A 144,179-nucleotide genomic window follows, 5' to 3' on the forward strand; every position below is an offset into this window, starting at 1 on the left:
GAGCTTGCCACCACTAATTGAATGTATTAAGAAATCATACATGCCAGAGCCTACTTTTGATGTGTTGGAAGAAACTGTTGACATGCAAAGGTTTATTCTGGGATCATATGGTGAGGGGAAATGCATTGAACAACTTAATGACATTAGCTTCCAACATCAATTTCGTATCAAAAAAATTGATGGGAAAACACTAATATGGGGCAAGAAGTATTCAACTACTACAGAATGGGCATCGTCATCAAGATTGCAATTTTTGAAGTTCATTCCAGATCATCCAATATTTGCATCAAAAATATTGTTATTACAATCAGTTGGTGAAGTTCAGAATGCACGTAGACATAACAGGGCTATAAATTATTCTGATTGCCTGGAAGAAATTAAAAAATGTATTAGATATACATATGAGTACTTTGACATTGCTGATTCAGTTTGGTGGGAGTCGTTTTCAATAATCAAAGTGATATCATTTCGACAACAATAAATGAATATATACCTTTGAAAAATCCATTTATTTGGCCACATAATGTGTCGAATGAACATGAGGAAGTAAACATTGTTGAACAACAAAAATCTCAAGGTATTATTAATTCTTCACAGGCAGAGGAAAGAGAGATGTATATTGGTTCCAGAAGATCTCGTGCACAACGTGAAGCCATGGAAGACCTTTATAGGGGTTCAGTACAGGATATTAAGGAGGGTTGCATGATTGTAGTGCTAGCAGATGGAGATCCCAATGGCTATCCATTTTGGGTTGCTAAAGTTATAAAGGTCTTTACAAAAAATGAGGATGTTACAAGTGTTGAAGTACATTGGTATGCCACAAATACACACCCATTCAATGGTGTGTATAAGCCAGAGATGGTAGTTGACAAAAAAAATGGCGGAAAAAGAAAAAGAAAGGGTACAAATGTAAATCGCCGCCGCACAAACATATTAAAATTGGAGGATGTAGACATACTTGTTTATGACTTCAATTTAACAAAGAGAGGAAATCTTCGCTTCAAGATGATATAGATTCTGAAAAGGTTGTTACCAGAAGGAACAGTGTTGACATGGGAGTCACCTGAAACCAGTCGTAGATCTAGAATAATTTTGAAACCTGAAATGTTGGGCATGCATGTGGACTCAGATGGGGCACTAGTTGATGAAAGAGAAGAATATGGAACATCTTCGTTAGCATCCAGTCACTCATCTGAAGATGTGAATTCTGATAGTGTGCTAGAAAACATGAGTGATTTTGAATAATTGTTTAAGACAGTTTATATAACTGATGTATGCATCGTATCTTCAAATAAAATTAATGTTTTCCATATGGTGTTAATCGAGAAGTTATGAGGCATTTTTATGTTGTTGGATTATATTTCTTAGTTATGATAAATTTTATTGTTTAAAATATCTACAATGCAATATTAAATTAGAGATATAAAATATGTTTTATTCAATATACAAATAATGACTTTTGAATGCATTTAGTGATGTAATTTGTTCATAATGTCATGGTTTTTTTATTTTATAGTTGAAAAAATTTCAATTTTTTTTGTATCTAGCATGTTATGGTTGAAAACATGTTAAATTTATACTTAGGAAAGAAAAATGATATTCTACCAAAAACATTAGTGTGTTTTTTCCCGCATAAACAACTTTGTTTGACACATAAAAATTTGGTTTTATTAGCATTTTTTTAAATACTGAAAATTGACCCTAAAAAAAAAATCATTGTTCCAGTGTCATCACTTTCATTTTGAAGCTATATTTTGCACGAAAATTTCATAGTAAATTTTGTAGTCACTGCCAATTTTAAAACATGTTCAAAATTGACGCCTAAAAAATAAAAACATCGTTCCAGTATACACACTTTTCGTTTTGAGCACTATTTTTGATGTTTTTTTGGGGTTTTTTGGCCAGAGTTCCCGTTTTGAGTTTATAGTTCCCGTTTCAAAGTTTACATTGTTAGAAGCTACAAAAGTAAACATTGATTTCTTGATGAAAGATAATAAAAACTTAGCAAAGGACCTGGATTCTACAAGGAAATAGATTGACCATCTCTACGCTAAGAATCAAAGCTTGTTTTCCACTAGTTCTAATAGAAAGGAGCTACAAGTAGCAATATTTGAGGATATTCAGACATTGGAAGTCACTATGTGAAAAATATATGAGGAAATGATCACCCTTCGTAAGGAGGTAGTGGCCTTACACACAATACAAAAGTGATCACGAGAGAATGTGAAAGATTTAAAGATAATTTTTGCAGCCATTGATGTGATCCAAGAATGGGGCACTAAGTATAGGAATACACCATCATAATTGGTCAGGAAGATAAGGTATGATGTTGATTTGGATAGCGTTGAGGTCAAGATGCTTATACAAGGGAATAAACATCTCAACACTTATGTGGCCAACACCATATCTACATACTCGCAACTGTATCATGGGTTAGACCCCTTGGTAATAGTGGAAAAGTTAACTTCGATCGAGGAATTTACAAAGACAAAGGGCATAATTAATGTTATCAAAAAATATATAGAAGAATTATTGAGCAACCTAAGATAGGTGAATACTAAGGAAGATTTAGAAGTTACAAAAGAGAATGTTCTACAATTTGCAGTTGAACCTACCAAGTTGAATATGAAGCTACTCTTACTGTGGAACAATATTTAGACTAGCTCCAAAACCATCTATCCAAATGAAATGGAGGGAATATTTAGACATAATTTGGATCTTCCATCAAAGTTTGAAAACATAGCAGAGCAATATAAGGCACGATACCAATATGTCGCATCAGAACTGCACGTAGAAGTTGTCGAGCTACAATTTCCTCAAGTTCAACCATGATGTATTAGTTTTTTTCTTATTAGGCTCTAGGCACATTTTGTCTTATGTAATTTTATATTTCAAAATAATAATAGATGTAAATGTAAGCGGAAGTCCAAGGTCACATGGGGAAAATGAAGAGTCGTTACGTAGAAAAAGGAAAAAATAAGCTCAAGAGTCATGAGGGAGCTCAAAGGTCACAAGAGGAGGTGAAATTTCACCTCATTTGTTATAGATAAACCCTTATAACTCAAGCAAAGGGATTGGAACTTAGAATTTCTAGCCTTTCCTTCTCTAGCTTAGCATAGGAGTGAATATCATTCTTTGGACAAACAAGTGGTAACTTCATGTTCCACTATTGGATCTAGTGTCATATAATTGTATTGTGTACTTGTAACTTTCACTCAATTACTAGAAGCTCTCAGAGCGAACACACTTTCATGCATGTATCGTGGATGTTGTAATACTATTCTTTAAATTTTTATGGTATATGTCATTTCGAGCATGCTATGGTCAATGAAATGCTTCATTAGATTTAGTATACATCTTGTTGAATGTGTGTTGTATTTTACTTCATGATCTTATTATATTTTGAACTATTTTGCTGGTTAACTAAAGATTCTTTCATATATGTTTGTGTCTCTTTTATGGTAATACTATTACTTTTCTTTTATAGGCTCACTCTCTTTTCTTCTTACATGAAAATACCTCTTATGCATTACAATTGATGTTCCACAAAGTTTACTCACTTGTTGTCACTAAAGTTATGTGTATGCCTTCACATGTTGTTTGTTGCAGCCATGGCACATTTTTAAACCAACCTTATTTTCTAGTTGGGGCTCCTACTCAAAATGGTGTGAGGTCTAATAGGGACTTCATATCGGGGATACCTCCCTCTTTGTTGTCGTCATCCAACACCGTCAATAGGATTTGGTGCTAGAAGGAGGGCCATATGACAAGTTGAGACCATGAAGTCTTGTTTCAATCTTTCATCTTGAATGGTTTCCTCCCAAATCATAATCTTCGGATGTTTTTCTAAGATTGCAAATCCAAAATTTCCCGTAAGAATAATTCATAACTTCTCAAATTTAAATGGAAAGGGTGACATTCTTGAGCACACCCTTCACTTTCTTGAATTTTGTGATTCTTTTTAAGTTAATTGCAAAGATCCTTCTTGTAGATTGTTCATTCTCGCTCTTGAAGGCCATGTTAGACAATGGTGTTATACATTGCCAACCACTTCCATTCACTCCTTCAAACAACTGCTCATGGAGATACATAAATATTTTGATATATGTGATTAACAGAGTGTATATAAGAATATTATTCGATTTAAAATGAAATATGATGTATCTTTGGAAAAAAAAATGACCGCTTTCTTCATTTTTGTTATGAGTTTTATGAGGAAGACATGGATTGGGATTTTATGAATGAAATGTTTAAATATCTATTTTGGATTTCTTTGGAACCCATTGAATCTTAATCTATTGCAAGTCTTCCCACTTTCCTAGTCATGGAGCACTTAAAATTCCAAAGAAATAATATAATCTCTCTTTTGTTCCTTCTCTCTCTCTTATTCGCTTATCAAATGAAGTAGTCCCATGTACTGATGTTGAAGTCAAAAAATCTAGAGATCAAATTGTTGTCCACGTGTCCTGTCTCCATATTCCCCTCATAAGAAATATGTGAATCCATGTTTAATAAATCTTGAATATGATTTGATTGATGACATTGTTTCTTCAAGATACATCTCTTGTTCCTCATTAACCTTTTCCTCATGATCCTCTTTGTCTTGTTCCACCTAATCAACTTGTTTTACCAGTTTCTCTTGATTCTCATGGTGATCAAGTACAAGATGATGATGTTGTTCAAGTAGAGGAATAAGAGGCTCATGATATCCCATATGATGATTATTTTAGGGCCTCAGGTTATGAACAAGAACCTGCCACTACAAACAATCTTTCGTTTGATTATTCTTTCCCCTCTTCTCGATTAACACACTATTCACCATTTCTCGATATGTTTAATGAATCTACTACATCAGTTTTTACTTTTAATGATTTCAATCATAATCAAGGGTGGTGTGGTGCCATTTTTCAATTAAAAGAGGAAATGGTCAAATCCACCATTCACAATTTGTCCCATTCCTCATCTTTCATATGTGAAGAAGAAGAGTTTATAACTCCCTAAGCATAGGTGAATTCTCCATTTGATTCATCCAACCATGAAGAGCACTTGGACTTAAATGTGAAATTTGATCTAACTAGTGGCATTCCCAATGTTTTTATTGATACATCTTGTGATGATTTTTCATCTTCATATGTTGATCTTTCCGAGCCCCTGATATTCAATGATTCACCATTCAAAATTTTGAAAGATTACCAAGAAGTCAAGGCACTTTAGCCCTTGTTCATGGTTATGGCAGGATCTCACGATCTAGGAAAGTTTTATGAACAAGTTTAGAATAAAATCCTTTTGTGGGATGATCCTCATGATTCAACCAAACATCTTGAAGATCTATCTCCTTTTCACATTCAAGTTTCTTCACATAGTTGTATTTCATATCATGATTTGGTTGTTGAATGCTTAGAAAAATATTACTTGGTAAGCTCTTTCGCTAGTAACAAAATTTAATATTTCTTGATGTTTTCCAATATCAAAGGTATGAATGAATGTACTTCCATAGGAGGCTATCAAGATATGTGTAATCATCAAGTCATAATGGTGAATTGTTTAGCTCAAGCTTTCTTTTCATACTTTTCTACTGTTATGTCTCATCTTCAAGTTTTGGAGAAATTCCTATATGTTTATGTTTTCTCCTTTACACTAGGCTTAACAATGTTCCTTATCGCTCCTACCCTCGCCTTTGCAGGTAAGAAACCACTTCTATGGTTACATTAGAAATTTCATTTCACATACTTATGACTTCCCCTCTTGTTAGTTTAGGAGAAGGTTTAGTTTAGTTTTCTTTATTGCTTTGTTGTTATTGTCATTTCTTCTTTTGTCCTTTTCTTTCACACTTTTCTTTTGAGCCTATTTGTAATAAGATATGTATGAAATATGTTTTGATGGCTTTGAAAAATGGTGTGGCTAAAATTCAAGAGGACATTGTAAACATTGTCAACACTTGGTAAATTTTTGATCCTCTTCTTTGTCAAGGCCTTTTATCTTTAAGAGTCTATGATGCTTAGATGAAAAATACACTTCTTTCCCAATGGAATCCTTAGAAGATCTACAATGCTTGTATCTATAATAGCATATTATTCCTTGGGTCAAAGTTTTATATGATTCAATGGTTTCAACATGTCTACTCAATCAAGTCGAGAAGAGAAGGAGGAAACTTATGCGAGATAATTTAATTCAAAGGTATATACTTAAGAGTATATATAAAAAAAAGGAAAATCATCTCTTTCTTGTTAAATAAGTTGGGACCCCTCTTCCACTTGTGGCGATATAAATGTTTATAAAATGACAATGAGCATAAAAGTTATAAAATAAATAATAGGTGAAAGAAAAGAAATGATTCCTGCAGAGAGAGGTGAAGCAAGAAACTTCGCCGAGGTACTAAACAATCTTGATCGTAGCGAACCAATGCTTGTGATTCCTTGAAGTGACTATGTTAGGATGCTAAACAGGCTTGTTGGTAGAGGAGCGATGCCAGACATGACATTAAAACTCTTACATCTTATACTTGTGTTTTCATATACTCCTAACCCATAATTGAAACAACTGAAGTTCAACTAGTCTTATGAAGGTGTTAAGCCAACGAAAGAAATTGAGGAGACTATATTTGTAATCTAGTTAAGTAGAAAAACTATGGTAATTTACTATTTGAAACAACAATTTTTGAAATTTAAACTTGATGCTTAAAGTTACAACCAAACAAAGAAGTTGGAGTTCTACTAGTGTGTTTCCAAGTGTTGTAGCTACTAGAACCCCCCTCCAAAAAATTTCCCATGCTTTTATTTAGAGCCTCCATTGGTCATATGAATTTTTGTTTCAACCCATTAAGGCCTCCCTTGGTCTTATTTTTCTAAGTGTTGAGTTTTCTTCTTTAAGTACTAAGTGTCGCAACCTATTACTCCTTCATGCCAAGCTTGTGATATGTTAGTTGTGCATCTCTTTAAACAACTACTAGGCACTTTATGATGACACTTAGTCCTTATCAATAGTAATTGTTCAACTGCTAAAGATAGACAATGCACATTTTGTGAGAAAAGGCTTAGGAATACTTTGATGACCCTGATTGCATACCTTTATCTGAGGGATTTCACAGTTCCTTGTGGCAGTCAACTGCGCAGCTCCTTGTTAGAGTAAAATATGAAACTGCTTATGACAGGAAATTATGCAATCAACTATCGAAGCCAACTGTGCACTTCCTTGTGGCAATGAACTGCGTAGTCCACTAAGATGGAAAATGGCATAGTCTCTTGTGCTAGTGAACTGTGTAGTTCTTGAAGTTATGCAATTGCACATTCCTTGAAATCAGGAAGTGCGTACTTCCCAATGATATCCCATGTGCACTTCTAGATGGCAATGTGGCACGTTTTTCCAACTTGTTACTTTACATATGTCAACTTTCTAATTTTAGTTCTTTGATCTTAAGCATCCATGCTCAAAACCCAAACCCTAACTTCATGAGTGCTCATATGTACAAAAATTCATCCTAGAGTTCATTCTCACACTCATCTTTGGATCTTTATATATTTTCATGAGCACAAGGAGATTTTGGTTTCATTTGCACTGCTTTTCCGAGTAAGTTTCCTATTTTTTATTTTTGCTGCTTTTGCTTTCACTTTTACCACTTTTTCTTTTGCAAGTGTCGTTTCAATATTTTATGCTTATTTTCTAGTGTCGCTTAACATTTTTTATTTTTTCCTACAAGTAATCATTATTGTTGGGCATATTAATCCATGCATATCTTCTCACTTTCATTGTTTTTCTTTCTCAATGTGAATGATTGTTTGGATGGACCTCAAGCCGATCTACAAATTTCCTCCCTTGAGTTAGCAGATCGTGAGCCTTACCCTTCGTTGGAGAAGACTACGTAGATCCCATAGCCTCCTTCCCTATCCAACTACGCATTGCACAATCTCAGTCAGGAGAGGTTCTCTCTTTCCCTCTGTAATTACACACTACATAATTCTTAGGGCCCAACTGTGCATTGTGCATTCCTAACCAGTAGTGCAACCCTTCCTGTCCTTTTTCACTGCGAACTGTGCATCAAGGAAGCCTCTCCCTAACAGCAACTGTGCATTGCACAGTCTTAGTCCAGAGTCTCGCTCTCTATTCCTGACAATAACTATACAATACCCTGTTATTCATTGCACAATGCACATTTCCGGTGATCAGTGAGGTCACTTTACCTCTCTTGTGCTCAAGTATTACACAATCCCCCTATCAGTGGTTGTCTTTTGCTTGTGAATGTTTAGTATACTAACTGATATTTTGTGGAACTGACTTACTATTTCCATGAGTGCATATATTTCACTAGGTACTATAGATATGGATCACATTATTCTTCATCATCTATCAGCACCATGCCTCCAACTACAAAGAAAGGACTATCAAAGGAGGTCACAAAAAGTGATACTGAAGATGCCATGGAAAGTACGCTGATAGGAGTGCCCATCTTGCCAGATACTCAATTATTCATTGATAAATATTCCAATATCACATGGATAACCATTAAAGGTGTCTTCCACACAAATAAGTTCCCAAAGTATCTTGAAGATAGGGAAGTTTATGAGAATGTTAAAAAATCAGGTTTCCACACAGTTTCTAGCAAGTATCTCGTGTCGCCTTGCGTTGATGCCATCAAATGGATATGGCAATTTATACACACTAAGAACATGGTGCTCAATAGTCTTAGTAATTAGCAGCTTTCTTATTACCAGCCACATGAATTACACTTGTACTACAAGTTTCCAAATCTTTGAGCAACACTTGAATTTTCAATTTTATGTAGCTTAAAGTTACTTGGATGCAAGGGAAGTGATTAAGTCATGGTGGTAGGAACCAAATAATTTTTTTTGGAAGCCATATGGTATCTATAGAACAAAGCCTCTCAGGAATGTTTATCAGTACTTGATGGCTATGTTTTGGAGGATATATAGGCGGAAGAACACTAAATTATGTGATGAAGGTTGGATCTTCATGCTTTATCCACTTGTCACGAAAGGAAAAGTATTCGTTTGGTTGAATCTATTGGCCCAACAAATGAATATTAATGTGACTAAGGTGAAAGAACCACCATAGGGAAAGCAATCACAATTTTACATGTCTTCCTACTTACTAGATGGTATTTGTGCCTGTCATGAGTTTCCAGGTCTAGGCTGGAAGTGGACCCCAAGATAACTCCCTAGCAATGATCATTGTAGAGTATTTTCAGAGTACAACTACAAAGGTGTTTATGAAAATATTGTTGAGCACTTCTTCATGGTACTATATCATATGGTCTTTAAAGTAGAAGCCCCTTGCATGTATAATGAGGCTAGAACAACAGTTGTAGAGATAGTATATTGGTTTGTCTCAACTCAAGGTACAAACCTCATAGCGTTCAGTTCTTAGATGCCCCGACATCTCATGCCAAGGTATGCAACCGATAAGGTGGTCATGTAGGAGGTTGGATATCAACTTATCATAGGTTTATCTAAATTATTAACGAAGAAGAAGAAGGCACCCTAATATTTCTTTCCTTTGCAAGTGGGATCCTATGAACTCAAGAGATTGAAGGCTACAAAAATAGAAACATAAGAGCTTATTTTCCTTAAGCTTGGTGAGATGAGTTTTCACATATATGATCTCAGAGGTGTATGTAAACGACATTGTGCCAAGTTACATTTTTATTGGCCATATAAGTATGATCGTTGGGAAGAATAAGAAAAGATAAACTATTGGTACAATGCTTCTCGAGCACATGTGTTGGGTGATGAGGTAGGCCCTTCCCATGCACCTCACGAGCAGGATGTTTTCCATGAATGGAATCAGCAAGAAGTGCCCACTCCAGTCAACATTTTCATGTTTAATATGAAAGTTGTGCATGATCCTAAAGTAGAGAGGAGCCAAAAGTTGAGAGAAGATCCTATCATCACTAAATGGGCCATTGAAGTAGAAAAGTGGAGAAAGGAGATTAAGGAACCAGAGAAGAATCAACAGGAAGACGAAAAAAGAAAAGAGGAAGAGAAAAAACAAGAAGAGGAGAGGAAGAAAAAAGAAGAACATGAACAAAGGAAGGAGAAGAGATGCAGTGAAGGCAGGAAGGGTTAAGAAATAAAGAATAAGAGGAAACTAGAAAGAAGTAGTAGGAAGAAATATGGTAGAAACAAAGAGAATAAGAAGAATGATAGAAGCAATTCAAAGAAGAAGAGCACCAAAAAAATTTGGAAGAAGAAGAAAGTAGGAAAGAGAAGGATGAAGAGCTTGTAAGAGAGATAGAGGAAGAGATGTAGGCCTAGGATTTAGAGGATGAAGAGGAGGAGGAAAAGCTAGAGGCATACATTGTGCCCATTGTAGAACAAAGAAAATATTAGCCTACACCTCCTCTTACTAGTGGCCACATCCCATTCAGTGAGATGTGAATATCTCCTCCACAAAATGACTTTGTCGTGGATATTTCCAATCTTTCCTTTGACCAATTGAAGAAAATAATAATGTAGGAGAGGAAAAGGTACTATCCAAATGACCTTGTTCATCCCGTTTCCATCCACACGGGGAAGATAATAGTACCTATTACTAAGAAGAATATGAGAACAACCACAACAAAAATGAAACTTTTGCGAAAGCTATAAAAGTAAACAATGATTTCTTGATGAAAGAGAATGAATACTTAGAAATTGAGTTGGATTATGCAAAGAAATAGATTGATCATATATGCAATGAAAAATAAAGGTTGTCTTTCGTTAGTTCTAACAAAAAGGATCTACAAGCAATAATATTTGAGGAGATTTAGTCATTGGAAGACACTATGGGATAACTATATGAGGAAATGATCACCCTTCATAAGATAGTAGTGCCCTTGCACCCAATACAAAAGTGATAACGAGAGAATGTGAAAGTTTTAAAGATAGTTTATGCAACCATTGATGCAATCCAAGAATAAGGCACTAAGTATAGGAATGCACCATCAATGTTGGTCAGGAAAACAAGACAGGATGTTGAGTTGGATAGAGTCAAGGTCAGGATGCTTATACATAGGAATAAACAACTCAACACTTATGTGGCTAGCACCATATACACCTACTTGTGATTGGTATCGTGGATTGGAATCCTTTGTAAGAGTGCACAAGATACCTTCTCTTGGGGAATTTATGGAAATAAAGGGAAGAAATTTTATCAGAAAAAATATAGAATAATTCTTGAGCAACCTGAGACAGGAAACCACTAAGGAATATTTAGAAGTTACAAAAGAGAATGTTCTACAATTTACAGTTGAACCCACCAAATTTAATATGAAGCTACTCTTATTATGGAACAACATTTATAACGACTCTAAAATCATATATTCATATGCAATCGAGGGAAGAGTTAGACATACTCTAGATCTTCCATCAAAGTTTGAAAACATAGCAGCATAATACAAGGCATGGTACCAATATGTCCCATCAAAACTGCATGTAGAAGTTTTTGAGCTATAGTTTCCTCAACTTCAACAATGATGTATTAGTTTTGTATTATTAGGCTCAAGACACATTTTTTCTTATGTAATTTTATATTGCAAAATAATAAGAGATGTAAATGTAAGTAGAATTCCAAGGGTCACATGGGGAATATGAAGATTCATTAGGTGGAACAAGGACAAAATAAGCTCAAGAGTCATGAGCGAGCTTGAAGGTCACAAGATGAGGTGGAAGGTCACCTCATTTGTTATAAATAAACCCTCATAACTCAAGCAAAGGGTTTGGAACTTAGAATTGGTAGCCTTGGGTCCTCTAGCTTAGCATAGGAGTGAATATCATTCTTTGGAGAAGAAAGTGGTAACTTCATGTTCCACTATTGGAATTAGTGTCATATCATTGTATTGTGTACTTGGAACTTTCACTCAATTATCAGAAGCTGTAAGAGCCAACACACTTTCATGCATGTATCATGGATGTTGTAAGAATATTATTTAAATGCTTACATATATGTTATTTCATATATTATAAGGTCAATGAACTACTTTGTTAGGTTTGGTATCCATCTTGTTGAATGTGTGTTGTATTTTCTTTCATGGTCATTATTATCTTGTGGACTATTTTGCAGGTTAACTAGCAAATTTTTCATATGTGTGCATCTCTCTTAAGACAGTATTATTACTTTTATTCTAGAGGCTCACTCTCTTATCATCATACGTGAAAGGACCTCTTATGCATTACAATTGATATTCCATAAATTTTGCTCACTTTTTTTTCCCTAAAGTTATGTGTATGCCTTCTCATGTTGTTTATTGCAACCAAGGCACATCTTTAAGATCACCAATTATGGAAACCAACATTATTTTCCGGTTGGGGCTCCTACTCCAAATGGTGTGAGGTTTGATTAGGACTTCATATTAGGGAGAACCTCCTCCACATTATCAACATCCAGTGTTTTCAGCAGAGTGACAGTTGCAATTAAGGACTAGATACAACTCGTCTATGGTTGGGTGGAGAGCTTTTGTGCCAGACTCAGTTTCCCAATTTTAATTTCAATTCAAGGTAAGTACCTTTATATTTATAATGTACCATGAAGTCATATTTATATTGTTAAACTAATTTTGTATTGACTGCATGAATGGTCCATGGATCTCTTGTGATTAAAGGAATGAATTGTTTATTACTCTTAGCAAAAGAATATGGATAAATGGTTCCTTGTGATTGTGGTTCTATACTAATGTGCTTTATGCAAGGAAAGGATATATATGCATGCAAACATCATTGGGTTGAATCGTTGAACTTCTAGGCTTACTGCCTAAAACTACGTAGCCATGGTTTCTCACAATTTGTTATGAATATAGACTAAAGATTTAACACTCTAGTTTAATTTCCTTTTATAATATTAAATAGTTATTAATGCTACAATGCCTACCTTGAACCTATCTATTGTATAGGGAAATATGCCTTAAGCCTAAAAGATAAAATATGTGCCTATATATTCATATGTTAAGGCCATGAGCTACTGGTAAAAACCATTTTAGTTGTGAGAATTAATCATAACTATAGTTTCCCTTGAAATTAATGTTTGGGTAGTGGTATACCCACAATGTTTAAATTACATGATTTTATGCGAAATACAGGCTCATGGTGGATCGAGATAATTCATTAATTGTAGCAAGCCATTCAATATTTAGGTAGTTGAATTATGTGCTCTCTCAAAGTGATGACAATCATATCAAGATGTTGTGTATGGTACTGGAATGCATAGTGTAATTAGTGGGCAGCCCATAGGTTTGTACAGGGCACTTTAAGTCCACACCCTATGTATTAATATATATGTGTTATATATATATATATATATATATATATATATATATATATATATATATATATATATATATGTGTGTGTGTGTGTGTATATGTGCACCAAAGGTACATGGAGCATACAAGGATTGAGGTTGGGTGTGGTTTGGAGGTGACCAGTGCTAAGGCCAGAGGTTGGGGGTCACCATGTACACTATTGCGCCATGAATTGATTGCCTAGTGTGTGGGGATAGCCCTCGATCACGTGGTGGGCATGTGACTAGGAAGAAGGTCCAAAGAGAGGGGCCAATAAGGTGCTCAATATATTTCTTATGGCCAAAGATTGGAACTGCAATCACATAACTTGGAATTGGACGCCCTAGCCCTAAGGACCGGGTCATTGAATCATATGACCACCTTTTACAGCTGAGGGTAGAAAATCAAGCCCATAATGGACAATGGAGATACATTTATCAAATCAACAATCAAGAAAAACAACATGACCCCCCTGTGATGCCAACGACGTGAGGGGGAGTGGTGCTATTGGACATGAACTATCATATGAATAGAATGGAAAAGGACTATTGGATCTCCACCTGGAACCTTGAAGTGGAACCAAAATATTGGGAATTTCCCCCCTTGTAATGTTAATTAGGGGGGAGGTGGCGCTATTGGGCATGAATTATCAGATAAATTAGATGACCATGGACCATTAGATCACCACCCTAGAACCATGAACGTAACCACGATAATATTTCCCCCCCTAATCCATCAATGGGAGGGGATTGGGTGCCACTTTTGATTGTTGGTTGTTGATTTGAGAGAGTGATTTCAATCATCACTTTTGTTAACTTCTTAGAAGGATATTCTGACTCACGTGAAACCACAATTGTGCAAACATGATTCTTAATACTTTGCTCCAAATCTTTCACTTTCTCTGTAAGAGTTACTATTTCCTTATTTTTATCCATCAGTTGTGTCATCAACTGCTCATTTTCTTTTTTTTTACGTGATCTAGCTTAGTTATTTTAGCATGTTCTGTCACAGGAATCTTCATTTTTTGTCTTAATGATTGCATCTCGGACTTTGTGCTTTGCATCAAATTTTTTATGTTCCTCTCTGTCATCTAGATCAAATCCTAGTTTGATAATCAACTTTTTGAATCCTTCATTATGTAAGTATAGAGATTTGGAATTGGCTTTCTCTTGATTAAACTTTTTTTAATCCTTTTCCAAGAGTTTTTCAACCTTATTAACTGTCAATGAATTCTTAATTAAATCACTGTACACCATCTCTCCTTCCTACTTATGTAAATTGATCTTGTCATGTAAAGGAATATCAACTATATTTAGAGACAAATCAATTGTTTTGAATTCAGAGCCTGAAGGAAGTATTTGTATAGTAGGATGTAAGAGGGAGAGTTTCAATGGGTTTCCTTCCAAATACATTGCTAAGAGAAGCCTTGTTTGATAAGAGGGATTTGATTTCATAGCCATCTGAGACATCACATCATTCTTCACCTTTTGACTTCTTTCTTCAATTTCTTGATAATTATTCAATGTTGCTTTCACTATAGAGGAGGTTCTTTCAGTTGTAGGCATTTCTAGTTCTATAGAGCTAGAAGGATTGGTAAGCTCATGATTTCCCAAGGGCATCTGAAAAAAAGGATGATTGGAGGACTGTTATTTTAATTTTATTGTTATTTCTTATTCACCTATAATCTGTACCTTTTCTTTCTTTTTTGGATTCACATCCTCCATTTCAATATCTATTATTTCAATAATATATATTTTTTAACTTTTCTCTTTGACTGAAGTAATTTCAACATTTATTTCTTATTGTAGTGAGTTGACTAACCAAGTTTATTGATTGGCCATCTTCTCAATCTCAAGTCTACTCTCATGAGAATATGGTGTAGAATTAGTTTCCACCTTTTTGTTAGAAATCATATGATAAGGGTCATATTTCTATTTCTCTCCCTATTCAAAACCAAACTCTTTCATCATTTGTTCAACCTTGGTAAGATTCTATTTAGTATTCAATATAATCAGACCTACAACATTCTCCAATTTAAACATATATCCTATGAACCTGGGGAAAAAGTGGACTTGATCCACATGAATACTTTTCCTTATAAACTCTCAGGAAAATATCCTCATAGGCAGGAAAACTGGCAAACAATAAGGTTTCACCTCAACTCCATATAGCCTTATTTCTATGTATCCCTGAAAAATGTACCGATCTCGAACCCTGGTATCCTTACTGAGTTGTAGAAATTTTCTTTGTTGTGGAAAAATCTTTGCGGGAGATGCATTATTCAAGATAGTCTAAACAATGGCCATGAATGTAGACAGATCAGGAAAAACCTTTATTATTGGGTTCCTTCCTGACAACATTGGTCCATTCAACTACATATTTACTTTGTTCTTGAGAATCAAATATTCTTAAACCAAAATAATTAAATTTGTCAACATGGACATACAAGAACAAGTAGATCAAGATAGAAAGGTGCCTGAAATAAATAACAAGTTGAAAATTTTCACATTGAAAGTTAATTGAATCAACTAGGTTGGATGGAATATCCAAGACAACATATGGCTTCATCATAAGAATTATGAACCCTAAGGCTTATTTACTTATGTTCCCTGTATCATATTCCCCTGATTAAAAAAATAATTAGAGTCAAAACTTGTTGTGCATTTTCAAAAAAAAAAGGAGATAGGGTAAGTTACAGATGTTGGAGGGATTTTGGAACTTAGAAGAAAAATTAAATTGAATAGAGCTTGTTTATTTTCATCTAAAAGTTGACTGAAAGTTAAGAGCAATGTAGTATCGTTGAATTGCTTAGGGATTTATTTTGCCATAAAATTAAAAGCATTACGAATGAGCTCATGTGTGACTTCAATAATTTTCTCTCATAAGGAGGAAATGATACATTTTCTTTAAGGAAAAAACAAAGATACTAGCCAAGATATAAATTCAGGGAAGTAATTAACAAAGGGATCTATAATGTAGTATAAACCATATAGTACCACACTAAATTTATCTTCGCCATTACGGAAACAACCATAACATTGAAAAAGAAAATTCTCATGGTCAAAAGGGTATAAGAAGTCATGAATCTCAAGTTCGATATCCATTAAAGGTGCTTCGGTAGAAGCGTTAACATTGATAGGCTTCTGAGCCAACTTAAACACTTTTTTCATTTTAAACATGGTTAGAAATTGAGGTATAATGTGGGATTTGTAAAATACATGGTAACTATGAAACAATGCGAGGAGATGACGCAGAATCATGGTTGATGACTTGGACAATGATTACTAGAGCCTTCATACTATGAAACAGGACAAAAAAAAATGGGGGATTTGTAAAATACCTGGTAACTATGAAACAATGCGAGGAGATGACATGGAATCATGGTTGATGACTTGGACAATGATTACTAGAGCCTTCGTACTACGAAATAAGATGAAAAAAATGGAAAAGGTCCTTTTAAACTCTTTCGAACCAAGCAGGAAAATGACATCAATGACTAGTACAGGTACATATGAGTGACTTGGAAGGAAGATGACATAGAGGGTGACTTGGAGGATGACTAAGACTCTAGCTTGCTTCTCATGCTTGTTTGGCAGACTCTCCTGGTAGATGGATAGTCACATTTCATTTGGTGGGAGTGGTTTTTCAAAACTAATTATTACTTTCTCGCACCCCTCTAGTGGTTTTGGAAAATATGATGAAGGGGTGTTGATTGGTGGTTTCAATCACCCAAATTGTGCCACCCCTTACCATTTTTAAATTCCGGGCATGTTGACCCATCACAAAGTTGTTGGATTAACTGCCGATGTAAAATAACCATGATCCCCCATTGAAGTTGTACAATATTTAACTTCTTTATATTGAATGTGGCCAACCCACTCGTTTATAGTTTGGAAATGGTACTGATCAACCTGAAATGTTATATATATATATATATATATATATATATATATATATATATATATATATATATGTGTGTATGTATATATAGACATACATATATATAGATAGATATATATATATATATCTATACATATATATATGTCTATATATACACACACACACACACATATATATATATATATATATATATATATATACATATATGTATATATATATGTATATATATATACATACATATATATATAACAAAAATTGATTGTTATGAGAAGAAAATTGAATGCCTCGATGAAGTTGGAGAGGGGAGAATATTACAAGGGTAGTGATATCCTACTTTGGTGAGGTTTATTATAGCCATGCAAGTTAAAGGTAGTCACCGAAAAGGATGCCTTCTATTTGCTGTGCAAATTTACAACAATGAAAAAAACCAATAGAAACATTGAGAAAGAGGAGAGTGAGGTGTTGAAAAGATATCTCATTTTGCAGTAGCATGACGATGTGTTTTTAGCAAATGTTCCTAGATTACCTCCTCATCGATAGGTAGATTGATCTATTGAGTTTATTCCTAGAGCAACACTAGAATCGAAGGCACCATACAAGATGAGTACTCCTGCGTTGGTTGAATTATAATCATAGATTAAAGAAATGCTTGATAAAGGCTATATAATTCCAATTGTTTCTCCATGGGGAGCCCCATTTCTATTTGTGAAGAAAAAGGATGGTTCACTTAGACTATGCATTGATTACAGACAATTAAATAAAGTGACCATCAAGAACAGGTATATGTTTCCACGAATTGATGTTTTATTTTTCCAGTTGAGAGGAGCAACAATTTTCTCCAAGATTGATTTAAGGTCAAGCTATCACCAAGAATGCATCAAGGATTAAGATATCCATACTATATAATGGACAAGATATAATAATTATGAGTTTGTGGTGGTACCCTTTGGGCTTACTATTGCCCCTGCCAATTTCATGTATTTAATGAATATCTCGTTGCATCCTTACTTGGAAAAATTTGAGATTGTCTTCATTGATGATATATTGATATATTCAAAAACTGAAGAAGAACATGAAAAGCACCTAGTTGTAGTGCTACAATTTCTAAGGTAACACAAGATTGCTGCAAAAATCAATAATTGTGAGTTCTTCCAATCACAAATACATTATTTAGGACACATCATCTCCAAAGAGGGGATAGCAGTTGATCTGGAAAATATCAAAGGGCATAATGGAGTGGAAAACATCGAAAAATGTGAATGAGATCAGATCATTCATGGGGTTGGTAGGCTACTACAAAATGTCGATCAAAATATTCTCCAAAATAGGCCACCCAATCACTTCCTTGTAGAAGAAAGGAAATGAATTTGAGTGGACAACTAAATGTGTAGCAAGCTTTGAACAATTGAAAAAGTTGCTCATTAATGCACTAGTGTTAAGAATTGTAGATACAGACAAAAATTATGTGGTCTGTACAAATTCCTGCGAGGAGGAGCTCGATGGAGTCTTGATGTAGGAAGGACATATAGTTTCCTATAAGTCTGAAATTTAAATGAATATGAGGCAAACTATGTAACTCATGATTTGCAGCTAGCTTCCATCATCCATGCATTGAAAATGTGGAGGAATTACATCATTGGTGGAAGAACTACACTTATGATAGATCATGGGGGACTCAAATATTTGTTTGATAAACCTAAGCTAAATGCAAGACAAGCTAGATGGTTGGCCATACTTAGCGAGTTTGATTTTGAAATCAAGTACATCAAGGGCAAAGAGAATAGTGTTTCTGGTGCACTTAGTAAAGCATTCAATTAAATCACATGAAAACCATAAGTTCTTATGGATTGGACCTAGGAGAATAGGTCAAACATGTAGGGTAGCACGATGAGAAGTATCATCAGATAAAGGAAAATCTACAACAAGATGGTGAAGATGGAAAGAATGAGGAATATCATCTCACAGATATTGGTATATTTAAATTCAAGGATATAATTTATATGCCAAATAATGATGATTTGAAGAGGAACATAATGGGAGAGTTCCATGTTAAACCATATTGCAACCACCCATGACACCAAAAGACTCTCACGGCCATAAAAAGGTTTTACTATTAGCCTAATTTGAAAAAGGGAGTAGCTGATTTTGTTTCTAAATGCATGGAGTTCTAGGAAGTGAAGGCCAATTGTAAACACCCAACATGTTTATTGAAGCCCATTCCCATTATAGAATGGAAGCGGGAAGTGATATCCATGGAATTCATTACAATTTTTTCCAATAACATCTGGAAAATATGATGCAATTATGGTGGTAGTTGACAGGTTGAGCAAAGCGGCTCATTTTGTAGCACTCAAATCCACCAATTCAGCTAGTGAGGTGGCTCAAATCTTCATAAAGGAGATTGTGAGGTTGCATGGAGTTCCCAAGAAAATAATTTTGGATAGAGATGCCAAGTTCAATTCAAGGTTTTGGAAGGAACTATTTGCATACTTGGGGACATAATTTGCCTTCAGTACAACCTATCATCCACGAAAATATGGGAAAATAGAGAGGAAAAATAAAATCCCCAAAGATATGTTGAGGATGTATGTGATGCACCAACCAAAGAAGTGGGAAGAGTATCATCTACTTGTAGAATTTGCATACAAAAATGGGTACCAATAATCTCTAATGATGATCCCATTCCAAGCACTTTATGGAAGGAGTTGCAATACTTTTATTAGCTAGAGTGATCCAATTAACATGGTCCTTATTGGGCCTAATAAGCTAAAAGAGATGGAGCAAAAAATGAAAATCATTATATATAATTTAAACGGTGGCATAGGATAGTCAAAACAACTATGAGGATTAACATAGGGTGCATAAGGAGTTCCAAGTTGGGTGATCTAGATTTAAACAGGACTGCAATAAAGTACAAAAATAAACACAAATACAGAGATACAAAAAAAAAAATATTTCATTTCATTAATGGAGAATACTGAAATATTCTTACAAACAAAAATGGAAATAAACTAGCTCGGGCAATGGTAGCTTATCTCTGAGATGAGATGTGGTGGCTACATGCCTCTGAACTGCCTTACAATGAGGCTCAAGGGAATTTTTATTATTGAACAATAAGAGCAAACCCTAAACAACCAAAACCCTAACCCGAGGAGATGTAACACCAAGAGTTTATGGGCCCCATTGGGGTGAGTTGGAAAACCAACTTCCCGAGGTTGCGCCTTGGTCATATTATCTCCGTTTGACGCACAAGATAACCTGCATGATAACGCTTATTTTCTCAAAGAATTGGATGGTGTAGAACTAGAAGGAGGACCAGTTAATGGTTGAATGCTTAAGAACTATATAGATCCCAGTTACTAATTTCACTAATCACTTGTACATATTATATCCTTTACAAAGTTTAGTATGGATTGGATGGTAAAATATTGGAGTTGAAGCTTGAAGAGAAGGCCCTAAGCTTCAAAAGTTTCACTATCATAAATATCAATAAGGCAGCAAAATAAAAGGGATAGTTGCAGAGAAAAATCACAGTAATTCAGAAGGCCATTGATCTACTAGTTCTTGACATTTCACTAGGAAATGCCATCCCCAAGTAGAGCCATTGTTAGGTTCCTATACCAATAGGAGTCATAATTTTTGAATGGCTGAGATTAAACCTGTAATTTGTACATACCTTTGCTTTCTGCAAATGTTTTCCATATTCAAAAAATAAAAAAATAAAAAAATGTAAAGAGGGTATGTCCTAAAAGAAATATCAAAGGACAAAAAGAATGAAAAAGGTCAAAAAAATGAAAAATGAACCCTAAGAAAGAAAAAGGCGATGAAAGTGCGCAAGTCAAAATTCCAATACCATTTACTTTTCTGCATAATGATTGTGTGCAGCTTGTTATTCATGCCACAATCCATGGTAATCAAACAATTTAATCTTGGTTATTCCATGTTTATAGATAGAGAATAAAATCTGACCAAACTATTTAATCTTGGGAGATAAGTAGATAGGTAGAGAAAATAAAAGGAGTTCAATTGTTTAATCTGAGCCCTTGGATGTAATAAGGTTAGACTTAGTTAGAATACCATTATAAAAGAAAAGAAAAAGGTTTTGATTAGGGTTTGCCAGCTTAAGTGCACCATAATAAAGAGAAGTAAAAATGTTAGGATGAGTAGGTGGATAAGTAGAAGAATGGTTGCAGAATTGTGATGATTGTTAGATAAAAGCATGTTGATCACCTTGTAGGTTTCAACCCCGTATAGAAATTACCTGCATACTAATTCTAAAACAAGGAAATAAATAATGTGAGAGAATAACACATAAAACACATATACATAGATATTTTCCCTTGGATCCCAAAACCGGGACTACCAGCTTGATTTTTCATTATGTTCCTTTCAATGTTATAATACATTTTTATACATGCTGAAGCATCCAATACCACGGACCAAAAACCATCGTGTCCAAAAGCATGTGCAAAATCATGCACAAAACCATAATTGGGTCTGACCATCCTAACATAGGGTCCAAAACCAAAATTTTTCAGGGCACTGCCCTGGACCCCATAAAGTGGGATTACAGGGTATGCCTCAAACCCCCTATGACCCCCCCGCTACACAATCATCGCAATGAAGGGGGCTCCGGCCCCCCTCTAACCCCCTGGTTAACTACGTGGGCTAGTCATGGGAAGAATATAACACAACCCAACATTCTCCCACTTGGTGTTTTCTTTCCACAGGGGGCCACAAGAGAGCTTAGTCATTTTTCTAGCCCTGAAATGCCCATTATCTCTCTACACCAAGATAACTTCTCAGAGCTCACAAATTTTGTCAATGCATCTGCAATATTCTTCAAAGTGTCCACCTTTACCAACAACACCCTTTTGTCTTCTATCATATCCCTCACAAAGTGATACTGAACATCAATGTGCTTTGTATTTGAGTGATATGTGGGGTTCTTTGCTAAGAAAATTGCACTTTGGCTATCGCAGTCTATCCTTATAGCTCCCTGTACTAACCCCATACTTGAACACAATCTCTGCAACCAAACTGCTTCCTTGCTTGCATGAGTGGCTGCCATGTATTCTGCCTTTGTAGTTGATAGTGCCACTACAGATTGTTTCTTACTCATCCAACTGACTGCACCTCCAAAAAGGTTAAACACATACCCACTTGTAGATCTTCTCTGATCGAGATCTCCAGCCTAGTCTACATCAACAAAGCCATGAATATCCAACACTTTGTCCAATCCTGATCTTTCTTGGTAGCAAAAACCATAATCACTAGTGCCACGCAAATACTTGAAAACCCGCTTCACTGTTGTCCAGTGCTCCTTCCCTAGTTTTGACATAAACCTGCTCAATACTCCCACTGCATGTGTAATGTCTGGTCTAGTATAGACCATTGCATACATCAGGCTACCAACTGTACTTGCATATGGAACACGGGACATGTCCTCTTCCTCTTCTTGTGTCTTGGGACACTGTTCAGCAAATAACCTCACACCAGAGCTTCCTCTTTTCCGAATCTCTTTTAATTTCCATGCCCAAAATATAGTTTGCAGCACCAAGATCTTTCATGTCGAATTTGGAGGACAATTAGGTCTTCAAATCCTGGATAATTTCTTTGTCATTTCCAACCAACAACATATCATCCACATACAAGACCATATAAATAGCACAGTCACCAATTAATTTAAAATACACATAGTGATTTTCTTTGGTTTTGGTGAAGCCAAGTCCCCATATAAATGTATCAAATTTTTGATACCACATCCTTGGTGATTGCTTTAAACCATACAGAGACTTCTTTAACTTGCATACCAGTTCTTTCTTACCATTCATCGCAAAGCCTTTAGGTTGCTTCATGTATATTTCCTCTTCCAAATCCCCCTGAAGAAATGTTGTCTTCACATCCATTTGTTCTACCTCAAAATCAAAAGCAGCAACAATAGATAAAAGTAATCTAATAGAAGTTACCTTGGCAACAGAAGAAAAAATATCACAAAAATCAATTCCCAGCACCTAGGAATAACCTTTCGCTACCTACCGAGCTTTGTATTTCTCCACCTTTCCTTATGCATTTGTCTTCTTCTTGAACACCCATTTGCTACCAATGGGTTTCCTTCCAGCTAGCAACTCCACCAAATCCCAAGCCTCATTTTTGTGCAAAGATGCCATTTCATCAACCATTGCCTCTTTCCATAGTTTGCCATCCTCTGAATCTACTGCTTCCTTCACAGTTCTGGGATCATCCTCAGTAATAGATAAAGCAAAATTTGAATAGAAAGTAGATGGAAAATACCTTTCTAGCTACCTTCTTTCTTGAACTGATCTTCTCACACTTGGAGTTTATGGCTCTTCATCTTCTGATTCCTCCTCTACTATAGAATCTGATTCTTCCTCCTTAAGCTCAAACTATATCTTCTCAGGTTCCTTGGGTTGGACTTCATGTTTGATAACATCTTTTACCTCTCTGAACACCACATCTCGGCTGTACACAACCTTTCGTGTGACTGGGTTCCAAAGCTTATAACCCTTTAAACCATTCTTATACCCAATAAAGATGCACTTTTCAGATTTATTATCCAACTTGGTTCATTTCTCCTTTGGAACATGTATGTATGCATCACATCTAAATACCCTCAGATGTGAAAGAGAGGGTTTCTTACCAGTCCATACCTCTTGTGGAGTCTTATCCTCCAACGCTGATGAAGGTGACCTATTGACCAGGTAACACGTATTATCCACCGCCTCTGCCTAGAATTCTTGTCCTAACCCGGCACCACTGAGCATGCTTCTTTCCCTTTCCATCAACATCTTATTCATTCTTTCTGCAACTCCATTTTGCTGAGGTGTATATGGAGTAGTCTTCTGTTGTGCTATACAACACTTCTTACAAAATTCTTCAAATTCCTTGCTGCAAAACTCTCCACCATTATCTGTCCTCAGCACCTTTATCTTCTTCTCTGTCTGATTTTCCACGAGAGCCTTAAATTATTTAAACCTGTCAAAGGCTTCAGATTTCTTCTTAAGGAAATATATCCATGTATTCCTTGAGAAGTCATCTGTAAATGATACATAGTACACAGACTTACCCAGTGATGGAACCTTCACAGGTCCAAACACATCACTGTGCATAAGTTCTAATATCTGTTTCGCCCTCTTACTACCAGAGGGGAAACTCACCTGATTCTGCTTCCCATATACACAATTTTCACAGAAATAAAATCCAGAGAGCTATCACTCATACCTTTACCATGAAGTATTCGAAGGCCCTTCTCTCTAATAGGTCCAAGCCTTTGATGCGAGAACATGGTCTTCTCTCCAGAGACCACTAGATTTTCTGCTCCACTTTCAGGAACCACAGAGCTGTTGCACCCATCAATAACAGTGCTACCTTGCAGCTTATACAGAGTTCCAATTCGAACTCCCCGCATCAATACCAGTGCTACACGAACCATTTTGCAGGTATCCTTCTCGAACAATATTTTTACACTTGCATCATCCAGCTTGCTTACAGAAATCAGATTTTTGGCCAATGCAGGAATATGCAGAACACTCAAAAGTGTTCTAACCCTTCCACTTTGAAATTTCAACTTTAATTTTCTGCGACCAATGATTCTAGCCTTCCTATCATCCCCTAATAAGACATCACCACCATTGTATTTCTCATACTCACAGAACCACTCTCTATGGGGAGTGAAGTGAAAGGATGCACTTGAGTCAATCAACCATGCCTCATGATCTACATGTGTACTTGAAGAAGCCAAGTACACATCCCCACCTTCATCTGAGATTGTTTTCGCCTTTGCAGAAGGAGCATCATCAGATCCCTTTCCTTTATCAGGAGCTTTAGATTTACAGTCCCTTTTGTAGTGCCCTTCCTTTCCGCATTTCTAGCACACCACCTTACAGGTTTTCCTGGAGATTTAGATCTCCCTCTAGATTTAAATCTCCCACTCAATGACTTATTTTTGTTTCTGTTCTGGGACCGTCCTCGTACAGACAAGGCATCACCATTCTGGCTCTCCATATTTTTCCGTCTCATCTCCTCCATCAGCAAGGATGAGACTATTTCATCAAACTGCAAGGCAGTTGCATTGCTACCTATTACAATAACCAAACTATCCCACGAATCTTGTAGAAAACACAACAAACTGATGCACTTATCTTCATATGAAATTTTAATATCAATAGATGCTAACTGACTTACCACAATATTAAATGCATTCAGATGCTCTATCACTGAGTATCCATCTTTCATCCTCAGGTTATATGGCTTTTTCTGTAGGAACAGTTTATTCACCAGAGACTTAGATTGGTACAAGTTCCATAACTTGTCCCACAAATCCTTCACCGTAGCTTCCCCTGATACATTCAACAATACTGAATCTGAGACACACAATCGTATTGTGCTCTTTGCCTTCTGATCCAATCTTTTCCATTCTTCATTGAACACTCCCGTTGGTTTAGTACCAAGATCTACCATGATCCACTAATCTTTATCCACCAACAGATCCTCCATCTTGAGTTTCCACAATTCAAAACTTTGACCATTAAATTTCTCGATCTCTATCTTTCCACTGCTCGCCATCTTCTTTCACCACTAGAATTGATCTCGCAGATCTCCCACTGAACAAGGTCTACCACAGGCCTGAGTGAAACCCCTCAGCAATAAAGGCATTCCCTTGAAGCCAAAACTACTCCGATACCAAACGTAGGTTTTAACCTCGTACAGAAATTACTTGCATACGAATTCTAAAAAACAGAAAATAAACAATGCGAGAGCATAACACATAAAACACACACAGATATTTTCCCCTGGATCCCAAAACCGGGACTACCAGCTTGATTTTTCATTATGTTCCTTTCAATGTTATAATACATATTTATACATGCCGAAGTATCCAATACCATGGACCGAAAACTATCGCGTCCAAAAACATGTGCGAAAATCATGCACAAAACCATAGGTGGGTCCGCCCATCCTAACATAGGGTCCAAAACCAAAATTTTCTAGGGTACTGCCCCGAACCCCATAAAGTGGGGTTAAGGGTACACCTCAAACCCCTTGTGACCCCCCCCCCCCCCTCCTTGCTACACAATCAATGCAACGAAGGGGGGCTCCGCCCCCCTCTAACCCCCCTGTTAACTACGTGGGCTAGTCGTGGAAAGAATATAACACAACCCAACACACCTTCATCATCAAAGTTCCAAGTATGGATAATAACTGGGCATGTATCAAATCCACAAAGTCAAATTAATTAACCTCTCTCACTCATTACAATTTTCACCTAACTAATTTCCAAGAAAAGTCTTAAGTACATAAAATCTTAAGTCAAAGGGGCTCAGAGCATTTATCTAACTTCTGGAAAGACCAGAACCTCAGCCTAATGACTTATAGACCTTAAGTACAAAAAAAATCCCCTCATAAACATTTACCCCTCTTCACACCCCCTTCAATTCATTCATTTTCCCCTAAAAAACCCCTTTTCCTAAGGTAAAAGCACAATTTGCCTAAGGAAAGTAATCACCCCCCAAGTAAACCCCTTTTTCACAAAACCCCACAAATGCACATTTAGCCTAAGTTATAATGTTCTATGTGAAAAGTAAATAAATTTCAAACACATTATACTTAGTGCCAATCCATTTCTCCGTTTTCATTCATATTAACTCCTAATTTTAATTATATTTATTAAATCCCAAAAATACCCCTTCCCCTTATATTTTATGAAACCCCTTTAATTTTAAATATCTCATCCCCGAAGTTTGAAACATAAACTTTATTAATAAATTGATTAATGGGTTAATTAAGTCGATCAATGGCTAATTAATAACCAAGACCCACCACCAAATAAAAGAGATTAATTAATCAACCAGTGATTAATTAATAATCTATCCCTGCTAATGAAATCACTCCCAACTTCATTAATTAAATCCCGCCACATTAAAACCCCATCAGGCCCCTCCATTAAACTTCATATCAAATCTCTGCCCCGATCACCATACGATCTAGTCCCATTTGAGCCAACGGTCGACGCTCATATCGGGCAGCCTCTGAAGGTCGACCTTTACCCGCCCGATATGGGTGGTTTCACTATTCACCCTGTTGCTATGTGGCACCTGATGAATGGCATCGGGCGGCCTCCCCCCAATACTGCAAAGTGCCCAAAAGTTGTGCGAAACAAACTGCTTACTGCCTGCCCGCTACGTGACAAACCGTCTATTGTTCAGTTCGTGCCATATTTTAAAAATTTCCCATTAAAGTTCAAACCCCAAGAACCCAGGTTTTCTCACCCTTCGCCCATTCTACTGTGTAAACTTATGAAACCCTTTTGCTCCACCTGAAGCCTCTACTAACCAATTCAAGCATGGTTTACCTCCCGAAATCACTTTGGACTCACTCCATAGACCTATAAAGCTCAATAAATCCATTAATGACCCTCCCTGTCAACCCAACATTTTCTTGACAATTTGTTTTATTTTACAGGCGATCAGAAGACCGCAGCATTGGATAAATAGTCTTAATACTAGTCATAAGACCTGTTTACTCTGAGACTATTATCAAATCTATTCAAACAGATACGTAAAATAAAACATACAGTTAAAAGACAAGAAGAGGAAACATGAAATTAAATGTTTTATTGTTGAAATAGACAGTAAAAAAACCTAAAATATATAGTGAAGGTAAAAGGACACAGTAAAGAATATTCAAAGTGTATGAGGGCTAAAGAGTATCAGATTGAAGACCAATTCAAGTAAATCAGCTAGCATGAAGATAAACAATAGGGAAGATAGTTACAGAGCATACAAATTCATGTCAAAGTGAAGACAGATGAAAAAAAAAGCGGTAAATGTAAACATGGAGGCAGTAAAGGTTAAACAAAGATGAAAACACTTTCACCAGCAACAATGAAGTTTATCCAAAGTAAAAGTGAAAAAAATTTAAAATAAATTTAAGGTTAAAAGATGAAATCAGAGCAGAAATGGTACATTCTTTAGAAATTTCCTATTTAAGTCATAGTTTTGCAAAAACTATTGTGACCAATGAAAGATATATTTTGAGATAATGGAGGATATTTTGTTCCTAACAATCCAATCTACAAAAACCTATCTCATGTTTTACACAGGTATTACCAAAATGGAGATAAGTGCATGTCTTCACAACCTATGTTTGAGTTTGTGCAAAGTCGTGTTTTTGACATCTTTTTACAGAGAATATTGTGAACAGCTGGAGCTGAATTTTGGGAAACTGAGAGAGGTTTATCTCAAGAACATACTTATCTACAATAACCGCTTTGAATTTTTACATATCTATCACGGATTGAGATATACAAAGGTATCCATGGAACCTAATATTGCAGAATTTCCGGAGCAGAATGCAAAAAGAAAGGATGCAGTTAGTGACTATGATGCCTCATCATCAATTAAGAGTTGCTATCAAATTCAAATTTCTCTTCTTTGTCACCATAAATCCATAAAAAAGGTTCCAAATAGATTCATTAGTTTTGAAAGTCCTTTATTTAAGTTCTATTAGTGTAAAACAGTTTGAGATATTTATAAAACCAATCTTGATATTTTTTCAAGATATTTCAGTTTAGAATTTGTATAAATACTTCTTCATTTGAAGTACTTTGTGTGGATTAAAAGACATTTATGTAGACATTTTATATTGAGCCAAGGAGCTTTTTTATTCAAGACTGGACTGGTTTTGCTGGATATGAAATAAAGCTGAAGACATTTCACTAGATTTTTGTGCACAGTTGGAACAAATAAGTATTATCTCTTCATGTTTAAATATTGTTTTCCCTTCATGTTATGAATATTCATATGTGTCTCTTATAAAATATATAAAGTAAACAAAGAATAATATCTCAGAATTAACTTAAATGCTCTTTTTTTTAACTGTTTACTTTCTATATGTTTTCTACTAAACTATCTTGGTCTGGGAATTCTTAATTGCTCGCTTACTTCTGTAGTTTACCCCCCCTTTGTTCCATAGTAAAAGATTCTTCATTTCCCTTTGCTACTGATCAACCTTCCTTTCTTCATCTTAACCTCGGTTAAGGATTCTTCATTACCCTTTTCCCTGGTTAGGACTACTTCATCCATTTGAACCTTCAGATTCGCTTTTTGCTGTGTGAGCCTGCCCAGTGGAATCCTATCTTAGTGATTGATTAGATCCAGTTAAGCCACTCTTGATTGAATCCATAGCCCAATGTCCTAAATACATTCTCTAGCCATTTTTTTTCTTAATCCCACCACCTAATCAAAACAAAACACCTTGAGAACTAAGAACTAGCCTGAAATCCACCCAAAAAAAGTTAAATTATAAAGAGAGAGCCCTCTCTAGACTTAGGTTGGCTAGAACTTGAGTCTAAAAGATTAGGTTTGTGGTTACCTTGGACTATTCCTTCTTTGATAACTTCTAGGGAAGATATCTAAGTGATAACATAGTGGCGACCATACTGGGGAACTCAAACCCCCAGTCTTAATAAGCCTTTGAGAAATTCAAATTTTTATTTTTAAGCATCTTAAAGGGTTTATTAGAAGTTATTTCAAAAATTTCATAAAAGAAAAGAAGTAGAAAAAGCTCAAAATCTAGCTTTAGGGAGAACTCACTATACCAGGGCCAATCCTAATCCAAATCCTCCCCCTGTATTTGACAATCCCAACCTTATTCCGAGAATAATCAGAAGACAAGAAAGTTCAATAAGCCCAAGCCCTTTATTCAAATCCAATTCATGCCTTGTTGAGTGGTTGTTCCTAGGAGACCTCCCTTTTGACGAGTATTTTGATAATTCCCTATTTAGAACTAAGTCTGAAAGTGAAATTGAGGGCACAATTCTAGATCCAAAATTCACAGTTGAACTTGAAGTCCAAAGAGAAAACTTGTCAATTGATCAGTACCTTCTAAATTCCCCTCAGTCATCCCTTACTTCTGATAGAATCCCTAAACTTTCTGAAACTACTTCGAATTCTTTTAGCTCACCATCATTTCCCCACATTTCTGAAGATCATCCCTCATCTCCATTCATACCTTTAGTCCCCCTTCAGCCTATCACTACCCCTCAAATACCCATTACCCCTGCTACCCCAACTCCCCTTGTTGTCACAAATCCCCCAATTACCCCAATTCCTGTTCCCAATCATGTCCAACTTAAAGCTATGGCATTTAGATATGCACCTCTTATCATGCCTGCACCTCAGGGTGTCTTACCAGCTGATTATCAGAGTAAAATTACCTTATTTTATGGCACTTGAACATACACTGCACAACAACACACAAAGAAAATGACAGATTATTTGAAACTACATGAAATTGGCATAGGAGATGTCCAAATGAGATTTTTTTCCCAAATTCTAACTAGAGATGTGAGAACATGGTTTAGATCTTTGCCTCCTAATAGTATAGATATTTTAGAACTTTTTTACCAACAATTTTTACGTAGGTGGGAGAAAAAAAGGAACCCTCTTCAAATTCTTTCTGAATATGAAAACTTTATGAGGGGACCAAACAAAACCATTCAAGACTACTGCACTAGGTTTAACAATGTATATAATGGAATACCACTTGACCTTAGACCTCCACTTGGTTTAGCCCTGATTAAGTTTCCAGACGGATTTGACATAGATATGGCTTTTCAACTTAGAGAAGGGAATCCCCTACACTAGAAGATATGCAAAGTGTTGCAGTTAGCGTAGAAGCTAATCTACTATCTAAAAGAGCTAGGGTTAGACACGAGAGAAGAACACCCCTGAAAGATGAGACTTCACCCTTTGATAAAAAAACGGATGCTTTAGCTAAAGGAATGGAAAAATTGATGGACATAATAGAAATCATTGAAAGGAAACCTCATTGGGATAGCCAACAGTCACCTCCAGTAAAGAATCCGAACTTTAGGAAAAATCAGAACCAAAACACTGGTAAAAATGGGCCTGGTCAGAACATTAGACCACCTTTCCAAGAGAATTACTCTGAAACCTCCCATCAAGATGACCCTAAGATAGACACCCAAATCAATTTAATGGGGTTAGATGAAGAAGAAACTGTTTTTCTGACTCAGGATGACCAAGAATTATACATGCTACAACAGTTACAGACCCAAACTAGAGAATCTTTCGATTACAAACAAGGGTATGACTCGAATATTTTCGAAGTGCATAAACAGTACAATTTGAGGAGCAAAAAGAACACTGATGTTCCAGACCAAAACAAAAAAGTAGTACCTAATCAGCCTAAGAAAGAAAAAGCTGCAAATCAGAATCCACCAGTTACAAAAAACCTGCAAATCCTTTCTAGACCAAGTCAAAATCCTCCCAGTGCTATCATTGAGGATGTAACCAATGACCAACCTTCTAAGGAGCAACCTTCCACTTCAATTCCCCTCAAGGAAATAGTGGAACAATCTCCATAAATTACATTAGAAAATCCAATTAAAAAGACTCCAAGTAATGAAAAAGAAGGACAAACCACTTAGAACCCAGGTGCTAAGATTTCAAATGTTCAAACAAACAAATCCCCTCTGCCTTTCAATTTGGGAGCAGAGGTGGCCAAACTTAAAATCTAAGTTTCTTTAACAGAACTAGTTAAATATCAAACTTACAGATCTCAAATAAGCAAATCTTTAAACTTCATTGAAAATGAAGACTCTGTTAACCTATTTGATGATCAACCTGAGTTAATTTTCGGACCTAATGTTAATGGAAAACCAATGGAAGGAGGGATACCACCCTTCTATATTAGCCTTAACATCCATGATAAAATCCTACATAATTCCATGCTAGACTCTGGGGCTTCACACAACCTTATGCCTAAATCCATTATGGAGAAGCTAAACTTGGATATCACTCGACCCTACAAAGATCTCTTTTCCTTTGATTCAAGCCAAGTTAAGTGCCTAGGACTTATAAAAGACCTATGTTTTTCCCTAGTATAGTACCCTGCCAAAACTATTCTAATGGACATAGTTGTTGCTGATATACCACCTAAGTATGGTATGTTTTTATCTAGGTCTTGGGGTGCTAAACTCTAGGGATCTCTGCAACTTGACATTTCGTATGCTACTGTTTCAATCTTTGGACATCCTAAGAAAATGTATAGAGAAATTCTGATGAAGTATGTAGTGAGTACACAGAAGAGGCCTCAAAACATTCCTATATATTCAATGCATTATGATATTGATTCATTCATTCTTTATAATGCTGAATCTAACCAAGAAAATACTTCAAACAACACTATAGCAGAACCAAAAGAAATTACAGTAACAGATGAAAATCAAAGTGTCCAAGTTCATGAAATATCGAATAAAAAATATGACCTAGATACTTTAGGAAAAAAATATTTCATTCCCCCAGATAGTGAAAATTATGAGCATGAAATCCTATGGCTTGAATTTGATGGGTTAGCAAACAAACTAGGTGCAAGAGCAGGAGTATGGATTTACAACTTAGAAAATGATCATTTAGAGGGTCATGCCTATAGATTGACCTTTAAATGTACAAACAATATAGCAGAATATGAAGCACTCCTGTTGGTCTGAAATTGGTCAAAAGGTTAGGAGCCATAAGAGTCTCTATTATGGGAGATTCTGAGTTGGTAATAAAACAAATTAACATTGTTTATATGACTATAGATCCTAGATTAGGATTTTACAGAGGGATAGTTGTAGAAATACTAAATACTTTTTAAGAAACTAAGCTTGTTGTTATTCCAAGAAAACACAATATGCAAGCTCACAGTTAAGCGATGTTTGTTAGTACGCGCAAGTTTCCATTTCAGCCCAACCATCAGTACACTACTGAGGTTAGGCATAGACCTGTTATTCATGACAACTTAAAGAACTGACAAGTGTTCGATAATGATCAACAAATTAACAATTTTCTAACTTTAGATGAGGAATTTGTAAATAGCAACATAGACACAGACATGATATTAGATTTTGATTGCACTAATGAAGTAGAAATTAACAAAGTAGAAGATGAAAAGACAGATAATTTCTATCCCACAAAGTTTACAAATTCTGATATTCGAAGCCTAAAACAAATGGAAATTGATGAAGCAATCGATGAAGAATCTGAAGTCATCAATCTAAAAGATAATTTTTTTCCCAAAGGCTTAACTCCTTTGGGGGACTTATTTGATTCGAATGATGTTCCTAAAAAGCTTAAAATGGAACCCTTGAAATCAGAAATTGAAGAATGCAACATAGGCTCTGAAGAAGATCCCAAAATGATAGAACTTCCAAAATCTTTGCCTCCCAATGAAAAAGTGAAATACATAGAATTGCTAAAGGAATTCCAAGATGTTTTTTCTTGGAATTATGAGGACCTTAAGTCCTATGATACCAACATAATACAACACACCATCCCATTAAAAGAAAATCAAAAGAATTTTAGACAGAAGCTTAGAAGGATTAACCCTATTCTATTTCCTTCCATTGAAAAAGAGATCAAAAGAATGTATGAAGCCAAGATTATTGCACCAATTAGATTTTGAGATTGGGTTTCTAATTTGGTACCTACAAGAAAGAAAACTGGAGAAATAGGACTATGTGTTGACCTTAGGAATTTAAATAAAGTTTCACTGAAGGATAACTACCCCCTCCATAAAATGGATCAAATATTACAAAGGGTAGTAGGTTCCACCAGAATCTCACTGCTATATGGGTTCTCTTGTTATAACCAAATCCTAGTCCACCCAGATGATCAGGCAAAGGCTGCATTCATTACACCATGGGGCACTTTCATGTATGTGAAAATGCCTTTTGGGTTAAAAAACGTAGGGGCCACCTTTCAAAGAGCTATGGACATAGCCTTTGCTAAGGAAATCCATGACTTTCTGGTAATCTACCTAGATGATATCATCGTATTCTCTAAATCAGATCAGCAACACCTGGATCATCTTAGGCAGGTTTTTACCAAGTGTAGGAAGTATGGAATTTCCCTGAATCCTAAAAAATCTTTATTTGGGTTGGAAGAGGGAAAAATACTGGGCCACATAATCTCCAAAGATGGTATCCAGATTGACCCAACCAAAATTGAAGCCATTTTACAAATACCACATCCTAGGAACATCAGAGAACTACAAGCATTTCTAGGTAAAATAAACTTTTTGAGAAGATTTATCTCTAACTTAGCTGAACTAATTAGATTAATAAACAACATGTTAAAGAAAGATTCGACTATTAAATGGAATCTAGAGGCTAAAAATTCATTTGAATATATAAAGCTAGCCTTAACACAAACACCAGTCCTCACCAGTACAATGTTTGATAGGGATTTTATCATTTTTTCTTTCACCTCAGAACATACAATTGATGCAATCCTACTACAGAAGAATGATCAGGGTTTTGAACAACCAATAGCTTTCTTCAATAAAGCCCTGAGAGATGCACCTTTAAAGTATAATATAATAGAGAAGCAAGCTTTTTCTCTAGTTAAAGTTATTAAAGATTTCAGAGTTTATATCTTGTACTCTCATATAGTAGCTTATGTTCACAATACTATAGTCAAAGACATTCTAACATAGGATGGACCAGATGGAAAGAGAGGGAAGTGGATAGCTACCATATTAGAGTATGATTTATAAATTAAACCTACAAAATTGATTAAGGGCCAAGGTTTATCCAAGCTCATGGTTGAATCAAATTGTCAGGAGCTAGACATAAATTTCATTGCAGAATTGGATAACGAAGAGGAGATGGCGACTCCACAAATCAACTAGGCCTTTATAGACTCACCATGGTATGCTGATATAATATACGTTCTACAAAATCTTCAAGCTCCTCCTAAGTTGTCCAGAACTAAAAGTAGGTTCTTAAAAATGAAATATTTTAAGTTTTTCACAATTGACAATGCATTATTTTGGAAAAATCATGAAGGCATCCTTCTTAATTGTTTGTTAAAGGAAGAATCTGACAAAATATTGCAAGAATTTCATGCAGGTGACTGTGGGGGACATCTTTACTAGAAGAACACAACTGATAAAATCTTAAGAGCTGGTTTTTACTAGCCCACTCTGTTTTCTGATGTGAAACAATTTGTAACCTCATGCCACAAATGTCAGATTTTTGAAGGAAAAAAAAAACTATTGCCATTACCTTTGAAACCTATATCTACCGAAATTCCATTTCAACAGTGGGCTCTTGACTTCATTGGTGAAATTCATCCCCCTTCCTCTGCCCAACATAGATGGATCCTAACTACCACAGATTACTTTACAAAGTGGATAGAAGCCATACCCTCAAGACAAGCTACTGATACTGTCATAATAGGTTTCCTTGAGGCCAACATTCTATCCAGATTTGGTTTCCCTACAAGATCATCACGAACAATGCAACAGCCTTTAAATCAAGGAGGACGATTGATTTTTGCAACAAATATCACATAACCCTAGGTCACTCCACTCCCTAATATCCCCAAGGAAATGGATCAGCAGAGTCTTCCAACAAAAGCTTAGTGAATATCATCAAAAAATTGTTGGAAGATAACAAGAAAACTTGGAATAAGAAGCTAGTAAATGCCTTGTGGGCAGATAGGCTGACCACTAAGAAGTCCATTGGTATCATCCTTACCAGCTAGTCTATGTAATGGAGGCTATCTTCTCATATTCTTTGGGAACACCAGTAATGAAACTGATTCAAGAAGCATAGGTTGAGCCAAATGACATTCAAAGGAGGACCAACTAGACAATACATTTGCAGCAGACCAGGGAAGAAGTCTATATCCGATCCAAAATTGTGCAGGAGAAAATAAAAAAGGCTTTTGACAAAAGAACCAAGGCAGAAGATTTCTATATAGGAGATAAAGTTTTGAAATGGGACTCAAGAAGGGAAGAAAAAGGTAAACATGGGAAGTTTGACTTCTTGTGGAAAGGCCCTTACATTATTTATGCTTTCAGAGGTAACAATGCTTATTTTCTCAAAGAATCAGATGGTGCAGAAGTAGAAGGAGGACCAATTAATGGTGGAATGCTTAAGCACTATATAGATCCCAGTTACTAGTTTCACTAACCACTTGTACATATTATATCCTTTACAAAGTTTAGTGTGGATTGGATGGTAAAATATTGGAGTTGAAGCTCGTAGAGAAGGCCCTAAGCTTCAAAAGTTTCACTATCATAAATATCAATAAGGCAGCAAAGTAAGAGGGAAAGTTGCAGAGAAAAATCACAGTAATTCAGAAGGCCATTGATCTACTAGTTCATGACATTTCACTAGGAAATGCCATCCCCAAGTGGAGCCACTGTTAGGTTCCTATATCAATAGGAGTCATAATTTTTGAATGGCTGAGATTAAATATGTAATATGTACATACCTTTGCTTTCTGCAAATGTTTTCCACATTCAAAAATTCAAAAAAATTAAAAAATGTAAAGAGGATATGCCCTAAAAGAATGATCAAAGGACAAAAAGAATGAAAAAGGTAAAAAAAGATGAAAAATGAACCCCAAGAAAGAAAAACGCCATGAAAGTGTGCAAGTCAAATTCCACTACCATTTACTTTTCTACATAATAATGGTTGTGTGCAACATGTTATTCATGCCACAATCATGGTAATCAAACAATTTAATCTTGGTTATTCCATGTTTTGAATTTCATGTTTATAGATAGAGAATAAAATCTGACCAAACTGTTTAATCTTGGCAGATAAGTAGATAGGTAGAGAAAATAAAGGGATCTCAACTATCTAATCTGAGTCCTTGGATGTAATAAGGTTAGAATTAGTTAGAATACCATTGTAAAAGAAAATAAAAAGGTTTTGATAAGGGTTTTCCAGCTTAAGTGCACCCTAATAAAGAGAAGTAAAAATGGTAGGATAAGTAGGTGGGTAAGTAGAAGAATGGTTGCAGAATTGTGATGATCGTTAGATAAAATCATGTTGATCACCTTCATCATCAAAGTTCCAAGTATGGATAATAATTGGGCATGTATTAAATCCACAAAGTCAAATTAATTAACCTCCCTCACTCATTACACTTTTCACCTAACTAATTTCCAAGAAAATTCTTAAGTACGTAAAATCTTAAGTCAAAGTGGCTCAGAGCATTTCTATGACTTCTGGAGGGACTAGACCCTCAGCCTAATGACTTATAGACCTTAAGTACAAAAAACAATCCTCTCATAAACATTTACCCCTCTTCCCATCCCCTTCAATTCATTCATTTTCTCCTAAGAAACCCCTTTTCCTAAGGTAGAAGCACCATTTGCCTAGGGAAAGTAATCACCCCCCAAGCAAACCCATTTTTCACAAAAACCCAAAAATGTTTATTTAGCCTAAGTTATAATGTTCTATGTGAAAATTAAATAAATTTCAAACACATTATACTTAGCGTCAATCCATTTCTCCGTTTTCATTCATATTAACTCCTAATTTTAATTATATTTATTAAATCCCAAAAATACCCCTTTCCGGTATATTTTATTAAACCCCTTTAAATTTAAATATCCCATCACCGAAGTTTAAAACATAAACTTTATTAATAAATTTATTAATGGGTTACTTAAGTCGATCAGTGGCTAATTAATAACCAAGAGCCACCGTTGAATAAAAGAGATTAATTAATCAATCAGTGATTAATTAATAATTTGTCCCTGCCAATGAAATCAACCCGACTTCATTAATTGAATCCTGCCACATTAAAACCCCATCGGGCCCCTCCATTAAACTTCATATCAAATCCCTGCCCCGATCACCGTATGATCTGGTCCCTTTTGATCCAATGGTCGACGCTCATATCGGGCGGCCTCCGAAGGTCAACCTTTACCCACCCGATATGGGTGGTTTCACTATTCACCCTGTTGCTATGTGATGCCCGATGAATGGCATTGGGAAGCCTCCCTCTAATACTGCCAAGTGCCCAAAAGCTGTGTGAAACAAACCACTTACTGCCCGTACGCTACGCCACAACCCGTCTACTATTTAGTTCGCACCATATTTTAAAAGTTTGCCCATTAAAGTTCAAACCCCAAGAACCCAGGTTTTCTCACCCTTCGCCCATCCTACTATGTAAACTTATGAAATCCTTCTGCTCCACCTAAAGCCTCTGCTAACCAATTCAAGGATGGTTTACCTTTTGAAATCATTTTGGACTCACTCCATAGACCTATAAAGCTCGATAAATCCGTTAATGACCCTCCCTATCAACCCAATGTTTTCTTAACAATTTGTTTGATTTTACACGCGACCAGAAGACCACAGCCTTGGATAAATAGTCTTAATACTAGTCATAAGACCTATTTAATCCGAGATTGTTATCAAATCTATTCAAACAGAGATGGAAAATAAAACATATAGTTGAAAGACAAGTAGAGGTAACAAGAAATTAAATGATTTACTGTTGAAATAGACAGTAAAAAACCTAAAATATATAGTGAAGGTAAAAGGACATAGTAAAGAACAGTCAAAATGTATCAGGGTTGAAGAGTATCAGATTGAAGACTAAGTCAAGTAAATCAGCTAGCATGAAGATAAACAGTAGGGAAGACAATTACAGAGCATACAAATTCATGTCAAAGTGAAGACAGATGAAAAAACATAGCGGTAAAAGTAAACATGGAGGCAGTAAATTTTAAACAAATATGGAAACACTTTCACCAACAACAATGAAGTTTATCCAAAGTAAAAGTGAAAAACAGTTAAAAGAAATTTAAGGTTAAAAGATGAAATTAGAGCAGAAATGGTACATTCTTTAGAAATTTCCTATTTAAGTCATAGTTTTGCAAAAACTATTGTGACCAATGCAAGATATATGTTGAGATAATGGAGGAGTTTTCTTTTCTTAACAGGCCAATCTACAAATACCTATCTCACTGTTTACACAAGTATTACCAAAGGGAGATAAGTGCATGTCTTCATAACCTATTTTTCAGATTGTGTAAAGTCTTGTTTTTGACATCTTTTTGCATAGAATATTGTGAACAACTGGAGCTGAATTTCGGGAAACTGAGAGAGGTTTATAACTAGCACATACTTATCTACAATAATATATTTCAAGTTTTACATATCTATCACGGATTGAGATATACAAAGGTATCAATGGACCCTAATATTGCAGAATTGCTGGAGCAGAATGCATAAAGAAAGGATGCAGTTAGTGACTGGGATGCCTAATCAATTAAGAGTTGCTATCAAATTTGAATTTCTCTTCTTTGTCACCATAAATCCATAAAAATAGTGCCAAATAGATTCATTAGTTTTGAAATTCCTTTATTTAAGTTCTATTAGTGTAAAACAGTTTGAGATATTTGTAAAACCAATCTTGATATTTTTTCAAGATATTTCAGTTTAGAATTTGTATAAATACTTCTTCATTTGAAGTATTTTGTGTAGATTAAAATACATTTCTATAGACATTTTATATTGAGCCAAGGAGCTTTTGTATTCAAGACTGGACTAGTTTTGCTGGATATGAAATAAAGCTAAGGAAATTTCACTGGATTCTTGTGCACATTTGGAACAAATAAGTATTATCTCTTCGTGTTTAAATATTGTTTTCCCTTCATGTTATGAATATTCATATGTGTCTCTTATAAAATCTATAAATTAAACAAGGAATAATATCTCAGAATTAGCTTAAATGCTCTATGTTTTAATTGCTTATTTTCTATATGTTTTATACTAAACTATCTTGGTTTGGGAATTCTTAATTGCTCCCTTACTTATGTAGGTTACCCCCCCTTTGGTACATAGTAAAGGATTCTTCATTGTCCTTTGCTATTGATCATCCTTCCTTTCTTCATCTTAATCTCGGTTAAGGAATCTTCATTGCCCTTTGCCCTGGTTAGGACTATTTCATCCATTTGAACTTGCATATTTGCTTTTTGTTGTGCTAGCTTGCCCAGTGGACTCCTACCTTAGTGATTGATCAGATCTAGTTAAGCCACTCTTGATTGACTCCATAACCCAATGGCCTGAATACATGCTCTGCCCATCTTTTTTCTTAATTCCACCACCCAATCAAAATAAAACACCTTGAGCACTAATAACTAGCCTAAAATCCACCCAAAAAAAAGTTAAATTATAAAGAGAGAGCCCTCTCTTGACTTAGGTTGGCTAGAACCTGAGTCTAAAATATTAGGTTTGTGGTTACCTCACACTATTCCTTCTTTGATAACTTCTAGGGAAGATATCTGAGTGATAACATAGTGGCGATCATACTAGGGAACTCAAATCCCCAGTCTTAGTAAGCCTTTGAGAAATTCAAATTTTTATTTTTAATCATCTTAAAGGGTTTATTAGAAGTTATTTCAAAATTTTCATAAAAGAAAAGAAGTAGAAAAATCTTGAAATCTGGCTTCAGGGAGAACTCACTATACCAGGGCCAATCCTGATCCAAATCCTCTCCCTGTATTTGACAATCCCAAACTTATTCTGAGAATAATCAGAAGACAAGAATGTTCAGTAAGCCCAAGCCCTTTATTTAGATCCAATTCATGCCCTGTTGAGTGGTTGTTCCTAGATGACCTCCCTTTTGACGAGTATTTTGATAATTCCCTGTTTAGAACTAAGTCTGAAAGTGAACTTGAGGACACAGTTCTAGATCAAAAATTCATAGCTGAACTTGAAGTCCAAAGAGCAAACTTGTCAATTGATCAATACCTTCTAAATTCCCCTCAATCATCCCTTACTTCTGATAGAATCCCTAAACTTTTTGAAACTGCTTTGACTTCTTTTAGCTCACCATCATTTCCCCACATTTCTGAAGATCATCCCTCATCTCCAACTGTACCTTCACTCCCCCATCAACCTATCACTACCCCTCAAATACCCATTACCCCTATTACCCCAACTCCCCTTGTTGTCCCAAATCCCCTAGTTACCCCAACTCATATTCTCAATCCTGTCCAACTTAGAGCTATGGAACTCAGATATGCCCCTCTTATCATGCCTACACCTCAGGGTGTCTTACCAGCTGATTATCAAAGTAAAATTACCTTATTTGATGGCACTGGAACTTACACTGCACAGCAACACACAAAGAAAATGACATATTATTTTGAACTGCATGAAATTGACATAGGAGATGTCCAAATGAGAATTTTTTCCCAAGCTCTAAATGGGGATGAGAGAACGTGGTTTAGATCTTTGCCTCCTAATAGTATAGATAGTTTATAACTTTTTTACCAACAATTTTTACATAAGCGGGAGAAGAAAAAGAATCCTCTTCAAATTCTTTTTGAATATGAAAACCTTATGAGGGGACCAAACGAAACCGTTCAGGACTACTGCACTAGGTTTAACAATGTATATAATGCAATATCACTTGACCTTAGACCTCCACCTAGCTTAGCCCTAATTAAGTTTCTAGACGGATTTGACACAGATATGGCTTTTCAACTTAGAGAAAGGAATCCCCCTACACTAGAAGATATGCAAAGTGTTGCAGTTAATGTAGAAGCTAATCTGCTATCTAAAAGAGCTAGGGTTAGAAACGATAGAAGAACACCCCTGAAGGATGAGACTTCACCCTTTGATAAAAAAAATGGATGCTTTATCAAAGGAATGGAAAACTTGATGGACATAATAGAAATCATTGAAAGGAAACCTCATTGGGATAGCCAACAGGCACCTCCAATAAGGAATCCAAAATTTAGAAAAAATCAGAACCAAAACACTGGTAAAAATGGGCCTGATCAGAACATTAGACCACCTTTCCAAGAGAATTATGTTGAAACCTCCCATCAAGACGACCTTGAGCTAGACACCCAAATCAATTTAATGGGGTTAGATGAAGAAGAAACTATTTTTCTGACTCAGGATGACCAAGAATTATACATGCTACAACAATTACAGACCCAAACTGGAGAATCTTTTGATTACAAACAAGGGTATGACTCTTCTATTTTCAAAGTGCATAAACAATACAATTTGAGGAGAAAAAAGAACACTAATGTTCCAGACCAAAACAAAAAATCAGTACCTAATCAGCCTAAGAAAGTAAAAGTTGCAAATCAGAATCTGCGAGTTACAAAAACCCTACAAATCCTTTCTAGACCAAGTCAAAATCCTCCCAGTCCTATCATTGAGGATGTAACCAATGACCAACCTTCTAAGGAGCACCCTTCCACTTCAGTTCCCCTCAAGGAAATAGTGGAACAATCTCCATAAATTGCATTAGAAAATCCAATTAAAAATACTCCAAATAATGAAAAAGAAGAACGAACCACTCAGAACCCAGGTGCTAAGATTTCAAATGTTGAAATAGACAAATCCCCTCTGCCTTTCAATTTGGGAGCAAAGGTGGCCAAACTTAAAATCTCAGTTCCTTTAACAGAACTAGTTAAACATCAAACTTACAGATCTTAAATAATAAAATCTTTAAACTTCATTAAAAATGAAGACTCTGTTAACCTATTTGATGATTAAACTGAGTTAATTTTTGGACCTGATGTTAATGGAAAACTAGTGGAAGGAGGGATACCACCCTTCTACATTAGCCTTAACATCCATGATAAAATCCTACATAATTCCATGCTAGACTCTGGGGCTTCACACAACCTTATGCCTAAATCCATTATGGAGAAGCTAAACTTGGATATCACCAGGCCCTACAAAGACCTCTTTTCCTTTTATTGAAGCCAAGTTAAGTGCCTAGGACTTATAAAAGACATGTGTGTCTCCCTAGTAAAGTACCCTGCCAAAACTATTCTAATGGACATAGTTGTTGCTGATATACCAACTAAGTATGGTATGCTGTTGTCTAGATCTTGGGGTGATAAACTCCAGGGATCTCTGCAACTTGACATGTTGTATGCTACTATTTTAGTCTTTGGACATCCTAAGAAACTATATAGAGAAACTCTGATGAAGTATGTAGTGAGTACACAGGAGAGGCCTCAAATCTTTCTTATATATTCAATGCATTCTGATATTGATTCTTTCATTCTTTATAATGCTAAATCTAACCAAGAAAATACTTCAGGCAACACTATAGCAGAACCAAAAGAAATTACAATAACAAAAGAAAACCAAAGTGTCCAACTTCATGAATTTTCGGATAAAAATGATGACCTAGATACTTTAGTAAAAAAAGATTTCATTCCTCGAGATAGTGAAAATTATGAGCATGAAATCCTATGGCATCTTGAATTTGATGGGTCAGTAAACAAACTAGGTGCAGGAGAAGGAGTATGGATTTACAACTTAGAAAATGATCATTCAAAGGGTCATGCCTATAGATTGAATTTTAAATGTACAAACAATATGGCAGAATATGAAGCACTCCTATTGGGTCTGAAATTGGTCAAAAGGTTAGGAGCCATAAGAGTCTTTATTATGGGAGATTCTTAGTTGGTAATAAAACAAATTAATGCTATTTATATGAATAGAGATCCTAGATTAGGATTTTACAGAGGGACAGTTGTAGAAATACTAAATACTTTTTTAGAAACCAAGATTGCTATTATTCCAAGAAAACACAATATGCAAGCTCACAGTTTAGCGATGTTTGCTAGTACTTTCAAGTTGCCATTTCAGACCAACCATCAATACACTGCTACGGTTAGGCATAGACTTGATATTCCTAACAACTTAAAGAATTGGCAAGTGTTTGACAATGATCAACAAATTAACAATTTTCTAACTTCAGATTAGGAATTTGTAAATAGCAACATAGACACAGACATGATATTAGATTTTGATTGCACTAATGAAGTAGAAATTAACAAAGTAGAAGATGAAAAGATAGATAATTTATATCCCACAAAGTTTACAAAATCCGATATTCGAAGCCTAAAACAAATGGAAATTGATGAAGCAATCGATGAAGAATCTGAAGTCATCAATCTTAAAGATAATTTTTTGCCCAAAGGATTAACTCCTTTGGAGGACTTATTTGATTCAAATGATGTTCCTAAAAAACCTAAAATGGAACCGTTGAAATAAGACATTGAACAATGTAACATAGGCTCTGAAGAAGATCCCAAAATGATAAAACTTTCAAAATCTTTGTCTCCCAATGAAAAAGTGAAATACATAGAACTGCTAAAGAAATTCCAAGATGTTTTTGCCTGGAATTATGAGGACCTTAAGTCCTATGATACCAGCATAATATAACACACCATCCTAGTAAAAGAAAATCAAAAGCCTTTTAGATATAATCTTAGAAGGATTAACCCCATTCCATTGTCTTCCATTGAAGAAGAGATCAAAAGGATGTATGAAGCCAAGATTATTGCACCAATTAGATTCTGAGATTGGGTTTCTAATTTGGTACCTACAAGAAAGAAAACTGGTGAAATTAGACTATGTGTTGACCTTAGGTATTTAATAAAGTTTCACTGAAGGATAACTACCCCCTCCCTAAAATGGATCACATATTACAAAGGGTAGTAGGTTCCACCAGAATCTCACTGCTAGATGGGTTCTCTGGTTATAACCAAATCCTAGTCCACCCAAATGATCAGGAAAAGACTGCATTCACTACACCATGGGGCACTCTCATGTATGTGAAAATTCCTTTTGGGTTAAAAAATGTAGGGGCCACCTTTCAAAGAGCAATGGACATAGCCTTTGCTAAGGAAATCCATGACTTCCTGGTAAATTACCTAGATGATATCACCGTATTCTTTAAATCAGATCAACAACACCTGGATCATCTTAGGCAGGTTTTTACCTTGTGTAGGAAGTATAGAATTTCCCTGAATCCTAAAAAATCTTTATTTGGGCTGGAAGATGGAAAACTACTGGGCCACATAATCTCCAAAGGTGGTATCCAGATTGACCCAACCAGAATTGAAGCCATTTTACAAATACCACATCCTAGGAACATCAGAGAACTATAAGCATTTCTAGGTAAAATAAACTTTTTGAGAAGATTTATGTTATGAAACCAGCTCACAAAAAGATAGAAAAGAGAGATCCACGCCTTAGAATTCAGCCTCTTCGAGGGGGCAACCTCCTTTACATTACATAAATGAACAATTCTTGGATGATACAAATGACAAAACCTCCTTTCTATATATAGGAGTCTAAGGAGTCACAATATAATCCAGCCGACCTAACAATAATAATATAAAGCCACAAAAATAACAATAGAGGGATTCTATGGGGCACAAAAATAACAATATGGGGGTAATAGGGGCACAACAATATAAATAGGGGGTATAACTACAATAGTAATGGGGTAATCACTAGTATTATAGGGACCCAACATGCCCCTCTCCTTCAAAAAAGTGTTGTCCTCAACGCTTGAGCAGTTCTGGATACTTCTGCATAAAAGTCTCATCCTCCCATGTGGAATCTTCAGCAGATAAGTTCTTCCACTTGATAAGATACTCTGAAATTGATCGATTTCGTAGCTGTCGAGTTCTTGTTTCTGTGATTGCTTCCGGTTCCAATATAATTTTTCCTTCCTCGTCAAGTTCTGGCAATATTGTTTGAATTGGGAGCTTGTCACCTATAACCTTCTTTAAACATGAAACATGGAAAACTGGGTGCAATCGAGAAGCTGCAGGAAGCTCCAATTTGTATGCCATAGTACCAATCTTTTCCAACACCTTGTACGGACCATAATACTTTGGTGATAATTTATTATCCTTCTTAGCTTGCTTTAGGGACATTTGCTTATATGGTTGTAGCCGTAGGAATACCCAATCACCTACATCAAAACTTCTTTCACTGCGATGTTGATCTGCCTGTTGTTTCATTCTATTTTGTGCCAACACGAGGTTATCCTTTAAGAGTTGGAGGACCTGTTGCTGATGTTCGATGTGATGTTCCACTGCCTGAACCTTAGAATTTTCTCTTAAATATGATGTGATGGATGGTGGTTGATACCCATAAAGTGCCATAAATGGGGTCATTTTTGTTGCTGTATGGAAGGAAGTGTTATACCACCATTCAGCCAGAGGCAACCATTTGACCCATTGTGTCTGTTTATCAGATACAAAGCAACGAAGATATCCTTCCAAACATTTGTTTACTATTTCAGTTTGCCCATCAGATTGAGGATGATAAGATGAGCTATGAGCTAACTGAGTACCAAGACAAGAAAATAATTCTGTCCAAAAATTTCCAGTGAAAATGGGATCTCTGTCACTTACAATAATCTTTGGGTTTCCATGTAGCTTTTGAACTGTTTCCATAAATGCAGTAGAAACTGTACTGGCTTTAAATGGATGTGATAATGCACAAAAGTGTGCATACTTGGTAAGTCTGTCAACTACCACCATGATGACACTCTTTCCCTCAGACTTGGGTAAACCTGTGATAAAATCCATTGAAACCTCCTCCCAACGTTGGCTTGGAATGGATAAAGGTTGTAGTAGACCTGGTGTCTTAATTGTTTCAACTTTATTTTGCTGGCAAACCAAACATTCCGCCACAAACTTTTGAATATCTGATTTAAGGCCATCCCAAAAAAATTCCTTCTTAACCCTGTGGTAAGTTTTTAAAAATCCTGAGTGCCCTCCTAAGGGAGAAGTGTGCAATTCCATAAGAATCTTTTGTTTTAGCTGGGAATTCTTACAGAGGTATAAGCGATCTTTGTACCATAACGAATCATTTTGCCAGCTAAATGTATCAGAAGTACTGGAATCTTGTTGTAGCTTTTGAATAAGTGCCCACACTTCTTCGTCGTTCTTCCATTCCTCCCTTGCTTCGTTTATCCAATCTGGTTGGATAATAGAAATGGCACACAACAATGCTTCCACATCCTCATCCTTTCTTGAGAGTGCATCTGCCACCACATTTTGCTTCCCTTTTTTGTAGATGATTTCAAAGTCATAACCCAACATCTTTGTGACCCACTTTTGTTGCTCTTCAGAGGATAATCTTTGTTCTAAAAAGTATTTAAGGCTATCATGATCCGTTTTTACCTTGAAGTGTCTTCCCATTAGGTAGGGTCGCCATTTCTTAAGTGCATGGAGTATTGCCAACATTTCCTTCTCATAAATAGCTTTGCTTAAAAACTTTCCCTTGATTGGACGACTTTCAAAAGCAATGGGTCTTTCATCTTGCATTAGAACAGCACCAATTCCATTTCCTGAAGCATCACATTCCACAATAAAGGTTTTTTTGAAGTCCGGCGTAGCTAAGACCGGTGCTTGGCACATTGCCTCTTTAAGATGTTCAAAGGCCTTTGTTGCTTCTGAAGTCCATGAAAATGAATCTTTCTTCAATAATGTTGTTAGAGGTGCTGCTATTCTCCCATAATTCTTAACAAACTTGCGATAATACCCTGTCAACCCAAGAAATCCTCGCAGATGCTTTATGGATGTGGGGATTTTCCATTCCTTAATGGCTTTAATTTTGCTAGGGTCTACCTTAACTCCTTCATGAGATACAATATGACCCAAATATTCTACCTCCTGGACTCCAAAGAAACATTTGGATCTTTTTGCATATAATTGTTTCTCCTTCAATAGTTGTAACACCCTGTCAACATGTTCAACATGATCCTTCCAAGACTTGCTGTAGATTAGTATATCATCAAAAAATACTAACACAAATTTTCTAAGGAATGGTTTGAAAATTGAATTCATCAAACCTTGAAATGTTGAAGGTGCATTGGTAAGGCCAAAAGGCATGACCAAAAATTCATAATGACCCTCATGAGTTCTAAATTCCGTTTTTGGAATGTCTTCAATCTTCATTCTAATTTGATGATATCCCGAACGAAGATCCAACTTGGTGAAGTAAATTGATCCATGCAATTCATCCAGTAATTCATCAATAACAGGAATGGGGAACTTATCTTTAATAGTGAGCTTGTTGAGCTCCCTATAATCTGGACACATGCGCCATGATCCATCCTTCTTGTGCACCAATACTACTGGAGCTGAGAAAGAACTTTGACTCGGTTGAATTATACCAGCCTCTAGCATTTCTGCAACCATACGTTCAATTTCACTTTTTTGGACATATGGATATCTGTACGGCCTGATGTTTGGAGGAACACTTCCTGGAATCAGATGAATAGCATGATCATGATCGCGCATAGGTGGGAGACCTTTGGGAGTCTCAAATACCTTGGAATGATTGTCTAGGACTTTTTGGAGATCTGGAGAAATAGATGATTCCAATGTGGAAACATCTAGCGAACATAATTGTGCAATTACACCTCTTTGCTCCTTTTTTAGAAGCTTTGTCATGCCATTAGAGCTGATTATCTTTCCTGGTTTCCCTGCAATACCCCTTAATTCAACTTCCTTTCCTTCCACAGAAAATTTCATGAAAAGTTCTTGAAAATTAAAAGCTATTGTACCCAAGGATTGTAGCCATTGGACTCCTAGTACAACATCAGCACCTCCCATTGGAATGGAAAGCATTGGGCTAGTCAATACATATTCTCCCATGGATAGCTTGATATTATGGCACTTTCCAGAACAATTTATTGTTCCTCCATTTGCAATCATCACTTGACACTCTGGTGCTGGATATAGGAAGCAATTCAATTCTTTTGCTACCCTATAATGAATAAAATTGTGGGTGCTTCCTGAATCAATCAACACTATTACCTTTTTCTTCTTGATTTGTCCTTCTATCTTGATGGTTTGAGGAGTGGTAATTCCCGCCAATGCATTACAAGATATGGTCGGATTTATTTGTTCTTCATCTAGGCTTTGTTCCTGGAATATATCCTCTTCTTTTGACCTTTCTTGCTCCTTTTCTTCTTCCTCTTCACAATCTATGTAGAATAATTTCTTCTCAGCACACTTATGACCTTTTGTGTATTTGCTATCACAATTGTAACAAAGCCCTTTTGCTCTTTTTTCTTCCAATTGTTGTGGTGTCAACCTTGTAGGTTGTGGAAGACTATGGGCAACAACACTTCCGTCTTTATAGTTGTGAATGGTATGCTTCCTAGTTGCCATAATTTTGCTTTCCATTTTTCTTGCTAACCTGAATGCCTTCTCTAATGAATCAGGTTCCCAAAGGCGCACATCATGTTGGATATTATCCTTTAAAGACCCTATGAACACATCAATCCTATGCTCCTCTGGAATATCTTTTACCCTTATGTTCAATTTTTGGAACTCCTCAATGTGCTCCATTATTGAACCCTTTTGTTTGAGACTTATCAATTGGCTAAAAAAAGTGTTGCTTTTTGTATCCTCATAATGTGCTATCAATTCTTCCGTAAAAATTGCCCAAGTGATAAATTGTTTACGAGAACAAAGCCATTGATACCATACAAACTGATTTGGTTCCAAATATAAAGTTGCCATACGTACCTTTTGTGTGTTTTGCACATTATTGAGATCGAAGAATTGCTCCATCTGTAATATCCATGTGGCGGGATCCTTGCCATCAAACTTCCTCATATCGATTTTTGGAACACGGTGAGTCTTCGATCCAACATTAGAGTCTATGGAATCATGATTAACATTTCTTTTGTTCTCATCATGAGTTTCCTTTACTACCTTTTCACCATTAGTGACCCTTTCTTGTAGCAACTTCTTCAATTCTTCCATGTCTGTCTTCAAATCTATCTTCAAATCATCCATCTTAGCTTCCACTTCAATCATCTTAGCTTCTACGCCTTTCTTTAAATAGTCCATCTTAGCTTCTACGCCTTTCTTTAAACCATCCATCTTAGATTCTGTTCCTTTTTGTGTAAGGGACAGTTGTTGCACTTGGTCTTGTAATTTTGATATATCATGTTGCATTTCTTCCTCTTCTTCATGAGTCATGCCAGAGCTTTCAGGTTCCTTACTAGGTGTTTGCATTTTCTTTCCTCGGGGCATCAGTTACCGATAATAATGCTCTATTATGCCCTTTGAATTCCTTCAAAATAAATTTTCAAACCAAGCTTAAGCAAAAATTTAAGAAAATCTACACACCTTTTTTCACTTTGTAGGAGCTCGATATTGCCTCTGATGTATCTCTGTACTCTCTGATTATCTAGTCCTAAATTTGTGACCGGTAGTAGCCCTCTGTGTCCTCTTTCCAATGCCACAAGTCTGAACCAAATTGGATTCTCCAAGGAAGAGTTATGCGAAATCTCCCACAGTGACTTGATTATAGACTAGTTCAGTAGAGCGAACTTGTACGGCGTGCCACGAGTCACTGTTTCGACCTTTGGATCTGAAAAACACCCACAAGAAACTACAGTCTGTCCTCTTTCTGTACCTTCTTACGAAACTTCAATCTGATCCCCAAAGAGAAAGTTATGACGATTTTCCCCAGGTCACCTGTTTTGAATGTAATTCAGGAGTCTGCAAAAAGACCAAATTCCTCAGATCATATCTCCGCAAATATCGCGTAAAAGCTCTGAAATTCGGACCCAAGATTCAGCGCGATTTCTTCTCAAATGGGTTTTTTTTGCGACTTCTGAAACGTCACAGAAAAAAAGTTATAGCGAAAATGCCACGATGACCTGTTTGGAGCAGCGAAACCCTAGAATCCAAAGCTCTGATACCAAATGTTATGAAACCAGCTCACAAAAAGATAGAAAAGAGAGATCCACGCCTTAGAATTCAGCCTCTTCGAGGGGGAAACCTCCTTTACATTACATAAATAAACAATTCTTGGATGATACAAATGACAAAACCTCCTTTCTATATATAGGAGTCTAAGGAGTCACAATATAATCCAGCCGACCTAACAATAATAATATAAAGCCACAAAAATAACAATAGAGGGATTCTATGGGGCACAGAAATAACAATATGGGGGTAATAGGGGCACAACAATATAAATAGGGGGTATAACTACAATAGTAATGGGGTAATCACTAGTATTATAGGGACCCAACAATTTATCTCTAACTTAGCTGAACTAATTAGATTACTAAACAACATGTTAAAGAAAGATGTGTCTATTAAATGGACTATATAAGCTAAAAGGTCATTTGAATATATAAAGCTAGCCTTAACACAAACACCAGTCCTCACCAGTCCAATGTTTGATATGGATTTTATCATTTTTTCTTTCGCCTCAAAACATACAATTGTTGTAGTCCTACTGCAAAAGAATGATCAGGGTTTTGAACAACTAATAGCTTTCTTTAGTAAAGCCCTGAGAGATGCACCTTTAAAGTATAATATAATGGAGAAGCAAGCTTTTTCTCTAGTTAGAGCTATTAAAGATTTCAAAGTTTATATCTTGTACTCTAATATAGTAGCTTATGTTCCCAATACTGTAGTTAAAGACATTCTAACATAGGATGGACCAGATGGAAAGAGAGGGAAGTGGATAGCTACCATATTAGAGTATGATTTAGAAATTCAACCTACAAAATTGATTAAGGGCCAAGGTTTAACCAAGCTCATGGATGAATCAAACTATCAGGCCCCAGACATAAATTTCATTGCAGAATTGGATAATGAAGAGGAGATGGCGACTCCACAGATCAGCCAGACCTTTATAGTCTCACCATGGTATGCTGATATAATATACGTTCTAAAAAATCTTCAAGCTCCTCCTAAGTTGTCCAAAACTAAAAGTAGGTTCTTAAAAATGAAATCTTTAAAGTTTTTCATAATTGACAATTCTTTATTTTGGAAAAATCATGAAGGCATCCTTCTTAATTGTTTGTTAAAGGAAGAATCTGACAAAATATTGCAAGAATTTCATGAAGGTGACTGTGGGGGACATATTTACTGGAATACCACAGCTGATAAAATCTTAAGAGCTAGTTTTTACTGGCCCACACTGTTTCCTGGTGTGAAAAAATTTGTAACTTCATGCCACAAATGTCAAATTTTCGAAGGAAAAAGAAAACTATTGCCATTACCTTTGAATCCTATATCTACCGAAACACCATTTCAACAGTGGGCTCTTGACTTCATTGGTGAAATTCATCCCCCTTCCTCTACCCAATATAGATGGATCTTGACTGCCACAGACTACTTTAGAAAGTGGATAGAAGCCATACCCTCAAGAGAAGCTACTGATACTATCATAATAGGTTTCCTGGAGGCAAAAATTCTATCCACATTTGGTTGCCCTACCAAGACCATCATGGACAATGCAACAACCTTTAAATCAAGGAGGATGATTGATTTTTGCAACAAATATCACATAACCCTGGGTCACTCCACTGCCTACTATCCCTAAGGAAATGGACTAGCAAAGTCTTTCAACAAAAGCTTAGTGAATATCATCAAAAAATTGTTGGAAGATAACAAGAAAGCCTGGAATAAGAAGCTAGTAAATGCCTTGTGGACAGATAGGCTGACCACTAAGAAGTCCATTGGTACCAGTCTTTACCAGCTAGTCTATGGAATGGATGTTGTCTTCCCATCTTCTTTCGGAACACCAGTAATGAAACTACTTCAAGAAGCACAGGTTGAGCCAAATGACATTCAAAGGAGGATCAACCAAACAATACATTTGTAGCAGACTAGGGAAGAAGTCTATATCCAATCCCAAATTGTGCAGGAGAAAATCAAAAATGCCTTTGACAAAAGAACCAAGATAGAAGATTTCTATCTAGGAGATAAAGTTTTGAAATGGAGCTCAAGAAGGGAAGAAAAAGGTAAACATGGGAAGTTTGACTTCTTGTGGAAAGGCCCTTACATTATTCATGCTTTTAGAGGTAACAATGCTTATTTTCTCAAAGAATTGGATGGTGCAGAAGTGGAAGGAGGACTAGTTAATGGTCAAATGCTTAAGCACTATATAGATCCCAGTTACTAATTTCACTAATCACCTGTACATATTATATCCTTTAAAAATTTTAGTGTGGATTGGATGGTAAAATATTGGAGTTGAAGCCCGAAGAGAAGGCCCTAAGCTTCAAAAGTTCCACTATCATAAATATCAATAAGGCGAAAAAGTAAGAGGGAAAGTTGCAGAGAAAAATCACAGTAATTCAGAAGGCCATTGATATACTAGTTCTTGACATTTCACCAGGAAATGCCATCCCCAAGTGGAGCCACTGTTAGGTTCCTATACCAATAGGAGTCATAATTTTTGAATGGCTAAGATTAAACCTATAATCTCTACATACCTTTGCTTTCTGCAAGTGTTTTCCATATTCAAAAAATCAAAAAAATAAAAAATCTAAAGAGGGTATGTCCAAAAAGAAAGATCAAAGGACAAAAAGAATGAAAAAGGTAAAAAAGGATTAAAAATGAACCCCAAGAAAGAAAAAGGCCATGAAAAAGTGCAAGTCAAAATGCCACTACCATTTACTTTTGGCATAAAAATGATTGTGTGCAACTTGTTATTCATGCCACTATCCATGGTAATCAAACAGTTTAATCTTGGTTATTCCATGTTTTGAATTTCATGTTTATAGATAGAGAATAAAATCTGACCAAACTGTTTAATCTTGGCAGATAAGTAGATAGGTAGAGAAAATAAAGGGAGCTCAACAGTTTAATTTGAGTCCTTGGATGTAATAAGGTTAGACTTGGTTAGAATACCATTGTAAAAGAAAAGAAAAAGCTTTTGATAAGGGTTTTCCAACTTAAGTGCACCCTAATAAAGAGAAGTAAAAATGGTAGGATGAGTAGGTGGGTAAGTAGAAGAATGGTTGTAGAATTGTGATGATTGTTAGATAAAAACATGTTGATCACCTTCATCATCAAAGTTCCAAGTATGGATAATAATTGGGCATGTATCAAATCCACAAAGTCAAATTAATTAACCTCTCTCACTCATTACAATTTTCACCTAACTAATTTCCAAGAAAAGTCTTAATTTCTCTGATTTCTGGAGGGACCGGACCCTCGGCCTAATGACTTATAGACCTTAAGTACAAAAAAAAAATCCCTTCATAAACATTTACCCCTCTTCACACCCCCTTCAATTCATTCATTTTCCCCTAAAAAACCCCTTTTCTTAAGGTAAAATCACCATTTGCCTAGGGAAAGTAATCACCCCCCAAGCAAACCCCTTTTTCACAAAAATCCACAAATGCGCATTTAGCCTAAGTTATAGTGTTCTATGCGAAAAGTAAATAAATTTCAAACACATTATACTTAGTGCCTATCCATTTCTTCGTTTTCATTCATATTAACTCCTAATTTTAATTATATTTATTAAATCCCCAAAACACCCCTTTCCCATATAATTTATTAAACCCATTTAATTTTAAATATCCCATCCCTGAAGTTTGAAACATAAACTTTATTAATAAACTAATTAATAGGTTAATTAAGTCGATCAATGACTAATTAATAACCAACACCCACCGCCGAATAAAAGAGATTAATTAATCAATCAGTGATTAATTAATAATCTGTCCCCGCCAATGAAATCACTCCCGACTTCATTAATTGAATCCCGCCACATTAAAACCCCGTCAGGCCCCTCCATTAAACTTCATATCAAATCCCAGCCCTGATTACCATACGATCTATTCCCTTTTGATCCAACGGTCAACGCTCATGTCAAGCGGCCTCCAAAGGCCAACCGTTACCTGCCTGATATGGGTGGTTTCACTATTCACCCCGCTGCTACATGGCACCCAATCAATGGCATCAGGCGAGCTCCCTCTAATACTGCCAAGCTCCCAAAAGCTATGTGAAACATACCGCTTACCACCCGTCCGCTATGTGACAAACCATCTACTATTCAGTTCACACCATATTTTAAAAGTTTGCTCGTTAAAGTTCAAACCCCAAGAACCCAGGTTTTCTCGCCCTTCACCCATTCTACTGTGTAAACTTATGAAATCCTTCTGCTCCACCTAAATCCTCTGCTAACCAATTCAAGCATGGTTTACCTCCCAAAATCACTTTGGACTCACTCCATAGACCTATAAAGCCCGATAAATCCATTAATGACCCTCCCTGTCAACCCAACGTTTTCTTAACAATTTGTTTTATTTTACATGCGATCAGAAGACTGCAGCCTTGGATAAATACTCTTAATACTAGTTTACTCCGATATTGTTATCAAATATATTCAAACAAAGATGGAAATTAAAACATACAGTTAAAACACAAGCAGAGGAAACATGAAAGTAAATGATTTACTATTGAAATAAACAGTAAAAAAAACCTAAAATATACAGTGAAGGTAAAAGGACACAGTAAAGAACAGTCAAAGTGTATCAGGGTTAAAGAGTATCAGATTGAAGACCAAGTCATGTAAATCAGCTAGCATGAAGATAAACAGCAAGGAAGATAGTTACAAAGCATACAGATTCATGTCAAAGTGAAGACAGATGAAAAAACAGAGCGGTGAAAGTAAACAGTAAAAATAAACATGGAGGAAATAAAGGATAAACAAAGATGAAAACACTTTCACCAACAAAAATGAATTTTATCCAAAGTAAAAGTGAAAAAAAGTTAAAAGAAATTTAAGGTTAAAAGATGAAATCAGAGCGGAAATGGTACATTCTTCAGAAATTTCCTGTTTAAGTCATAGTTTTGCAGAAACTATTGTGACCAATGCAAGATATATTTTGAGATAATGGAGGAGATTTTTGTTCCTAACAGGCCAATCTACAAAGACCTATCTCACTTTTTACACAGGTATTACCAAAAGGGATATAAGTGCATGTCTTCACAACCTTTTTTTTAGTTTGTGCAATGTCCTGTTTTTGACATCTTTTTTCAGAGAATATTGTGAACATATGGGGCTGAATTGTGGGAAACTGAGAGAAGTTTATCTCAAAAACATACTTATATACAATAACCTATTTCACATTTTACATATCTATCACGGATTGAGATATACAAAGGTATCAATGGACCCTAATATTGCAGAATTGCTGGAGCATAATGCACAAAGAAAGGATGCAGTTAGTGATTGGGATGCCTCATCATCAATTAAGAGTTTCTATCAAATTCAACTTTCTCTTCTTTGTCACCATAAATCCATAAAAATAGTGCCAAATCGATTCATTAGTTTTGAAAGTCCTTTATTTAAGTTCTATTAGTGTAAAACAGTTTGAGATATTTGTAAAACCAATCTTGATATTTTTTCAAGATATTTCAGTTTAGAATTTGTATAAATACTTCTTCATTTGAAGTATTTTGTTTGGATTAAAATACATTTCTATAGACATTTTATATTGATCCGAGGAGCTTTTGTGTTCAATACTGGATTGGTTTTTCTAGATATGAAATAACGCTAAGGACATTTCACTGGATTCTTATGCACAGTTGGAACAAATAAGTATTATCTCTTCGTGTTTAAATATTGTTTTCCCTTCATGTTATGAATATTCATGTGTCTCTTATAAAATCTCTAAAGTAAGCAAGGAATAATATCTCAGAATTAGCTTAAATTCTCTCTGTTTTAACTGTTTACTTTCTATATGTTTTCTACTAAACTATCTTGGTCTGGGAATTCTTAATTGCTCCCTTACTTCCGTAGTTTACCCCCCTTTGGTCCATAATAAAGGATTCCTCATTGCCCTTTGCTATTGATCATCCTTCCTTTCTTCATCTTAATCCTGGTTACGGATTCTTCATTTCTCTTTGCCCTGGTTAGGACTACTTCATTCATTTGGACATGCAGATTTGCCTTTTGCTGTGCTGGCCTGCCTAGTGGACTCCTACCTTAATGATTGATCAGATCCAGTTAAGTCACTCTTGATTGAATCCATAGTCCAATGGCATGAATACATGCTCTGCCCATCTTTTTTCTTAATTCCACCATCCAATCAAAACAAAACACTTTGAGCGCTAAGAACTAGCCTGAAATCCACCCAAAACAAAGTTAAATTATAAAGAGAGAGCCCTCTCTGGACTTAGGTTGGCTAGAACCCGAGTCTAAAAGATTAGGTTTGTGGTTACCTCAGACTATTCCTTCTTTGATAACTTCTAGGGAAGACATCTAAGTGCTAACACATACCATGGTGATTCAATAAAGGCTTGGATGATTATTGGAGTCGCCATCTCCTCTCCATCATTTATTGCTACAATAAAGTTTATATCCAAGGCCCGACAGTTCGATTTAGCCATGAGTTTGGCTAAACCTTGTTCCTTGATTAACTTAATAGGTTTGATTTCTATATCATACTCTAAAATAGTAGCAATCCAATTTCCCCTTTTTCCATTTGGACCTTCCTGAGTTAGGATGTCTTTGACTACTGAATTTGGAACATAGGCCACTATATGAGAATATGAGATGTACACCCTGAAATCCTTGATGGCTTTTGTTGGCTACTTGAATTATTTATTGATTAAACAGTCGAGTACCACATTAATTTGTCAACCCGATAAAGTCCTTTTATTTCAAAGGTGACCTCATACTGTATGTACATAATTCTAAAAGCATTAAAAGCTGTAGTATACACAATTTTATTTTTTGTCAAACTCCTTACTCTATGTTATAGCAGTTAAAGTATATTGCAGAGATGAAATGAAAGTAGTTAACTAAGAATACAAATCTGCAAAGAAAAATAATGGCTGCTTTGTTAGCAGAGGATCAGGACCCTATCCTCAGGGTAAGGATGTTCAGCACCTGCCCCTGTAACCAGGTTGCTAATACACACTACAATTCCTAATCACCGGTGAAGTATTCTTTTACAATATCAAGCAATTAACAAAACAGAGTATCAGCAAAAGGAAATTATCATAGGTAATGCTACAGAAATCCAAACAGAGTACCAGCAAAAGTAAATTATCAAACACACTCACACACTAACAGAAAATAAATGGGTGAATCTTGTGAAGAAGGTGGGCCCTGTCCCTCTCACAAGATTCCCCAGAACACAGATGCCAGATTAGATGCTCAGAACAACCTTTTATTCATCTGCCAAAATGTCCAGTTACAAAGAAGATTTAGACTTTCTTTTGTTTTTCAAAATTTCCCTTACAACTTGTTTCCTTTTCTCCCCCTTTTATAATGTAGATGTCTCCTCTTTATAGAGGAGACATCTATTACAATAGACCGCCATGGTTCATTCAGTTTAACCTCTTTGTCAAAAATAAGAAATCCATCCTTGTTACAGGATGTCGTTACAACAGTGTGATGATGTATTCTTTCTTGGGTCTCTTACTGTTACACAGCTGGTAAACAAACCTCATCCGTCTTCTTGGAATCCTCGTACTATCCTTTGCCACTTCACCATTGTTGCTGATTTAGTAAACTCATGTTATTCCTGGTGTTTGAGCAACTGTAACTGTGTTTTACCCTTTCTGGACAGTTGTTGATCATGTTGTGTCAGCATGGAACTCTGCCGATCTTCTGATAGTTGCTGTTTGTCATTTCCGGTATTCCAGTTGTTGCAAAATAACGTTTTCCCTGTTTTAGATAGTTGTTGTTGCTGGTGTTGCAGCAACTGCGTAGTTGCTGTTTCTGGTGTTGCAACAACTACGAACTATAATTTCTGTAGACTTTAGACAGTTCGACAGTTACTTAGCAACTTGGTTAACTTCTCCAAAGATTAATTATAAAGATGACATGAATATGTAATGAATGATTAAACATATAGTAATGAGGAGAGTTGCTTCATACCTTGGAATGATTAGGTCATTATATAATCAAAAGTTTTCAACTTATGGACTGAAGCGGGTAATATTATAGCAAAAATACAAGGTCAAAAGTGGTCAATTTGGAGTCCTAACATCCCCCCCAACTGAAAGGGTTGCATGTCCTCATGCAATGCTTACTCTGAATCTGAGTCAGAGTACTGGGATGAACAATGTAAATTACTGATACATTAGCTATGGAAAGTGTTATCAAACCTGTCTTTGAACCCACAGACAGTCTCTAGTTACCTCCATGCTGCCACCTCTTCCTTTTTGGATGATCCAAACTGACCCTTGTATTGCTGACCAGATAACCATAAGAGGGGAAATTTAAATCTGTAGCCAATCCATTTTTCAGCACATTGTTCCATACATCTAACATAGTAAGGTACCCTTGAAATTGCTTCCTGTAGATTAGGGGGATTGTAGGGATGATACTCTTGTCTTTCCTTGGGACCAGGGGTTAAATTTGATGCCCGTATGCAAGTTTTTGGCGATTTTACACGTAAAATACGATTTATTTTAAAATTTAAACGTCATCTCTAACTTGCAAATAATTTTCGAAAACGTCATTTTGACGGGCATATTAAAAACTGACAAGTTCATATATATAGCTGGGCAGAATATTAGAAATTTAGAGGTCCCACCGTCCCAGACTCCAGTTAATCTCAAGGAAAAGTCCGGAACAATAAATATCAAATTAAGTTATAAATGCCATGGCAGTGATGGCGTGGCACGCATTATTGATTGATTTAATTGGGCAGCTGCCGCAGCGGGCCGGTGACCTCCAGGCAGGGGTAAACTGCTGGTAAGTTTCCGCGGTCATTTGGAAACTGCTGGTAAGTTTCCGGTCAAAGTCCGTCTCGAAATGATCAACTAATGAGAGCAGTCTTTGAAACAATGCTTTAGTGTCTCTGTTAATCAACTAAGCAGTCTTTGAAACAATGCTTTAGTGTCTCTATTAGCAGGAGCATGCCCCACTATTCTATCCGCCACTTTCTTAGGCAACTGATCCCAATGGTGGCCAAAATAAACCATTTCGAAATTAAATAAATCATCTATACTCTCCTCAAGTAAAGGAAAAGGAAAAGCATAATCAAGATAGAATTCCTGATGGCCATCAAACATAACAAGCAGCAGCGTGTTGAGAGGACGACCAGATATATTCAGTGGCTTTCCTTCTCCATTAGTGAGCATGCTATCAAATTCTAATTGGAACTGCTTTAGAAGATTCTCCTCATTTGATAAACCCTGAAGAGAAAGCTAAAGTGAGTGGAAAGGAAAAATAATGTATGCTTTGCAATTTTTTCCACTGTGATATGTTTTAGGATCTAAACATAAAAAGAGTTAATTATAATGTGGGAACAGAAAACATGTTTGAAAATGTGGATCACCTCCTTTGTATACACAGCACAAGACCATGATTGATTGCATTGTTGTGCTTGAATTTTCTCCCATCTTTCCTCCAACAACTCGCTTCCTGCTATGCGCAAAATTTGTAGCATCTAGCATGCTATCTATCCATTTCCCTTCCAACTTAGAGCAATTTCGTACATCCAGAACTTCCAATGAGGTGAGGCATTGGAAATCCTCAGGGAGCTTCTTTAGCTTGTCGCAGTCTTTCAGTGATAGAACTCGCAGTAGTGAGAGACCTTTGAAGTATATACATAGTTCTTCAAGAGTCGAGCACGCTGATAAATCCAAGTGCTCCAAGTACTTGAGTTGGCAGAAACTTTCTGGCAGCTTCTGTAGACTCTGACAACCGGTCATAATTAGCTTTCTTAAACTTGTTACTTCTCCAAATCGCTCCGGAAGCTTCTCTAGATGGTCGCACTCAGTCATGTCAAGATGTGTTAAAGTGGAGAAGTTGCAAAACCCATCGGCCCTGTATAATGTAATCACCAGGTTATATTTTATGCCGAGTAATTGCAGAAACAAAAGAAAAGAGAGTCAATCTAGGTTTGGTGTCGAATTGCATTTTAAATGGTCAAATCTGTGTTTATTTTGAATTTTTCCAGATATTTGCTTGTGGGCAATTATGATTATGAAATGTTTTATATAAAATCGTTTATAGATTATATTCCTTAAAAGAAATCATATAAATTTAAATTTATAAATTATTTGCGTTAAAATTAGTTTAAAATTAAACTGTAATTAAATTATTTTAGTGTAGTTTTAAATTACAACCATTTTTCTTAACCTCAAATGCTACAGGAGTGCCAATTTTGGCTCTCATTATGAGTTTTTCCAATCTGTGTTAGTTTAGCTTCGTTCAATTTTAATGCTTGATAATTTGTTTTTTAGTTTACTTTGTTTTAGATTGTATTTTTGTATTTTGCTTTCTTCTCTGCCTAAAGTGTAGAAAGTGTAGAATTCATGTAAACAATTTCTTAATTTGATTATATATTCATTATTCAAATTTAACCCCTGGCTACCATTGTCATTGATTATTCACAACTTCTTCACAACTGGGAGGGATGAATAATTTACTTGCCATGAATACCAGCAGTGAATATCAACATTATTTCACAAAAATTACTATTTGTGGTATCCTGCATATTATTTTTTGTTGTTTCTATATATATTTCCCTTCTATTTTATCACTATTTCCATTTTAAACAAAAAAACTTAGAACATTTGAACAATCTGGAAAATTTGTTGAAAATTTTGATCAGCAGGTCTCAAAACAAAGTGTAGCAATGAGACTTGAGCCGAATGGTACAACAAAGAATGGAAAATTTGAACAATTATGAGTACAATTTAAAATTAGATGAAACTTGTACAAATAAATTTTAAAAGTCATATGATGGGCAGTTTAAAAATAAAAACGTCACAAAAAAATTCCTTGACGGGTAAGGTCACCCGTCAAATTTAACCCCTGCTTGGGACAGTTTTCCCATAATAGGTTGTTGGCTTTAATAGCCAAAGGTGCCTTTGTTTTCACATAGTGTTGGCAATCTCGCAAGACCACTGCTTGCAGTTGCCTAATGTGATCAGTCATTCCAGGTTCACTTAACATTCTTTGGTGTTGTGCAATGAAAGTAGCTGCATTTTGAGGTTCAGCCCTAATCCAAAGGAGGCAGTTCTGTTCATTGTGTTGTGCTGAGATGAAAGCGTTTTGCCAAGTGAGTTGGTTGGCTAGAAAGGAAATGAAAGCTCTGAGTTGTATGTCGCCAACAAGAGGGAGTATATTCATTTTTCTGTCTTCAGACATAGCTTCGTTGTGGAGATAAAGCTCACACAACAAATTATTATCATTTTTGGGTGCTTCTGCAAAGGTTTCAATAAATTGTTCTGATGTAATCACCTGATGAGGTCTACCATCTCTAACTGCCTTTATCTGTAAGAATGTTAGTCATTCCCTCAAAAATGTTGCATAGTTGAAAGAGGGTTTTCTTGTAGCAAGTATTCTTTGAACCAAATAAAAAATCTGGGACAATCTAGCTTTTAGTTCCTTAATTTCTTTGTACTGAGCTCTAGACTACTCAAGTGCTTCCCAATTCTTATATGCATAATTGAACCAGATTCCCTTTTGCTGTTGGAATGCTTTCCCTTGTGACAGCTCATATTCTCTCCACCATATTCCCTTTAATTCCTGAAAACTAGCGGTCTCTATGCATGCATCACTGACAGAGGAAGATTCAGTTTGTGTAAAGGCATCAACAAGAATTTTCTGTTCTGTGATAATTGGAGTAGGCCAGGGTGACTCGATGTCTTCTTTTCCATTTCCTGTTGATTCCTGTGTAACAACCAATGCTTCTTCTTCTTGTTCCATAATAGTTTGGGTAGGCCGGGGTGATTTTATGTCTTCTTCTCCATTTCCTACTGATTCCTGTGTAACAGCCAATGCTTCTTCTTCTTGTTCCATAACTTTTGAGGAGCCTGCTGGTTCTTGAGTTACAACAAGTTCTTCTACTTCTTTCTTTACACTTTTTGGAGATCCTGCTGGTTCTTGTGTTACAGCAGGTTGCTCTGTTTCCACCTGTATAGTTTTTGGAGAACTTGCTGGTTCTTGTGTTACAACAAGTTGCTCTGTTTCCTCCTACACTATTTTTGGAGAGCTTGCTAGTTCTTGTGTTACAGCAGGTTACTCTGTTTCCTCCTGCACAGTTTTTGGAGAGCCTGCTGGTTCTTGTGCTGCAGCAGGTTGCTCTGTTTGCTCCTGCACCATTTTTGGAGAGCCTGTTGGTTCTTGTGTTGCAGTAGGTTGCTCTGTTTGCTCCTGCACAGTTTTTGGAGAGCCTGCTCGTTCTTGTGTTGCAGCAGGTTGCTCTATATCAGCAGAGGGTTGTGGTGGTTCTGTTTTTGCTTCTACAATTTGTGTAACAGTAGGTTCTTTCATTTCAACTACAACAGTAGAAGGTTCTGTAATGACTCCAGTCACTAGTACTGCAACTATCTTGTATCCTGCTTGAGTGTATAGCTCACCACACTTGGCACACATATATTCACTCTCTTTACTCTTCTCCGCTGCAGATGCTACCTGTGCTAAAATGTGCAGGTTGCGTTCATTTAGATAAGCTTCTTTGACCCTTATTATTTCCTCCTGATAATCCTGAATTTGGGATTTCAGAAATTCAATTTCTTCCTGCAGGGCAGATATGGTAGGTTGAGCTTGTGGAACTGCATGTTCCAGTGGAGGCAGAGGTTGTGTTTCAACATTCATTTGAACATTTATACCCCCAACAGGTGGTTCTTGTGTGTCACCTGGTGGAGTAGTGGCTGTTTCTTGTGTTGCAGCCACTTGGCCAATATTACCTTGGGTGTCGGCAGTTGGTTCTTGTGTGACAACTGCCTCAAAAGATAATGGCACGACACTGTGAACACTCTGCATCTCAGCCCCAGAGGGTGAGGAAGGGGAGTTTCCAGGGCTGGTGGGAGTACGGGTTCTTAACATGATGGGTGGAGAGCTGGGGAGAGTGGGGCTAGGGGGTTCAGCTGTTACAGACGACCGAGTCCTTTGCTTGGGTAGAGAAGCAGGGAATTCAGATATTTTTCTTTTTCGGCTAGCTTTCTTTAAAATAGGGGCAGTGGCGGAAATAGCAACTACCTTGACCGAAGCCCTAGTTCTTCTTCTTTTCGGTGGGGTTTCATTTTTCTGTTGCTTCTTTCGTTTGAGAAGGGTAATAGGGATGTTATCATCAGAGTCGTCGGTAGAAATACCAAGTATGGGAGTGGATGGGTCGGTTTTATTGGGGGATGGGGTTGTTTGCATGGGTATTTCTACTGCTGATTGTACATTTTCAGCAACTTGTGGGGGAGTTTGCTGGGGAATTTCTTGGGGTATTTGCTCTGAAATATCGTTTGTTTGCTGAGGAATTTCTTCGGGTATTTGCTCTGAAATATCCTCTGTTTGTTGAGGGATTTATTCATCCTGCTGAGGTATGTCCTCAACTTGGTGAGGAATTTCCTCTTCCTGATGAGGAATTTCCTGTTCTCGCTGAGGGATTTCTTCCTCTTGGTGGGGATTAATGAGGGGAGGGGGGTTATTTAAGGCAAGGCCTTTATTTATCAATAATTGAGCTAGACGGTGGTGTTTCAAGGAATGGAGCGGACGCTTTGTGTTGAAAGTGTAACGTGACATATTTTTAAGACATCCCAATAGATAATATGGCATATTTATCAACTGACCATGCCTCAAGTGATTCAACAAGACGAAATCGTGCTGGTAAATTACTTGGTACCGGCCTTCGCACGTCAGGTATTGCTTTACAAACTCAGAAACTTTCGGCCATGGTTGAGGCAGTGATTGAAGTGCTACGCCTCTGCCCTTGGGTTCCACCTGCTCGCTTGGTTGAAGAAATTCCTGCTGCGCATTGAGGATCAAATGCTTCCTACTGAAGCAGCGCATGCCATTAGCTGGTAGCCTGGTAACTTGGGCTATGACTTCCTCTGTGACTGGAATTTGTACTCCCTGAACGACGGAAAACCCCTCTGTTAAATTGCATGCAAACTCAAGGACTTGCTGTGCGTCGAAATCTGGAAGTCTCCTAAAATAATCTAGCCATCCCGCTTGTAGGAAGATTTGGTAGGCCTCGGGATAGAGCTCAAGAAGTGCTATTGTGCCAGGTTCGTATGTGATGAGATTTCCTCCCATAGCTGCTGTTTCAGTGAGAATTCTCAATACAAAGCTGAGTTTCCGAGTTCAGTCCAGAGTAAACCGTTGCAAATGGTAACATGACACGATGAGGTGACTTTTACATATTACCAGGAGAGTTAAGGGCGGTGACAGTTGGCGTGCTATACAATTATGACAGCGCTTTGTTAATCCCCCCCCCAAAAGCTACGACTAAGTGATATGATTGGAAGTACAATTATTCGGTAGTCCTATCAACGTCTCCACATTAACTATTATTTAATATCCATGCATAATCATGCGTACCTTTATATTTTACCTTTTTAGTTGCTGCGTTGAAAAGTCTTGTCTTGTCTTTTGCTGGATTAATAATGATTAAAGCGGGTCTAAAAGTATGAGAATACCGACGGTTTTTATTACTGACAGGAAGTAATAGTGGAGGATTGTAATCATCATAGTGTATGGCTGGTTCTTTTGGTAGGAAATCGTATGTTTTATGCAAATAATAATTCATTTCTTGGGAACTGAAGTGGAGAAGTTGTTGCTTTTTTAGTATAAATGAGAGAAATACTGAAAAAGGTATTACGACATCGGTAAGTAGTGTTGCAGCAACGGGAGTTGGTGTTGCAGCAACGGGAGTTGGTGTTGCATCAACGGGAGATGGTGTTACAACAACGGGAGTTGGTGTTGCAGCAACGGGAGTTGGTGTTGCAGCAACGAAAGTTGGTGTTGCAGCAATGGGAGTTGGTTGCAACCATAGGAAATGGTGTTGCAGCAACAAGAGTTGGTATTGCAACAACGGGAAATGGTGTTGCAACAACAGGGAATGGTGTTGCAGCAACGGGAAATGGTGTCGCAACAACAGGAAATGGTGTTGCAGCAACGGGAAATGGTGTTGCAACAACAGGGAATGGTGTTGCAGCAACGGGAAATGGTGTTGCAGCAACAAGAGTGGTGTTGCAGCAACAGGAAATGATGAAAGACTGATTTATGGTCCAAAAAACGTTCCCAAGTCCGCAAAGTGATTCTTTTGAAGTTTTTGTTCTCAGCCATTTTCCAAAACTAAGATCTGCAAAATAATGAATTGTAATATGGCAACCCTTGGCAGGGATTATTAGTTGAAAAGAATATCTAATCTAAAAAAATACATAAATGAACATAAATTTAAGTGCCTTGATGGACAACAAGTTCCGCTAGGAAAGCATAGTGTATATCTGCCATGCAAGTAGCTTTAAAATCATCTTTAGAAACAGGTCGCTGATACAAATGGAGTCAATACCCATTCACTAGTAGTGGTGTTCTGCTATCATCAATCGTTAAAAGTCTGACTGCCCCATTTGGAAAAATAGCATCTACTTCATAAGGCCCTAACCACCTTGTTCTTAACTTACCTTGGAAATTCTCAAAACGGGAGTCATAGAGTAGAGCCCAGTTACCTTTCTGGAACTGGTTTTGCTTGATGGTTCTGTCATGCCACCTGCTTCTTTGTTGTTGTATCATGGTTGTTTGATGGATGACATCCAGTCTCTTCTCGTCCAATTCCTGAAGCTGCTGCAACCTGGCTGTCTGTGCATCAGTCAAGTCAAGGTTAACAGCTAAAGCAGTTCTTAAAGTTTTGATTTCAAACTCTACAGGGAAAACAACATTTTTTTCCAAAAACTAATTCATAAGGTGAAAAGCCCGTAGTATTCCTCCAAGTAGTTCTATAGGCCCATAATTCCTCAGGCAACCTTTGAAACCAGTCCCTTCTATTCTCCTTTATTGTTTTTGTCAAGATGGCTTCTATGACTTTATTGGTGCTTTCTACCTGCCCATTTTCCCAGGGGTGATAAGGTGTAGTCATTTTGTGCTTAATATGATATTTCTGAAGTGTATCCTTGAAGCCATGAGAGTTGAAAGGAGGTCCTCCATCCGTGACTAGTTCTCCAGGCAATCCAAACCTACAAAGATCTCTTCAAATAAAAATGTTAGTATTGCTTCTTCATTAGCTTTAAGGAGTGCCTTAGCTTCTACCCATTTAGTCATATAATCTGTGCACACTAATATGTACACTCTTTGATTGGATGGGGGATTAATGGGACCTATAAAATCTAATGCCCATCTCTCAAAAGGTTCGAGAATTACCTGGGGTTTGAGTGGCATTTCATCCTTGTGATTAGGCTGGCCCATTCTTTGACAGCTATCATAGGCCTTCACATATTTCCTTCCATCTTTGAAGAGTGAGGGCCAATAATAACGCATTCTGAGTACCTTGTGTGCTGTTCGTTTATCTGCAAAATGCCCTCCACAAGGGCCATCGTAACAAGCTTTTAACACATCATAAATTTCATCTTCACCAATGCATCTCTGGATTTCTTGATCGAGTCCTGTGTGGAAAAGACACCCGCTTATCCAGCTGTACCTAGCACTTTGCTGAATGATCTTTCTTTTTTCCCTGTGATAGGTGCGATGGTAATTTTCCTGCAACTAAATAGTTGGCAATGTCTGCATACCAAGGTGAGTGAGCAGATACTGCAAATAAATATTCATCAGGAAAGGAATCATCTACTAGAATATTTTCATCAGTTTTTAATCGAGAAAGGAAATCAGTAACTACATTTTCTTTTCCTGGCCTATCTACAATTGTGATGTCAAATTCTTGTAATAATAATAACCATCTGGTAACTCGAGCATTTGTAACTGATTTATTCATTAGATATTTAATGGCCGAGTGATCAGTATGCATAAAAGTAATGTAGCCAGTAATATAATGTCGAAACTTATTGATAGCATAAATGACTGCTAGGAATTCCTTCTCAGTGACTGTATAATTCAGTTCAGCTGGTGTCATATTTTACTGATAAAATAAATAGCATAGGGAAGACTATTTTCTTCTTGGCCCAAGACAGCTCCAATTGCAATATCTGAGGCATCAGAGGATATATGAAAGGGTAGTGCCCAATTAGGTCCTCTCAAAATGGGAGCTGTAGACAACTGATGTTTAAGTTCATTAAATGCTTTTTCACAATCATCAGTCCACTTAAATTCAGCATTTTTTGTTAATAACAAAAATAGAGGAGAAGCTATTTTGGAAAAATTCTTGATAAATCTTCTATAGTATCCAACATGTCCTAAAAAGCTTTTTACATCAGTTTGTGTTTTGGGGATAGGGAGGGTTTGAATTACCTGTATTTTGGCTGGATCGACTTGAATTCCTAGGAATGAGATGAAGTGACCCAATACAATACCTTGATTCATCATCATATGACATTTTTCAGTGCTTAAGGCAAGGTGTGCTTCTAAACATCGCTTAAATACTTTTTCAAGGTTCTGCAGTGCATCCTCAAAAGTCACTCCATAAGGAGTAAAGTCATCCATAAATATTTCTAAGGAATCATTTAGCATATCAGAAAAAATCTCTATCACTGCTCTTTGAAATGTTGCTGGAGCATTACATAGCCCAAATGGAAGAACCCTGTAAGCAAAGGTCCCCCATGGGCTAGTAAACGTGGTCTTGTCCTAGTCTTGGGGTGCAATCTTAATCTAATTGTATCCACTAAATTCGTCCAAAAATGAAAAGAATTTCTTACCTGCCAAATTATCTAATACCTGATCAATGAATGGTAAAGGGAAATGGTCTTTCTGGGTGGATTTATTCAGAGCTCTGTAATCCACACATACTCTCCATTTGCCATTTTTCTTGGGTACAATTACAAGTGGGGAAACCCACTCACTATTAGATATAGGGTATATAAATCCTGCATTCAACAGTTTTTGAAGTTCTTCCTTCACAATTTCCCTTAAATTGGGATTCATTCGTCGCTGGGGTTGACAGACTGGGCGGGATCCTTCTTTAATATAAATGCGGTGGGTGCATAGCTCAGGAGAAATCCCCTTCATGTCTGTATAATCCCATGCAAATGCTTCTTTATTTTCCCAGAGTAACTTTATTAACTGCTATTTTTCATTATCAGTTAAGTTAGGATTTATATTTAATGTTTTGCCAGGCTCAATTTCTATTGTTGTACTTTTGGAGGAGCTGCCTACTATTGTCTGAGATAAATTTTTAGTTTTCAGGTTCTGCTGAGATTCAGTTCCAAGATTGCAGTGAAGTGATTATACATTTCTGGGCTAAACGAAGAAGGTTCAGAAATGAAGCTACTGATTAATTCATCTTCGGTAGAATCTTTGAAAGTTAAAGCTTGTCCGATAGTCAAGATAGGTTGGGTTTCTTCATCCTCATAATCTACCCATACAGAGTTGTCATTAGTATTCATGGGTGTAGCATGAGGATAAAGGGTAAGTTGTTTGGTTTCCTACCCATTAGAGATGGTCATTGATCCTGATCTACAACTGATGAAAGCATCTGCTGTAGCTAGCCAAGGTCTTCCTAGAATCAGTGGATGACCCCCCAACTTTGTTTTAGTTTGTAACACCACAAAATCAGTTGGGTAATTCCAGGATTCTACAGAAATTATTAGGTCTTCAATGACTCCTTCATGTTTAATTGTAGAGCGATCAGCCAGCTCTAGAATGGTTGGAGTTTCCCTAATAAAGTTTTTTAACTGCAGCAATTGTGTTGTTTCAAGCATCATAATGTTTATTGCAGCACCTAAATCTACTAGAACTTTAGAGACAAAAGTTTTTCCAACTTGAACTGTTACTGTAGGGTGACCAGGGTCACCATATTTCACAGGAGGATCTTTTTCTGTCATTAAAGCAGTCAGTTCTCCCATCACATGAACTATGAGGGGGTCCTTAGCTTTTCTTCCAGGTTTTTTTATGCAGATATCTCTAACAGTCCTAGCATAAATGGGAACATTTCTTAGCGCTTGCAACAATGGAATTTTAACATATAAATTCTGCAGTTCGCCTAAAAGGTTAAAAGCAGGTTGCTCAAGCGTTTTGGTGAAAGCTAGACGTTCAGGGAATGGTGGATCTGCTGTTTGAGCATTGTTGTTAGATGCTGATTCAACTGTTTCAGCATTATTGTTAGCTGGTTTTTCTTTTCCAACTTCCTCTTTATCAGAGTCAGTAATGTCATCAATGATGGGTTCAACAATTCTTCCTGAACGAAGATGGATATCGTTACATTGCATAGGGGAGACAGGCCGATTTTGAACATCAATTACTTGCAGAGCTTTATTATTATTTGGGTTGGGGTTAGGTTGCACAGGCAGCTGTGGTCTAATTGCTTGGTTATTCAGAGGAGTGTTGGATGGTAAGGAAAGAGATTGTTGATGCTGAGGAAATGGCATCTGTTGGGCTGCCCGGTTCGGATTCCATTGATTAAAATACGATTGCTGGGGAGCCCAAGGATTCCACGTGGTAGGATCAGGAAAAGGAAGACTTGGTTGCTGCATGGGTAGAAAATTCATCGTATTAAAGGGTGGGTACTGCATTTGGTTTATGGGTGGGTAATTCGTTTGAAAAGGAGAATGATTATTCCAACGACTAAATGCTGTGTTAGAATTCATACCTTGTCTTTGTGGCCATTGCCTCCTCTGTGTCATCAGGTACACTGCTTCAGCCTCTTCTTCAATTGACTACAGTGCTGCTTTTATTCCGGGCAGAGAGGGGCATTGCGGGGTCTCATGGTCCTTTTCATAGATCGTGCAGACTGGTACCTTATCTAGTGGGCATTCCCTGAGTGGGTGTTTTTCTCTGCATTTAGAACAAAAAATAGCTAGGGCAGCTTCTGCTTCTACCTGTTTCTTTTTTACCTGCAGAGCATCAATTTGTGAAGCAAAAGAGCTTAACATTTCAGTTTTAAATTCTTCCAACAAATTACCTATTTCAGCCCTTCTTGCTCCTCCACTTGCTGACTTCTGGACTCTTGAATATACGATGTCCCTGCTTTTTGGTCTGCTTACTGCTCCTCTTGAACATCTCATATAGAGGTTGATAATTTCATCAAATGGTTCCTTGGAAATGTCCCCTTTTCCAAGCATATTCAACATGTCCAAGCAGTCATCTCGTACCCCTTTCAACAGTATTGTTTTCAGAATATCTTTACTCATGGTAGGGTGGTCAGACCGCTGCAGATTATACTGCAGTCTTTCCACAAAGTCCTCCAGATTCTCATCCTCCTTCTGAACCATTTTAAACAACTCTTCCTTCCTCTCTCTTGTTCGGCAGTAATCCTGATATTTGGCCAGAAAACTTTCTTTCATCTGATCCCAGGTAGTGATTGCCTGAGCTCCTAAGCTCATAAACCACCTTAACTCATTCCCTTTCAGTGTTATTGGAAACAGTTTTAGTTTCTGATTAGGGCTCACATAATCATAACTCCTACATAGTATATCAAATTCAAAGAGGAATTCATCCGGGTCTTCAGAGGATAACCCATGAAATTTGGGTAATGTTGAAAGTGGAATGTTATTCATAGGGGTTGCCCCTCTCGGGAGCTCCCCAATAGGGAACTCTAGGGTAGAGAGTGAGTTTTCCCCCCTTCCTTCTGCTATGTTATCCTCCATTGGTATTTTTCCTGAATCACTTGCTCTATCTTCAGTATCTTCTGTCTCTTCAGGTTCTTCTACTGGTTCCTCAGTGTGCTCTGGTACTTCCAGCTTCCTTTCAGGTCTTAGTACTTCCTCCGTCTGTCGATCTGTTTGTGAGGAATACTGGATCTAAGGTCTTCGGGAACTCGTCCTCTGTGATGTCTCGGCCTTTGAAATAATTTCGTCAATGAAGGTCTTTCTTCCTCCCCCGCCTTTGCCGCCTGTGAAATTAGGTTTCCTGCATCCTCTCATGCACCTGTTATTCTTAAAAAGAAATCATTAATGCTTTTAAAATCTCTAGTCGCCTTCCCCGGCAACGGCGCCAAAATGTTGGCTACTTGAATTGTTTTAATGATTAAACAGTCGAGTACCACATTAATTTGTCAACCCGGGAAAGTCCTTTTATTTCGAAGGTGACCTCGTACTGTATGTACTTAATTCTAAAAGCATTAAAAGCTGTAGTATACACAATTCTATTTTCTGTCAAACTCCTTACTCTATGTTGTAGCAGTTAAAGTATATTGCAGAGATGAAATGAAAGCAGTTAACTAAGAATACAAATCTGCAAAGAAAAATAATGGCTGCTCTGTTAGCAGAGGATCAGGACCCTATCCTCAGGGTAAGGATGTTCAGCACCTACCCCTGTAACCAGGTTGCTAATACACACTACAATTCCTAATCACCGGTGAAGTATTCTTTTACAATATCAAGCAATTAACAAAACAGAGTATCAGCAAAAGGAAATTATCAGAGGTAATGCTACAAAATCCAAACAGAGTACCAGCAAAAGGAAATTATCAAACACACTCACACACTAACAGAAAATAAATGGGTGAATCTTGTGAAGAAGGTGGGCCCTCTCCCTCTCACAAGATTCCCCAGAACATAGATGTCGGATTAGATGCTCAGAACAACCTTTTATTCATCTGCCAAAATGTCCAGTTACAATGAAGATTCAGACTTGCTTTTGTTTTTCAAAATTTCCCTTACAACTTGTTTCCTTTTCTCCCCCTTTTCTAATGTAGATGTCTCCTCTTTATAGAGGAGACATCTATTACAATAGACCGTCATGGTTCATTCAGTTTAACCTCTTTGTCAAAAATAAGAAATCCATCCTTGTTACAGGATGTCGTTACAACAGTGTGACGGTGTATTCTTTCTTGGGTCTCTTACTGTTACACAGCTGGTAAACAAACCTCAACCGTCTTCTTGGAATCCTCGTACTATCCTTTGCCACTTCACCATTGTTGCTGATTTAGTAAACTCATGCTGTTCCTGGTGTTTCAGCAACTGTAACTGTGTTTTACCCTTTCTGGACAGTTGCTGATCGTGCTGTGTCAGCATGGAACTCTGCCAATCTTCTGATAGTTGCTGTTTTTCATTTCCGGTATTCCAGTTGTTGCAAAATAACGTTTTCCCTGCTTTCGATAGTTGCTGTTGCTGGTGTTGCAGCAACTGCGTAGTTGCTGTTTCTGATGTTGCAGCAACTACGAACTATAATTTCTGCAGACTTTAGACAGTTCAATGATTACTTAGCAACTTGGTTAACTTCTCCAAAGATTAATTATAAAGATAACATGAATATGTAATGAATGATTAAACATATAGTAATGAGGAGAGTTGCTTCATACCTTGGAATGATTAGGTCATTATATAATCAAAAGCTTTCAACTTATGGACTGAAGAGGGTAATATTATAGCAAAAATACAAGGTCAAAAGTGGTCAATTTGGAGTCCTAACAGCTTTGACCAAAGAAAAGTCTTGTTTTTCCATTATATTGTATTTTAATGGGGGCATCTCTCAGGGCTTCGCTAAAGAAATAAATTGGTTGTTCATAACCTTGGTCATTTTTTGCAGTAGAACTGCAGCAATTGTGTGCTCAGAAGCAAAGGAAAACAAAATGAAATCTCTGTCAAATTTCAGACTGATTAACACTAGGGTTTTAGTTAAGGCCAGTTTAATGTCTTCAAAGGATTTCTTAGCCTCAACATTCCATTTTATGGCTGAAACTTTTTCAGCATATTGTACAATGATCTAATTAATTCTGCTAAATTAGAAATAAATCTTATAAGAAAGTTAATTTTCCCTAAGAAAGCTTGCAATTCTCTAATGTTCCTTGGACGTTGTATCTGTAAGATAGCTTCTATTCTTCTAGGGTCTATTCAAATACCATCTTTTGAAACCATATGACCTAATAACTTTCCTTCTTCTAACCCAAACAAAGACTTCTTGGGGTTCAAGGAAATTCCATATTTTCTGCATTTAATAAAAACTTGTTTTAGGTGATCTAGATGTTGATTGTCAGATTTTGAAAATACAATAATGTTATCTAGATATATCACAAGGAAATCGTGAATTTTATTCGCAAAGGCTATATCCATAGCCCTTCGGAAAGTGGCTTCTGCATTCGTTAGTCCAAAAGGAATTTTCACATACATGAATGTGCCCCAAGGAGTGGTAAAGGTAGTTTTGGGTTGGTCATCTAGATGAACTAAGATCTAATTATAACCAGAAAACCCATCCAATAATGAGATTCTAGTTGATCCAACTACCCTTTGTAAAATGTGGTCCATTTTGGGGAGAGGGTAATTGTCTTTTAGTGACACTTTGTTGAGGTTTCTGAGATCCACACAGAGTCTGATCTCACCAGTTTTCTTCCTATTTGGCACCAAGTTTGAGACCCAATTGGAAAATCTGATTGGTGGAATTATTTTGACATCATACATCCTCTGAATCTCTTTTTCAATTTAAGGTAATAAGATAGGATTAATCCTTCTAAGTTTTTTCCTGAAAGGCTTTTGTTTTTCTTTAATAGCAATGGTGTGTTGTATGATGTTGGTGTCATAGGATTTGAGGTCCTCATAACTCCAAGCAAAAACATCCTAAAATTCCTGTAATAATTCAATGTATTTCACCTTTTCAGTTGGAGGTAATGATTTCGAAAGTTTGACAATTTTGGATTTTCATGAGTGCCTATATTACATTCCTCTATGTCAGACCTTACTGGTTCCATTTTAGGTTTCCTAGGAACATCATTTGAATCGAATAGATCTTGCAAAGGGGTTAATCCCTTAGGTAAGAAATTATCTTTGAGATTAATTACTTCAGTGTCTTCGTTAATTATTTCATCAATCTCAACTTGCTCTAGGTTTTCTACATCTAACTTAGTAAATTTAGTTGGGTTAAATCTATCTAGTTCATCACCTTCTATCTGATTTAGTTCTATCTCATCTTTAATGTTAGGATATATGGATGTATTAGCATCTATGTTATGATTTTCAAACTCTTCTTCTAAATTTAAAAAGTTATTTATCTGTTTATCATTAGAAAATACTTGCAAGTTCTTCAAATTATCTGGATTTGCAGGTCTGTAACTAACTTCAGCAGTGTACTGATAGTTAGGTTGGAAGGGTAACTTGCAAGTGCTGACAAACATTGCTAAACTATGGACTTGCATATTGTGTTTTCTGGGGATTACTGCAAGCTTGGTTTCTAAGAAAGTATTAAGTATTTCTACAATAGTTCCTCTATAACAACTTAATCTAGGGTCCTTTGTCATATATATAACATAAATCTATTTTATAACTAGTTCAGAGTCTCCCATGACAGAGATTCTTTTAGCTCCTATATTCCTAACTAATTTAAGACCTAAAATTAGTGCTTCATACTCGGCCATATTGTTAGTACATTTAAAATTTAGTCTGTATGCATGGCCTTCTAAATGATTATTCTCCAAATTATATATCCACACTCCTTCTCATGCTCCAAACTTATTGACTGACCCATAAAATTCAAGATGCCATAATATCTCATGCTCATAATTTTCATCATCTGGTGCAACAAACATTTCCTCATTTAAAGCAATTTGGCCACCTTATTTATTGGAAAGTTATAAAGTTTGGTTAGTTTCATTTTGAATAGAAACTACAATTTCTTTTGGTTCTGTGTCAATAATTTCTAAAAAAATTTCTTGTGTTTGATCAACATTATAGAGGATGAAGGAATCAATGTCTGAATGTATGGAGTAGATAGGAAATTTATGAGGCCGATCCTGGCTACTTACCATGTATTTCATGAAAGTTTCTCGATACAACTTCTTAGGTTGTCCAAAAACAAAGATTGTTGCATATGACATATCAAGTCCTAAAGATCCCTGAAGTTTGCTCCCCATGATCTGGATAAAAGTATGCCATACTTGTTGGGATGTTAGCAACCACAATATCCATAAGGATGCTTTTGGTAGGATATTGAACTAATGTAACACACAGGTCTTTAATCAATCCTAGACACTTTACTTGACTTGTGTCAAATGAGAATAAGTCCTTGTAAGGTCTTGTAATGTCTAGGTTTAGTTTCTCCATTACTGATTTGGGCATTAAGTTGTGGGAGGCTCCATAATCCAACATTGCATTATGTAGGATTTTTTCATGGATGCTAAGGCTAATGTAGAAAGGTGGTACTCCTCCTTCTAGTGGTTTGCCATTAATATCTGGGCAAAATATGAGTTCTGGTTGCTCATCAAATAGGTTGACAGAATCCTCATTTTTAGCAATGTTTAAATTCTGGTTTATCTATGATTTGTAAGTTTCATTCTTGATCAATTCTGTTAAAGGGATTGAAATCCTTAGCTTAGCCACCTCTGCTCCCAGATTGAATGGCAAAGGGGAATTTTACGTTTGAGTTTTTTGAATTTTCACAACAGGAATTTGGGTAGGACGGTCTTCTTTTCCTTTATTGGGAACCTCTTTGTGTGGGTCTTCAAATCTGGTGTTTTGAGGTTTGTCCACTGGTTCTTTAGAGGGAATTGAAGTGGATGGATGATCATCAGAAGGTTGATTAGGGGTTATATCTACAATGGTGAGGCCAGAAGGATTCTAGTTCTATCTGGGGAGAATTTGGAGGATTTTAGAAACAAGAGCTTCTTTGATTTTCTTGGGTTGATTTGGCACTTTTTTATTGGTTTGGTCAGGGATATTAGAGTTCTTTTTACTCCTTAGGTTATACTGTTTATGCACTTCAAAGGTAGCAGAATCATAACCTTGTTTATAATCAAATGACTCTCCAGAATGGATTTGCAATTGGTGCAACATGTGCAATTCCTGATCATCGAGTTAGAGAAACAAAATCTTCAACTTCTAATCCCATCAGGTTAATTTGTGTATCTTGCTCTGGGTCTTCAGGATGGGATGTTTCTGCATAATGTTCTTGAAAAGGAGGCCTAATATTCTGATCAGGTCCATTTTTTGCAGTGTTTTGGTTTTGGTTTTTTCTAAAGTTTGGGTTTCTAACTGGAGGTGCTTGTTGATTATCCCACTGGTGTTTCCTTTCTATGTTATCTATTCTATCCATTAGTCTCTCCATACTTTTGGCTAAGCTATATTTTTGATGTCTGATGGTGAAGCTTCATCTTTAGCAGTTCCTCTCTTTTCATTTCTAACTCTAGCTCTTTTAGCAAGCAAATTAGCTTCAACACTAATAGCTACAATTTGCATTTCTTCTAATGTTGGGGGGGATTCTTTCCCAAAGTTGGAATTCCATATCTGTGTCAAAACCATCAGGGAATTTTATTAAGGCTAAGTTAGGTGGGGGCATAAGATTTACTGGGATTGCATTATATATACTGTTAAATCTAGTGCAGTAATCTTGAACACTAAACTATCAATACTATTATCAGGCAATGCTCTAAACCATTTCCTAACATCACCAGCTAAAGACTGAGAAAATGGTCTCATTTGAACATCCACAATATCAACTTTATGTAGTTCGAAGTAATTTGTCATCTTATTGACATGGTGATGTGCAGTGTAGTGTCCTGTGCCATCAAATTGAACTATTTTTCTTTGGTAGTCTACTCGCATAACACCAAGTGGGGCAGGTAAAACAAGAGGAGCATATCTGTTTTCCATGGCTATAGGCTGGGAGGGATTAAGATGTGGATTAAGAATGGATGAACCAAGAGTAGTAGGTTGTAAATGGGATGTAATAGGTTGGTGAGGGAGTGAAGGTATAAATGGGGGTGGAGAATGGACTTTAGAAGTTAAAGGGAACAACGATGAACTAAAAGTGGTGGACAATTGTTTAGAAATCTCAAGGATCTTAGCAGTACTCAGGGATGATTGTGGAGAATTCAGAGTGTATTCATCAATTGACTGGTTGGCTTTTTGGACTTCAAGGTCTACAATGAAATCAGGGTTTAGAATAGTATCGTATATTTCACTTTTAGACTTTGATTTAAATAATGACAAATCAAATTGCTCATCAAAGGGAATATCTTCTAAGAACAACCACTCATCAGGACATGAATTAGCTTTAATTAACAGTGTGTGACTAGTTGAACTTTCTCCTTTTTTGGATTTTCTTGAAATCAGGTTGGGATTATCAACTACTGGGGCGGGGTTTGGATTTGGGTTAGCCCTAGTATAATGAGTTCTCCTTGAAGCCAGAATTTCAAAATTTTTCTGATTGTTTTCTTTTCTGAGACTTTTAAAAATAACTTCTCATAATTACTTTAAGAGGCTCAAAATATAGATTCAAAATTTCTTAAAGATTTATTAGGACTTAGGGTTTGAGTCCCTAGTATGGTCGCCACTATGTTATCACTCAGAATTTTCCCTAAAAGTTATCATAAGAAGGAAAATATGGAGGTAACCACAAACCAATCTTTTAAGTATAGGCTCTAGCCAACCTATGAATCAGAGAGGGCTCTCTCTATATGATTTAGCTTTGTTTGCTGGGATTTTAGGCTAGTTCTTAAAGTTCAGGGGCTTTTGCATTTGTATTGAAGGTTTGATGGTGGAATCCTTAAAATAGATGGATAGAATGAAGTCTCTGGACCATTGGGCTATGGATTCAAAGATGGACAGCAGAACTAGGATTAACTCATTAAAGGGAGTGTTCAAAGGGCAAGCTAGAAAAGTGAAGTATAGGTTTTTAGGTCGAATGCGTGAAATGATCTTAACCAGGGTGAGAGAGCACTCAAAACTTCTTAGACTAGGATTAAGATGATGAAACAGGAGTTAATCATGAGCAAAGGGAAATTAAGAATACTTTACTATAGATTAGAGGGAAACTACCTAAACTAAGGAGCAATGAAGAATTCCTTAACTCGGATAATTAGCAGAAAACATTAAAATGCATAATAGTCAAAACAGAGTGCAATGAAGCAAATTCTGAGATATCATTCTATATAATAACATTCAGATTTAGACACATTAAACATTATGGAAAAAACTTTAAAATAAAGATAACAATCACAAGGGAAAGTACTTGTCTATACTTCGCACTACACATGAATCCTGTGAAATGTCTTGGCTTTATTCATTAATCGAGCTTGTTGGTCCAAACAATGATACAATAGCTTACAGTCTTTGATCAAGAAAAGTCTATAGAAATGTCTAAGAATCCACCCTAAATATTTCGAATTCTAAAGTATTTATACAAAAAATTAGTACAAAATATCTCAAAACAAACTTGAGATTTATTCTAGGAAATACAAATATCTTCTTGCAAGAAGATAGAGACAGGTAATGAATTGTTTCATGTTGTCCCTTTTTATTTGGTACTACTGGCTTTTATGGTTGATTTTGTAGCCCTTTATGCTGGCTTGTAGTTGTGATCTTTCATGCTAGAATATTCTTCAATTTTTATCTTTCACCTAATACTCTTTGACCTTGATACTCTTTGACCATGCTACTCAGTTTCATCTGTTTATCTGGCTGCTTTCAATTTTACTGTGTAGTAACGTATTGCTATAAATTTATCACAATAAATCAATCATTGTCTCCCACCATTCTGCATTAGGTAACTTTACATTCATCGTCCTCTTATAGATCTCATCAGCTTTAGTATACTTGGGAAAATTGGGCTTGGTGAGGAATAAATGTTTTATCTCATGCTCAAGGAAAAACAAGTTTTCAAATGTGTTGTACAAAACTTTTCCTGTTGGCAGGGCTTTTATGGATGAAGTGCTTGCTTGTTCCTTAGCCAACTGTCTGAGTCTGTTATCATAGTTCAATTGTATCGTAAGTTTATCATTGATAACTAATGGACTTGGTAGACCTTTCTCCCTCAAAATTTGGAATTTAGCCATGAACCTATCAATGGCTATATGCATGTTGTGGCACTTTTCTTCTAAGTTAAGCATAAGGTTCCTTTTAGAAAGGACCTTCCATATTTCCAAAATGGTCTTTGTTCTATATTCTATATTGAGTTCATGGAGCTCATACCTATTTTTTCTGTTGAGGAAGTGGGTGAGTCTATTGGCATCCTCAGGCATGTCTCCTAATTCTTCTTTTACCTTTTGGATAGCTTCTGTAACTATCTTTACTAACTATGTCTGCTCAGAAATAACTTGAATTGAGAGCCAAATATCCTTGACAGAGTCAATGATATTGGCCCACAACATTTCCTTGGTTTTCCCTAGTGGTTTCTCTAGTGTCAAGTCCTTCTCTAAGATTTTAATCCTTTCACTCATTCTTTGGGCCTTTTGGGCTTCTTCCTTTTGCTTAATTTTGACAAGTTTGTAGTCAGTTTCCAAACTTGCCACCTTTTCTCTCAATCTGTTCATTTCTATAGCCTGAATAGACATCTCTTCGATGTATTTAACCAATTCTGCTGCTTTTTCACTTGATGCACCTATTGTTGTAGATTCTGTTGTGACTGGAAATGTTGTGGTAGGTGGAGTTGTACGTGGCAATGAAGTTGCCAGTGTAGAAGGGACTGTTGTGGATACTATAGGGATGACATCATTGGAAGTTGTGGCCATGTCGCTTTGTTTCAATTGAATTAAAGCATCCAACTCCTTTTTTGTCTCCTTTAATTCATTATTCAGCTTTAGGACCAAGTCCATCAACTCCTCATTTCTGGTTTGGCCCTCTATGACTTCTAGAGTTTGAGGATGTTGCAGCTAGGGTATTTTTAATTGCCTCTTAAGTGCAGCAATATCATCATTTTTCTTCTTTATAAGATGCTTTGTAGCTTTTATATCCTTGGGATCATGTCCCAATTTAATCACTAAGTCCTCTAAGGACTTGATCCTTGTATCCTTGGCCTGTGAGGAGGCCTTCTCTAACTGAAATTGTGTAGAAATGTTGTTCAAAGAGTTTTGTATTTGATCAGTAGCTATGGCTTTACATGTCAGGGTGGAGTATATCATCTCTCCAGCCTGTTTGTGCAATTCAATATGGTCTATGGGATGGATATCCCTGGCCAACACTCCAAAGTCAACCTTTTTGAAATCAAATGTTGTCTTGGGCTGCCGAGTTGTAGGTTTGATGAAAGACATCTGCAGCTTCCCCTCTTTAATGTCAAAGGCTAACATTAGCCTTGTTTGATTTATAGGAGTTAGTTTTAGGTATTGAGCATATGTTTGGGCCTTAAGCCTCTCATTTCTTGCTTTGATTTCCTTGTATCTTTCCTTTATGTCCTGGTCTCAGTCAGTAGGCCTGCTGAATGAAGACACTTCCACACTAAGCTACCTTTCCAACATCTGAGTCTGTGATGTGGAAGGATCTTGCATGCCTTTAGATGGAGTGGTAGGCCTACTTCTTCCTACTTCTGTGTTTGTAACCTTTGACGAATCTTCTGTGTATTCCTGTTCAGAGGCCAGATTGAGTCTTTGCCTCTTGCTTGTTTCCTGTTGCAAATTTGAGGTGTCCATCCCTGATGTGGAAGCTCCCTCTCTATTTCTTTTTAGAATTTTCTCTTCATTCTGAGGAGTCTGCATGACTAGAAGGGTACTCGTGGTTCTTTCTTACTCTTTTGGTACTTGCATAAAAGAGCTATCATCAAGCTGCTTTTCTAAATCAATCATATCATTTTCTACATCTACTCTTATGTTGTCTTGGTATACTAGAGTACCTTCCACCCATTCTGTTTTATTGGCATATGCCTCTATTTTTGGTATGGGGTGGTGGATGAAAGGTCCTAGCTTGACCTTTTTCCTTTTCTTGGTAATGAATTCCAAAGGATCATATCTCCATAAAAAATTCCTTTGGAACTTCATTCTTTGCAGGATTAGGTCTACCTCTTTCCCTGCCTCTCTGGGATTTTATATGAAGGGACCTAATTGATCTTTGATTTTAAAATATACCTTCTTCTTGGCATTGACAAAGTTAAGTTCATCTGCATTGATGATTTGTTTGTAATACTCTAAGGAAAACAACCTCATGGGGAGGTATCTTGGCAACTTATATGGTGCAAGCATGTAGCCATATATTCTGATTTCTGTGTGGTTCTAATAAAGGTACCAATGACCCACTTTGGTCTGCTTGGAAAGCTGGAGGACTCTCTTTATTTCTGGGCTTATCCTAGGTGGAGGATTCCCATTGAGCATAGTTATGATTGGATGCACAAAAGAATCTATAAATTCTGAGTAGGTATATGGTGATATAAACTCATGGAAAAGTGGGGTGAAAAAGATTATTTATCTGGGCTGGCCCTTGGTGTCAAGCTTTTGGAGAGTGAAGGGAAACTTCTCTGACTAATAGTACAAAAATAGATGGTATAATACAAAAGTGTATTTGAACACCCTCTCATTTCCCATTCTTTTGAATTTCTCATGCATTCTATTAGCTATGAATGTGGCAAAGTCATATATGGTTGCAGGAGGCTATCCTGGGGTATAAATGGACATGAAAGCAAGGATAATTTCATCAATGTACTCACTTTTGGTATAACCTAAAACACATGATATCATGGCTACAATGTTCTGGCCCCATGGAGAGAAAATGGTTGATACATATGGAGGGGAGTCCTTGGGGATGTGTTTCTCCTCTCTAATGAAGGTTTGGAATAGTTGGGCCAATTTTGCAGAGCTTAGCTTGGGATACTAGTCCAATAGGTCTCCAACTGAGAGTGGGGTTAGGTTTGGACCTGGTTGGAACTGCAACATTTCATTAATGGACTCAGGTGTGATGGTGAATAGGACCTTCTGGTCATAAGACATTATGGTTCTATGGTTGGGGACGTAGCATGCATAGCACATATGGACAATTTTTGGAAATATGTGAACTTGGGGGAATTGTTATTTGGGCAAATTTGACTCCCACAGGCCAATTTCATCAACATGGTTGAGGTATTTGTCCCTACTTTGACAATGCACTTTGAGCAAGGGCTCTAGGGTAATAGTATCTTTTATCTGGAAGTCCCTGTCAGCCAGGGGAAGGTGGTCCAGGTCTAAATGGAGGGTGGTAATGGGTCTAATGTGCATGGCGATGGGGGCAACCATAATTCAGTTCTTGTGGATTTAAATTATGCTCTGGGAGTTTCAAAAAAGGTTTTTTGGGATTTTTCAAAGGGGTTTTTAGGTAAATGGAGGTCTTGCAGATGGTTATGGCTCAGAGTGTTAAAATTAAAGTAAAATTTGATATTTTTTACTTAATTAACAATGTTATGAGGGTGAATCTACTTGGAATTTGACAATGGAGTTGGTATTCCTCAGTTAAATACCTGAAATTGGGCGAAATTGATTGTCAATGGTGTTTGATGGAGATTGCAGAGGTTCGTACGGTTCTGGCATGGACTGATGAATGAGCTGGGTTGTCTGCAGTGTCTGTGGAGCAATGGCAGAGGTCTGTGAGCAAATTTTTTGTTTGCAGGGGTCGTAAAGGATTTCTGAGTTCTCAATAGCAAATGCACGAAAAGAGTGAAAAGAGGGGTAATTGGCTTATATAGAAAAAAACATTAATTTTGATGGGTTCATTGATTGATGAATAGTGGTGGTTTTTTGGTTAAATGGGGGAAGAGGTTTAGGAGGGCCATCATACCACTTTTGTGGTGCGGGTGGTATTCAGGAGGGGTTGCCTGATTCCATTCATCATTTGACATGTAGCAGCAGGGGTCAGGAGGAAAACTTCCTTATCGGGTGGGTAAAGGATGGACGTCGGGCTGGATCGATATGGACATGAGCCGTTGGATGTGGGGGAGGGATGATCAACGGGAGTCGGGTGATGGAGTTGAACAGAGATTTACACAAAATGTTTTCGGGGAGCCCATGGGTCTAATCATCGATGGTATAGGATTAAATTAAAGCTTAATCTCATCAAGGGTGCTTTAGTATGGGATTAAGGATTGAGGGTGGAGTTTTAATATGTTTTATGGGATATGGGGTAGTCATATAGTTTATAAATAAACTAAGGGGTGGGATTATTTATATAAAGGAGTTAAACATATACAGGCTAATGGTTTTTTCGTGAATTTTATATATTTAATAAAAAGTTAATATGAGGTAAAATGAGAAGAAGGGGTATTGTACTTAGGTATACACAACATTATGCACTTTCCATACACTTAGTGCTTAGGATAAATGTATTTTGATGGGTTTTTGCATAAAATATGTTTATCATGGGGTTTTCCTAGGCAAAAGGAATTTAACCTTAGGAAAATGGGTTTTGTGAGGGGGATGAATAAATTGCAAGGGAATTTAATACCTTTCCTTCTTAAGTCATCAAGCCGAGGGTCTGGTCCCACCAAAAGTTAGAGAAATGCTCTAAGCCTCTTTGACTTAAAGAACTATAGGTATTAATATTTTTATTGTGAAAGGGAAATTAGTGAAGTGAAGGAGTGAAATAAATGAGGGGGTGTTAAATAAACCATATTGTGAACCATTGTTTTTTATTTGTCCACTACTTATGCATTTTTGAAAATTTCATTTAAGACAATGACATAAGTGCTTTTGCATAATCACATGATATTTCTACAACCTTTCTACTACTTACCCACTTACTGATCCTACCATTTTTTCTTCACTTTATTTGGGTGCATTTAGGCTAGCAAACCCTTATCAATCTTTTTCTTTTCCTTACAAAATAACCTATCTAATTCTAACCTTATTGTTGGCTTGTATGGGCATGACCCAAGTTCAGAGGTGATTTAGCCAAGCAAATCCTAATACTACTGGCCCTTTCGGCAATAGTCCACGGAGCGCAGACCGAGGTCTCACCTAAAGTAGTATTGGAGGGTGCTAGAACCAGGTTTCTGCACCCTGGGGATGTCTGATGAGCTTCTGGAGGTCCGCGGTTTGACCCTACACGCACGTCTCTTGTGCACTTGTTATTCCTTTGCAACCTGTGATGTTGCTTCCACATAGCCCTACTCGGGGCACAACCCATATTATACCCAGGTTCCTTGCTATTTAATATGTTATTACCCAATTACTTAACTTATTTGTGTAAGACTAGTGATTATTATAGCATATCCAACAATCATATCATTATGCACGATAAATAAAATAGTATAAATGTAAAGAAGGAAATGCACAAGAAGATACACAGAAATAGGAATCAACTTCTCTTTATTATTCTTCGATCAATATTACAGAGTCAACACTGCCCTGCACACTCAGCTGAAAGGGTCCGCGCACTCAGTTGTGGACTCTACTAAGCCTCTGCGCACTCAGCTGTAGAGCCTCTTCCTACTAATATGACCCAATACACTTAGACTCTTACTCTATGCTCAAACCATGCATATTCATCCCTCTTCTTCGCCCCCTTTACAACTTAGAGCCTTGCTCTATTTATAGAATCCCATGGTCCACGGACCATGGGTAGGCCAACATGACTTTACATTATATTACAACACTTTAGGGTAGAAAACCCTATGACTTAACCTATACTTTGCACTCTGCGCCCTCAATTTGTGGATTCATACAACATTTGACCAAAACTTGGGCTTTGAGCCCCAAAACATGATATGGGGGGATTCCATGCCCAAAAAGCCCCTAACACAATCATCGTGACTCATCCTGAGTCACTTTATTGGTGTGGCAATCTTGGCATGAAGCCCTTCCAATTAGTCTCGTACTGCTTGGAGGTTTGCGACGCACTGTTCTACAGTTTGCTGGTCCTGCTGCATTCTTGATTCTGAATCATCTGCATTTGAATCATGTCCTTCCCTTGGTACCGGCATCTAGTGCATGTGTTTATAGTCCTGCACCCTTGTTCGACTCCTCAGGTCGTGAAGACTGTGCTTCGCTAGTTAGTCAGAGAGCTGGCCCACCTGTGTAGGGTTTCAAGTGACTGTCGTTTACTTTGCCTGGGAAGGGTTCTCCATTTAGTTTGACTAGCTCGACCATGCCTCCGTCTATGACCTCCTTTACCACATATGGTCCCAATTAGTGCATTCTGAATTTTCCCAGAAATTTTTCAAACTTACTATCATACAGCAGTACTAATTCTTTTACCTTGAAGGTGCACAACTTGATATGGTGGTCATGCTAGGCCTTTTCACGCTGCTTTTATACCTGTTGATTAAATCCAGCCAAAAATCATTCTTCCTCGAGTTATTCTAATTGCGTGAGCCTTTCTTCTAGAGCTTCGCAGTCCATCATGCCTATGAGCATTGCTATTCACAAACTAGGTGCAATGTATTTCATCGGCATGATAGCTTCCATGCCATAGACTAACCAGAAAAGTGTCTGTCCCGTCAATTTCTTGCATGTTGGCTTGTACACCCATAAGAGGGCAGGTATGCACAGGTCCCAGTCCTTTCATTACATGTTACATACTTTGGTCAGCGCAGTCTCCAATATTTTGTTGAATGCCTCTACTATCCCATTGGCTTGTGGGTGGTACGGTGTACTTTTCTAATGATACACCTAGAACTCTTCTGTGAGCGCGCTGATGGTTTCATTTAGGAAATGTGTTCTGTGATTTCTCATTAATATTTTCGGGCAACCAAATCATGTTAACACGTTTTCGAACAAAAACTTTGCAGCTATAGCGGCCTTGCAGTCCTTGACCGGCCGCGCTTCCACCCATCGTGTCAAGTACTTCGTCGTGGTAATGATGTAGCGTGCACCATCTTTCCCTGAGGTTTGATCATGCCCACAAAGTTGATTGCCCATTTTTCAAACGCCTGGAGTGTCATTTGGGGATTTAGAGGCATCTCGTCCCTTCGTGATGGTTTTCTAGTCCTTTGACATATATCGTAGGCCTTACAATACGCTTTCGAATCTTGGTGAGGGTCGACCACCACAACCCTGCACGAAGAATCTTCTATGTGGTCGCGCATCCTACATAGTGTCCTACTATAACGCCCCCATGTGCTTCCACAAGGAACTAACCTCTTTCAAATTCATGTACGTATATTCACAGTATCTCATCATTGCCCATCTTGTAGAGGTGCCTCGCAATGACAGAAAAGTCTGTTGCGTGCACCACCAATTCCTTCTTCTGTTGGACTGAGTATTCCTTCAGCACAGTCTCTGTTGTTAGAAAATGGATTATATCTTCGAAGTGTTCATCTGTGACGTACACTACAAAGAGTTGTGCATCAGGTAGTCCCTCCTCCAAATTCCTGGGTTCCTCACCCGTCTCAATTGGTGACAAGTGATCCGGCCCTACGTTTAGGTGTCCTAGCTTGACTATGACCTCAAAATCATATTCTTGAAATAGTAAGAGAAATCTGCATATGCGCCCCCCCAACACAGGCTTATTCACCAGGTATTTCAATGAGGAATGGCTGGTATACATCTTGAAATGTCCCCCAAGTAAATAGTGTCGGTATTTTTGGAGCACGTACACCATTGCCAACCCCTTCCGCTCGATGGTAGAGTAGTTATTTTCTGCTTTGGACAATCTTTGACTCACAAACACGATCAGGTGATTCACACTCTCCCTTCCCTCCTGTGTGAGTACAGCTCCTAATGCAATACATGACGCATCAACACGTACATGAAATTCCACATCCCATTTTGGGAAGACCAGGATTGGAGCGGAGGCTAGTTTCCCCTTCAAGACATCCAAAATATTCATGCAAGCATCATTCCAGCAATATGTAACATCTTTTTTCAATAGCTTTTCCATCAACGTAGTTATTTGGGAATAATTTTTGATGAACTTCCTATAGTATCCAGTGTGTCCCAAGGTAGCGCGCAGTTGTTTAACACTTTGTGGTGCTTCCAAATTTAGGATAACAGAAATCTTTGAAGGGTCCACCAACAGTCCTTGTTTGTAGACCACATGTCCCAGCAGGTTTCCAAAGGGAATGAGGAATGTGCACTTCTTAAGGTTTAGCGCAATCTGATGTCAGCAGCAAGTATCCAGCATCAAATGTAAGCTCACTACATGGTGCTTAACTAATCCAAAGACAGTCCAATCATCCAGATAGACCTCTAAAAACTTGTGGATGTATTCTTTGAATGTGGCTACCATGATGCACAAAACTATAGCTGGCACGTTCTGAGTCCAAACAACATAACGAAGTATTAAAAGCAGCCCCATTCTGTTGCGAAGGTCGTTTTGCTCCTATCTTCCGGTGTGATCTTGATCTAATGGTACCCTGAGAACCCATCCATGAACGAGTATGCTTCCTAACCGCCAACATTCTCCAGTACTCCATCTATGAATGGTGTTGGGAATGGATCATGTACATAGGCGTCGTTCAACTTCTTTAGGTCTACGCATATTCTCATTTCACCCTTCTATTTTTTCTCCTGTACTGCCATAGGACTCACCTAGTCGGATTCTTTCGCTGGTTAAATAATTACGGCTGTGAGAATTTTTTCTAATTCGTCACGGACCTTTTCTTTATACTTTGGATTCAAGTGGTAAGGTCGCTGCTTAACTGGCTTCGCATTGGGTTTCAGGGTGATCTTCATCATCCCTAAATCGCCAACGATCCCTTTTAAGTCTGTAATTTTGGTCAGGAATAAGTCTTGGTTTTCACGGAGTAACTCAGTGACCTTATCCACCGTGGTATCATCCCAATAGTCCCCAAGTGTTGCGTACTTTGGCTCTGCCTCCGTTCCAATGTTGACCTACTTCATCTTTAGCAGTGCGGTGATGTCGGGGTCTTCAATTGATGGTTTGTGAATCTCGTGACAGCCTTCCATTTCTGAAATGTTAATTTTTCATGGGTCCTCATCATCCTCCTCAACATTTATGTTATAACACTCTAGTGCGCAGCTCAACTATGTCACCCATTCTGGCTGAAGTAGTTCCATTGGCTCCTGGGGTATTTTGAAGATAACTATTTTTACTGCCTGTAGCGCATCTTCAACAGTATCTGACCAACGATCTTCAAATATTAAGGTTAATAGAAATACCTCATGCAAGACATCCCATTCACTTGTTCCATGGCAGAGCTCGGTCTCAGTACACCAATTCATGGGTATGACATCCAAGGTATGATAGAATAAATGTACCCATTTAGGCTGTGGCTCTTCCCCATAAACCTTGGTCCATTTTGTGAGGTGTGTGCGTGGGTCATCTCATCCATCATATTTGTCTACTATCCATATCTGCAATTTCCCAAATCGTAGGTGCATCATTCTTCTGCATCCGCACCAGTCCTAAAAATTTCCTTGATGCGTAGCCCACCATCGTGCGGTCGTTGCGTGCAGTGCCCATTTCAAAGCATTGAATCGCTACTTTTCTGGTACTACACTTTCAAATTTGCTCAGAAATTCATCCACCACTGTTAATCCATCATATGTCAGCATCTCCCTTTCCTTTGTTTTCATGCAATGCAATGATCTAATCATCATGTTGCAATTAAGCGTTGTTACTTCGTGTAGCCAATTCTGCCATCATTCTACTTCTTTGTCTAAATCTGAAGTGTAGGAGCTTTCGTGCTCCCATGAAATTCTTCCATCTGCAGCCAGATTCACAGAATCCTATTCTCACATAGTTATCTTGTAAATACAATCGAGATCGTCATCACTATCATTATCGAGCACCAGTTCAGTGTATCGCACTCCTTCAGCAGGATCTAGTGGTACTACTGCACGTAGTGAATTTTTCTCAAAGATCATTTTGGGCTTCTTCAGATTTATGACTCCATTCATATCGGTGGCCAAGTCTATTCCTAGTAGTGCTAGATAGGGATTACTGTCATCAACAATCTCTATCACTTCAAAATTTCCTCCGTGCTCACACCTTTAATATCTATTATTACCCCTTGCAATCTTCCCATGGGAAAAATCTTCTGTTGGTTCGCCATTCATAACTGGATAGGAGACCATTGTAGCGCGAGTCTGCCCATGCATTCCCATGTTTGTTTTGGTAGTACATTCATGTCCGACCTGAGATCCAGGATTACCTGATCCATTTCATACTCGCCGATTTGCACAATCAACCTCATTTCCCTTCCTGTGCGAAATGCATGTTTTCCAAGTTTTCGGACCATGCGTGGTTGACCCCGCGCACCTAGTGATAAGTTCCTGTAATCCTTTGACTGCCTTTTTGTCACGCAGCAGTTTCATCCATGTCTCTAGAAAGGTAGTGAGCATTGAAGGATCCATCCTTGGTTCTAGTTGATCCTTACTACCTAAAGTGGAGGCCTCCGTGAAGCTCTTCTTAGCTTCCATGAATGTCTCCTTCGCGCATTCTAAATCAAATTCGGGTTCCTTTGTAGGAGCCTTGAAAACCCACACACTTTCTTCTGGCTGCTTCCATTTATCATCGCCCATGGTCATACCTCTCCTGAGCATCATGTTTACATTTGGGTCTTCTTCGCACGGCTCAGGCCTCATCATCTGCAAGTTTTGAGTCATAGGGGGCTGGAGTACCCCTTTTTCGCACATGCTCACTATCAGTGAAGGGCATTCTTTTGCCTCATGATCAAACTAAGTACAGTACCAACATGATGTCCTTGTCGGGTTTGTACAATCGTGGGCATAGTGCCCTCGCCCTCCGAAATTGTAACAAATTAGTTGTTCGCGACCCCTTCCTGGTCCCATTCCACCTTGACCTCGATTGCGCCCCTGAAATCCAGCATGCTCCATCCCTGCATTTGGGTTGAGGGTTTGTGTTTTGGTCTACACCCAGTAGGCAGGAGTCTGATCCATCATTAGTTCGTAGCTTTGGCAGATGCATTCATCATGGCCTACCAACCTACATAAATTATAAAACAATTGCTGGGACATATGCTTATACTTATACAATAGATGACAGTTATCCATAGTATGTTTTCCTCCTATCTGAAAAATCATGCACCATAATGTAGGCACCACACTCGGCCCTGCCTGTGCCTCATGTATTAATGGCATCGACCCTCCTCTTAAATAGTAGTTCACGAACATTGGACAGTGGTCCTTGTCGTGCCCTTGGCCTTTGCATTTTATGCACCATACCTCCTTGCGTGCCTCCTACTGAGGTGTCCTGTCCTGTTTCCAACTTTTCATTTCCAGACATAGATTTTGCAATTTCTCGTGGATTTGTTGGACTCCCAAAACCAGGGTCTTGTATAAGGGTCTCATGCAATCTCATCACCATTTCTAAAGCTTCAGGCTGGGTGGAAAGTTTTTTACTGTGACAGCGTCGTCCTTAAGTGTGGTGTCAGTGATGCTACAAACCATGCACGATGTTGTCCATATATCAATGTCATATTGGCTTCATGAATCATACTCTTTATCCTTTGGTCCAGATCCTAGGGGGTCTCGCCCAAGAGCATCATGATATCCTTAAACCCGATGATTGATTGTGTCTCTGACTTTGGCCTGCTAAATTCCCTGTTCAGCGTGGCCTAGATTTCTGTGATTCCTGTGTTTGGGTAGTCATTAGAATGCTTGATATACCATGTTATTGCACGATCCTGCAGTGCACTCACCAGCATATCCTTCTTAATATTGTCATCCACAACACCTTGTGCTTCCCATACTGCTCTTACCACGAACCAGAATTGGTCCGGATCTTCATTCCCAACTCCTCTGAATACGGTAGTTTGATCACACTTGCCATACTGAACTGTGATGGTGGCGGAGGTGGGGTGGGTGGAGGTGGTAAATGTGAAATTCGTTGACTTATCAAACTGACCCCGCTTCTCAGAGAAACTTTTGCGAGCGCTTCCTCACTTTCCCGCAAGGGTGAAATTATGGGACTAGTTTCTAATTATTCACTACCTCTACCTCACTGTAGTTGACGGTTGTGTCTACCGCAAACTCAGTAATAAATCCTCTTATTATTTCGTCGAGCCAATGGTCCACAGCTCGCGCGATCTTATCTCCTAACGCTTCTAGTTTGCGCACTAATTTTAGAGTCCACACTATTGGTTTGTTGAGCCTACACCTTCTCGAGTTGTCTGCTAACTTTGTGATCCACTCATATAGCTCAGAAGGAGAGGATGCAAAGAAAATTTTGTGGATTTCTGTATACAAGTAACGCTCCAACCACTGTTCCTTAAATACTCGCGGAGTTCTATTTTCCTGTGTCGCGAACTTGTGAATCTTCTTGTCCAACCACTCTTCAATTTCTTTCTTTGTTGGATTCCAGTGGCACAACATTAGACATCCCTTATGCAAATCCCGATCCCGACAACAGAACCATTTGTTGGCTTGTATGGGCCTGACCCAGGTTCAAAGGTGATTTAGCCAAGCAAATCCTGATACTACTGGCCCTTTCAGGAATAGTCCGTGGAGCGTGGACTGAGGTCTCACCCGAAGTAGTATGGGAGGGTGCTAGAACTAGGTTTCCACACCATGGGAATGTCTAATGAGCTTCTGGAGGTCCGCAGTTTGACCCTGTGCACACGTCGCTACACGCACTTGTTATTCCTTCACAACCTGTGATGTTTCTTCCGTGCAGCCCTACTTGGGGCACAACCCGTATTATACCCAAGTTCCTAGCTATTTAATTTGTTATTACCTAATTACTTAACTTATTTTTGTAAGACTAGTGATTATTACATCATATCCAGCAATCATGTCAGTGCGCGCGATAAATAAAACAGTATAAATATAAAGAAGGAAATGTACACGAAGATACACAGAATTAGGAATCAACTTATCTTTATTATTCTTCCATCAAGATTACAGACTCAACACTGCCTTGCACACGTAGCTGCAGGGGTCCACACACTCAGCTGTGGACTCTACTAGGCCTCTGCGCACTCAGCCACAGAGCCTCTTCCTACTACTACGACCCAATACACTTAGACTCTTACTCTACGATCGAACCATGCGTATTCATCCCTCTTCTACGCCCCCTTTACAACTTAGAGCCTTGCTCTATTTATACAATCCCATGGTCTGCGGACCATGGGTAGGTTGACATGACTTTACATTACACTACAATACTTTAGGGTGGACAACCCTATGACTTAACCTATACTTTGCTCTCTGCGCCCTCAATTTGCGCAGTCATACAATACATTTGACCAAAACTTGGGCTTTGAGCCCCAAAACATGTTATGGGGGATTCCATGCCCAACACTTATATCATCCAAGGGCTCAGATTAAGCTAATGAGTTCCTTTTATTCACTCTACCTATCTAATGATCTGCCAAGATTACACTGTTTGGTCAGTTTTTTCTCTAACTATAAACATAAAATTCAAAGCATGGTATAATCAAGATTAAATAGTTTGATTACCATGGACTGTGGCATGAGTGACAAGCCACACACAATCATTATTATGCATAAAATTAAATAGCAGTGGAATTTTGACTTGTACACTTTCATGGTCTCTTTTTGTCTTTTGGGGTTCATATATCTTCATTTTTTGACCTTTTCATTCTTATTGTCCTTTGATTATTATTTTACGACATACCCTCTTTACATTTTTAATTTTTTAATATGGAAAAAATTTGTAGAAAGCAAAGGTATGTACAATATTACAAGGCTTCACCTTAGTCATTCAAAATTATGACTCCTATTGGTATAGGAACCTAACACATGGGGCATATAGGGATTAAGATTGGGTGTGGTCAATAGGTGACCAACACTAAGGCCAAAGGTCAGGTCTCACCTTGTACACTATCGTGTCATGAATTGATGACCCAAGGTGTCAGGATAGACCTTGGTCACATAGCTGATACATGACTTAGTAGATGGTGCACAGAGAGGGACCAATAAGGTCCCTAGTACATCACTTGTGGGTGACGAGTGGAACCACGATGAGACAACTTGGAATTGGAGGCCCTAGCCCTAAGTACCAGGTTGTTGAATTATATGAGTGCCTATTACAACTGAGGGTGTAAGATCAGGCCCATAATGTATGATGGAGAGACATTTCTGAAATCATTAGTTAGATAAAATAGCATGGCCCCCCTTGCAACATAAGTGAGGAGAGGGTGAGTGGCACTCAGTGGATGTGAATAATTGGATGACTCGAATGGACGAGGACCATTCGATATCTACATGCAACCTCGAAGTGGAACCAAAATAGCGTGAAATCCACAACCCCCCACATTAGTGAGGGGAGGGGGGGTTTAGCGCCATTGGGCATGAAACCCCCCCCCCCGCCTCCCTCCCCCATGTGACATTAGTGATGAGAGGAGGGGTTTGGTGCTAGTGGGCACGAACTGTCATATAAATCATGCAAGCATGGATTGTTGGATCACTACCTTGGAACTGTGAATGGAATGAGGATAGTGACCCCCCCCGGCAAAACCCCTTGTGACATCAATGAGAGGGGATGGGGTGGCGATTTCAAATGTTTGATTGTTGATTGAATCATTGATGTGGGTCATCGGAATGAGGAGAGTTCTATGTGTGTGTGGGGGGAGGAGGGGTTTATAAACCCACATGCAATGGTGGAGAGGTAATGAAAAGTATGGGGAATCAAGGTACACCATGTGGCAAGGTGCCACTAGATTTCCATGTGGGTGCCACGTGGCAAGAAAAGAGAGGTGGCACATTTGAATCATTAAGGCTTTAAAGGACCATAAATTTCAATCTTGGAGTCTAATTGGGACAAAATTTATATCACCGGAAAGGTCTCATCGAGATGAGTACAATGATGACATCCACATTGAGTTCCAAAAACCTGGAAGAAGTCAAAAAGAAATTTACTCCATTTCTCAATACACGGGAAGTTGGATTAGCATAGTAAATACACTCCTAAGAGTAAGGGGGTGTGTTTACAATAGGGTTGGAAAGATCTTACTAGCAATTCATTTGATATTTTTCAAAGGGTGGGCATCCAATCACAACCTTGTAGAAGAAAGTATTCAGATTTCAATGGGCATGAGAGCATGCAGCTAGTCTCAAACAACTCAATAAATTGTTCACATTTGCACCTATTTTGAGGATAACAGACCTAGACAAATAATTCATGGTGTTCATAGATGCATGTAAAAAAGGACTAGTGAAGTCTTGGTGCAAGAATGGTGTGTCTTATATTATTAATCAAGTAAACTAAATGAGAATGAAAATAACTATCACTCATGACTTGGAGCTTGTAGCAATAGTGCATGCACTAAATATGTGGAGACACTACTTGCTTGGGAGAGATTTTTTGTTGATATTATATCATGGATAGATGAGGTACTTGTTTGATCAACCAAGATTAAACACAAGACAACACAAATGGTTATACCCAACTAGTGAGATTGATTTTAAGGTCAAACATATTAATGTTGGGTTGTGTTATATTCTTTCCATGACTAACCTACGTAGTTAACTGGGGGGTTAGAGGGGAGGCGGAGCCCCCCTTTGTTGCCCTGATTGTGTAGTGTGGGGGGGTGGGTGGTCATAGGGGGTTTGAGGCGTACCCGTAACCCCACTTTATGGGGTCTGGGTGTTACCGGGAAAAGTGTCTATTTAGAACTTCTCTATCCCACTAAGGTGTGACAGCTGCCTTAGAAACAAACAGAGAAAACTACTTTTGTATTTCCTTTATGAATTAAAGATAGAGGGGGATAGAAAGAACCGACCTGTGTCTTGCGCTAATCCTTTGATCCAATCCCTCTCTTCTTTGACAGCTTCCAACTACCTGCTCCCTTACTTGCCCAGCTTCACCAAGTTCCTGTAAGATCACAAAAGAAGAAAACTACACAAAGACATGGATCTATATTCATAAAATGCTTAGGATCAGATTTAAGCTAAACATAAAATGTAACAAGCATCAATGATACACAAGCATGTAGGAAAAACTCAAATAGTTTTATTGATATAACAAGAAGATCCAGGAGGAGTTACAACCGATGATTCCTGATCCAGCATCAACCTCCCAGCAAAGAATCCCCTTCTTCACCTCCAACAAAGCATAAATCACCCAATACTCTGATATCTATCTCAAAACCAACAACAATTCCTTGCAATGTACAAAATTCCAGCCTCTGGATCTCTGGGATGAGGGATCCATGTATAGATGTATGCAAGGAGGATGAGTCAACTTATGATTTGATTAGTGTCTTCTCTCTGTCAGTTCTTTCTTCCACTTGGAGACTGAGAGCCTCTTACTCATCCTTGGTCGAATTCAGTGAGGCAAGTGTCACAGGAGAAGATTCTGGAAGCTTCCATTGTCTTTCCACCTCGCGGAATGGCACTGCCATTTGTCATTTCCTGCTCAACGCACCCTGATATTGCATTTAGGTGTGTTGCAACGCACCTAGCTAGTGTATTTAGGTGCTATGCAACGCAGCTAGCCAGTGGAGCAACTGAAATGATCCTGATTTGACTGATTCTGAGCAGTTTCGGGTGGAGAACTTCTGGGAGAAGCTGTAATTTGTTGACCTTGTTCCTTTAGGGGTTGGAACAACACTTTTAGGGACTTAGGAGCCGTTGGTTTATGGACATTTCATGCTTGGTGCTGCAAGGCAAAAAAATGTCTATAACAGTTTCCCCCTAAAGTATGAGGCCGATAATCGGGTGAAATGCTTTATTATGAGGATCCGAAGTTCTTTCAATGCTGGGAGGAGACCTGTAATAAGATACAATACAATACATTATCTTCATACTATTTTTCATGATCTAGCTGAGGCGAGCATTCCCATGCTCAACTTTATAAATTCATTTTCATGTACATAGGACAGACAATCGTCTGAGTGTAGACTGATGATTCTGATAGAGCCATCATCCTTTTCGTAGGATGATTATCTGTGCTGCAATGTTGTACATTTAATGTCTTTATTTTCCTGAATATATATCGCAGCCCGGATGGATGAAACTAGATTCGGGGTCTTCAATCTCATCTGATCTTCACTCGAAGTACAATTTGATCCATGTGAGAAATGTTCTGAAGTCGAACATGGAAAGACATCGCTTGATTACCAGTCAATGATGTAAACTGTTAACAAGCACGAGAGGAATCACCGATAATGATAATGACCCTCAAGGTACTACAGTACAATTCACGTGGTGTGAATAAAGGACTTGGCGTCGAACACCACGCAAAATCTTTCGGTCGAAGGCCATTGATGTAAACCTGTCGCCGGAAGTGAGAAACTTGCCATTAAGGCATGCAAGCTTCAAAGTACTGAATGGGGTGTTCCTAGACCAACTTCTTGGATAATGAGCTGATGTCGACAAGAAGTGATCCGTCAAAGGAGGGCCTTAATGAATCCCACATCAATGACACGGAACAGAGCAAATGATTTTGATGGAGGTGAAAACGATCTGATGATATATGGTTCAGGATGGCGGTCATGAAAGAATGGACTATAATGTATGGTAGTGGGTGGGACACAGGTGACTTTTCTGGATGACTTCTCTTGAACATGTCGGCGACACTTATGTGATGGATTGGTAGCATTAACCCCAAATGTGGATGGTATGGCGTGACCATGGCGATGTGACCGGTGAATGAAACAACCCAACCCGACTCGGACACGGAGTGGAAGTGTCATGTTCAAGAGCGACTTGCTACCAACAAAGATTCTTTGAGTTTTCTTCCCAATTTTTCCCCAGTCATTGCTGACCAGTACCTCTTTATTTTTGTCAAGCTTGAGGAGGATAACATATGCTTGATCTATAATTTTCCCTTCGGGCAAACCCATCGCTATGTTTTAACGAGCCTAGCGATAGTGAAACTCGTTCTTGTCTAAAGACAAGTTTGTCGCTATTAATCTTTTTAACGAGTTTAATGACAAAGATAACTCGGTCCTTTTCATTTTTAGAGAGCTTGAAAAGGTACGTAAAGGTAACTCCAAAATTCCTTTTTCGTCATCTAATCCCTTAAGTCCGAAAAAGTATAAAACAATATAGAAGGGATGAATTTTCGATAGTTTTAACGAGCCAAACAAAACAAGCTGGAAGGCCAAGGACTCGGCAATCTTTTCATATTTTACGAGTCAGTTGAAAAGAGCTTAAAAGGAGACTCGTCTTTTGAGGAACGAGTGATAAAATGGGTAGCAGCTGATTCCAGGTAAGGTTTGGAATTTTCCAATCACGGCAGTGTCACAAGGATGGCTAGTGAAATCACTCTTCGCAGCTATTCCTCAAAATGGGTAAACAATCAAATGGAGGTGAATGATCGGCCAATGTAAAAGTGGAGGTGACGATGCAAACACGACCAAGGCTTTAATGGCTGAAGTACTACATTCACGGTGGTTATTTACCGGGGAATAGTTCATTTTTTAACGAGCTTAAACGCAGGTGGAAACATTTGCTCGGTCCGGGTTTATTTTTTAATGAGCTTGAACCTCGCGGTAAACACTTCTCGATTAATCCAGTCATATGATAAGAATGTCTCATATAAAAATGGCAATTTTTAGAGTTTTTCCCCACATCCTTTCTTTATGCAAGTTAGGAAACGACCAATCCTACGGGTTTAAAGGGTTAGAGGTTCTAAAAATAAAAAAAATAAAAAATAGTCGCTCTTCTCTTGCATGCCAAAACGCTTGCATGCCCCCAGGTATAAAACAGAGTTTCAAGGTCACCCTCTATTCGAGCTGACAAAACATTCGTTTTATCAGGAAGGGTAAACCTCTTACAGGTTACCCAAAGATTGTTCTATTCGCGGCGCAAACAAAACACTTCTTCGGCGATGTCTATCGAGATAAACAAAGGTGAGTGGCGGTGCTCGCCAACTTACATAACTTTGACAAGGGAATCCTATACTAGAATAACCCCCTCTTCCACTCACGGACGGGGGTACAGACTAGGCATATTCTCCCGCGGAAACCTACTCTATACCCGAAGTTTTCCTGCCGAAGCAGACCAAGATGCATGCCCCCTGGGTTTCAGTCATATCCCTCCGAATTACTTGTGCTCATCAGGAGGACGGACTGGAGATTGAGACATTTCTTGCGTGAAAAGACCATTCAGGGATGGTATATGACTATTTTCTCTGTATGATCCAGGGAATGAAAGCTAGTCCACGAGCTTGACCACTCTTCCTTCGTGCGGAAAACACATTACTCTAAAGAGTGAGGAGACAATCGCTCCCATGCAATAAATATAGTCTCGTCCAAGGAGTAGATTGTAATCTAGGGGTCCTTGAACTACCATTACGTTCAGGTGAACGGTTTTCCCTCTCAATGTTATGGGCACATCAAGAAGGATCCCTAAAGGTCGACTGGTTCCTTTATCAAAGCCTGTCAGATTTCTCATCTCAGGCAAAAGCGATGGCGAACCAAGCGCTTTCCAAGCAGTTGACGAAAGGATACTCATAGAAGCCCCCTCATCTATGATGGTACCAGCCATAACCATTCTATATATTTGAACGATAATTCGGAATGGTATGCTTGCTGGTAAACGGGGTCTGCCTAGTTGATTCTAATCGAAGGAGACAACTAGGTTGCTTTGAGGTGGGACTGAATAGACGGCCGGGTACGACTCTGACGAAATTCCTTCCTGCGGTAAAGGAACGGGTATATTGCCCCCATGTTCATTGGAGTCTGTTCTTATGAAGAGAATTTGGACGGTGTCATCCTTGTTCTCCTCAGTGATTGTATCATCTGAAGATGAAACCTCTGAAGGCAAGACCGGGTCAACTGCCGCCTCGACCTTTTGAATTTCATCTAGTATGGATCCAGATGGTTTATCTTCAATGATAGGCGCTTCAGCTGACCACTTGAGCGGGCCAGCCGGATTTTCAACTAGTGACGGACTCGGCAAGAGTTTTTTATATCCAGGAGGAAGTCGTAACGGTGAAACCGGACGATCATCCAAAACTCTTTTGGCTTCGTCTAAGAAGGGACAACAGTGTACGGCATGATCGCCTTCGCATAGCCTACAAGGAAATCTATATTTTCCTTTTTGTCCTGGGACTTCACTTTCACTAGTCGACGGTTTGTTTTCAACATGATCATCAGAGGTTGACGACACCGGGTTGTGCAATCTAGGAGACCAGTCCCTTAATATCCAAGGGATGCAAGGAAAATCTCTATGAAAGTGGTCTCCTTTGCAAATGACACATGGCAATTTAGGCCTGGTCAGTGCAGTGTGTGGATTTTCGTTAGATGACACTCGTTTTCCCCAAGGATAATTTTAGGGGCGAATGTTCGCCCTTTGGCGAAATTAAGGGGTTTTAAATTTTTAGTGGGCGAATATTTTGTATCATAGTACATTTTTACAAATCACCTCAAATAGCCCACCTTATTTTAAGGGAGAGGGTAAAAAAGGTAAATTTAGCCCTTGAAATTAGGACTTACAACCTTCCATTTGCCCATTTTCAAGAATAGGTTTTATTTAAGTGAATCCATTCACCCATTTTCAAGAATAGGTTTTATTTAAGTGAATCCTATGGGCCAAATACCATATTTATAAAAGAGGTATGGTAAATTAATAAAAATATAAATAAATGAGATGTATGGTAAATAAATAAAACATTTTTTATATTTACTCCATAAGTCACCTTATATACATGTAAGGGTGTAAACAAATAAAAATATAAGTAAAGTGGAGGTATGGTAAATAAATAAAACGTCTTTTTATACTTACTCAAAGGGTATGGTAAATAAATAACAATATAAATAAACTAGACGTATCGTAAATAAATAAAACCTCTTTTTATATTTAGTCCATAACCCTCGTTCTATTTATGAAGGCTCAAGAAAGAGGTTTTATTTAAGTGAATCCTATGGGCCAAATACCATATTTGTAAAAGAGGTATGGTAAATTAATAAAAATATAAATAAACAAGAGGTCTGGTAAACAAATAAAACATTTTTTTATATTTACTCCATAAGTCACCTTATATTTACAAACACTCAAAAAATGGGTTATATTTAGGTGAAACCTATGGCCAAAATACTATGGGACAAATACCATGGACTAGATTGTTATTAATACCATGCAAAAAACCATTATTAACCCTAATATTAGAATTAATAAAAATAAAAATGGCACATGGTATTGACCCATGGTATTCACCAAAATGGCACATGGTATGGACCCATGGTATTCACCTGGAATGTAGCCTATTTAAATGGGGGAATTAAACCAGCATGTGGCCTATGCTAAGATTCACTAGGACTTTACAAAGTTTTATTATTTAGTGAAAGACTCGCCAAGATCTTACAAGATTTTATAATTGAGTAAAATATTCGCCATGCCCTGCCCGGTGAAAGATTCGCCAAAAAATTATATATACATATTAGATTATTGATAAAATCGCCTTCCATTCTTCCTATATACCATGGATATTCGCCCATTTATTATATTTATAAATTTAGGGGGGGTTCTTAAAATTTTCCCTGGTTTTCCCCCATTCGCCTTTAGCTCCTTCTTCTTCTTTTCCTCCTTCTCCTTAGGAACTTGATTTTTGGCTTTACCAGCCCTATCAAGCGAAGAGGAAGGAAGAGAGGAAGAATTAGATGAAGTAGAAGGTTGGTGGGCAACTCTGGACTCGTCTAATTGCTGATTCGATTGTTCAGGAATAGTGGTGTTCTGAACGACAGAGGTTGGGAAGAGCCATACAGGCAAACCAATTTTCAGTCCTGGAAGTGACAATGTGGCCATATGGGGTGCACCAACATCTCCCCAAGAGGAGAAGGGACTAGGATTTCCACCAAGGGGAATTCCTTGGTTGGTAGACTCCATTTTCTCAACCCAAGATCAACGTAGGAAAGGGGTAGTGAATATTCCGTTTAAAATAAATTTTAGACGCTTTGACACAACTTGTTTTTTCAGTTTTAAAGAGTCGAGAAAAAACAAAAGATGACTCTAGTCTCCTTCGATTTTTAATGAGCCTGAAGTGACAAGTGCTCAGATGGACCTTTTCCGTTAAGGAGTCTGAAAAGGAACGAAAGGGACTGCTCTGGAGATCTAGGTAGAGGGAGTACCAAACCAATCGCAAAACTGCAGAATACTTTTTACGGTACGACAGTCAATCTTCCCGAATGCTGTGTTCAGTGCATTGTGATCGATAGGGAAGCAGACACAGCTTCCTATGGATAAAGGATTTAAGCCTATAGGGGTCTCCCAATACATACTCGACGGTACGTGGGAGCACAAGTCCGTACTGCCACTTATCGTCTCAAAGTGGAGGAATCACCCAACCATCAGTGAGGACAACAGTTACCAGACTTTACGACGCCGGAATATGTCTCTAGCCTAGACCTCTAAATGTTGTGCGTTAAGTTCCAAAGCGTTGTTAGATTCATTGAATTTATTTTAAGTTGATCTTTCTTATGAAGTTTGCCTTTTGGGTTCACCACGAGATGTATATGTAATTCCTAAAATGCAATCTAAAGATGATAAGCAAACTTTTATCTCTTTTCAGCAATGAAAATCCTAGCTACAAGGGGAAAATAAAGACACAATCTTTTCACAAAGAGCAAAGAGCACACTGTAAATGCACTTTCCTAAATCAAGCCAAACAGACTGTCAACATGCAAATGCACATGTGCATGTATTTCTTTTCGACTTTCTTAATATTGATGCTAAAAAGAAAGTTGATGTACAAATCTGAATTTGCTTTCAAGCGACAAACACAAACAAGCTTCTTTTCGAAATCAAAAGATAAAGACGATTACGATGCTTTACGATTTTGAAATAAATACTTGTTTTTGACACTAGAAAATCACAAATTCAGACCAAAGGCAAAAGTAAAAGTATAGTCAACTATCAACAGCAATCAAAATTTCTCCTATGATCGAAATCGACACTTGCGACAGATCTAAATCAAAGGGTGACAGTACGACTATTCTACTTTTGCAATGGAAAACTGTAAACGACTCAACAAACACACAAAAACATCTACAGTTCTTTTGTATAAAGGAGGCAGAATTACAGCAAGGAAAAGGGGTTTTTAAACAGACACATACACTGATCACAGGCTGCAAAAATCAGAGACAAAACTGGAAAGAATGAAGCACAAGAACCTCAGCTGCACAAGGCTAGTCTGATTAGGGCACCTGTAACACAGAGAAACTGGATTGTAGCGCAGGTTGCCCTTTCGGGAACTGCGTTGAAATGCAGGATCTCTTCACAGTACCTGCGCTGGGGCAGAAACGAGATTTCTATCCGGGTTCTGGGTCATGGTTTGTAGTTTAGTCTTTGGTTTTTGGCCGAGTAAAAGCAATCAGTAATGCACAATTAGGGGGTAGATCTAAGGAGGGTCTAAGAGCTATCACAAAGGGCAATCAGATCATTTGTGAATCAGCTGTTCAAGTCATAAACAGATCCAATGAATGGATTGAAGTAGCAGATGTCTACTTTGCATTTGTTATGGCAAATGCAGTTCGAATGCTACTTATAAGTTTATGAAACAAACAACAAAAGATACACAAACAAACTAATTAGACAATCTTCCCCAGTGGAGTCGCCATTTTGTTACCGGAAAAAGTGTCTATTTAGAACTGCTCTATCCCACTAAGGTGTGACAGCTGCCTTAGAAACAAACAGAGAAAACTACTTTTGTATTTCCTTTATGAATTAAAGATAGAGGGGGATAGAAAGAACCGACCTGTGTCTTGCGCTAATCCTTTGATCCAATCCCTCTCTTCTTTGACAGCTTCCAGCTACCTGCTCCCTTACTTGCCCAGCTTCACCAAGTTCCTGTAAGATCACAGAAGAAGAAAACTACACAAAGAAATGGATCTATATTCATAAAAAGCTTAGGATCAGATTTAAGCTAAACATACAAATGTAACAAGCATCAATGATACGCAAGCATGTAGGAAAAACTCAAATAGTTTTATTGATATAACAAGAAGATCCAGGAGGAGTTACAACCGATGATTCCTGATCCAGCATCAACCTCCCAGCAAAGAAGCCCCTTCTTCACCTCCAACAAAGCATAAATCACCCAATACTCTGATATCTATCTCAAAACCAACAGCAATTCCTTGCAATGTACAAAATTCCAGCCTCTGGATCTCTGGGATGAGGGATCCATATATAGATGTATGCAAGGCAGATGAGTCAGCTTATGATTTGATTAGTGTCTTCTCTCTGTCAGTTCTTGCTTCCACTTGGAGACTGAGAGCCTCTTACTCATCCTTGGTCGAATTCAGTGAGGCAAGTGTCATAGGAGAAGATTCTAGAAGCTTCCATTGTCTTTCCACCTCACAGAATGGCACTGCCATTTGTCATTTCCCGCTCAACGCACCCTGATAGTGCATTTAGGTGCGTTGCAACACACCTAGCTAGTGTATTTAGGTGCTATGCAACACAGCTAGCCAGTGGAGCAGCTGAAATGTTCCTGATTTGACTGATTCTGAGCAGTTTCTGGTGGAGAACTTCTGGGAGAAGCTGTAATTTGTTGACCTTGTTCCTTTAGGGGTTGGAACAACACTTTTAGGGACTTAGGAGCCCTTGGTTTATGGAAATTTCATGCTTGGTGCTGCAAGGCACAAAAATGTCTATAACACTGGGGCAGTGCGCCAGAAAGTTTTGGTTTTGGACCCTATGTTAGGATGGGCAGACCCACCAATGGTTTTGTGCATGATTTTCACACATGTTTTTGGATGCGATGGTTTTCGGTCCATGGTATTGGACGCGATGGTTTTCAGTCCATGGTATTGGATGCTTCAGCATGTATACATATGTATTATAACATTGAAAGGAACATAATGAAAAATCAAGCTGGTAGTCCCGGTTTTGGGATCCAGGGGAAAATCTCTATGTATATGTGTTTTATGTGTTTTAGAATTCGTATGCAGATAATTTCTGTATGGGGTTAAAACCTAAATTAAGAGTAGAGATAATAGAGTGGCAGATGCACTTAGTAGAAGTCTACAAGTGGCTCACTTCGAAACCATGAGAATTTATGAAGTTAACATCAAATAAATGATCAAATATTCATTGATACATGACGAACATTTCCAACATGTGAAGGAATTATTACAAAAAGAACTAGAAGGATCAATAGGCAAGAATTACAAGCTCATTGATGATGGTATGTTGTTTTTTAAAGATATATGGTATGTTCCTTGTGTAACCAACTTGAAGAAGCTCATAATGGATGAGTTTCATAAGAGACCCTTTTTAGTTCATGCTAGTTATCATAAAATCATAAGAACCATAAACAAAAAATATTATTCTCCATGAATGAAGAAGGAGATTACTAAATACATTTTCAAGTGCATAAAACTCCAAAAAGTCAAATTGAAATGCAGACACCTTGTGGGATTTCTACAACCAATCTCAGTTCCCAAGTGGCTATGGATTTAATCACAACATTTCCAAGGAAATCGAAGTAGCAAGATGCCATTATGGTGGTAGTGGAAAAGTTGAGTAAGGTAGGTCCCTTTATAGCTATTAAGTCCACCCATGAGGCCATAGATATAGCTCATATTTTCATGAAGTAAATATTCAAATTGTATGGAATACCCATGGAGATCATCTAAAATCGGGATGTCAAGCTCACTTCCATTATTTTGAAGGAATTGTTTACTAGTTTTGGGACCCAACTAGATTTTAGTACATCATATCATCCTTAGATAGATGGCCAAATTGAGAGAGTGAACATAATTTTATAGGACATGTTGAGAATGTATGTCACACATAATCCAAAGAGGTGGAAAGAGTCCCTACCATTGCTTCAATTTTCCTACAACAATGGGATTCAAGATTCATTGAAGATGAGCCCTTTCGAGGAATTGTATGGAAAAAAATGCAACAATCCCATTTGCTAGGATAATCTAATGAAAATAATGGTTCTTGGACCAGATATGCTAAATTAAAAGGAGTAATAAGTGCTCATTATTAGGAAGAAATTGAAGGTATACAAAGATAGGAAAAAGAACTATGCATACTAGCAGAGAATGCAAAAGGAATTCCAAGTGGGAGATCATGTATATCTCTACATTAGATAAAGGAAGAACACACTGAAAGTGGCGTCTTATGCTAAGTTGGCACCTATATTTTGTGGACCATTTCAGATTTTGGAAAGAGTGGGACCGATGGAGTATAGATTTTTCTTACCACCCATAGTGAAATCACATGATTATTTTCACATTTCTTCACTTAATAAAAAGGCACATGACACTAATCATGTGGTTGATTGGTCTATGATGTAGGTGGAACTTGAGGAAGAATTCAGATAGGAACCACTATGTATCATGGACCAGAGATATACCACACACTAGAATCAAGTAATAAAGTAGGTCAATGTGTAATGAAAGAACTTTGGACCAAATGAAGAAACCTGAGAAATGGTATATCAAATGAGGGTACTCTGCTCATTTTTTGTTTAATGTAAAACAAAGATAATAGTTGTAAATAGAAATATCATTGCTTATTTTTTTTCTATTTATAGAACACCTATGATGGTGTTCCCTTAAGGTGGTGGGGTATGTAGCAACCATTTTATTTTTTCCCATGATTATAAACATGGTTATCATGTGTCACCAATGTGAGAGTCATGGCTAGCTAGAAATGGCCTGCAAACACGAAAGAATAAAATGTAAACTACACTTGGTGGTTTACTGGAGGAGAAGGCCCATGGATCCAAAGCTCTCAAGGGGGACCCATTGCATGCCATGAATTAGCCAATTGGCCACATTGAATTTACTTAGCACCCAATTGACCAATTGAATGATTGACGCTAATAGAAATTATGATATGGGATTGGATGGTCTAGGCACAGGACAAAACCCATCCCTAATCCCCTCACAAATAATGGTTGAATAACATCCTTAGAACAATCAAATGGAGCATGGAGGTGGGATAAGGGGTGAGAGTGGAGAGATAAAGAGAGAGAATGCTAGCGGAGGAGAGAGAACAAAGCATTGCAAGAAAAGAGTAAGGAGCTATTGGAGCTAAGCATGAAGACTAAGTTGTATTGGAGTTTTCATTGAGCTAATTCTCAAAAGCCATGTATGTCATTCCTCATATTCCTTTTTGTTGGGGCCACTAAACTGTGTGTCTATTTCTAAGTGGTGTATGGGAGGCTTAGCGGATGACCAATCACTATGGTGCTTGTTGTAATGATAAACCACCTGGAAAGGGAATTTTGAGTAACTTTGCTTCTTGCTACAAAGATGTTAACCATGTAGATAGAAGAATGTAGACCCGTGTGGTGCTTTCTATGAAAAGATAGTTGATAAACCACCTACATAGTGGATTCAATCTATAAAATGAGAAATAAACCTTCAAAACCGTGGGTGAAGCCCTGTGAATGGACTAAATAGAGTAAGTGAGTTATTGTGGTGATTGATATAAGAGGATAGGTGCTAATACACTTGGATAGTGAACTCCATATCTTAGTGCTTCTTAATCCATTGGTGTGAAGTTCCCCTTTAGCGAGCACCCCCTTTATTGTGAATTTTCCCCTTGAGAAAGTATCCCCTCAAACTTTGGATCCAACTCAAGGGTGGTTAGCTATAAGAAAGGTTGCAGTTTAGCTAGCTTATGGTCGAGTGGTCAGTTTAAGTCCTTCCCTTAGTTTCTTTTCATATTTATATAGTTATATGAGTCAAATGCATTGATATATTAAGTTAGAAACTTCGATGTCCCATGAATTGCACATGTCTATGTGAACTCTTTTATGTTTCTGAATGTTAGTGAATGTTTGAATGATGAAGATCATTATTATACTCATGATTTCATAATATCTTATATGCTATGAATTTAACCAATGTTTGGACTGTGTTGCCATTACTTTGTTTATGATTGATGTAACAATCTATTTGTCTATTTTCATTCACTATATTGTCATGGTTGAAAGTCTAATAACTCATTTTCTTAAGAGACTATTGTTTCTTATCTAAGGATCTACATTTTGTTTTGTAACATTATTGAGGCATGTATACTTATAACTAGGATGACTAAAATAAATTCCTTCCTTGAATTATGTCTAAACAACAAGCGAGAAACCTATTGAAACAAGGTCAAGTGCTAGTCTCATACCTTGAATTGCACCTATGAAATTGAGATTAGGACAAATGGGAAACCTTGATTTTGACACCCTAAGATGGTGTGGACAAGTGGGATCCACCTTAGGCACTGAGCATAATGAAGTGGAGCCATGGGTTTCAAACTTTGAACTCTATATTTGAAAATTAGATTGGAATAGAGATGAATTTCTGATATTGAAGCCCCAAGATGATGTGCACTGGTGGGCTCCACCTTGATTATTGAACATAATGAATGGAAGTTGTGGGTATTGAAACTTTGACCATAGATTTTGATTTGAGATTGGAATAGGGAGCATGTTTAATCCATAAGATGATGTGGACTAGTGGGCTTCGCATTGGGGAGACAACATAATGAAGGGAGGTTATGGGCCTTGATCCTCAGACCTTAGCTTTTTAATTGAGATTGAAATGGAGAGAAGGTCGAGAACCTAATGCCTAGGTGACATGGCCTAGAATGACATCGCTTGGTAGTGGATGCTACTTGGCTCATGGTTCTCCAGGCAAACAAACTTTTGAAAGGAACTAAGTGTAAATCTAGCCTAAAGACCAATGGTTAAGATCAATTGAGGGCCCCCCTTTATGGTCGATGTTTAATGAGAAAGGGGGACCAAGATTGGGATTAGTGCCAACCCAACTATCTCTGATCAATTAATAACACTATTTAAGGGATCACCCTTCTCCAAATTTGAAATCACCATTGGGGGGGTGTCGCATTACTAGCTATTTGGTTGAAGTGGTTTCACACCCTAGCAAACTGCACAATAGGACAGGTGACTCAATGGATAGGTAAGTGGCTACAACAATGCCACAAAGGCCAGAAAACGACCACATAGGTTCCATGTGGAGATTCATGAATCGATATGGACCCTTCTTATTAGCAAAGAAATAACATAAATTTTGATTTGTAACTTGGATTGAGTTAAATTTTATGTCATCAGAAAGCTCTAAAAGAGGTTATCACAATGGTGGAATCAATTATTAAATTGCACAAAGATTGCATGATTTTTTTTTTTTTTTTATCCCTATTTTCATAACATGTCATGCATATGGGGTCAAAATGAATAGGTAACACCTCTCACAACCCAAGAAAAGCCATGGGAATAGGATGGAGTGTTACACTCTCTTAATTTTTGCTAGATTTTCTAAATGACTTAGATTTTTTTATGGAAAAATATTTATGATTTTTCTATCCCTTTAAATTGTTCTTTAGTGCACCAACAAAACTAGTAGGTTCTTTGTATTCCTTATTTTAATATTATTGTTGATCTTGACTCTGCCTTGGTGTTATTTGGATTTGTTATGTAACCAAATCACAAAAAAGAAGAAAATATAGATTAATGACTTAAAAATAAGCCTCTTCGAGGGGGAAACCTCCTTTTACATCACATAAATGAACAATTCTTGGATGATTCAAAAGATAAGACCTCCTTCTTATATATAGGATACTAAAAGGTCAAAATATAATCAGGGCCTACATAATAGTAATAATGTAAGGTCTCAACAATAAAAATAGTGGGTTTCTACGGGGCACAAAAATAAAAATATGGAGGTTCTATGGGGCACAACAATAACAATATGGGGGCTACACTAGTATTATAGGGACCTAACATGCACCTTTCCTTGAAAAAAGTGCTTTCCACAATACTTGAGTAGTTCAGAAAAGTTATGTATAAAATACTCATCATCCCATGTGGAATCTTCAGTAGGTAAGTTCTTCTACTTAATGAGATACTTTGAAATTGATTGATTATGTAGCTGTTAGATTCTTGTTTCTATGATTTCTTCAGGTTCCAATATGATTTTTCCTTCCTCGTCAAGTTCTGGAAATCTAGTTTGAATTGGGAGTTTGTCACCTATAACCTTCTTTAAGCATGAAACATGGAAAATTGGATGTACTCGCGAAGATGCAAGTAGCTCTAATTTGTATGCCATAGTATCAATCATTTGCAATACCTTGTACTTGGGTGATAATTTATTATCTTTCTTGGCTTACTTGAGGGACATTTGTTCAAATGGTTGTATCCATAAAAATACCCAACAACCCACATCAAAACTTCTTTCACTATGATGCTGATATGCATGTTGTTTCATTTGATTTTATGCCATAGTTAGGTTATCCTTTAATAATTGAAGAAATTTTTGTTGATGCTTGATGTGACCTTCCACTACTTGAACCTTAAAATTGTCTCTTAAAGATGACGTAATTGATGGTGGATGATATCCATAAACACCATAAATGAGGTCATTTTTGTTGCAGTATGGAAGGAAATGTTATACCACCATTCTATCAAAGGTAACCACTTGACCCATTATGTTTGTTTATCATATACAAATCAATGAAGATAAACTTCCAAACCTTTGTTCACTATCTCAATTTTCCCATCAAAATAAGGATAATAATATGAGTTATTATATAATTGAGTACCAAGAAAAGAAACTAATTATGTTAAAAAAATTCTAGTGAAAATGGGATCTTTGTCACTTACAATATCTTTTGGTTTCCATGTAGCGTTTGAATTATTTCCACAAATGTAGTGCTAACTATATTGGATTTGAAAGGATGAGATAGCACACAAAAGTGTGCATACTTGGTAATTTTATAAACTACCACCACGATGACACTCTTTCCTCCAGACTTGGGAAAACCTATGATAAAATCCATTGTGACTTCCTCCCAACACTTACCTCGAATAGATAATGGTTGTAAAAGACCTGGGGTCTTAATTGTGTTAGAAAACCAAATATTTTGCCACAAACTTCTGAATATCAGGTTTAAGTCCATTCTAAAAAAATTCATTCTTGGTCCCGTGGTAAGTATTACACAATCCTGAGTGCCCTCCTATAAGAGAGGTGCGCAATTCCAAAAGAACCTTTTGTTTGAGTTGGGAGTTATTACAAATATATAAGCGATATTTGTCATATAATGAATCATTTTTCCAGATAAATTTATCAAATTCACTAGGATCTTGTTGCAAGTTTTGAATTAGTGTCTAGACCTCTTCATCATTCTTCCATTCATTCCTTCCTTCAATTGTAGAATCAAATTGGACAATATAAATGGCATTGAGAAATGCTTCCACATCGTCATCCCTTCTTGAGATTTCATCAGAAAACACATTTTTCTTACCTCTTCTGTAGATGATTTCAAAGTCATAATGCAATATCTTTTGGACCCATTTGTGCTGCTCTTCTAAAGATAATATTTGTTCCAAGAAGTATCTAGGACTATCATGATATTTTCTTACCTTGAAGTGTATTACCATCAGGTAAGAAAGTCATTTATTTAGAGCATTTATCATTTCCAACATTTCCTTCTTGTAAATAGGTTTGTGTAAATACTTTCCCTTGATTGGATGACTTTCAAAAGAAATGGGTCTTCCTTCTTACATTAAAACAATACCAATGCCATTTCATGATGCATCACATTCCATATTAAAGGATTTTGTGAAGTTTGGTGTAGCTAAGACCAAAGATCGACACATTGCCTATTTAAGATGTTAAAACTCCTTTCTTGCTTATGGAGTCCAAAAAAATGCATCTTTCTTTAGTGATGTTGTTAGCGATGCTATTATTTTCCCATAATTCTTAAGAAACTTGCGTAATACCCTATTAACTTGAGAAATCCTCGAATATGCCTTAAGGTTGTGGGGAAATTCCATTCCTTTATGGCTTTAATTTTGTCAGGGTCTACCTTAACACCCTCATAAGATACAATATGACCCAAATATTCTACTTCATGTACCCGAAAGAAACATTTAGAGAGTTTTGCATACAATTGTTTCTCTTCCAATAGTTTACGCATCTTTTCAACATGTTGAAGATGATATTTCCAAGACTTGTTGTAGATTACTATATCATCAAAAAATACTAGAATTTTTTTTCTAAGGAAGGGTTTGAAAATGTAATTCATCAAACCTTGAAAATGAGGAAGGTGAATTAGTAAGACGAAAAGGCATGACCAAAAATTCATAATGACCTTCATGAGTTCTGAATGTTGTTTTGAGAATGTCTTTTTTCTTCATTGTAATTTGATGATATCTTGAAGATCTAGCTTGGTGAAGTAAATTTCTCCATGTAATTCATCCAACAATTCACCAATGATAGGAATGGGAAATTTGTCTTTAATAATGAGGGATGATCCTCGGTATTGCAACAAGAATGTTGCAACTCCCAAGGCTACCGACTTTAATTATCAACCCGAGGTTCGTAAAAACTTAAGAGGTATCGGCACTATATGTGCAACATACAATGTGCCCTTCCTTTTATTCAATGATTTCATGGAGTGCATGTATTGAAGTTAAATCATAAACTAATTGTAGAAAATGAAATGTTTGAAATGGAACCTTAACCTATTGCAAGAAAGAAATCACAAGGAAAGACACTGAAATCAAATGATAAAACACACCATTTTCTAACTAACCACCAAGAGGCTTTGTTTCAAAAGAATGCTAAGTTAAAATGTACACAATCCTTCTATCCTAATCATGCAGATTCAAACCATCAAACCTTCTATTGTTGTGCATGTAGATGAATAAAATAAATCTGTTTTTCTTTTTATCTTTTTTCATGTGAGAGTGTGAAAGCTAATATCTTTTGGTGATGTGGCAGGTGGCTTGGAGATGCTGGTGGATGGTTTTAAGGATTGGGAGACCCTTAGGTGACCTTGTATGGCTTCCTGGAGGTTTTCCCTCAATTCATCCTCTAAACAGGCCACTACAAGAAAACCTATAGGATCCCATGAAAACCTACAAGATACAGTAGAGAGAAAAATGATGGATGTTGAAGGTGATGGAAATCTTAGGGAATGTGGCTGGTGGATGGAATGAGTCAAGGGAGTGCCTAGGACCACTTCAAAACTCAAAACCAAAGTTGGGAGATGGATGGATTTGGTCAAAAAGCTTGGATAAGTTTCCTTGTGAAATGATGAAATTGGTGAGGGTTTAATGGCCAAGAAAATAAAATCAAAATTGGATGGGACAATTTTTTTATTAACTAGGAGGTCTTAGGTCCCTATTACAAGTGGAATCACTCAAAAAAACCTTTGTTAACCCATGCAAAAGAAAACATTACTAGTCAAAAATCTAGAAATTTGAGAACTAGTGAGCTAGTAAATCTAAAAAATGCCTAACCAAATAAAGTGCAAATGCAATGGGGTAATTTTTGTTATGAACTAGAATTGTTTTTTGATCTAATGCAAGTGGAACCAAATCAATTTAATCTTTTTAGCATGCTCTTAAAAATAGCATAAATTTAATGTTCTTTGCTAAAAAGGAGGTCCAACAATCTAGATTTGGGAATAAGAAGACTAGTCCAAGCAACTCAATGATTCCTATGAACTTCCAAAGATTTTCCAAGGATGAAATAGTGCTTTTGATCCTGAAAAATAACTTACATCGACCATTTAACTCAATCCTACAATAAGAAATCATCAATACTAAATGTCGAAATAGAAATAAATAAAAACTAGAGATGCATGTGAATAAGTAGTGAAAAGAAGGAAATAAAATGATACAAAAGGGCTCTAAGGTTCCTGGGATAGCCAAGCCCAAGGAAACACAAATACCTATGGAGGAGAACAAGATTTAGAAACTGAACATGAAACCAATCTTCATTATTCCATCAATACGATTACATCCCTGCAAGAAAATACAATGGAACTGCAAAAATACGAGTTCTCTCCACAAGAACACTAATGAAAATCTATCCCTAAGGGAAAATTAGACTTGGTACTTATAAAAAACGATTAGGAATCATTCCCCATGAATGGAGGAAGCTTTCCCCACAAAAATCCCTTGATTAGTGGATCTGGTCCCTTGATTAGGGGAACACATTCCTAGATTTTCTCAATCATTGGAGTTCCACAATCTGTGCCATAATTCCATAATATCTTGTTGATTTATTATGTATTATTGATCCTCCTGTAGTAGGGAACAAATCCCTAAATTATCTCCTCCTCCAAATCTTCATAATCTACCCAATATTCTCATAATATTCCACAAAAATAAATAATATTAGGCACAAATATCCAATTATTCATAAACCTTCCTAATGAATATATTAAAGTTAAAAATAGAATATCTAATGCAAGAATAGAAGTTTAATATGCTGAAGGATGGTTAGATGAACCTTAATTATGTTTAATTTATAGGCATGGGCCTTAATTTATGTCTAATTTAGAGGTCCATTAATGAGATCCTTGAGCTCTCTATAATCTAGACACACACACTATGATCCATCCTTCTTGTGCACCAATATTGTTGGAGAAGAGAAGGAACTTTGGCTAGGTTAAATTATACTTGCATCTATCATTTCTCCAACCATACATTTAATTTCATGTTTCCTGGAATAGGCATATATGTAAGGTCTGTTGTTTGGAGGAACAGATCCGGGAAGCAAGTTAATAACTTGATCATGATCAAAAATAGGTTGGAGACCTTTGGAAGTCTCAAATACCTTGGAATGATTTTCAAGGTCTCTTTAGATATCTAGTGAAATGCATGACTTAGATGTTTGAACATCTAGTGAGCATAATTGTGAAATTACCTCCCTTTGTTCCTTCTTCAAAATATTTTCCATTCAATTAGAGCTAATTATATTCTTTGGTTTCCCTGTGACACCCCTTAATTAAATTTCCTTTCCTTCCTAGAAAAATTCTTGAAAATTAAAATCTATTGTCCTCAAATATTATAACCATTGGACTCCTAATACGACATCAAGACCACCCATTGGAATGGAAATCATTAGACTATTCAATACATATTCCCTCACTGTTATATTGATATTATGGAACTTCCCTGAGAAATTTATAATTCATCCATTTGCAACCATCACTTGACACTCTATGCTAGAAATAGAAAGAAATTCAACTCCTTGTCTATTGTAAAATGAATAAAATTATGGGTACTACCTAAATCAATGAAAATATTACCTTTTTCTTCTTAATATATCCTTCTATCTTAAGAGTTTGAGGAGTGGTAATTCCTGCCAATGCATTACAAGATATGGTCGGATTCATTTCTTTTTTCTCAACCCATGAGGTTGGTTCTTGGTGTATATCTCCTTCTTTTGATGTTTCATGTCCCTTTTCTTCCTCCTCTTCACAATCTATGTAAAATAATTTCTTCTCAACACACGTATGACCTTTAGTGTATTTTCTATCACAAATGTAAAAACACCATTTTTCTCTTTTTTCCTCCAATTTTTGTGGTGTAAACCTTGTAGTTTGTGGGAGGCTAGGAGCAAGAACACTTCCATATTTATAATTGTCAGTGGTAGATTTCCTTGTTGCCATAAATTTTCTTTCAACTTTTTTTGCCACCCTAAATGCATTCTCTAATGACTTAGGTTCCCAAAGGCAAACCTCATGTTGTATGTTATCCTTTAAACTCTCTATGAAGTCATCAATAATATGCTCATTTGGAATATCAGTTACCTTGATATTCAATCATTGGAAGTCCTCAATGTGCTCCCCAACTGAACCCTTTTGTTTGAGATTTATCATTTGGATAAAGAAGGTATTGCTCTTTGTATCCTCATAATGTGTTATCAGTTCATCCATAAAATTTGTCCAAACGACTAGTGCTTTACAAGAAAAAAATTAATCAATACCATATAAATTGATTGGGTTCTAAATATAAATATACAATGCATATCTTTTGTGTGTGTTGCACATCGTGTAGATCAAATAATGGCTCCATCTGTAGTGTCGATGTTACTGGATATTTGCCATAAAAATTCCTCATATCGATCTTTGGAATGTGGTTGGTCTTAAATCAAATGTTGGAATCTCTAAAATCGTAATTCATATTATTCTTGTCCTCATCATTATTTTCATGGAGTGCCTTGTCACCACTACAAAGCCTTTCTTGCAACAACTTTTTCAACCCTTCCAACTTTACATTCATCGCATCCATGTCTACTTTAAAAAATCCCATGTCTTCTTTTAAACCCTCCTTCAAACCTTCCATGTTTTCTTTTAAATCATCCAATTCATTTTTGGTTTCTCTTTGTGAGAATGATTTTTTTTTGCACTTGGTCCTGTAATTTTAATATATAATGTTGCATTTATTCCTCTTCTTCATGCGTCATAGTAGAGATTTTTTTTGGCTTACTAGTTGTATCTATTTTTTTGTTGTGAGGCATATTGGAACCAAATAATGATATCTATGCTTAACTATTCCATTTGAATCACTTCAAATTACTTTTCAATTAAAGATGCAAAGTTAAAATATACACACCTTTTTTCTTTCTTTTTTGGATCTTGATCTTGAAACTATTGTATCTCTGTAATTTCGACCTCCCAAGGGCTGAACTTGATTCCTACGATAGCCCTCTATGTCTTCTTTCCAACCCCACCATTTACATTGAGATTGGATTCTTCAAGATAAAGTTATTCCAATTCTCCCATGATGACCTAATTATGGATTAATTTAGAAGATCAAAGTTGTACGAGATGCCACATGACACTTTTTTAACCTTCTTCCCTAAAAATCATACCCAAAAACTACCATTTGTTCATGTTTAGTCACTTTTTACAAAATTTAATTTTGATGCTCGAAGAGAAATTTATGACGATTTTCCCTAGAACACATGTTTGAGACTCAATTCTAGAGCATGCAGAAACCCTAACTTACTCAGACCATATATCTGACAATATAGAGAACTAAGGTCTGATATTGCATCCATATGTTCATCATGATTTTTATTCCACGTGATAGAAATTGCATCTTTTGAAGCCTTGCATAAAAAGAATTACAGTGAAAATTCTAAGATGAACTTTTTGAAGTAGTGAAACCCCAGGATCCAAATCAACAACTTGAAAATAAGCTTCTTCAAGGGGGAAACCTCCTTTTACATCTCATAAATGAAAAATTATTGGAAGATTCAAATGACAAGACCTCCTTGTTATATATAGGAGCCTAATAGGTCAAAATATAATTAGGGTCTACATAAAAATAATAATGTAAGGGCTCAACAATAGCAATAGTGGGATTCTATGGGGCAAAAAAATAATAATATGGTGGTTCTATGGCGCACAAAAATAATAGTATGGGGGATAAACTAGTATTATAGGGACCTAAAAAGACTCTCTTCATAACCAAGACTTATATTGATTGATGAAGACCTTTGATACTTGGGAAGTGGTGTAATGCTTCAGTACATTTCATTAGCTTTAAAATTTGATTCAACCAATCTAATACTTTTTTCAGTTCATTTCTTAAGGAAATGATTTCTTCCTCCAACTTCTAACAATGTCCGTCCTTTTCTCTCAACTATTTTATCATAATATCCTTTATTATTTTTGTTTCTTCTATCTAAATCTTAAGAATAATGATAAAATATTCATCACAACCTTCTATCTTGTATTGTTGTAGTTGTTGGTCTAATTTATTCTCCTTTTATCTTAGTTATTTTATTTTTTCCAAGGAACTCACAAGTTCTTCCTCAAGATCCACTTCCCCTTGAATATATTCTTCTACATTTTGATAATCCATGGCTAAGAATAGGATTTCTCCTCTTTCATCATCATACATGTATTCACCACTTTTATCATCACTATTTTCTTTGGTATACAAACTTTTCTTTTCAATATATCATTTTCCTTTATGATCATGAGATTTGAATCCTTCGTAGCACATTCAAAACACTTGATGGAAGCTTACCTTTAAATTTTCTAGCTCCCATTTTCATGTTTCTCACAAAGTGAGCTTATTCTTTGTTTGATTCATGAATTGATTATTCATGCTCCTTTTTTCTATTTGGTTCTTTTGCTGCTTTAAATGCTTCCTCCCTTGATCTTGACTTCTCCTTCTATATTCCCATTTTGTATGCAATGAGAATTCCATGAATAGAATCGATATTCAAATTTTGAGATCTAACATTTCTTCAATAGTTGAAATTTTTGGATTGAATCTTTAGGCAAGGGATCTCAATATTTTGTGAACAACTTTAAATTTTTTAATTCTCTCACCAACACCTATGATAGTATTGATTATCCTATATACATGAATGAATAATGCTACAACATTTTCATCTTCATCCATTCTCAGATTTTTGAACTAGCCTTTATGAGTTTGTAGCTTAGCCTTCTTCACTTTGTCATCTCCTTCATAGAAACTTTGAAGCTTCTCCCAAATCTCCTTGGTACATTTGTAGTGCATCACTTTAAAAAAAATCCATGCTTCACAATCCACACAATACAAATTTTTTTCCTTTCCATACAAATCAGATGAAGTTGCAGGGACTTAATAACCATTTTCAACAGATAAGAAGACATCGATACCTAGAGACATAATATAGGTACTCATTCTTATTTTCCAAAGTTCACAATTTGATCCATCAAATAGTGGATATTTTATGAAGGAATATCCCTTGTGATCTACCTTCCAGTGGTTAAATTCTTCTTGAAGGAACCTGCTCTAAAACCAATTGTTGGAAATATGATTATATTGAGAAGGGGGATGAATCAATATAATGGACAGTTTTAATAATTCGCATATATAATGAAAATCACATCAACAACATAAGAAAAAATTGTATATACATGGAAACCATTACGAGAGAAAACCAAAATACTTATTTATATTAATTTTCTTTTAGGCACCAACCTAATGTTACAATAATTTACTGGCACCAACCAGAAGGAGACACCAATCCCCTACTAGAAGAAGGCTTCAATCACCTAAAATGATTTACTAGAACCAACAAGAAGGAGACAACAATCCCCTTAAGTGATTACTATCACCAACTAGAGTTTCCTATCATATCCCATTGTCATAGATTTTCAAATTCAAATTCAATCTTTCTAACTAATCTTCCTTATACAAATTTCTTGATATATGATCCAAATTTCTCTTCTTCTAAATATCTTCTACTTTTACATATTAATTCCTTCTTTATAACTTTTATTTTTTTATGTGCTATATGCATATCTATTCAAACTTCATCGTCAAACTCTTCCTCAATCACATACCTTCCATAGACTTTGTTCTCGTACTTCTTCATCTTTCAATCATGTAGAATTGTGTTCACATTCTTTATACTTTATTTCTCTTCACTCAATAGAACCACCATGATTGCACCACAAACAAATAGCTCATCCAAACCTTAAACCTCTATGGCTTGAGATACTTATACTATATCAAGTCAACATAGTCCTAGTAAGGGTGACACACCATGGGAACTTAGTCCATAAATCTTGGATTACTTTCTATATTCATGGTTGGAGTTCTTTTCTAGATGACCTAGATAATTATTATTTCCATGACTTCTTGGCTCCCATGGGGCTTAAATTTAGACTTATGAAACCTTAGGATCATTTTCTGGGACCATGGACCAAAGCAACTAGTACTAATGCATCTGAAAATGTTATTACATGGATACCTTTTCATTTTTCTTGGAAGTAAGCACTTATCACTATGCTTCTCATGACCCAGGACTAGGACCATAAGCTTACACACCTGTAGGTTTTGTGCACTCCTTGGATGCCTAGTGGCCCAATACCTAGAGATTTTTCAATTGTTGGTTTTATTGGTCAACAATAATGTTTATGTCATTTAGGCCAAGCACATATTGTGTTTCTTCATAATTTTTTTGACCTTCTAATGCTTGGTAGTCCTATATGGGCTCCATGTGAGATATTCTTTGACTCTGTTTCGAAAACATTAGTTTTCAATGATTTTGGCCAAAACCAAATACATAGAAAAACATTTCCAAACATAGTCTAGATCTTGTTGGCTTAAGGGGGCCTGACCCAGGTTCAGATTTATTTGCGCCAACAAAAAAAACCCTAACTGTTAGCCCTTTCAGAAACAACCTGCATAGTGTAGGATGCAATCTCACCCGAAGTAGTATTGGGGGATTCTAGAACCAGGTTTTTGCATCTAGAGGCCTATGTGATGGTCTTCCTGAGGTTCTTATAGCTTAGATCTGCCTTCACGTAGACCTATGCCTTCCTACTATCTATTATTGAAACTTTATTGAAAAAATCTTTAGACATTCGTGAAGGTATTTACTTGTACTTAACATGCCTCAAAGAGATAGATTTACTACTTTCACACAATAAACTATATATTCTGAATCTCCTATGATCTAGATCTTCTGTCATGCAGATCTACCCTTTCTGAATAGTTAACCATAGTAGATCTATATAACAACTTCCTGAGCTCCGTGAAGGTGGTTAACGATACTTGTTATGCATAAATTTACATATCTATCTGTTTCGCATAGAAATTAAAGCATTAAGTCACCTAAAATAGCACAGAGTGAAGATACATAAACTTAACAGAAATAAATAAACAAGGCATAGATGCATAGATTTGGCTCAAAATAGTCTTTATGATGAATAAGCATTCAATTACAGACTTCTCCTCCCTACAAACTCAGCTTCAGGGGCCCGTGCACTCAGCTGTGGACTTGCCAAGGTCTCTGTGCACTCAGCTACAGGAGCCTTCCCCTTTCACCTAAGTACATGAAACAAACTTTTCCTACCTTAGCACCTTGCCCTTATGATGATTCTCTATAAAAATTTATCTCTTAGACTCGCTATAACTCAACTATATATAGCCTTTTCATTACAATACCATGGCCCGCAAACCATGGGTGAGTATCAAAACTAACCTATCACCTACCCATACAAGGGACTAATTCCCCTTTGAATCTTTACTTAGCTTCGTGCTCCGCTTCCATATTTCATGGAGACTTTACATCCTTTCCCAAAAAATATTACAAAAATTGACTTAACTGACAAAAATTGACCCCAGGGACCCCATCCCAACGGGCCCCCAACACAAATATGGTGACTCGCCCTCAAGTCACTCAGTTGGTTTCTCCACTTTATGGTGTAGTTCAATAAACTCCATCTTTAGGACTTCAAGGTCCACTATGCTCTGTATTGCAACCTGTTGCGGTTCTTAACCAACTTCTCTGTAGTTGGCCCCTCCATCGCGAGGTGCATGGTCCTATGTGTCTACTAGAAAGTCTTCAGATTCTCTTGGATAGCCAAAGTAACCTGGGTCAATTCCTCTTTCCATGGTTGAATCTGAGCCTTCAAAAGTTGTTCTTTACATTGCAGCTCCTCAACCTGTGCCTGCAGCACCTTCATATCTTGTAAGTGCGTGAAGTGTTAGACTGGTGCCAAAGTGCGCGCAGTCGCCCTAATCTCATCAAATTTCTATTGTGCCTCTCTTATTTTGTAACCAGTCTCTGTAGGTTTGAATCATCCTCCAAAGTGGTCCATAGCTCCATTTCATGTTAAAAGAGATAATTGCAACCCATTACTGCATTATCCAAAGTAGACCTTTCTTCTCTGATGGTTGCACCAGGTTGCTCCTTGACCTCTCGCGGAGTAGTCAGTTATAGTTTCAATTGCAGTTCCGAGATCTTCCTCTGAAAATCAAAGGTAACTTGGCCTACCTCCTCCTTACACTGTCATGCTGTAGCGGCCAATTTACGAACCTTTGTCGAAGCGACTACATCCTCTGGAATGTGTAGCTTTGGTACTAAATTACACGCTTGTGTAATTATTGCTTCTAGGCTCTGGCTTCTTGCTGCTAGCTCTTCTTTTTCCTTAAGAGCCTAAACCTTTTCGGCGAAGATTTGCTCATTGTTTATTTTAACTTCGATAATCATTAATAGCGTGCGATGTTCTCTGATCTGAGGCTCATTCGAGAACCCCTGATGAAGCGCGTGGAGGGTTTGAAGTGGAAATGCATCTAATTTCATACCCACATCTTTGATCTTTCCAAGCTGGGTGTTATCTTCCTCTAACTCTGCGTGTAATGTTACTTTTGGCAAGGAAATGACTCTGAGGTCTAAAGTCCATTCGGGTTCCATTACGCTCATGCTCACTTGCTGCAGGCTCACTTGAACCTCACTCTCTTATCCCATGCTCGTCTGAATTCTACCTATTTGAATCTGCAACTTGCATAGATCCTTCTATATGCTCCCCAACATCGGCATGTACTGCTACTCAAATTGTTGCCATAGTTATGTCATTGTATCTCGGACCTCGTCCCCAATCTCATCCAAGTTCCCTTCAGTGAGGAGCATTGGATCTACGTGTTCCTGATTGTTTGATTTTTGCTTGTTCCCAGGTCTAGAATTTGTTTCCTTTTGGCACTTTGACAGCCTGAAGGGACTGCTCTATGCGTCACCCCCACCTCCTTCCTGTCCGTACTATTCCCAATTATTGGTATGCTCGGAAGCCAATTCTTTGACTTCTACTGTGGCCTCTTTTGCAGTGCACTCTTTATCAGCAGTTGCCTTAGCAGCGACTGATTTAGTAGAAGCTTCTTTCTTCTTTTGTTCGGCCAATTCCCGCGTTGCTACCTGTGCTACTTACTTCCATTTCTGTGCAGCTGTCGTCTACGCAAAAGAACTTTCTCCACCTCTGTCGGTACCTGCGCCAAGATCTATGGGTTGCCTCCACTCCACTGGCCATGTTCCCACAATTTACTGTACATCAGCCTTTGTAACTAGGTATGGCAACTTGTGCCAGATATTTTTAGGGTCTCGCCTTGCGTGGATGGATACATTATGAAAGTCAGCCTTAAATTCTGCAAAGGCTCACAACTACTCAAACAAGGTTGGAGACAACCTTGGCCTCTGACTGATCATTGTGTAGAGGTCCATCTCGATGAATATCCAAAAAAATTTTGACTTCATGATCCTCTCTAGATCCTTCATCAGCCACAATGAAGCAAACTTCGCTGCCTCTGGTAAATCCTCTTCCTGCAGAGGGAATTGACTATCCTCCGATAGTCGCCATGCAACTAGTACAATGAGGAGTAGGAGCTAGGCATAGTGAAATGCCCTGCTTTCCTCTTGCACTTCATGATATTTTTCTAAGAATTCCTTGCAGAGGTACTACGCCCAGTTTTACTGCACCCCCTTTTCGCACTGTGAAGCCAACAAAATTACAGGCGCCAAAACCTCATCCGCTCGATATTTTCTCATGATCTTTCTGACCAAAATCAGAGCGCAAAACTGCACTGCTTGGTTTGTAATAGAGTAGATAGAGTATCTGTGTGACTTATTGACCAACCCAAACTCAGTTTTCATTTTATCTACAAGTTCCTTCTCCTTACTTTTGCCTCCAAATTCCTTAGCTAGATCCACCCCTTTATAGGGAAACTTCGTAATTCTATGGATGAGCATGTATGTTATTGGGATGGGCTCATCTAACCACAAACACCCATCGTGCACCAACATGAGAAATTGGCGCACACATACAGTATTGATAATCGATTGGTGAAAATGTGGCACACATAGCATATGCAGCAATTTGGCCTTCTTGACCCAGTTTACCCTTTTCATTGGTTCCATCTTTGTGACCCTTGTCTCTTTATAGTAAATATTAGTCATATATTTATTGGTGGCCAAATGTAGAAATTTATTGTGATCGGCGAGATCCCAATCCTCCAATTTTAACACAGGGATACGCACTAAGAGTGCGCCTTTAAAGACCACTTATTCTAGTAATAGCAGCATAGAGACCATGAATTTTCCTGAATCTGGGTCCTTAGTTACCTTATCTTTCCCTTTTCATGGAGGGATATACGATGGGAGCATAGTGATGGCTCGCCCTCATCATCATCCAGTTCCTCAACTCCATTGTAGATTTCTCCTGTGTCCAAATCCATGGGTTCCTTCGGTTAATTTGCCTTGTCCTTCCTTTCTTTCTAATGACCCTCCGCGGGGTTCTTCCTCGGTGACTGCCTCACCGGTGAAGGTTGTGGTTTTTTCTGCTTATCCTTAGCAGCTGATTGCTTCGCCCTATGTGACTATGGTGTTGTAGGCACAGATGGTGTAGCTTCCATTAATGTAATTTCAAGGGTTTCCGCTTGAGATACAATGGCTTCAAAACTTATTGGCTCAACTATCTATACAAGGATAATCTTCTGGTTCTCCTTGGGTAGTTTCATGAATGTCGAGCTTGCAACAAAATCCTCCCAAGTCTTCCAATTCATAGAGCGAAAACAATAGGGCTCAAACATGGCTCTCAGAAGGCAAAGTGTTCTATGGAAGACCAACATGCCATATTTATAGGCAATTTCGAATTCAAATCCAACTGCTCCCTCCATTTTCTGATCATAAATGCATCTTTTCTGGTAGATCTCCAAATATTTTCACCATAAATGTCACCTACCCACTCCTCCTAACGGTATTTTCACTATCCAATCATGAACAGTGACTTCAACAACTATTTTTGGACCCAATTGTGTGGCACCAACCCCCATGGCGAAGATCATCTATTGCAGCTTCTTCTGTCGCAACTTTTTCTGTTGTACCCCTTGAATACGTCGCACAAACTCCTTATTGTGTTTTCTTCTTCGTCAGGAAGTGTAGTTTGTAGTCCCGCTCTCCATCTCAACTTCCTGGAGTGCTAATATTAGCCTTCTACAATATAGTCATTTTGCAAGGGTAGGATCCCCTGTATACAACTTCAATCGACTTCCATTCACCCTTCCAAGGAACAATTCGTCAGTCAACTTCGCGAGATGAACAACGCCACCATTCATGATTTCCTTGACTACAATGGGTCCCTACCAGTGCATTTGAAATTTACCCAGAAACTTTGTGAACTTACTATCATAGAGTAGAACCAAATCATTCACCATAAAAATGTGCAGCTTAATATGCCTATCATGCCAGGCCTTTTCACGTTCTTTTTTCACTTTCTGGTGAAATACTACAAGAAACAGGTCTTCTTCCAACTCCATCAACTATGCGAGTCATTCCTCCAAGGTCTTGTGATCTCTCATCTCTATTAAAGCCACAATGCGTAGGCATGGAAAAATATATTCCATTGGCATCACTGCCTCAATCCCATAGACCAACCTAAATGGAGATTGGCCTGTCAACTTTTTGCATGTCATCTTATATGCCAATAGAACCATTGGGATGCGTACATCCCAATCGTTTCTCTTCATGTTACAAACCTTTTTCAACGCATTCTCTAGAATCTTATTGAATGCTTCCACTGTACCATTTGCTTGGGGATGATAGAGCATGCTCTTTTGATGGTATACCTACAATTCTTCGAGCATCATACTGATTGTTTTGTTCTGGAAATGCGTACCCCTATCACTCATCAATACTTTAGCGCACCCAAACCGCGTCAAGAAGTATTCGAACAGGAACTTTGCAGTGTTAGCAAAAGTACAATCCTTCATTAATTACACTTCTTCCCATCTGGTTAAGTACTCTAATGCATTAATAATGTACCATGCACCTGTATTCCTTCCTGGTGGTTGTATCAAACCTACAAAGTCAATTTCAAATTTTCCAAATACTTGTAATGAAACCTAAGGGTTTAAGGGTAGTTCATCTCTTCGTGAATGCTTTCTCGTCCTTTGAAAAGCATCGCATGCTTTACAAAATGGCTTAGAGTCTTTATGCACTATCGGCCACCATAACCCTATGCCAAAAATCTTCTATGTGGTCGCTCTACATACATAGTGTCCTCTCGCCACTCCTCCATGTGCCTCGATGAGGGTACTACTACACTCAAACTCCGGAACATATTAGCACAATATTTCATATGTTCCCATCTTATACAAGTTCTCTGCTATAATAGAAAAATCAATAGCGCAGACCACCAAATCTTTCTTCTATTGAGTAGAATATCCTTCTGGAGTTGTTCTAGTGTTTCTAAACTAAATAATGTCTTAAAAACAATGCGCACAACAAAGAGTTGTGCATCCAGAAATACCTCATCTAAATTAGTTGGTTCTTTACCTGTTTCAATCCTGGAAAGATGATCTAGTCTTGCATTCAACCGTCTGGGCTTCATAATCACTTCAAAATCATATTCCTAAAACAACAACAACCACCTGCAGATCTTCCCCCCCAACATAGGCTTGTTGACTAGGTACTTGAGAGCGGAGTGATCTGTGTACATTTTAAAATGTGCGCCCAACAAATAATGTCGAAACTTTTGCAGCATGTAGAGCATCACCAGCCCTTCACGCTCTATAGTGGAATAGATATTTTTGGCTTTTGACAGTTTTCTACTTGCAAAGGTGTTACAAATCCATTTGGGCACATCACTACCATCATTTAGATCAGTATCATTAGGGCTCATCAAACCCTAATTTAGTTGCTACATGCCCTAGACAAGTCATCACTTTGAATACATTCTTCCCTGAGAGTTTCTTGGCCTAAATCCCTCTAGAAATGCCTCCTTGAGGGACCAGCACAGCCTTGGATGGGGATGAGTGTGCTTCAGTGTAGGTAGGCCCATGTCAGGGTGCTCTGCAAAGCACCTAGGTCCACTTTGACCTGCGCTGGGTGAGATTGAGCGAAATTCACATAGGGTTATGGGAATATTCTTATCTTCTGGAGCCATCTAGAAGATTCCCACACTTATCATCTCCTATGAGCTCAAAATTGGATAGGGAATGAGTTAAGCAACCTCCTATCCTCTCATCCCTTCCTCCATGGAAACTAACTCTAAGTTTGGAACACCATTCAATACCATCGTTTATGATCAAACCTCCTCCATTTTCCTATAAATTGAGGACTCATCTAAGTGATCAGGGGCTGGACTTTGAAAATTTGTAAGGAGATACTATTGGTGTGAGAATTGAGATTTTAAGTGAGTAGTGTTGTGCTTCCGGAGTGTTTTCCTATTGATGTGATGTTGATTGGAACCCAAGCTAGAAGAGTGACAATGGATCAGACTTCATGGTTGTAATTCTTCCTTCTACTTAATAAAGTTGTTTACACCTTTTTCCATATTCTTATCTTGATATATAATGTTTATATGTGTGAATGTATCTGATTCCATTTACTTATATTCGATAGGTCTTTTGCTTTGATTGGTTCTCTATCTTTTGTTTATTCTTAGAAGTACCTTTTGAGCGAGTTAATTTTGAGAAGGAGTGATGGGAGCCATACAAAGGAGACAAAAGGAAATCGAAAGAACAAGTAGGTCCTTTGATTTCTTTGTCTTACTTATCATCTATAGAAAAAGGATAAGCGCTTTAAGTCTGTTGTTCTAGGTATAACTACCTACCTAGGGAATTAGTATTTACCTGTAGATGAAAAATTCCTCATAACAAATTGGTGACTCCACTAGGGAAGATCATCATTCTGGGTAGTTTACCTTCATCCTAGTACACTCTAGTAGACCTTACTTGATTCCATTGATCTTTTTTGGTGAAAATTGTGCTTGTAAGCCCCTAGGATGGCCTCTTTGGCACCAACGCAAGTTTGGTCTACCAAATTTCCAAATTTCCTTCTGTTTCTGCTTGCTGAAAGGTCAATGATGCTTGTGTCTCTGAAATCAATTTGTGTTGCCTTTGCCAGCCCTACTTTGTCCTTTATTTTTTATTGTTTCTTAAATGATTTCTTTATCACTATTAATTCATTTTCAAACTTAGTTTATAGTCGATTAATCTTTGTTCAAAAGAAAGTGTCATAAAGTATTCATTTCTTTCGAAACGAAACTGTCGTAAAGTCTTCGTTCTTGTAAAAAGATTGATTGATTGTGTGTGCATTAGTTTCCTTTTGTTCATCATAACATTAAGGGAATTGAAAAGAAAAACTTGCATTGTGCATTGAAAAATTTTGTGTGTGCTCATAGGAATAGTTTAGGGAAATTGCATTAGATGTGTTCTTTGTTCTTTGATTAAAAGAATCTAATTTCTCTATCCCTACTATCTAAGGTTTTCATTATTAAAATTGAATGAAAAGAATCTTATCATATTAGTTTCACTCTAGGAATTAAAAATACATCACATGGTGAACCTTGAAAGATAAATTCTTAATCAAGATCAACTTAAAATTAACATCAATTAACCTAATGGAGCATTGTCACCTAACGTAAAACATTTAGAGGTTCTAGGCTAGAGACATGTTCTGACGTCATAAAACATAATAGCTGTCACTAACTTTTCTATGATACATTCCGAGTGTGATACCGCATTCCATGTATGTGAGTATATCGTAACTCATCCACGTACCTTTGAGTATATAGGGCGGTGTTACAGTACGTAAAGTATATGGGAATGCTCTCACTGTGCGGTTTCACATTAGACAACACTAATACGAATTGGGCCTCCACATACTTTCAGGTATATATGGGAGGTCAACACTAGGTTGCTATCCATCCTTAGGTAACCGAGTCTGTCGCCTTGTACACTATGATACACCAAACACATCATTCAAGGAGATTGCCTACCCATACTTCTTGGTTTGCCAAGAGGTATTTTACAATTCACAGTTGCTTGGTAAACCTTTTTCCTAGTTTACCCCTTTTTGTTTATTCCTTTTTTGCTATAAAATCAATCATAAATCGTGGAGGAAAATCAACCCTTACCCCTTCATTCACAGAGAGTAGCGAGTAAACCGCTTTTACCGCCCGAAAGTACACCTATACAGTCAAAGCGGTCTCATTTGACTGGATCTAGTACTTCACAAGCTTCTGGTTCTTCGTCTGAATTACCAGAAACACCTATACTGGTAAGTACTATGACCCCAATTACTCCTACGGTTACTGGTACATCTCTTACTGAAGTGGAATCTCCATAGTTACCTGAGGAAACTAGAACTAAATGTAGTGAAACGGTAACTTAAGTTGTTCAAAAACAAGTTGATTCTCAATCTGAAGTTGTTCAACAAGAAATTAATTCTGAACCTAAATCTATTCAACTAGAAGTGGATCCTAAACCCATCACTGTTCAATCAAAAGTCACCTTTGAACAGATGTTATTCACAAAGCCCAACCTAAACTTCTTCTTTTACTAGAACATTTGGATCTTGAGGTTGAGCAATCAGAAGTTGTTACCTTACCAGAAGAATATTGACTGGTACATTCTCAGACATCCGTAACTATCGAGACTTCCTCTTTACCTCAGCAACAAATTCTGGAAAGTTATTATGGACTTGACGGTGAAATTCTTCCACTTGGTTTGATTTCCATAGAAGAGGAACCTGAGGTAGAATCACCCAGAACTCTATTCCATTTTGGAATTGGACTTTATCTGTATCCTTATACTCGTCATTTTACTGCTCCTTTTGATCTTGATTACTTTCAGACACTTTTTGATTCGTGAGGAGACTTATTTGGACATTTGACTATGGCAGAGTCAACATCCCAGACCGTACCATCTATTATGGCTATGGGATTAACACTTGTATGGTGTTCAAGACATCCCATTGGGTTACCAATCTTTATCGGGAACCCACTCAGGTGTTGCTTCTAGCCCTTGGTCTTCACCAATCTCCTCTACTAGAATTTTATCTAGTTCTTCATTAATGGATACCGAACAGCTGGACCCATCAAGTTCACATCAAGTTGGTTCATCTGGTTACCTTCCTATGTATCCACTTTACATTGGGCTACCCCCATATGGAGAACAATATGCACATTCTCTTTATCCTTCATTCTCTGGGAGGCAACCATATGTCAGTATGTCATCATCTTTAGGTCAGCCTGGAATGGCTGTCAGTCAATGGCAACCAATAATACACGTTCAACCTAGGCTTGTGTATCCATCACAACCTATGCAATCTATCTCATCCATACCCACAAAACCTGTTGTTACAACTATATCGCAGTCACAAGATCAAATTGTTGTATCTCAACCTGTACAAGCTAGTCTTTTAACCTCAGACCCCCAAGTTTCAGGTATACAGATCCATCCTTCTCAGGCAGTTTTACAGTAACCACTTGTGTCTAGAGTCCAACAACTTTAGGCTAGTTTACCTTTTACTGGAATGACTCAAGCTTACACTGGTTTAGTGTATTCACAACCTGGTCAACCTTACATTGGTGGGCAACTACCGTTAAATCAACAGTCATTGTATCAACAACAACAATTGCTTCAACAGCCTTGGCAGCCCCAATATCAATAGCAACAATTCTAGAAATACGAACCTCAACATGGACATGGACAAAAAGCTTATGATGGGTTTGGTATGAAACAAGTTTACGCAGGTCCTGGCCAACAAACCTATGCTCAGTTTGGACAACAAAAAATTTACCCTGGTGCACAACAACAACCTTGCACCGAATTTTCTCAACAAACTTACCCATATCAAGGTTACCAACAGTAGATGCCTTATGCTGGTATGCAAAGGCCTATTGCCTAAGAAATACCATCTTACCCTTGATATGCTCAATCTGACCTCAATATACAGTTTCCTTTCATTGCGACACTTGAGTTACTAGATCTAAATCAGCTCACCAATGACCCAATTATTTATGCACCTGGTGGCCGGTGATTCCTCATAAGTTACCTTCCGATATTCTAAAATTCAATGGAAACCCTGGAGAAGACTTGTCCAACCATGTTATGACTTTTCATGTATGGTGTTCATTAAACTCATTAAATGATGATTCTGTTAGAGTTCGTCTTTTCCAGAGAACGCTTACTAGTCCGGCTGTGAAGTGGTACATCAAGTTACCACGAGCTTCTTTTGATAACTTCACTGCCTTAGCTACCATGTTTTTAACCCACTTCCAGTTACCCATACAATATGAAACTGGAATGGAACTTTTAACCAACTTTAAACAGACTACTGCTACTCATATCTATTATCATATTCATGAGTGGCATCATCATCATTGAATGGTTAAAACTTATGTTCCTGATCAACTCCTAGCTGAGTGGTTTATAAAATCCTTGCTTCCATCCATGACTGAGGATGTGGAAAAAGGTGGAGTTGTCACCGAAGAGAAAGTAATTTCTCGTGCTCAATATTTGGACTTGATTTATACACAGTCTAGCACGCTCTATGACAAGATTCTGAATGCACCCCGATCAAATTTCACAGTTCCTCCTCCACCATCGAGTAAGGACTCTCATGTTGGCGATGATGTGATTGGTTCTTAGAGCACACAAATGGAAGGTAGACCATCTGGTCAAACACTTGCCATTTCTAATCAAACTTCAAATGCATTTGATAACACTCTTGCTTTCGAAATCAATGTTGTGTCATTTGACAAAGGCAAGAATGAAAACCAACCAGGGAGCAAGAAGAAGGGGAAAAACAAGAAGAAACAAAATAACTCCCCTCAAGAGAAATCGGCTAGGAAACCACGTTACTCATGTTTGATCTGTAATAATGATAATTTTATGTGATATTGTCCTCACCGCTCCAACTTCTCAAAGCTTTTGCAGACTTCTAATACATCCACGGTATTGACTGATCCTTTTCCAAAACTGGAGACAAATATGGTTTCTACAAACCATGCTTCCACTTCCCAAGTGCTTATGCTGTCCGCCTCTAAGCCTAAAATTGAAGTTTTGGTGTCAGCACGAAGTCAAGATTATGGAAATCAACCGTCTTCATCGAATAACCGGAATTGATCAACCTTACCCTTTGACATCGACTTTGAATGATCCTATTCCACCACCCATTGCACCAGAATTAACAATAAAACCACCTAAGGGGGTTGTACATAAATCGACATTTAACCCTCAAGCTCAAGTGCACAAAATTATAATATAGTAGAAGACTTGGCTCAGTCATCTTCTGCTATGTCTACGCTCAAGGTACTTCAAAACTGTCCCTCCCAAAAGAAGGCTTTGTCATTAGCAATTGGTGGAATTGATCCAACTGATTCCAATCTTGTGGTATTCAACCATGCAGGTTATACGCCACAATTACTAGCGCAATTAGCATTCCTGATTCAAATAAATGCTTTGAATAAAATTGTTCATCGAACCATTATTGACGAGGGGGCATCGACTTGTATAATGTCTATGAATTGTTGGAAAACACTTGGCTCACCGCCTTTCTCACGTTCACCAACAACATTAAAAGATTTTCACGGATGCACATATATGCTTGTGGAATATTGAGTAATTTTCAAATCGGACTAGGAGGAAAAACAGTAACTGTTGAAGTCGAGGTTGTTGACAGACCCCTTGACTACAACATTTTGCTAGGAAGACCGTGGGTTTATGCTATGGCTATTGCAGTTTCTGTTATCACTTAGGTTGTGTTATCTATCTTTACTCCAGGATAGCCCCCTGCTGTCAAGTATGACTATGCCACTTTCATTTCTGACAAAATCCATGCTCAATTCATGAATTTGGAAAGGGAAGGAGTGTTTAAATATACATCTTTCATATACCATCTGCTGTTATATTATCACCCACACAGTTTCCCTTTTCCCACTAGGAAATTAGACTCAAAAGGAAATCGAAGGTCTGTGATTTTTTGGAGCTCAGTCTTCCATAACTATGACTCCCCTTATACCTATAGTGAATTATTGATTTGTTTGTACACCCAGCCTCCACTTTGTTGATAGGAGCTCCTCCTCCTAGAATTACCAATGATATGAAGAAAATTTTACAGCTGTCATAACAGTACAGGATAGGTGACTGGTACCTCTACCAGAATCACACTGAAATCAGAATATATGGATGTGAATTATGCCCATTCAAGTTGCCTAGGTATGTGCCTATGAGGTTATTTGCATTAGAATATTTTAGGCAGCTCATCTGTTCAGACTTAACCCACTTTTGTAATTTAAAGAAGAAGGCGCAGCTAAGAATCAAAAACCAGTTGGGCCCTTATGTCATCCATTCTAGGGATGCATGGAAAGATGTTGAGAACATATTAGAAAACCACCTTAAATTCAAAAGAGTTTTGAGTGGGTGCCATATGACCCTTGTAGTTTCATAGGTGACAGAAGGGTAATAAACAGGTTATCAGTGTATGTACATCATAAGATCCCAGAAATTGAGCAGTATGCAAATAAGGAAGAATGGGTAGAAGGGACATTAATAGAGGAAATTAGTGAACAGGAAAAATGGAAAAAGCTATGAAAAATCTTGAAAAACCCCTTGACCTGGACTCTTTTCGACAGGTATCTATCAAGTGGCCTCAATAATCAGGAGTTGGGACATCCTCTACTGGAACTTCTCAGCAGCCTGCACAGAAAACCAGAACATTAGTCACAGGGACTTCAAAGGGCAAAGAGGTAGAAACTGTAGAGTAGCCAATAATGACTAATCAGCCAGGGGGGTCCAAAGAGCAGGAACAATTACAAATTCCTCCTGCCCAATATAAAGCACCAGAAATTCCAGCACTACAAACTCCTATAAATGAGGAAAGAAGCAAGAAGAGAGACAGAGAAGAGGCCACACCTATCAGTGGACCTGCTGAACAACTAGGAGCAAAAAGACAAAGGCTGAATCCTCTGTCAGAAGAGGAAATCATTGAAGAAACAACAGATAGTCTAAGAGGTGAGAGGGTAGTCAGCCAGCAGACTTCCCCAGTGGTAGATACATTGACTAACTCACATAGGCAGGAGATAGAAAGGCAGCAGAGTGTGGAAGTTTCATCCACTAGGCCACAAAGCAAATAGTCCTCGGACATCAAATGGACATTCAATGAGATAATGGTCAGGAACGATCCACTAAGGCTTCAAATTTACAACCAGTATCTTAAGATGGCCCCCACACTAGCTGATATAGCTATGTTAGCTCATAAATTACAAGACTCCTTGAATAATACCTCTACTCAGAGAGATTCAGAGAAAGTTTCTTCTCTAGCAAAGGACAACAGGATCAAATCCTTGGAGGAAATTATCATTGAACTGGGACATAATCCCAAAGATGCCAAAGGCATAAAGGCACTGATGAAGAAAAAGGAAGAGGACCTTGCTGCCCTAAGAAAACAACTGAAACTACCTCCTTCCATGCACCCAAAAACTATAGAAGTTGTACAATAGAAATCTGAAGAGGATATGATGGACCTGCTTATGAAACTCAATGAAAGATTAACCGATACTGAGTAGGCATTGGAAAAATCACTAAAGGAAAAGCAGGGAGAGTCGACCTCTCAGCCACCTGAAGAAATCCCTGCAGTCACTATTGCCCCCTCCACACTTATAACAACATTGCCTCCCACTATCTTGGCATCAACAGCAATAGCACCAGGCAGCAGTACCAATATGCGTACGGAGGAACTGATTAGAGCCATGGAAGAATTAAAACTACAAGTGTTAGAATTGAAACTAGTGAAGGAGCAATTGGAAAACGTGGAAAAGAATTATGATAAATCCAAGATGAATGTGGCAAAGAAAACAAGGGAGGTCAAAACATTAGAGAACAAAGTGAGAGCATTAGAAAAGGATCTCTCTCTGGATAAACATCTAGCAGAAATCAAACGAATTTTGTGGACCAACATCAATCAATCCCTTAGTAATGTGTGGAGGTCTATCCAAGTCATTTATGAGCAGATTGACTTGATAAGAGCAGCCCAAGTGGAGATTCAAAAGACAGGAGCTTTATTGGGATAGATGCCCGAACAAGCTAACCAGCTAATACATTTTTTGAACACCAAGACCAGTGAAGAATTGGAAGCACTAGAAATCAAAGAAAGAACAGGCACCATTTTAGAAATCAAGAGAGTTCTAACCATGAGAACTCTAATGCAAAATTTTGAAAGGAGATGCCAAGACATGCAGGTAGAGATTAATTCTTTCGCCAAAAAGTTTACAGTCTTGCATAAAAAAGGTTTGTCAAGTCCTTTGGGAAGTGATGATTATCTAATGAAACACATAGAATATGTACATAAATTGAATAAATATACTACTGATCAAATCACTTCATCAACGAGTGCTTCAGGAGTAAAAGCAGTTCCATCTAGCCAGGCCCTCTATGTCAGCCTGGAAAATTTATTCTACATTGAGCATGAGGTGAAGAATTTGTTCACCATCCCACCTAATTTCTTCAGATACATAGATACTGACGAAACTTTAAGGAAGCTTCAAAGACATAAATTACTAAGACCGGAGTGGTGGCAAAGTATGTTAGAAATTCTATAAACTTATCTTTGGTATCTTGGGTACCTTGGTGAATTGAAAATTTTAGACCATTTACCATAATGCAGAAGACAGAAATAAATGAGAGTCATACCGGTCAAAGTATATCAGATCAGGGATAAAGAATATCTAGGAAAGCTGGAGCAACCAGCACAGAGTATCAATGGAATAAAGCTGTAAACCGACTCACACAGCAACCAGCACATCTGACAAAGCCGGAGCAGCTAGCGCAACATCAGTTATGGTTTCTATGTTATCGAGACTATTTGTCTCTATCTTTTGTAAAAGAAACAATGAGTCATCACTAAATATTATCTACATGAGATATTTTGTGAGATATTTTTGTATAAATACCCCCCTTAACGAAGTATTTGGGGTTTGTGGGTGTTCATAGTTTTTGACTATAATACTGAAATTTTTGGAATAAAAAGTTGTTGGAACCATTTTTGTCTAGCCTACTAGATGAGGAATTGATACTGAAGACCTGTTACAGTCCCTTCTAACTTGTGTTTTACAGTTTTTACGTTTAATATATCATCTATGCTTCATAATCCGAATAATAGAGAGAAAGAATAACTCAGAATTTGCTTGACTGCACTCTGTTTTCAGTCTTTATTATTATCAATGTTTTCTTCAGAATTAGAATAAACAGTGAATTCTTAATTGCTCCTGTTTCCCCTGATTCTTTCCTCTTGACTATTTGCTAAGGAATTCTTAATTTCTACATAACAGTAATCAACCCTTTTCCCTCTGTCAAATATGATGAAGGATTCTTAACTACCCTTCACCCATTTGACTCCATTCCATTTGATTTCAGCCTTTAAATTGTTCCATGTTTGAGTACCTTACTCTGTGATGCCATCCTCTATTTAGAAATCGAATCCAGGAAGCTCTCCTTCTTTGACTCCATCATGCCCAATGGACTGAAACTTTTAAGTTCTACCTCACTATTCTATTGAATCCTTCCAACCAAACTCAAAACAAAACCCTTGTACTTTATAGCTAGCCTAAGACATTTCAAAAGAAAGCTAAATCATATAGAGAGCCCTCTCTGGATATAGATTGGCTAGAATCTGTATCTAAAAGATTGGTATGTGGTTACCTTGGCCGTATTCCCTTTCTTACAACTTTGGGGAACAAACTGAGTGATAACATCATTGGCATCTCCACTGGGGACCTGAATAGTTTGCTTATTGCAGCTATCTGTTTCAAACATGGTTCAAATTCTTGATCAGTCCCTTTTTTAAAAAATCTTTAGGAAAGTTTAAAAGTTTCAATATCTAAAAAATTTCCTAGAAGATACTATCAAAGTTGTATTATTAAAACATTCCAAGAAAAAGCCAAAAATATAACCTAGAAACTGGCTCCAAAGAAAAAGATCATTTACACCAGATCAAATCCTGATCCAAATCCCCTAACTGTTTTTGAGAATCCTAATCTTATTCCTAAAATCCTTAGAAGCCAAGAGAGCCAAGAACATTCTACTAGTTCACACCTTGACACAAAGTAGCAGAGCCCTATCTAATCTGAGGTTACTTCTGGAAAAATACCAATCCTTTCTGCCATTACTGTAGCTTCTCCTAGTTCACCATCAGCACCCTAAACGATCTGTCTCACTCCTCCATCCACAACTTACATTTCCACTGTTATCCATGCTCTTCCAGCTGTCACACTTATCTTTGCAAATATGCCAAACCGATATGCTCCCCTGCAATTACCTACAAATCCAGGGGCTATGCCTCAGGATTATCAAAGCAAAATCACCTATTTTGATGGTACTAGCACTTACACAGCTCAACAACACACTAAGAAAATAATAGATTATTTTGAAAATTATGAGATTGATGATGATGATGTCCGGATGAAAGTCTTTGTTCAAAGCTTAACTGGAGATGTTAGGACCTGGTTCAAAGCACTCCATGCAAACACTATCAATGACCCAGAAGTTCTTTATCAGACTTTCTTGAACAGATGGGAAAAGAAGAAAGATCCTCTCCACATTTTATCAGAATATTAAAACTTGAAAAGAGGCCCATAAGAAACTGTTCAAGAATACTGTACCAGATTTAATAATGTATACAATGCTATTCCTCAGAATCTCATAACTCCTCCACATTTTTCCTTGATCAGATTCCCTGATGCATTTGACTCTGATATGGCATACAAGCTTAGGGAAATAGCTCCTCTAAGCTTAGAAGACATGCAGAGTATAGCTGTCAGTGTTGAGGCCAACCTGATTTCTAAACGAGCTTGAGCTAGAGTTGAAAGGAGAACACCTTTCAAAGAATAACCTTCTGCATTCGAACAAAAATTATATGCCATAATCAAAGGAATGGATAGACTTGGTGATAGAGTAGAAATAATTGAGAGGAAATCCCCTTGGGATGGTAAACCAAGCAACACTAGGAGAAATCCAAATTTTAGGAAAACCAAAACCCTAATACTGGAAAGGCTGGGCATGACCAAAAGATTAGGCCCCCATTCCAGGAAAATTACGCTGAAGCTTCAACTTCTAGTGAGCCAATGGAAGATACTCAAATTAAATTAATGGGTCTCAATAGTGAGCAACAAATTTTCTTGACCCAAGAAGACCAAGAGTCTCATACTCTTAATCAATTCCAAACTCAATCAGGCGAACCATTTGATATTAGGGAGGGATATGATACAGCCATTTATGAAGTTCACAAGCAATACAATCTAAGGAGTAGAAGAATAGACGTCCCTGAAACCAATAAACAAAAAGAAACCAAGCAACCTAACAAAGCCAAGGTCAAGAACCCCTCTGTACAACCCCTTCCTAGAACAGGTCCTAACCCAAATAGTCCAATAGTTGAAGATGTATCAGATGATCAACCACCTAACAGACAACCTTCCAATTCTACTCCTCTCAAAGGAAAGGTGGAGGAACTACCAGAAATTGACATAGAAGCAACTTCAGCCCATAACAATACTCCTGTAAAAGAAAAAGAAAGTCTCACTGCCCGAAATGCAAAAACTCAAACTAAAAAACCTTTCAACCTTGAGACAGAAATAGGAAAATTAAAGATAGCCATTCCATTGGAAGTGGCTAAGCATGATGTCTACAGAGATCAAATTAGCAGATCACTCCAGATTTCGGAAAACAAAGATGCAGTAAATGTCCTTGATGACCAGCCTAAATTAATTTTCGGCCCTAAGGTAAATGGAAAATCAGTAGATGGAGGGGTCCCTCCTTTCTATGTAAGTCTGAACATTCATGATAAAGTAATTCATAATGCCATGTTTGATTCTGGTGCTTCTCATAACTTGATGCCTAAAACTGTAATGGAGAAGTTAGACCTAGATATTACCAGGCCATACAAAGACTTGTTCTCTTTTGACTCAAGCCAAGTCAGATGTCTAGGATTGATCAAAGATTTATGTGTATCATTAATTCAATACCCTGCCAAGACCATCTTAATGGACGTGGTGGTAGCTGACATCCCACCAAAATATGGCATGTTGTTGTCTAGATCTTGGGGTGCAAAGCTCCAAGGATCTTTACAATTGGACATGTCCTATGCTACCATTTCAGTATTTGGTCAGCCAAAGAGATTGTATCGAGAGACTCTAATGAAATATGTGGTAAGTAGCCAGGAAAAACCCCTGAATTTTCCCATCTACTCCATGCATTCTGACATGGACTCCTCCATTCTATACAATGTTGAAGTTGATCCTGCAAATAATATCAAGGTTTTAGCAATTGGACAAGAAGAAATTATACACCAAAACTCCAGTGTTCAAATTCAAGAAATTTTTGTGAACAAGGATATATCAAACGCTCAAGAGAAACCAGATGAAACTAAAATCCAGATTTCCCTAGTAAACGAATTTCCAAGACTCTTGATACTAACTATGAACATGAGATCCTTTGGTACTTGGAATTTGATGGTTCTGTTAATAAATTAGGGGCAGGAGTAGGAATTTGGGTACACAATCTAGAAAATAATCATGCTGAAGGACATGCTTATAGGTTGAACTTTAAATGTACCAATAATATGGCTGAATATGAAGCCCTCTTGCTAGGACTCAAATTGATCAAAAGTTTAGGGGCAATCAGGGTATCAGTTTTGGGAGACTCTAATTTAATCATTCAACAGATCAAAGGGAACTTCCTCACAAATGATCCCAAATTAAGGTCTTACAGAGGGGCAGCAGTCGAAATCCTTAATACATTTCTTGAAACACAGCTGGCCAAAATTCCAAGAAAACATAATTTGCATGCTCACAGTTTGGCAACATTTGCTAGCACTTGTAAACTGCCATTTGAACCCAATCATCAATTTACAGCTAAGATTAGGCATAGGCCAACCATACTAGACAATGTAAAGAATTGGCAAGTGTTTAACAATGATATTCAAATTAACAATTTCTTGACCCTAGAGGAAGAATTTTCCATCACTAATATAGACACGGACACTGTTTCTAAAATTGATCAAAGGGATAAAATTGAAACAGATATTTTAGCAGAAACTGCAACTCAAATACTTCACTCGACAAAATTTACCAAGAAAAAGTTGCAAGAGCTTAAAGAAATAGACATTGATGAGACTATTGGAGGAGAATCTGAAGTTATTGATTTAAAAGACAACTATTTTCCCACGTGATTAACTCCTTTGGAAAATTTCTTTGATTCTAATGATATCCTAAAGAAACCCAAAATGCAGCCTCTAAACGCAGACACTGAGGACTGTAACATAGGAACTGAAGAAAATCCTAAAATGATAAAACTATCCAAAACTCTGCCCCCTGACCAAAAGCTTAAATATGTTGAACTGTTCAAGGAATTCCAGGATGTTTTTGCATGGAGCTATGAAGATATGAAATCTTATGACACCTCTGTGATTCAACATACAATACCCCTCAAAGAAAATAAGAAGCCATTCAAGCAAAAACTCAGAAGGGTTAACCCTGTACTACTCCCTTTAATTAAAAAAGAAGTCAAAAGAATGTATGAAGCAGGGATAATTGCACCTATCAGGTTTTCAGAATGGGTGTCTAATTTATTGCCCACTAGGGAGAAAACAGGAGAAATCAGATTATGTGTTTGATTTAAGGAATGTAAATAAGGTTTCTTTGGAATACCACTACCCCTTACCTAAGATGGACCACATTTTACAAAGGGTAGTAAGTGCTTCTAGTATTTCACTTTTGGATGGGTTCTCAGGCTTCAACCAGATTCTAGTTCATCCTGATGATCAGGAAAAGACTGCTTTTACAACCCCATGGGGAACTTTCAAATATGTGAAAATGTCATTTGGACTCAAGAATGTAGGGGCAACCTTCCAACGAGCAATGGACATAGCTTTTGCAAAAGAAATTCATGATTTTCTAGTCATATACTTAGATGATCTTATTGTGTTCTCCAAATCAGATCAGCAGCTTTTAAATCATCTGAGACAAGTGTTTTTAACATGCAGAAAGTATGGTATCTCATTAAACCCTAAGAAGTCATTGTTCGGTCTAGAGGAAGTCATTTTTGGGCCACATAATCTCCAAAGATGGCATCAAAATTGATCCTGATAGAATAGAGGCCATTTTGCAAATACCCCACCCTAGAAATGTCAAAGAACTTCAAGCTTTCCTAGGGAAAATTAACTTTTTAAGAAGATTCATACCTAATTTGGCTGAATTAATCAGGCTGCTAAATAATATGCTGAAAAAAGATTCCAAGGTTAAATGGACATTAGAAGCTAAACAAGCATTTGAAGAAATCAAAATGGCTTTGACCAGAACACCATTCCTTACAATTCCAAGGTTTGATAAAGACTTCATAATCTTTTCATTTGCATCAGAACACACCATTGTTGTTGTTTTACTACAAAAGGATGATCAAGGATGTGAAAAACCCATAGCCTTTTTTAGTAAAGCACTTAGGGATGCACCACTAAAATACCCAATCATGGAAAAACAGGCTTATGCACTTGTGAAAGCTATCAAAGACTTCAGAGTCTACATATTATACTCCCATATAATAGCCTATGTGCCAAATGCTATTGTCAAAGATATCTTGACCCAAGAGGGGATTAAAGGCAAGAGAGGTAAATGGATTGCTACTATATTGGAGTATGATATTAAAATAAAACCTACAAAGCTTATAAAAGGACAGGGATTGGATAAACTCATGACTGAAACTAATTGCCAAGCCCTGGATATCAATGAACTGGATAATAAACAGGAAATGGCGACTCCAAAAATCAGCCATGCCTTCTTAGAATCACCTTGGTATGCTGATATATCTTATGTGTTATTAAACTTGAAGGCTCCTCCAGGGTTATCCAGAACAAAGAAAAGGTTTTTAAAAATGAAAACTTCAAAGTTTTGTATTTTAGATGGTGCTCTTTTTTGGAAAAATCATGAAGGTGTTCTATTAAATTGTCTAATAAAAGATGAAGCTGACAAGGTACTCAAAGAATTTCATGCAGGGGACTGTGGTGGACGTATTTACTCAAAATCAACTGCAGATAAAATCCTAAGGGCTGGATTTTACTGGCCAACCTTGTTTGTTGATGTCAAGAAGTTTGTCACTGCTTGCCATAAATGCCAAATTTTGGAAGGAAAAAGGAAACTTCTGCCTCTACCCCTTAGACCAATTTCCATTGAAAGACCATTTCAACAATGGGGTTTGGACTTCATTGGGGAAATCCATCCTCCCTCTTCTGGCCAACATAAATGGATCCTCACTACCACATATTACCTCACTAAATGGATAGAAGCCATCCCTTATAGACAAGTTAATGATTCAGTGATCATACAATTCTTAGAAACCAATATCTTGTCTAGATTTGGCTGTCCTGAAAATATCATAACTGACAATGTTGCTGCTTTCAAATCCAAGAGAATGATCAGTTTCTATCACAAGTACCACATTACCTTAGGCCATTCCATAGCCTATTACCCTCAAGGTAATGGTGTAGCTGAGTCCTCCAATAAAAGCCTGATCAATATTATTAAGAAAGTATTGGAAGCAAACAAGAAAAAATGGCATAAGAAACTCATCAATGCACTATGGGAAAACAGATTAACTATCAAGAGATCCATTGGGAATACCTCTTATGAGTTAGTCTATGGTATGGAGGTTGTATTTCCTTCATCCTTAGGAATCCCTGTGATGAAATTATTGCAAGAAGCTCTGGTGGAACCCAATGACATTCAAAGAAGAATAAATCAGACCATCCATTTGCAGCAGACTAGGGAAGAGGTATACCAAAGATCCCAAGTGTTACAAGAAAAACTCAAGAAGATATTTGATAAGAGGACTAAGGCAGAGGATTTTCACATAGGAGACAAAGTTTTAAAATGGGATTCCAGAAGAGAAGATAAAGGAAAACATGGAAATTTTGACTTCCTATTGAAGGGACCTTTTATTATCCAGGCTTCACAAGGCAACAATACTTACTTTCTAAAAAGCCTGGATGGTATAGAAGCAGAAGATGGACCAGTGAATGGTCGGATGCTGAAACACTATTTTGATCCAGTTTGTTGATATATCCGCATGCTAACATGTACATAAGGAAGTTCAGTTTCTGCATCCTTTTACAACAATAAGAATAGGAAGGAATGGGTAGAAAGTTTTGAGAAATAGTGAAGGAATTTTACTATTTTTGTTTTCAGCTCAAGAGAAATGTATATATTTTACATGGTCCTTTGTACAGTTTTGTTTACTTACAGCAAAGGAAGATTTCAGAGTGCAGCAAGAATTGTACATAAGGCCATCTGACCTACTGTTCTTGACTTTTCACTAGGAAAAGCCATCCCCAAGTGGAGCCAGTGTTATGCTCCTATACCAATAGGTGTCATATTTCATGATTGACTTGATTAGCTGTACAATATGTACATACCTTTTCTTGCTACAAAGGTTTTCCATATTCTTAAAGAACAAAAAAAATTTAAAAAATGAAAAGAGGTTATACCCTAAAAGAAAAATCAAAGGGTAAAAAGAATAAGATGGTTAGAAAAAAGAAAACAAATGAACCCCAAATGAAAAGGACCGGGAAAGTGTGCAAATCCAAATGCCACTACTATTTTATTATGTTGCCAATAAAGCATCATATACAACTTGTTGAAACTTTTTTCCATAGTTAATGAATGGCCAAACAACTCAATCTTGGCTAGTTCATCTCTAAATTTACTTGTTTTAGTAATAGAGAATAAAATCTATCCAAGCTGTTTAATCTTGGCAAATAAATAGTTAGGTAGAGAAGCAAAGGAGCTCAACAGTTAAATCTGAGCCCTTGGATGTTACAAGTTTTGACTTAGGTAAGCCTACCATGAAAAGAAAGAATATTGAAAAGGGTTTGCCAATCTAAGTGCACCCTTGGAAAAAGCAGAAAAAATGTTAGGTACAGTAGGCTGGGTAGGTAGTTTTGATGTTGCAGAAAGAGACTTATGATAGGTTTCGTCTCTCAGAATGTTAAATCTTACTTCCATCACAGGTACTATGGTAGAGGCATGACTAACTTCCCCAGTGATATTAAGATTTTCTTAATATCACCAAACAACTCCTTCCATCCATCTCATTTCATAACAAACCTAAGTAAAACCTTTTTTACTTAGGAAAATGTACAAATATCACAAAAACCCCTCTTTTCCCTATAGCCTAAGTTCATCACTTAGCGCTTCCCATTTCATAAGTCACATTAATTAAACTCTAACTTTATTACATAAATCCCTTGTGAAATAATACCCTTCCCCGTAAATATGTATATATAACAAAGACCCTTATATTTTAATATCCCCGCCTGGGTTTATTATAACCATAAAGTTGTTAAATCACTATTCAAATATGGATTAGCAGGTTTATTTGGAACCTATTAAAAACCATAACCCACCGCGCACAAACCATGGGATTAATTAACCCCACGTTAATTAATAACAAATCACCCCGCCAACCAATAAACACAACCCCGATATGTTTAATTAACGTTTATTATATTGGGTCCCACAAATTAACTCTCCACTATCTTCATAGAGTGTCGACCGTCAGATCTGGGACCGCTCATCCAACGGTCCATGCCCATATTGTGCCCCCCCTTCCATCCGACCTTTAACTCATGGGGAATCGGCGATATTACTGTCGTACCCTTGCCACGCGTCAAGCTCTTGCTACGATCACTACCTCCCCACCCGAAACCGCCAAACCCCAAAAGTGGTGTGGGTGGAAACCTCTTACCACCCTCCACTTCACGACAAAATGTCACATCGCCATGATGTCAGCCACAAAATAAATGCCAAAAAGCCCCGGCAAAGCCAAATTTTATTAAAACCACGATAAAATGTCATTTTTGTCGATTTTTTCTGCGTACTGTTTTCATGCAAAATATGTCTGGTTGATTGAAAATCACGTCCAGTCTGCCACCCGCCCAAAAAACTCCAACATCTTGCTTTGAAGCTCGTCCTGCAACCTACGAATTACACGGTTCACCTTTAAAAACAGGTATTTACCCCAATTCACTTCCCGAATCGATAATTTCATTTTTTCTTTGTGAATTCTACCCAAAAAGATCCAAATTCAAGTAAAATCAGTCTGTAGTTGTCATACCAGGACACCCAAAATAGTTGTTTTGCCCATTTTCCCATAGAAGTCCAAAATTCCGGTTTGAAAACACAAGAACCAAACATGGAAGTTCCCACAGCCCTAAATGTCGCGCCCCTCAACGCATCCCATAAGGACCTGAATTATTTGTCTTTAGCTGATAGATATTTCCAAATAAAAAACCCATCTAGTGATGGGAATCATCTTTAGACCTTCTGCCAGATAAGGGATAGCTATTTAAGCAACTCTGACATTTTTAGACTATGGGAATCAAACCTTCCCATGTATTTCCTGCCCTCAGTCCATGTTTTCCCAGACATCATTCACCAGTGCTGTGCCAATTATGACCCTGTTCATAGAGTTGTTATGTCTCCTTCCAACACTTTCCTTTTTTACATAACTACTAAATCCATCAATGAGATGATACATTTCCATTCCACTGAACCCCTCGCTCGTCTTTCCATGGGATTTTTTCTTGAAAAGGCCTCTCAATTGCCCAGCTCGGAAATAACTCGTATTGCCTAGATGTTCATGAAACCAAACTATAAACCCCAGGGCCCACCTCCCTATTTGCATGTCTGGTTCACTGAGACTGGAAAACTCATTCTTGACATGATATCCTTGATCTTGGGATTTAGGTCCAGTGAATATGTGGATGATATCACCTTGGTTATGTTATCTATCTTTACTCCAGGACAGCCCCCTGCTGTCAAGTATGACTATGCCACTTTCATTGCTGACAAAATCCATACTCAATTCATGAATTTGGAAAGGGAAGGAATTTTTAAATATACATGTTTCATATACCATCTGCTGTTATATTATCACCCAGACAGTTTCCCTTTTCCCATCAGGAAATTAGACTCAAAAGGAAATCGGAGGTATGTGATTTTT

Source organism: Pinus tabuliformis, chromosome 6, assembly GCF_031772625.1.
Source record: "Pinus tabuliformis cultivar Carrire ecotype Pingquan chromosome 6, CPIR1, whole genome shotgun sequence".
NCBI lineage: Eukaryota > Viridiplantae > Streptophyta > Pinopsida > Pinales > Pinaceae > Pinus > Pinus tabuliformis.